We start from the raw sequence: 136287 nt of genomic DNA, 5'->3' as shown, positions 1-136287 counted from the left end.
CCCCTCCCCCCTTTCCCTCCCGCCCCCACTCATCAGTCCACGACACTCATCAAAGATTATACACACTCATCTAGTCGTCCATTCAAGGAGGAGTGCTTGCGGGATGGACGCCTTGGCCTCGTAGCCACGTCTGCGGCAGCTCCCCATTTAAGCCGATCTCATTCCGAGCCGGAGTTGCATAGTTTATTGCAACTAAAGCCTTACCACTCGGAAATTTATCTTATGATTGAATTAATTGACTATCCATGGTAAATTTTTTAATGTTGGCCGATTCGTCTTAATGAAACTCCTTTTTTTTCCGTGCCCACGTCACGTTATCGTTCGCTTGACATAAGCCTCGATACGACACGTCATCGTTTATGAGAGGTGCCCATGGTGCTCTGGGGGAGGGTACTCGTAAAAATACGTTTTACGAAAATTAAAGTAATGTAATAAACGTATGAACAACGTTTGAACACGTCAGTAAAAATTATGTAGAGTGGCTCTTTCTGCGAATAACGGCATAAAATATACGTATAAATAATATAGGGAGGCGAGGGTTTCAGTCGTCAGGTTTGATTAGTGTATGATCTTAGGTTTTCCCTGCTTATCAGGTGCAGAAAAGTTTCTCAGGTTTTCCACCGGTTGATGTTCTCCATGTCTCCCGAAGTTTCAAGCAGTGACTTGCTGTTCATCCTCAGGGGATCTTCTTCAGAACATCAACCGGTGGAAAACCCGAGAAACTTTTCTGCACAGGTTTGATTAGTCATTGAGGGAGTCATTGAGGGAGGGGGGTTGACTCTGAATTAATCGTCGTTTACTGCGTGGCTCTGGACGAGTAGCGCAGCCAGAAATCGACTCCGGGGCGTTTCTCTGAGACAATTGGCAAGAAACTTTCCATTACGACCACTGGATTCAAATAGGGTGGTTTCCTATTATTTTTTTACTGCCTAAATCGAAAGATTATTACTCCTGTAGTACGTTTTTTACGCTTTTAGATTTTTAATTGACGATGCCTATTTTTCGCGATTAAATGAAAAGTGAAAAATTTCAAGCGCGCGAAAACGCGACGGCTAAGTATGAATGCTGGGAAACGCCGTGTGACGTCATTCTGGTTCCAGCTGTCGGCGTGTGAGGTGACCTTGGGGCGAGGCTTTGAGCGCTGATACGACACAGGCTGCTAGCAGGCAGCTGAGTACCCTGCTAGCAGGTAGCGCTTGGCATAAATAAGGACTATTATTACCAAGTATCAAACGAAGGAAACTTCCCGACCATAGGCAGTTTTAATAGGTGATTATTAAGAGATGTTTCCCTGAGCACTGTGTCTCATGCATGCATTGGTAACATCAGACGATGTAAAACTCCTATCTACTCGTATAAAATTTAGTTCCTGTGACGTCACGTGGAGTGGTATCGCATGGGCGCCAATCTGGCGTTTTTCAAATGCGGTAAAAATTGACCATTGCCTTTCGTCTGAACCTGGATTTGTAAAACAAAATAATTTGTATATTATGAATACACTAATGGTGGGTAACGAATCGCAATCAATGACTTTCGTTTTCTCTGATGAAGAAAACTATCTTATTGGAGCGGTTTTACAAAAATTGACATTAAAAATTAATTTTAGTGATGATAATTTAATAAAAACTCTTCACTCAAACTCACTCACTCAGAAATTCAACCCGAAATTTGATTTGAATGGATTGGTGAGGGCAGAGCTCATCTCGACCTAAGCCACAGGCGTATGAATTCTACATACGTATTTCTGGGTAGGTGGAACAGTTGCTTTCCCAGGGTCACCTCGCACTTCGAGATTCTTTTCGGGGCGAATGAAAGGTTTCGCCGGTGATTTGAACCCGAGACACCTCGATTAGCCGTCTATCACTCTACCCATGATACCACCACGATCCTCGTCTTTTATCGCAGTTATTACGATAAATGTTATGATTCATTATTTTCATTTGGAAATTTTATTCACCGTCACCAAGTGTTGTTTAGCCCCCAAGCCCTCACCCTTCCTCCTCACTTATTCTTGATGCTTTGGGTCGCAGTGAGAAATGAGAGCAAGGATAGCATAATGCACTCTTTAAAAAAAATCACTTTTTCTATCTAATTTTTAACTCCCACGGTCAAAAATTATCGGTGTCAGGCATTACATTTCTTTGTCGTCGACCTTAATTTCCGGTGGCATGAATAGTAACTGTGGACCGCTTCTTATAAAACTTATCTCGAGCTTTTCAATGAATAAGCGTGGCCACTCATTGAGGAAAGTTCTTGGTCACATGTTCAATTTCGGGCAAAGCCTCGAGGAAGCCTCGGAATGGCTTTGGGAAAGGGAATAACTTGGCTCTTAACACAGAGTGCAAGAGGTGACAAAAAAAGTCACCGCGATCTTCATTCATTAAAAACATTTTATTTTATTATTCCAGAAATTTATGACCGAAGACTTGAAGATAATTATAAAATATTTATTTTTCGCACGGCAGCCTTAGCGTGACGGAATATCTAATTATAAAATAATGTTGAAAACTTTGGAATTTAAAGACGAAAAATAAGTATGTATGCTGGGAAACGCCGTGTGACGTCATTCTGGTTCCAGCTGTCGGCGTGTGAGGTGACCTTGGGGCGAGGCTTTGAGCGCTGATACGATGCACGACAAGAAATTCTATTCTTAGGCGTTCGTTTGTGCTTTTCTACCTGCAAACTTCATTTTTTAGCGTAAAATGTTCGGGGGAAAAGGTATCACACTCTGGTTCTTCCGCAAACGCTCTCGTTAAAAGAAATGTCACGTAGAAAGAGCTGTCTGTGTATATGCCGAGCCGTTACGTAATGACGAAGTTAACAGTTGCACCATTGCTCGGGGACCCCTTGTAACTGCATCTTTTCGTTTCTAATCAGTATTTTATCTTAACAGCTGAAGATTAGAAATGGCACATTAATTATTTTCCGACATCATCTAGCTTTTTAGTTGAAGATTTCCCTAAAAACACTAATTTGTGGCAATTATTTTTACTGTGCGTCAACTAAATTAATTCCTGAAAGCCCTATCGTAGATGTCATTATTTTCAATATTGGGAGCATTTCATGGAATCTGACTTCAGACACTAAAGTGGAGACTAGCTTCGTATTAGCCAGTAATATTATTGAGCGTACGCTTCTAGTGAAGTTTTTATTGAAAAATCCGCAATCCGCATAATGATTCTAAGTGAAAATCGCGACTGATTCAACCTCTGTCCCATACTCAAATTCTGCACCACAATCCGTCTATCCCCATGTAAAAACCCGCTATTAGCAGAAAATCCGTCGAGGGCGGATGAGGCGCCAAACATGCTACTTGAATGATAACTACGGGTGTCACAATACCGGTAGATTGCATAATGTGCTACCGTATAATGGATTGTATAATATGCTAGACAATGGTGTGGGTGAGAATTTAAATATATATATGGAAGCAGGGGCGCAGCTAGGAGTTAAGGCTGGGGGGGGTTAGGTGCAACTAATACCGGAGTGTGTGGGGCATGGAATACCCACCAGGATAGGCGGTAGGTGCGAGATTAATAAATTGCGGAATTATAGGATATATGGTTCAAAATGGTGAGCGTTACGGCTTTCTGAGGGATATTTTATTAATTTAAAGTTAAATGGATTAAACTTAAAAATTTCTCTGAGCTCTGGGGTGGGTATATCCCCCTCGCTGCGCCACTGCAAGGAAGCAAGAGGCTAATTTGCAGTACCAGGCGACGATTTTTACGTTGCACGAGATTCCTTGAAATCCGGGATAATTGGAGATTTTGCTACAATTTGTAAACAAATTGTCATAATTGGTGGCAGACACTTAGATCCCTCATAACTATACCATCAGATCTGAGACAGATGCCTAACCGAATTTCTGGATGGATGCAAATATTGATGCTTAAATAAAGTTTTTGGGTATTTGATGTGACTTTAGCACCTCATACGTGAGCCAATTTTTCTTCCAGGGAGTGGGAGGAACATGCGTGGTTTTCGCTCTCTCCGACGAATTTCATTCCACGAATCCGACAATGCAACTATCTATCGGCTTCAAATAGTGGAATAGAAACCTCAATTTGTCTGTTTATAGCAAATTCATATAAAAGATGTAAATTTTAGAGCTAATATTGATCTTTGGTTTCATATTATGAAGAAATGAATCCAGATGAAGTCGAATATAAAATTGTAGAAATTGTATAGTTGGGTGATATCCGGACAGTGTCGATGGTTTCGGTGTAGTCCTAGTGAAGACGATCAATCCATGTCCGTTTAAGAAAACTAAATTCGTTTCTGCCCAGTATATATTCTTCTATTCGAAAACAATTTGACGTGAGGAAAGTTACGTTGTTCCTTCGGAGAAAATAAAATTGTGATCCTGTGATTTACGCATGCCTATCCGACGAGAATAACCAGCCAAAACAAAAGCTTCTCCTCAGCCTCTCCGGCAAAATACATTTTATATTGGATCAAGGGCTTTTTATATAAATTAATTTCTCTACTAACGGTGTCTGCCACGTCTTTGCTTAAATAACAACTATTTTTCAAACTCTTTACTCCTAATACGTGAGACTTCCTCGGTAATAACTGGCTACCGTGCCTGTCATGAAAAATAAAAACCCTCAGGACAAAGGGAGTGATAGATCGCCACTGTCCCTCCCCTCACACACGACCCTTCCCGTGGCTGCGCGTCATTAATAGGCCTCCGGAGGGCCCGCATAGACCGCTCCTCCCGCCCCCCTCCCTCTCCCGAAGCCATCCAATTCCAGCGTTTACGAATAAAGAAAAACATTTATTTGTCGTTGCCTCCCACGCCGGCGGAGTGCCTCTCGGCACCCATCATCCTCTCAATGGCGGACCCTCGACGACGACCTAAGTTCCCTCGCACAAAAGAGAGGCTGCTTTCGGAAGGGCTTTCGTAGAGAGAGACAGGCGACCCAGCCGCTCTCCAAAGCACGGCACACACAAAAGGAGTCTCTCCTTCTCTTTTCTCTGCTCATCGCCGGATAAACGACAGAGAATGGGCACCCTCGATGCGCACCGCATAAGACGGATGTGTCACGTGATCCCGAGCACCCTCTGGTTGATCACGCCCGCAACATTCACGGGAGGAGGGGAGGGGGTGACTAAGTGCACGAGTGGGAGGTAAAAAAAAGGGAGAAAAGAAATGACAAACTGGCGGGAGGGGATGGTTGAAGGGAAATCTCAACGTATAGTGGTCGTCGCCCAATTGCGAGAGGGGAGGGAGTCCCACTCCTGCAGCAACCAGCCAACCCCTCCCCTCCGCCGGGGGCGGCTTCCCACCGCGGAGGCCCGCAGCCCCCGCCAACCGCCGCATCCTCGCCTCCGCTTAAAGAGGAAGTTACAAATCTGACCTGAATTGGGGGAAGTGGCGATCGCCCAAATGGTGGTGACGTCACACTCGTTCACCCCACTGTCTCCCTCCCCATTCATCCCTCCAGGCCAGGCAATTGCTTTGACCGCGGCAGAGGCCCACGGGGTCGTATCTGAAACCCTTCCCCGCGCGGACGTGCTCCATCGCAAGCCACCACCTATGTATGCTTGAACATACCTCCGCTTTACGCTGCCTTCGGGTCGTTCCTTTATATGTGCTCTCTCTCTGTATGCTAGTTATGCACCCTCTGTAAGTCAACTTTCTCTTGAGCGGACATCCACCGAGATGACGGCTTATGACAAAGAGGAATTTTTCAACATGTTATTTTCTAAATTTGGGTTCGCTAATTCGTCTCCAAATTTGGCTCAAAGGCTTGGTGCAGGGTTGGTTTACGAATTGAACTAGCTCAGGACACAGAACAACTTCTTTCTGCAAAAATTCCACAGAGAAAAAAATCACTCGTATTGACTGGAATTCGATCGTGGATCCCCCCATTTCCGGCCAAGAGCAATAGAAGCAACCAAGGTGGCATTCCTCTCTGTGGAAATTTGTGGGCTATACGGGACACAATACAAAAAATTTCGCACAATTTATGCATTGCGGGTGACACCGTCAAAATATCACCGTGGCTAGTCCCGGTATGCCAACTTAAATTCTTTCTGCGAAGCATCTACGATTTCCTATGAAATTTTATTTTAAAAATCCACATCGCAGGGGTGTTTATCGCTGAGCGTCCAAAGGAATCTCCTCCAAAAATTCAAGTGCTTCATCCTGATATGCGGACACACGATTTCCGGATCCGTTGCCCAGCACTCAACCGCCGATGCTACCGTTCCCTTACATGTTAATCGGAGAAGGGGGCCGACGAATTGAGAGCGGAGGTTGATGACACAGAATGAATCTCTGAAACTTTTTGGCTGGGTTCGTTTAAATATACTTTTGGGGCCAGTAAAAATGAAATTAATATCATAATCTACTAAATTTATCAGTAAAAATGGAGGTAGTTTGGTTTCCATTACAAACAGTCGCCGGAAAAATTCTAAAAGTTTTCTGATTTTGGGTGTAAATAAGTGTGAGTTTTAACCCTTGAATAAATTTAAATTTCTTTCACTTTGTAAATTGAATTTAAATTGATAAGAATTGTTACGCATGGGACTGGTAGGCTTGTTAATGCTATAATATTATGTTTGTGTAGAAGTAAAATTGCTGACAAATTATAATGGTGGCATCTAAGCGTCAATGTAAAGAGATGCATAGTGAGATAACCCACGATTAGAGATGGAGATAGTTTAGTTACGTTCAGCCAGCGCATCGGAGATCCGGGTTGGGTCCTGAGGCAAGACACTGCTAGCTTCACGAGCCCTGCGGATACCATAAACTGGAATCCCAGGAAGCCCATCTGCACCGTAACTTCCTCAACAATTCTCCTCCCTCGTTTTCCCCTTCCGGGAACACTGAGTATGGCGATTTCGCAACAGAATGAGGAAAATAGCGACGCTCCATTGTGAATCTTCTCTCTTCGTTAAGTAGTCAAACGATATTTTTATCAGGGGTACATTATGGCCATTTTTTCGGAGGGAAGGTTGGGATTCATTACTTACCGAAGTGTCCTGATGGTATACAATACGTCGAAGCATTAGTTCTAGTGCGTCTGAGGTCTGATACACGTAGAAAAGTGGCTTTTAGATACCCATCAATTATTTTTAAACATTGTTTTGTTTATGAAGCAGTTGAAATAAAAACTTACACTGGAGAGTCACCTTAAAAATTTCCATCTTCTTAATTTTTCACAGAAATTACAGTGGGGTGAGGTAACCCCAAGGTGAGTTAATATTTGAGTACTCTTGTTCCGGACGTTGTATCCGATGCAATGTTAGAGAAATAGTTCATTATCTTTTAAACATTGCGATCCATTTCTTATCCGGCGCCCTCGGACAAAGTCGACCCTCCAACTCTTGGTCCCTCTGGCCGCAGTGGTGTTTTGCACCCCCTCTAGCTTGACGACCACTCCCTCTCCCTAACATAATGGCTCAAATTTTATTGTAAGGATCAATTTTTTAATCTCAATTTATCTGCAAACGAAACCCCCACGAGGGAAAACGGGCAGAAGAAATTAAATGGTTAAGGCTTGGAGCATAGGAAATCAAATAGCTATAAAGTTTTAAAAAGTTTTCTACAAACCCAAGAAGAATCATGTTAGTATAAGTCATGCAACTAAAGTAATTTTTATTTTTAAGGAAAAAATTGTGATAGCTTATAATCCACTGCTATTCTAATATATGACTTAATTCTGGTTCTATTCACCTTTTCCGTGATGAAAAGTCTCTACTTGAGCGACCTACGACTTTCTGTTCGGAGCGGGGGTAATTACACAGATGTTAAACGAAGGTTGGGAGCCTCTAGAGACTCGGATGCTGTGCGCTAGGCTGAGATTGCGTGAAAAATTGAGAATGGATATCTTTAAGAGCGATACGTAGAACGTCACATTAGACCCAGTGGGGTACTAGGAATATGCTTTGGGGGGGGGGGGGGGGAGGGGTGGGGATGGGGACGGGCGACCTCCCACCCATTACTATCCCTTTTAGGAAAATTTTGGACAAATGGCATGCCTGCAAATACATTTTACATAATTTTAGCACTAAAAAATTTGGGTTTCATGAAAAGGTTACGTTAAAATTTACTATAAGTCAAAACTAAACTATATTTTTTGATATTATTCTTATTTCTCTGAGGCTTTGGGGGGGATCTATCCCCCTCATTCCCCCCCCCCATATTTACGTCACTGATTGGAACCCCACTATATCTCCAGGTCTGACAGAAACGATAAAAAGGGATATTTTGCTGAACGTATAGGTATGGGAATTCGTTTTTCCCCCGCACGATAAAAGACTAACAAATGCCCGGCGTAATTTCCTCAGAGTCTTTCCTTGTATGTGTAAACGGCTGGTGTCTTAACGCCCTCCGCCACACGCCTATTGAGGCGGCTTGCGGGGTAATATGTACATATGTGTAGACCTTAGCTGTCCCCCACCCTAGTTCTGATCGTGGGTACGCCGTTCCACACTCCCATTTTTTACGTAACAAGGTTTTTTGTGGGACTATTCAGCAATCATAAAGTAATGTTGTGATCCATTACAGTGATTTTTGTAGAGTAATTATTTCTAGTATTTCCTTTTGGTCCGTCCTAAAATACATTTTCATAAATATCCCAAGCACATACTACTCTTCGCCGTGAACCAGTGGCGTAACTAGGAATATGATTTGGGGGAGTAAGGGGTTGATGAAAGGGCCTGGAGTGGAAACCCCCCTCCCCAGGCAACGAGGGTTCTGGGAAAATTATTGAAAAATGACATGCCTTAAAATACATTTTACATCATTTTTTTCTTTAAATTTAACTTTAGGCAGATGCAGTTATTACACGTCAAAACTAGACAATAGTTATAAATATTTTTTTTTTATTTCTATGAGGCTTTGAGGGGGATCTATCCCCTCACCTCCAGTGGCGCAGCGAGGGTGGGGTTTTGGGGGATAAACCCCCCCATCAGAGCTCAGAGAAATATTTAAGTTTAATCCATTTTACTTAATTTGATTAAAATTACTTATAGAATAGTGTTAGGATTAATCAAATACCCCTCAGAAAGCCGTAAAACTCACTATTTTGGACCATTTATCCTAAAAATATTCTGGAGGAGGGCCCCTGCAACTCCTACTTACCCTGGCGGGTATGCAATACACCCCTAATAAGTATTAGTTGCGCCTAAAACCCCCCCTAGCCTTAATTCTTAGCTGCTCCCCTGCTCATCCCCCCCCATAGTTACCCCACTGCCGTGAACCCCTTCACCTTATCCTATTACTTGGGCTTCACTGTTCGAGTTTGGTGTAGCTGCGTAGGTGGAGTGCAGTTGGGACCGTGAGAAGATCCCAGGAAGGAGATTGAGAGGATCATACACTTCGGCTGCAGATAATCAGGCACCTTTGCATTTCGAGCACCTCCCACGGTCAGGCGCGGACCTTTGTTTTCAATGGCGGTTTAACAATCGCATCAAAAAGAAACATATCGGTGCTTAATTATTTAAAAAATGAAAAAGTACTTACGATATATTTTTAAATAGGTACACATTCATCGACTATTCACTAATGACATCATTGGTCAGCAGGCAGCAAAATACATTGTCGAAAAGTACAATCACTGGGGCTCCATTAGGGGAGAGCGGGAGGTGGGGAGTTGAAACACGCGATGATACGAACAAAAATTATTCCATACGAGTTCAAGTCTTTTGACTAGTATCCACCTTGGTAGTCCAGAGATGCCATTCCGTATAGGTAACAATTTGCTTGGGAAGTTGCTGGTGTTCCACAGAAAATATTCGGAAAGAATGTCACAGAATTTCACATGTGATGTAATTTCTTGTCACCCATTGACAAATAGTGACGAGATTTTTTTAATGGACGGGAGTATGCATTCCCGAAGGCCAGCAGAAAATGCATGCAACGGGGTGCGATGGACTGAAATGGGAGAGGAAATCGCAAGATTAGAGGGGGGTGGAAACCCCTGAGACCCCCTCAAGTATCAGGGCCCATCCCAAGCAGCATTTTGACGTTGGTCCAGAGTCGGACTATTGTCGGCTATTGTTGGTTATAGTTTGGGCCAATAAGGAAATGCAAACGCCTTATATAAGGAAATGCAAACGCCTTATGACCCTCGGGAATATGCACTTGCCGACACTTGGAACACCAGACGGTGATGATAAGACGGATAAAATCTCTACCATTAGGTAGATTAAATCTCTGCTACCCTTCCAGTTGGGTAGTATTCGGGAATAATTTTTCTAGGAAGAGATGCGAAAATATTTAAAAAGGATCTGTTATCGTAATTGAACAAAGGGTATCATGTGGGGGCTTAAGCCCTGCATAACGGCCTCTGTACTCGGCCACAATCGGTCGGCTGCTAATCAGTCATTCCCCATTCCACGTTTTCGACGGAGAAATGGGTGAAGAGTCCGTACTACGGGCCTACGGCAGAGTAATCGGAAATCCACGGCCGAAAAAGGCGACGAATTACAAGGAATCGTTGAGTACAGTCAACAGACATACCTGGCCAGGATCGCAGCTAGGAATTAAGGCTGGGGGGGTTTAGGTGCAACTAATACCGGGGTGTGCGAGGTACGGTATAACCACCAGGATAAGCGGTAGGTGCGCTGTTAATAAATTGCGGAATTTTAAAGATAAATGGTTCAAAAAGGTGAGTTTCACGGCTTTCTGAGGGATATTTTATTCATCCTTACTCTATTCTATTGGTAAAATCAATCAAATTAAGTAAAATAGGTTGAACTTACAAATTTCTCTGAGATCTGGGGGTTTTAACCCCCAAAAACCCCCCTCGCTGCGCCACTGTACCTGGCTGCCCGAGAAATCGTGCCTCACATTTCGCAGCTCCTCAGAACCCCCTACTAATTACTGATTTGAATAAAGTAAATCTGCCAAAGCTATCTGCTAATGCCAAAGCAGCTGGTAAGACGCCCGAATCCCTTCATACCTAATCGGCGGTTGACTGTGGAGTCCAGACGAGAAAGCGGTCGAACACGGCCTCACTCGGTTACCTCAAGCTCGAGTGTGTACATTCGATTCTTCCGCCAGCAGAGTGAGAGTTGGCGAGTTTAGGAGGCGTTTTGCAGGGCTCCAGGGAAGTCAGGGGCGCATTAAAAGTCGTTTTATTGGAGTCAAAGCTGATTACACCACGCGGCACCTTGGTGCAAGCAATACTGCTCAGCGATAATGCATCTGAGCTCTGATATGCCTAGACAAGTAACTTTTAGATATTTAGTAATTATTTTTGATATTGTTTGCTAAGCTGGTGAAATAAAAACTTTCATTAGACCTTTAGATAACCACTTTTTCAATTTTTCCAATAATTACGGGAAGGTGGGGTGGCGGCCGACCTTCTCAAATTCCCCCACTGTATCTAATTGATTCGCTGAATTAAAAGCCCCATGACCTTCTCTGACTCTTCCAGTATCCGAGTTTTGGACGTGCCGTTATGTTTAGGAGAAACTCGGATCTTCTTCTTTCCGGCCTTGTAGAGGGTCCTGAGTATACCGTATCCTCCGCCTGCTTTAAAGATGACCGGGCCGGTATCGGTAACTGCGTGATGATTGCGCGAACGTTGAATGGGGGGTAATTTTCTCCGAAAACGTCCCAGCCATCCTGATGACGCAAATCATTACCACGGCTGGAGCAGTTGACGAATATGTTCTGAAGATACTCTGGTCGCTGGCTGTCTAATTGGGAAGAGGAGGGGTTTAAATATGTTATTTAAATGGCGCCTGAAAGGTATGCCAAACCTGCAACAAAGCGGGATTTAGGTAATCATGATCTCTCGCGGAAAATTCATAAACGTGAGACCATAACTCATAGAGATGAAACGCTACCGATAAATGCATTGGAATGGAAAATTAGCAGATCAACCAATGCGAATCGACAATGATTACCACTATTTTTCTCAGGACTTTTTTACGCCTCCTCTTGATCCGCCATTTTCTGGCATATCGATGACGAGAGAATGAAGGAGTTCCCTAGCCCCGATGACACAGCTGTCTCTCCCTTTCCCTTTTAATCAGGGTTTATGATTTTTTATCATCACCTCGATTGCATATTTTTTCAGTTGACTCTGCATCCCAATTGTTTTTATACGCGCGAGGCTGGTCACAAATTTTATTTGGTCCGGCGCCAGCGAAATTTTCTCATCATGTGGAATGGTGATTCATAAAAGCCAGGTCTGCATATGTGGGTGCATAAGCGAAGAACTTGGCCGCATAGGATCCCGTGTGGCGAATTGATAGCAAACGTTCCCGAAAGACTGGTGTCCGTAGAAGCTGTTAGAGCCGCGCATGCATCCGGAGTGATTGCTGACAATTCTGGTGGCTCAATTAAACGTCCGAATGTCCTCAAATGCACAACGCTCTTGCAGCCACGTTGAGACGGGACGCTGACGTTTAATCATTGACATAAGTGACCATGGGGGCGGTGCGCGTTGCGTCTCCACATCAATTAAGGCCTCTGGCATCGTTTCTCTGCTATCTACGAGTGAGATTCCTTTCCAAGTGGCGATTTATGGGGGAATGAAAGGGGAGAGCCCATTTAATTTCAGGAAAAATTGAAAAGACGTCAATTTTTTAGATGGTTCTGAAATGTTAGTTTTTATTTCACTATATAAACAATGTTAAAAAATAATCGATAGATATCCACAAATATTTTTTTAATAAAAGCCACTAGTCCGCGCATATCAGACGTCAAACTGACTTATAATAGATGTGAGGCATTGCACCACATCTATTTTAAGTCCACCACCTAGGCCCCACAGAAAGTAATGCACCCTCCAAAACAAAATAATCCGCCCCTTCCTCTTCTCCAGGGGCGCAGCTAGGAATTAAGGCTGGGGGGGGGGGGGGGTGCAACTAATACCGTGGTGTGTGCTTACCCACCAGGATAAACGGTAGTTGAGAGATTAATAACTTGCGGAATTTTAAGATAAATGGTTCAAAATGGTGAGTTTTTACGGCTTTCTCAGGGATATTTCATTAATCTTTACACTACTCTATTAGTAATATCAATACAGTTAAATAAAATGGATTAAACTTAAAAATTTCTGTGAGCTCTGGGGGGGTTTTAACCCCCAAACCCCCCCCTCGCTACGCCACTGCTATTCTCAACTTCCACAACTGTCTGCAAGTCTATCAAACTTTATTTAACCAATGGATATTTTATAATGAATGCATTTGTGGCTCTGATTTCTGTGGTGACATTCAAGGGCGTACCTAGGATCAAAACTAGGCAGGGGGAGGGGAGGGGGCAAGCCATGGTTGTTTAAGTTACATGATATAATATTTAAGCATGGAAAAGGTGAATAAAACCTACATGTTAAGGAAACTCTAACAGCTCTTTATTAGTTTTCAAAATTATTTGCTTGAAGAAATACTATTTTCCTTAAAGACATTTGCAATTTTTGCTTACAGGGGGGGCAGCTGTCTCCTCCTGCCCCTCGCTGGGTATGCCTATGGTGACACTCTCAAGTAATTAGTTTTTCTTCATCCATTTGTCAATGGTAATAATTATTTTCGGAATGAATTTCATAATATATGGCTTGAGCCATGATCCAGCTATTTAGATGATCATATATGAACATATATAAATAAAAAGTAATTAATACATCGGCTCAGGTGAATGGCTGGTACAACACTATTTTACAAGCCATATATGTATCTGCCTTAGCAAATTTCTATCTGGGAAAGTCATGTTTACTCATTGACCTAAAAAATTCTTATGAGCAGATTATACCATAAAAGCTGGAGTGAAATCACAGCACGTGGCCCAAGGACTTCTTTACCTCACTTTCAAAAAGCAATGGACAAATATGTAGATGCTTTACTCCCTCTTATCAATATATTCATTATTCCTAGAGTAATAGTGATTTGGTAATCAAAGTGTGGGGAGCAAAATTGTTGAATCAACCATATATTTCAACATATGTATAAGATGACTTTTTAACATCGGAAAAGTCATCTTATATGCAGGTTCTAGCCTCAGGCTAATGCTCAAACTTTAGAGCTGGAACACATAATCTACCCTAGCCACATAGGATTCAAAGTTCATATTAAGGATGGCATGCATTGGTTCACCTTCCACTGAAATTGCTTTGCTTTTCTGGTGTGGATTGGAAAAGGGATTGTCTTTCTGGTGAATATAGCCCAAAAATCTATATTTTAACCGTTAAAATTAGGGATCTTCTTATTTACCCGAATAAACAGTATTGGAAGGGTAGACTTTTACTGAGTGATATGGAACTTGAAAAAGATCAAGGGAAATCACCATTTTTTTAATCTTTTAGTGAGTGGAATTGCTACGGCCATTACTTTCATTATTATACTGTCGCAATATTACTCCAACTTCCGTGGCAAGGCAACCTTCTGTTTCAAAACCCTCATCAGAATAGCAAGTAGACAGGCTACTACTCCCTAAAAATTAATGTTGGGGGTACATTAATTTCAAATCCTATAGACTGGTGATAATAAGAATGTTCCATGATGGAGGGCAAAGTATAATCCTAGCCATGATTAAATTTCATCCACTAAATTTCACAAGCGAAGACAGGTTCATTCATTTTGTCGTAGCAAATATTTTTTATTTGATCCACAGTATTGGACTCCAAATAAGGGCAGATAAAGGATGTTGTTTTTACCCCTAAATTGGCTTGAATAAAAAATTTCCAGATTATCTTCAAGAAAGTGAATTCTGAAAATCGAATGAAGAACTCCATGGTAAAATTTTTCTTCTCTTCTGAACCCATTGCTAATATATTAGTTTCTGGATTGTATCTTATACTAAACTTCAAGGTAAAGTAGTAACTGTAATAATTAGGTACTTAATTTTTAACCAACTAAACAAATGCAAAGGCATTCTTGCTATACTGATTCCCAATTAAAGTATTTTGCAATGATTTATACACTAGTTTATATTAAAACAGCTATATTTCAATATTAAATATATATTCAAACGAATGATATACGTTAATGAGATTTTTACTCCTTAATGACATCAAAGGTAATGATTTTATTACACAGTACCATAAAATATTTCAATTCAAAATATAACAACAAAAATGACAAGCACCTTTCTTGTGGACCACAGCAATATAAATGACAATATCAATATCACTGAAATCAGTGACCCATTCATTCAAAATAATTCATTTATTCAGAAAATACCCCATGGAATGCTTAAAAACTCAGCCTCTTTCGCATATACTGTCAACCACACTTGGCTCCATCAAAACATGATCCAGGCAACGATGTATAGCACTGCGCAGAATCTCATCAAGAAGGAAATGTACCAACCTACATCATAATGAGATAAAAAGAGATTATGAGAATAAAGTAGGCAATTTCAAATGGAAGACTTGATGGCATTCTAAGAAGATGAAAGTGAAATTTCTATCTCCTTAAACTTCCACTCTTATCTTAAAATAATGTCAGCTATCTATCAAGAAATCCAAAATTATTATAGGAATTACATAATAGAAAGGAAACCAACTGAACAAGTATAAAATTATTAGCTTGGCATGAGCTGGAGCAAGACAAAAATAAATTAAATCAGGACATTAATCAAATATTTTGACTTTTGCATCTTCATCATTCTTTAAATTCACTTTCTTCTATCAGAGAGGCCATTGTTTGGGTGAAGAGGCATGCATCAATTATAATAAATAAACTGAAATATCAATATGCAAGTTCCAAGTCCACTTTAAATCACTAGATGACTTGATATGGCTCCCTGCAAGGTCATCATAGTATGCAGCAAGCAACCCAAAAACATTGACCTTACTCTATTTCCACTTTGAACAATTAGATGAAAACACTTCCTCCACTTTGAATTTGTGTTCATGGAAATTTTTTCCTACTTTTAAGGACACATGGAGGGAAATGAAAGGCGGGATTAGAATGGAGTGTTTTCATAATTGATAGAGCATTGACTTAAACAAGGTGAAATATAAAAGCGCTCATCAGTAGTAAAGTCTTTTATTTGTAATCAGGAGATACATATTCTCTAAATTAGTCAGTGTAGTATATACATTGAGTATCGTTGATTCCAGCTATTGACTCTGCACTTGATAACAACTTCAGATTAAAAAAATTATTTCAAATAACTTCCCTTATAGATGTGAACTGAAACTTATTTATAATTATAAAATGGAAAAGAGTGGATTACACACTTACCGTTCATCTTCGACAAATCTGCAAATGTAAAGCTCAAGGTAGCGGGCATCAACTTGGATTTGCTGCAGACCATAACGCCCAAATGTACGCAGTCGAACACACTCTAGAAAAGTCTGAAAAATTACTATGATTAATGCTTTCACTGTGACAGAGAAGACATCATCATATACACTTAATTTTAACCTTTGCTGATTAAGAACATTATTAACCCATTCACGCCGGACGTCGGGTGGAGATAATGGGCATTTTCATGTGTAGAAGACCTGATGTCGGGTATGGCTGTCGCGAATTTTTCAATGTGAACGACCCGACGTCGGCTCTGGCCGACCCGAGGGGAGGGAAGTGACCGCTGAGGTAGCAATTGTCGGATGCATTCAGGCCTGGCATGTGACCCAGCTTACCGAGTCCTTAGGGCCACTCCTCGGCTATTAAGCCCAACCCTCCCACTCTTTCATGGTCATTCTCACCACAGGAATCCGTTGCCAGGTGTTTATATTGTCAATAGTTTTTTCAGTTGTGCTTACTACAATTTTTTTATACTCTGAAATGAATTCTTTGTTTTTTCCTGTGCATAAGCAATTTTTAAACAAAATTTTAGCGTTAAAAATAACGGACTTACATACTTATAGTTTTATTACCTTGTATTTATTAACTTAGCTGTTATTAATGCTAGAAACTTGTTTAAAATTCCACAATGCTTAAAAAAATGTTAGTTATTCTTTTAGAAGAGTAAATTATTGAAAATCAAATATAATGTTTGGTTGAAAAAAAAAATCAGTGGCACTGCAATAGTTAACCGTGGACTCGTGCTATGATAGGGCTAGAGGGTGTAGGCCATTGGCCAGGGTAAGCGACGCGCACCCCGTCGAGCAGGGTCCCAAATCTGAGGGATGAAAATACCCAGGCAACTCACCCCAAAAAACAGCTCTGCACAGAGAGGTTTAAAATATTCTCATGCTACTCGTAGCACAAAAACGTTTTCCAATTCTAGCCACCGGCAGGAAAGGGTTAAATTTATAACATTCACTGTACTCGGAAAACATACAGCAGTGTTTGTGACAAAAGTAAGGGAATGGAAGTAAAAAATATAAAGTCCATCTGTATCAGACAATTGGCAATGATATAGAGTAAAAATTAGAATTACTAATTTTTCAGAAAGACACATCACATGAAGGTACTTCTCAGTTATGAAGAGTGAAACAAAAAATATCTTATACTTTATAAAATTCCACAGTATTTCTTCACTTATCTGGCCTTCATAGTGTAAATTGCATATTTCAATACATGTAATATTACATATATAATTCTTGAACACATTCAGCTCAAAAGATGTTAATGAGCAACCTGCTTTTGTTTCCGGAGTATCAGGACATACATTTGTCATCATAAACACATAATGCAAAATAATACCATTTATACTTAATTCATGCACTTCAGTATTACGGTAGGTTAAAGGTGTTCATCCTAACTCATTACCACAGGATTGTCTATAATGGGTGCATGATCTCCAAGGGGCACAAACATAGCCTTGAAAACACAATCTAGTATTTCTATTAAATAATAATACTCAGGATGTTCACAAATTCATTTTCTTGATTTCTAGTGGCAAATTAAATTATAGAAAAATAACGGAAAGAATTTATTTTCAATTATTTTTCATTTAGTCCATTAAGGCACTTGCTTTATGACCATTCTTATAAAAGACTAAATTTATAGAGTTGACACTTGTTGTTAGAAGCACTTGTCAAATCCATATGAAAAATCCTTAAATTACCTATCCCTCATTACCGAGTAAAAATGAAAGAAAATGGAGGGCTTCACATCAGCCCATAATTTTAAACTCTGATTTACCTCCAAACTTATCTTTATCACTCCAGTCAGAACTGATACTTTTGAAAATTCAGCTGGGGAGAAGGCATCAACTCTCTTATAAAACAAGCGTTGTAAATTTGGCGCCAAGGAGGAATCCAGCTGTGATGGAGCTCCAGACCAAGCAGTTGCCCTTGCTCCCGGCCTCAGTCTCCCCACGCCAACACTAAAACAATGCACATACACGAGCAGGTGAGTTAACCATTATGAGAGCCCAGAGCTCACAGAAATTTTTAAGTTAAATCTATTTTACTTAATTGGATAAATATTGCTAATAGAATAGTGTGATGATTAATAAAATATCCCTCAGAAGGCCGTAAAAATCACCATTATGAACCATTTATCATAAATTTTTCCGGGGGAAGGCCTCCACACCTCCCACTCACTCTGGGGGGTATGCAATACCCCCAAGTCCCCCAGTGTTACTTGTGCCTGAAACCCCCCCTAGCCTTAATTCCTAGCTGCTCCCCTGAAATGTATGACCATATTTTTTGTTGTTAAAATGTTATTTATTCCACAGTAGACTCTTGTTATTAAGAATTTCACGGGACCGAAAAATCGGAGGTTTGTAATAACGAAGTTCGTATGAACGTTTCTTTTACGAATCGTCGGAAAAAATCGTACGTGATAAACGCGATTAAATTACGCGGAAATATATATAAACAGGAAAATTTGGTTCATTTTTGGCATGCGGCATGACGTAATCGAGGGTTGATGTCTTCTCGAGTACAGTAAGTCCGATTAACGAACTAGATGCGTTGCAAGACCTTGTTCCTAAGTTGATAAACTTACAGTCCGGCCGCCGAGAGTTGTCTGATGACAGGCAGAATGGTCTAAGTCGGGGCAGCGTTGCCAGGTAAGAAAGTGAAATGCCTATAAAGGTCTCCATGAAGAATGGAGACGGAAAGGACGACAAGCGTGAAGGACCCAGTGGAAGAATCACTTCTTTTGGGGATTCGAAGAAAGGGCATGTTTTAGTGGATCAGGCTTATTTTGCTGCTCATTATGCATTTGACAACGTTGTATGACTGGGCGATGTTGTGAGGTGCGTTTAGGGGACAGCGATTGGCTGCAAACCGTGCTGGCGCAGGGTTATCCGCACCTCCTATTGTGCCGTCATCGGACAACTCTCGCTGGCCGGACTGTATGCAAGGCATCGAGGAGTGCAGGTATCCTGCTGAATACAACACTTCATAACAATTGTGCGCTAACTCACGATTGTGGCGAACTGATCTAGCTGGGCGTGCAACGCAGCCGGAACCGAAAAAAATCGCTCTCCGCAGCAAGGAATAATGGGCGAAACGCTGAACAGTTCCTAACTTCATACCGCATTCAATGATACTTCATTCAGATTATGCCCGTACGATTTCCTCTACGCCGCACCGCATAGCAACGGCCAAATCAAATAGTGCCAAATTCGAAATTTGAAATTTTTGAATGCTGGCATCTCTGAAAGTTCGTAAATCGAAAGTGCGTAGGAAGAGAACTAACTGAACATCAAATTTACGAGCTGTAATGAGTATGTCACCATGATTCCCCAGAAATGAAGCTTATTATATGACGTTGCGTTTATGGTGAAGAAAGAACCATAAATGACGCTCTTGGTCATAGTACACGAGGAGAACTTAAACGTGGCGTGATAATTAAAACTTAGCGTAGTGAATATCCATCTAAATGCCACGGCTTATGCGTGGAACTTCGTAATAAAGTTCATTTTGTAGCCGCCGGGACAGGGACTGAGGTTCGTAATTTCGTAATAACATTTCTTTTCGTATAGCTTGGATAGGCCTTTTCATCGGGACCAATGATTTGCTTCTTAAAAACGAGAACTTCGTAATAATGTTGTTCGTATTAACGAGAGTCTACTGTATTAACCTAAGTCAACACTTGTAGGTTAAAAATGGTTATTACGCATAAAGCTCTTATGCTTGAAAGCCTCATACAGAAACCTTATCACCTTACTTTCGACACAAATATTTACCTAGTGTGTGCATGAGCTTCTAAAATTTTACGACTATAGATGGGATGTTTTGGTTGATTTTCATACACTTGTTTATATCCATGACCGGACAATAATTGAAAATGTTGTTTCAAAATTAAAGAGGAGCCTCTTTTCGCATGTCTGTTTTTTAATGCATTCATAATGTGTACAATGTAACTTACTTCATCAAAATTGAAATTATTCATCAACAAATTTCATCCTCCAATCATCTGCCGAATCTACCTATCCTCCAACCTTCCTATATAGGCAATGGTTATCTAAGTAGCGCTTAAATATATTAATATGGTCAGCTATGTACAAACAACAATTTTTATCCATCAATTTTAAACATATCCATTGGCAAAAAGTAGCACTAAGCGATTTGTTTTGGTTCATAGTTTGTTGGTGGCCACATTGCTATACAAGTGCTTTGGCCATATTTAGGTACATTTTGGTTTGCTAGTACGGCCCAAAGATGTTCTTGAGTTCATACATGGAACAAACTAATGTGGTACACATGGATTGGAAATCGGTCTGCGTAAGTTCGAAAAAGGCTTTGACACACAGAATATAAGCAAGTTTGGAGGCTGCAATTTGCTTCTGCCATGTGGAGAATGGAATACATTGTAACATTTTATTATTATTTTTCCACTTCTAACTTAACAAATAATTTATAATACTGTGTAACACGTTTTATAATTTAAAACTCAGGAGCAAAAACACGTCCGCACGCCGTGACTATTACAATCCCACTCCCTCTCTTTGCTGTTCACAACAATACCCGTCCACCATCAATTGCCTCATCGTTCCTCTCCCACCAATTGTCACATCAACATTCTCTGACTCAACTCAAATAAAACTCGAAATTAATTGTTACAACATTCAATGTAAATCTAGCAGGAGAGCAAAATTAGGGAAACGTGGATTGAGAAATGGGATATACCAGGAGTAGTCTAACATGATTATATTTTAATTCACCTATGTTGATTAAGAGCCAATGAATTTTACCTATAGGTGCGCCTGCTGGAGTCTGACCCTCGTTTGGTACGCTGGCCTTCTTCATATAATGCTCCAACCTGAGCCTCTACATTGGCCACATCTTCCACAACTCTCTTCATAACAGCTCTCACTGTTCTAGGCTCGAGGGAATGTAGCCAATCACGAGTCTCCACAGATTTTCTAAGCATCTAAGACATCAATAAAGGATGTATTTCCTTAACATTATAAAACCATAAATCCAACTCAATAAATGCCAACAAAAAAATACATGTACTTTTTGCAAAATTTGTATTATTTTTTTACCTGAGAGATAGCTAGGCCTTGTGATCGGACATAATTATTCAGAAGTTGCTGAGCAACGATCTTGAATTTGTTGCATATATCTGTTTCTGAAGTAAGGCTTTCAGTACTTACTTTGCTGTCAACAGAAAAAAACTCTTCAGCTTCATTCATCTATGAAATAAAAGAAACAACTTCATCATAAAATATCAAATGCAATTCCAAAAGATATGTTGTAATATCCACTACCATAAAAAAACATTCACTCAAGAAAAAAATTTGTCGATAATTGAAATGCAACTATTCATAGGAGGTCAGAGGAAATTACATTTTCCTTTAGACCTGTGATGTCGCCCCTTGAAAAATGGGTAGCTGGTCTAAGAAGTGACACAAAAAAAATTTTAACCATACATGTTACAAACATTCTTCTAATCTAGATTTTGAATGAGAGCTCATCAGGTACTCATTCCACAATTGGTGTTTAATAACACCCAAATTTAACTCTATACGTCATCCACATTTGTTCCAAGGTCATAATTAAGCCTTTTAAGAGTATTTATTAATGAAAAATACACTAGGCTCCCATAAGGCATTAGCAATTAACCAGAAGGATAAGGAATTGCTGGAATAGTCAGAAGTCATTTCATAATTTGAGTTTCACTGTTGTGGAAATGTATAGAAAGAGCCTCAGTTGATTACATAGCAATATCAGTGGCTTAATCTGTTCTAACAGCAACCATGCATAATCTCCATTATGTAATTAGATGAGCTCCTCAGAGTTACGACATCATTTTATGGATTGATAAAGACTTTATATTGACTGCAATGTTATCTGAAAACTGCTGCCAGGAAAAAAATATTGAAAAAAGCAAATTTGAATTGAATTAGATTCAAATTTCACCCTGTATGCTTCTGTAGGTCCTTCAATTGAAAGCATCATTTACCTAGTCTCCCCTCATCTTGGTCCCAAAGTTTATTGCACCTTATGGTGGAGACATGTTTTAGTGGCTTTGATTGCTGTCAACCCTCTCATAACTGTTAACATACTTTTTTGACAGGGAGGGTGTGATATGTAGATACTTTTTTACCACATGGTGAGAGTGACAGTCATTAAGCCTGGCCACAGAGAAAGGATTTAGGGCATCAACCAAGGAATTTTTTGAAAAAGGAAAATTTCGATATTAACAAAGAAATATTTTTTACCAGAAACATATATCTAAATGTATGTAGTACTCTTGGAGGTATCCGAAATACTTTTCTATGATAGCATTATGTAAAAATTAAATACATATGGAATACTAAAGCCAATTTTTAATGAAGTTATTACTTACCAACACATGAACACTAGAGCCTGCCAGTTCAAGACATAATTTTGACAAAATGAGAAGAAGTGGAGGGGGCGGGAGAGGATTTCCTCCCTTGGGTTGAGCGGCGCACAGTGATGAACAGACGGATGCAATGTGCTCCAAAAATGCCACCACCAGCCCCTCTCGCACTCCCTTTATGCAGAAAGATTCACGGAATCCAGGCTTGAGGCCAAACGACAGATCTGCTTGTAGAAAAGCCTGTAAAGCATGACAAAAATTCATTACCATGGCTGAATATAAAGTGATATGTACATGTACATATATAAAGAGTGATTTAAACTGAATTTCTGCTTTGCCTATTGTGAGTTGATATTCACCCAGCAGAAAGATGAGAAATTTTTATAATGGAAACTATGAAACAGGTCCATATATACTGCCTTTTTAATATATGTACTTCCTATTTCATGGCTCAGGAGATACATATTCAGAAGTGCAAACTGAAATTAAAAAAAGTGGTGCAACATGTCCTTTAAAGGCCATGTTGTACCACTTTTGGGATATCTATATCTTTTAGGATATACTATCCAAAGTGGTACCACATGTCCTATAAAGAGCATGTTGTACCACTTAGGATAGTGATAGCTAAAGGACAACATGTAGATTATCTAGTAAAAATAAGATTACTCAGATCAGAACTGAAGCAGAAAGTGAGCAATATGAGTCAATAAGTTCCTGTTCAGCAATTTCAGCTGATATTGTAATTGATTGAAGGGTATATGCCTCTCACCAATAGGTCCTGAAGAGCAGCACGAGTTTTCCCAACAATAGATGATATGAGAGATGTAAGCAGGTCTTGAAGGGATATTCCAAGCAAACCTGAGCCTTGTTGGGAATTTTCTTCCGATACTATGACAGGAGAAGGTGGTGCCACAAGACCCAATCTCACCTAAATGCACGATGGACAAAAATATTTTACACATTGCATAGCAAAATTAACAATAAACAATTTTCTAGATTATATTCGATGCTCACTTTAAATTAAGGTTATTTATTAAGTAAGCTCCAATTGGATATAGCTCAATAGTATTAGGTTCAACTATGAGGCAATGATAATGCCTGTGTACTTTGCATGCCAGGATTTTAAAGGTTACAAGAAATTTGAATAGCCTGACATTTGTAAAATAATTAATGCTGCATGACAATATGCAATCTCATTAAGCTGGTCAAACTAAGGAGATGAGATCCTTTACATTTCCAACCAAAATATCTCAACTACTGAGTAGAGGCCAGAGAACAACACCATACTGTTTAAGGAGTGAAAATATAAGTCCATATTTTACAATCAATTTTACATTCTATTAGAATATCCTTAATATGACATATTGAAAGACAATACAGGGATTGACATTTATAGGTATTAAACATAGTTCAACAGCTTCATCCAACCAGACCTTACTTAATGAATACCCTTGAACAAAAAATTTATATCATCATTAAATACACATAATTTTTAGGCAAATGACAGGAAGTAAGTGAAATATTCAAATGAATTCCCAAACTTAGGTTCAAATATTTCAAAATGTGTAAACAATGCACCTGAGTCAACCCTTCGCGGAAGTAAGTCTTTAAGGCTTCCAGGTGAGAAGAACACTGTCTATGCCCAGCTTCTAGTACCACTTCCATCCCAGACCTGTAATTGAAATAATGTACAATTACACCCTAGCAGAATGCTAAATTGGAAGATTTATTTAAAAAAATAATGGAAAGATTCCCAAATTCCGTATTCCAAGTAAAACATAATATGTAATAACTCTCCACTTTAGTACAGCGCAATTACCCAATTTAGCACAGTGACTCACCTTGCAAGATCTTTTTCCAAAGAAAACAAAGTATCAATGGCTTGGAGACGACGATGAAACCTATCCAACGCACGTACCAAAAGAGCACCTCCGCGTGGACCAATAGCGACTCCGTCACCATCTGTTTGCTCAAGCTTAACTCGCTTTTGTACCACAGAGAAGTAACTTTCCATGTGTTCTCGAACAAAAGCACCCAGCTGTGAAATGGCGGCAGCATTTTTGGATTCACTATGAAAATATTTACATGATATAACTAATAAGGAAAATCAGCACTCCTCAGAACCAAAAAAATAGCCATGTATAAAATAATTCTATACCTATTGTTTTCCACATCAGCCTTGCTCTTTGGGAGGAATATATCATTGTATGAAGCAACCACCAAGCATATATCACTAAGAAAACCACTGCTTCCCATATCCACAAACTCAATGATATCCTGTTTAAAGAAAAGTAAGAGATGTATGAATGAAACAAATCAAAGATTTTGAAGAGTAAAAATATGAAAAAGGAAAATAATTTTAATTTGTGATAAAAGCTTAGCAAGCAAACATGTGGTGTGATTTCATGGTACATACTGGAAGATACTTATATGAAATACATGAATAAAAAGTATCTGCATGTCTACTTTACTTAACTTTATTAGCAAAACCACTACAGTTAATAAAATAACCTATTTATCATTACATATTTGCTATTTACTTAATTCGTTTCTATTATCAATATCAGATGCAAATAAAGAGTCTGCCATGACTTAACACTTCAAAATATTCACATCATTTCAGCATATGTTGAAAAAAGAAAAGTGTCAATAAATGCAAAAAAATTGGGGAACAGAGGAAATGAGAAATTCAGGAAATGGAAAAATTTTAACTGGAACTTTTTTTATGCTGAATGACCAAATCATAGCACCACTTTTACTTATCATGAGTATTTTCACTTCAATTACCTAAAGTGCTAATGTTCTTAAAGCTTAACTTGACTCTAATGTTATGGTCACCTTATGTCGGTTTTTGTCAATGGGACATAAAATTTCAAATAGTAATCTTCATATCTTACACTTGTAAGCGACTCCGAGATGATTAGATAATTTTTGCCAATGGGTGACAGCACTTGTTACCTTTGACTTTCGGTTACATAAATTTTTTTATGCTGCCAGTAACTTGTTCAGTGAATCAGTCTCATGAACAGATTAAGGTAAGAAGGACTGGACACAAGCAGTGGCGGCTGGTGGTTATACATCCAGGGTGTGCATTAGAGAAGATATACGATGATGAAACAATAGAGAAGAATCATGATGATGCATGAAGTTCAAATGAATGCTGCTAAATGACACTGAATGCAATGATGGACTGGGATCCTGAGGGCAGGTAGTCTATGTGGCAGCTACACCACTACACTACCAGTGAGTTACTCACCAAATGTGCACGTGTGCACTCGCATTGTGTTGAGTCTGCTCCCAGCACCAATTTGAACATGGCATGCCCCCCCCCCCCCACTTACCTCGTCCCTCCCAAGCACCCTCAAGTGATCGCACAGACCGAATATGCGGCCAGCATGATACCATGGGATCACACACTTATAGAGCAGTGAATGCACCAAGGAGATAGCTGTAGCTTCGGGAGTTTCATATCCCATCTACATGGGAACAGGATTTTTAGCTTTCTCGTTGTTTAGGGATACGTTTTCTTTTATAATGCATTCATCTTTGGGTGTGCACTTGCTAACATGCATATATGCATGCGCCGCCACTGGACACAAGTGAAAAATTTATCGCTATGAACAATGCCAGCACATGCTGCCACGCATGTGCTGGCACTATCATTTGTCCGGAGGGGAATTCTTAATACTTAATATTTAAACAACAGATGAGTACAGAAAAATCAGTTCAGTTGTATTCAGAAAGGATTGTACGTGTCTTGTTTTCACATATGTATTATTTAACTGCAGCTATCCAGCACACAAGCACCAGCCACCACTAGAAGAATGTAATTTGATATTTTTATGAAGACTAAATGTAAGCCATTCCATAATTCAACTGAATTAACTTCGACCTTGCTTATGAAGCCATCACCAAATTCATCTAGGAAAATGTATGTCCACCACTGAGGCATGTGCCAGTTCATAAGAAGTTGAACAGAGGCTAAATATGATGGATAAGAACTCCGCACTTCTCCAAATGCATTTGATTTTGTTACAAATGGGATGTGAGCATGAAAATGGATAGTTATAAATAGCCAAATTTAAGAATACACTACCTGATCACCAATTTCCAATCGTTGGTGTAGTAGGGTAAGTTGATCATGTAGGCGCAGAGTGGCATGGGAGAGAAACTTAGATCTTAGAACCTCAGAAGGCTCACCCAAGCGCAAGAGTAGCTCCACTGATTCAGTGAGTTCTCTGGCAGATGCCTGAAAATACAAAATTATACAGTAAATCAATTAACAACTAATATGTAGAGTAAAGTGGAAAAAATGCATTACCTGAGTACGAAACACATATCTTGTCTTGAAACACGTGTCTTGTAAACTGAAAGCCTATTTGCCATAGAAATGTTTCCTTATGTAAAATTCTGATGGCAAACTCATATTTCGAAGCATATGGCATATGCCCTCATTTTATGTGGGAACTGAACTTCGAGTTACAAATCAGATGGTTTTCGTAAATGGTTTATTCTGGGTCTATTAGAAATGCAAGTTATTTCATTCCTCCTTTTCCAAGTCCATCCCAAGCTTTCACTGAAATTGAAACGCTTTGACAAAATAACAGACTTCCTCCATCAAAATGGAAAATATCGGTCAATGTGTCATCATATAGTATGGACCAATTACTACACATCGAATATTTGTGTGTAGATACATACGTAGACTGAGTCTGCGCGTGCCTGACCTTGAAACATGATTAACATATTGAATTTGATTAGTCAATTGTAGTATTATTATCAAGATTGAGATATTTTTAAGGTTTCATGGTGAAATTCATGGCTTTTTCCAGGTTTTTTCACGGTAGACGAAATTCATGGCTTATTCACGATTTTAAGGTTGTCACGGTTGAGTGGGAACCCTGGACGTGACTACACAGCCTGGTGCCTGACGTTTTAGTTTCAAACATTGCGCAGCGGTTTTGAAGCATTCGTGCAAACCAATTTTTAGAATCCGTGATCTCACAGACACGGGTGCACAGTTTTCGGGAACCAGGCATTACATGGAGCAATAAACGGGGGAATTACACCGATTACAATCACATTACCACTGCTAAAAAGATAGCAGTCAGTAATGATAGCAGTGAATGATTCAGGAGAGCAACCTAAAATAACAGACAATGTCCAAAAATAATATTTAACTGTCTGATTTACATGAATTATGAAAATAACATGAAATGTAAGTGAAAGTTTGGATTATTCGTGTTTTCCGATTATTCGTGCCACCTCTCCCCATCATTAGCCATTAGGATAATCGGGAGTACATATGCTGAATAAGCTCTCTCTCTGGTGCATTAATATTTGAGAAATGGATGAACTGTGATTCGGCCACATTTAAACATAAACCATTTTTTACACTGCACTCATATAGGTTTTTTATCACTTGGTCCCCTAAATTTAATTATTCATCACATTTTGGAGCATGCATATAGAAATGGGATCTTCAGCATAAATTACGGGTTTCACATTGGGCATTACAGTAAAAAAATTCCGGCAGATCTTTTATAAAAAGTAAAAATAGTATAGGCCCCAAAACTGAACCCAGCAGAACACCTATGATATAATATGTACAATAGAATCTCGTTATTACGAAGCTGACGGTAGCGAAGAACCGGAGGTTCGTAATAATGAAGTTCCCATGAACGTTTCTTTTTGGAACGTTCATTATTGCGGAGTGCAGTTATCCTGCAGAATGCAACACTGCATTACAATTGTGCGTGACCTCACTATTGTGACAAACTGATCTAGCTAGGCGTGCGACACAGCCGGAGTCAGAAAAAATCGCTGGCTGCGGGAAGGAAAAACAGGCGCAACGCTGGACAGTGCCTGACTTCACATCACATTAAGTGATATTTTGTTCAGATTATACCCAAAGTGGGAGTTCCTTTATGCCACATTGTCGCATCTACCAACTCGAAAGGCACCAAATTTAAAATTTTGGGCACGCTTGAATTTTAGCTGTATGTCCTATTTATGAGCGGCAATAACAGGGTTCCCACTCTAACTACATTATAAAATTCACGGTTTTTCCAGGTTTTCACGGTCTAAATGTCATAAAATTCACGGTTTGTAGATAACGCATTTTAGGCAGAAATATTGATCACACAACAATCATCAGCCGCACATTTACTACAAATTTAACAAGCACAACACATACCTTGAATGCAAACACAGCAATGACAGCGCTGTCTCTCATGACGTCACCTATCGTTAGCAAAATTCATGTCCGGCTAAAAGGGTGTGAGTGGGAAAATGGAGAGAGCAGGGTGGCAGGGAAGTGAAGAAGTGCCTGATTTTTTGCCAGGGTTAACATCTTCCAATCGCAGGCTTAAGGTCAATGTGCTGTCATGGCTCACAGACCAATTAATAATTGCGCTTCGAATACACGTGTGCAGGTAAATGCGTGGACATTGCCTGCACGTGAATGACCTTGAAACATGATTGAAATATCGTTTTTTTTCTTTTAATCCGTATATCGTAGTTCTACAATCAAGTTTGAGAGATTTCTAAGGTTTTTTGACGAAATTCACGGCTATTTCCAGGTTCTTTCACGGAAGACGAAATTCACGGCTTATTCACGGTTTTAAGGTTTTCACGGTTGAGTGGGAACCCTGAATAAGTGGGTCACCATGATTCCACAGATATGAAGCTTGTTACATGATATTGGGTGCATACTGAAGTATCTCCTACTGAAGAAAGAACCATAATTGACGCTCTTGGGCACAGTGCACGTGGAAAACTAAAACATAGCGCAATGGTTGTAATGTAGCGTAGTGTATATCCACCTAAATGCTGTTGCTTATTCGTGGAACTTCATAATTAAGTTCTTTTTTGTAGCTGGCGGGACCAGGATTGAGGTTCATAATTTCGTACTAATGAAAATTCGTAAAAACGTTTCTTGTACCATAGATAGGATAGGCCGTTTCGTCAGCACCAACGGTTTGCTTCGTAATAACGAGTCTACTGTATGTATTTTGTTGATTTTTGTGGCTGATGCGGTTTACCTAGATACATGTATTTCATTGATATAGAACAATTGCCTTCATTTTACAATGGATATGAATATAAAATTTTTTGGAATCAATTGACTTATTATCATTATTATTTAAATTACTATCATTATTATTTCCAACAGCACTGTATTGAGAATCTGCAGCAGGTAGAAATGCTTTGCCTAACTCATAAGGTTAATTGAACATCATTTGATGGTGTAGAGTTGATGATTATATAGAATAATCCTTATTTTTAACAATTGAAGAGAAATTTGTAATTAATGAGGACGGGACACTGCTAAAATGTGTCATAACATTACATCTCCAAAAGAATAGCATTCTCTACTGCAATCTTTGCAGTCACACAGCCCAACATCTTTCCATCCTTTTTCTGAAAATTCATAACCCAAATATTTACTACAAAAATTGATCCCACAGAGCAGATATTTAATTTTTTAAATACCAGCTAAAAAATATGTAAATGATTTAATCACCTCTCGACTATTAAACTGAGCACGTAGTTTTTCTCTAAGCTCCTCCAAAATATCATGGCAGTCCTTTTGTATGCCTTGAAAAGATGGAGTGTCCCCATATGCTTCAAGCACTCTCTGAGCTCGTGTGTAGTCTCTAACAGCCTATTATAAAAAGAGAGAAATCAAATAAATCACCATCAAGATATAATCATAACATAATCATCAAGATATGATCATAACATGGACACAGCTCTGATCCAGGAGCTCCCTTCCCCCAATTATGATATACCAATCCCTTCCAAAGCCATTTTACAAATTTTTCTCACAACCCTCCCCAAATAATAGCTGATTCCCTCAAAATTTTTCTCAACCATACAAATTCCACTATACATCCGTGGGTTACCTTGAAAAGCTACACTTGAATAGTTGCATGCACGATGAATGAGGAAACCTTTGCATTTGAAGAACTTCAAACTTTGATTATTGCCTAAAAGTTGGTAACATAATGATTACACAAACACATTTTTATTGATTGCCTCTCTCATTCAGAAGGAACACAAAGCAAGCTTCTTACACACTCAATGTTTGGCATGTTGTAATAAATAACTCAAAACTTCCACACAAAAGAACCCTGCACCAAAGCATCAAGAGGACTGATACGCTAAAAGGGAGTCACGCAAATTTCAAAATGTGACTCCAGTGCCACTCCGATAAATTATTTCTTTCTCTCATTTCAAGAAGTATTACAAAGCAGGCTTCCTACAGATTCAATTTTCGGTTCATTCAAGTTCTTATAAAAACCTCAAATACTCTATCTATGTATCTGAAACATTGGACAGAGATTTTACATCAGCTATTTTCACAATTACATACAACTTGATAAACATAATTACCTGTGAGTAATTTCCCTCTTCAATTTTGCTTTTTAGCTGAGATGGCAGACGAAACAGGAACTGGAGCTTTTTCAGAAGAGAATGAACTCCTGAGAGTTTGGTTATCTTTTGCCTAGTATCCTGAAAAATAAAGAAAGGTGGTAATCTTTAGAAAATGAAGTCATACATATAAACATACAAAAGGATAAGTGACATATAATTATGCATACCTATCTGCCATTCACATGGGAGAAAAATCACCTTGTATCAACCACAAATTTTTTCGGCCTTGAGCATAGACATGAGTGGTTCTTTCAGAAAAAGTTATAGAGCTGAAACTCTAATATCATCACCTACTCATAAGGCCTGTTTACACGATACATTAACACGTACGAGTTAATGTACGTTTGAGTGAAAGATTTTTGTGGACCGGAACGGAACATGTACGAATCCATGAACCAAATTAGAACAGGTTCTATTTTCTGCGCATGCATTCGCACAAGTTGGGTGGTTACACGGTGCATTTTGGAGTTCATTCTCACGTTCATACATTTAGACATTAACCCGTACGTGTTAATGTACCATGTAAACAGGCCTATAGAATGTGAGTGGGAACTTTTCATGCTCACATTTTTTCTTTAAAAATTACAAGAAAGGCTGAATGAAGAAGATTTTGTTTTTGTGTTATCTTTCCCTTCCATCTGCTGAATTATAGCACAGGTTCATAATGAAGCACTTCAAAAACAAAATCACTTTGATGATTGTTATCTAACAAATGTATAGCAAATTATGAAGTAGTCTTTCTATTTCTCAGGCAGGCTTGGTGTTCTTTCACCCGTTCTTGAAATTGTCACCCTGTTTGCCCAACATACACCGCATTGCATTCACCGTTTAGTCTATACACCTATACATAGAGTTCACCTGATGATGACGTCTAACGTTGAAACCATGGTCGTGAATAAATATTAATGTGAAAGCACAAAGTTCTTCTTTTTAATTTAGGTATTTTATTAAATAATTTATTTTGTAACTTATTGTTGGAGTGGTGTGGCTAATAAATCAACCTCCTTGTCTTCCCTCCTGTAAGTGTCTTCATTTTCAGAGTCACTTTCCGTGAGCTATATAATGATAAATGAATGAAAATAACGAAGAACATTAAACACAATGCTCTTCGCGCTACTGCGAAGCAGCTACGCTCGGATGTTACTCTTTTAAATCAGAGGTATCCAAAACTATATAGGTTGTAATACCCAAAAGTAAATACGGAGTTGGGGAAAAGGGTTAGGGTTTGATAAGAAAGGGATCGGAAAAGTACTGAGAGGGAATAGGTGGAGGGAGGGAGTCAGTGCTGATGGGAATGCAAAAGGTGAATAAAAATTTTCTGGAAAGGAGGTGGAAAAGGATTGAAGTGGAAGAATAAGGAACAGTAAATTATAAGTTGGATTTGAATGGAAGAATCAAAGAGCATCAAGAGAACGCACGAGATTTGGCAACACAGCCAGCACATTCACGAAAGTTGACACGACGGAGGTCTGAGAGCGACTGAAATTCCGAAGTGATAGGCCACGCCTACTGTCTGCTGATTGGTAGAGGGAAAGTCACGTGTAGATTAACTTTCCCTCCTCTCACCCCAACTCGGTTAAGCCACACCAGCTCACCCGCAAAGATAAAGTGAACAGACCTTATAACTAAGGCTGATTAAATTTCTGCATCTAATCACCATGTCGGGTGGTTGGAAACATTTGGCACATAACTTGATAGGGGAGGTAGGTGCAAGATTTCTCTTTTAAGAATAAAGTTGATAATTTTTTTTACAATGCGGTGTAAAACCTTATGCCAAGCAATGTGAAAAACACGAAGTTTTCTTCTAACCATGTTATCAATATGTGAAAAATAAAACATTTTTATCGTTTAATAAAAAGTAATACAAACTATCGATAGAAAAGAAATTTTCACTATAACGGCTTCTAAACATGTTCATTCTTGTTACGGCATCCTTAAAATTACTTATAAAAAAAAACACAACTACATATATACTTATACTTGAGAAAAATTTCTCAAAAGATAGGAAAACATTTTTAAGATCATTTTATGTTAATTTGACAGACGTCTCTGTTTGTTGCATGTCTTCATTTTCTAAGAGTTCTATCCTTTTCGATGGCATCATTTCCATTGGGGAGGGCTAAACTCTTCCATCACACCACCAAAAAAAATGCAGAAAGAAAGAACGATGATGCGACCTCAAAATCAAACAGCGAAGAAAACGTGTGACCGGGTGGCTGGCGGTGTTGCTGTTGAGGGGAGGGCCAGGAGGGGGGGCAAAGAAGTGACGGATGACTCGCGGAAGAAGGAAGGGTGTTTACGATGACTCGAAACGACTGCACGTTATCGAAAAACTGGCTGCAAGGTCTCACAATTTCCCAAATTGTAGCTTTGATATACGATGCGTGGCATATGTGAAGCCTTTGCTTGCAGGTGAAGGATTATATTTTGCTTTGGTCGGTAGTATTTTCTTTACATGATTTTGCGCCGTGGTGATGGTCATTGAAAAAAATTAAATTTGGAAAAATTATGCAACAAGTATCTCCTCTAGGAAACCTGATAAAAGACTCGTCTTCATCTCAAGGCACAGATTTAACCTTTATTACTATTCTGAGTCAAGAAACCATCATGTACCTATGACGAGGGAAGCACAAACTGGTTAATAAAAAGGGTCTGCATCGCCTTCCGTGACTGTCCTCGGGTACCCCCTTAAGCAATGCTCATGGGGACAAACTTGCTTTACTAACTACATGCTCCGGTAGGATACGAGCCTATAAGTAATGATTACTTCGGAAATCAATGAGTATATTTCAAGTGAGAGCAACATTTTTTAAATGCACAAATTAAATTAAAAAGTAAACAAAATGTAATCAATAACGGTAATTCAGTTTCTCCCTAGCTCTAACTTCACCTTGTCCACCAATGTAAACAAAAAAATTGCTATTAATGCCAATTGAGGTAGACAAGCCAGTTTTGATGTGAGGCATGCTGTGGAAGCAAAGGAATACAGAGGCAGGCAAGTGTGCTGCCGAGTGCCAAGCATCACGACCACACTGCTGGATTGTAGAACTAAATAAAGCACCTAGCCATGATGGGAATATAAAGCAATTATCTGTGATTTCAATGTACATATATTGCAGCTTGAGGTTGATTGAAATATTAATCAATTTAGACAACACTTTGAAATATCAACTGATACAGATGATAAACAAAGATTCTATTTTCTTTGTACTTGTACCAATTGACTCACACAGAAATTTAATGGATACATGGACAAATGTTAGAAAAAAGAATGAATAGCATATCGATGGCTAAGTTCCAACAACACACATCTCAAAAACAGCTGATTTTCAGGAGAGCAAAAAAACGATTAATATTTGTTTTTGCACACTAAAATTAAAAACCAAAAGTCATAAAATTGAAAAAGAAGCATTCATTTGCAAACAAAGAGTTGTTTTTTTGCTTGTATCTTATTTTTTTAATGTTATTACACTTTGTTTCAGATACCTCTCTCGCTCTGGCCGAATTTGAGATACGTGTTGTTAGAACTGAGCCATCGATATGTAGTACATAATCCAGAAATGGCAGATTTCCATTTCCAAAAATATGCATAAATATGTTGTTTTGTGACATCTCAGAATAGCCAGCTTTGTCAAACTATGCCTCGCAATTCATTCCTTTCACTCTAAAGGACGGCTAAACCTTCCTCTTTGTTGAAAAAAATCCTTGTTCCACCTTTTCAATATGATGGCAAAGGTGGAGACTCTATTGTCACTCACTGACTCAGCACTCAGTCACCAGGAGACTCAATCGACACTGATAGTCATCTCCTGACTATGGTCAATCATCTCTTGTCAGAAGTCAGTCACAATGTTGCCGTCAGTAGAAGCTGTAGAGTGGGCCATATGGCCCCGGGCGCTACCAATGCGCTTTGCTATCCACCCATCTAATCACCAGCAGCTCCTTTCCTTCCCGAGACTTTGGTAACATTCTAAATTTTGGCTATTCTAGGAGCTTAAATTCATTACCTACTGTTTTTTCGTTGAATTAATTTGCAATTGGGATTTTTCATGGAAATAAACTTGGGGTAAAAACTTTAAATATTTATGTGTGATTATTTCCTTCCCGACACATAAGGCAAGAACCCACACTTTAACATACGATCCACATCACAACTAGAGTTCAGTACAGGCCGTTCCATTCATCACACATAAATGGTGCAGAGAATGACAGAAAAAGGAGGACTCAAAATGCAGAAAATATGGTACAATGTAATAATAAAGGTAAAAAAAAGTTCAAATTCTTCAAAATGAAAATGCTACTAACACTGACTATGTTACCTCCTAAAAGAAAATTGCTCTCAGTATAGAAGGTTGTACGTAACACAAGCAAACAATAGACTTTGCAACATTTTCAAATATAAAGGAAAAATTTTTTCATCTGATATTCAGCTATTTGTATAGCTACAAAATATTTCAAATTTACATGGCCTTCTTGCCAGAAGCAAGCCAATCAACTCAAGAACAAAACATAAGAGGTAAAAAAGGCATTTATGCAGTGTGCAGTGAGCATACTCCACTTCTTCCAGCATTTACAGTAACTTTAATTATGTACCAATAATTACACATTTTACCTGCAGTGTAGATGATATCTGTTCGGAAAATACTGTAATAGACTCCATATTGGTAGCAAGAAGTTCCATTTCATCTTCCATTTGCTTGAAATCACTTTTCATCTAAAAAAGCAAGGAAATTACTGTTACAAATATAAATAGATAACTATGTACTGATTGCAAAGCATGCACGTCATAATGCAATGAAGTTTTCTCAATGAAAATACTCAAAACATGGGACTCTGTTCCTCTCTACAAGGGACAAAACAAAGATTCAAATCCAAAGATCGGTGATACAAATTCCCTGTGATTTTTTTCAAGCCATTTAATATGAATATTTTTGCCATTCATTAAGAAAATTTGAAGGTAATACATTTAGAGGAAGTAACTCCTATCAGGTCCATTGATTTCTATTCAAACAGTGGACAGTCTGACCAGGCTCAAAACCTGAGAAGCTGTAATCCAACAGATTTCGCAGGAAAGCACCAGCTCTTATACATTAGCAAAGAGTGGCTTCAGGGATGATTATAGGTTCAGCATTGGTTGTGGCTCTACATTGGCATAGGCACTCTTCAAGGTCTGTTCACTTATCTTCCTAATCTACTCTTATTGAATTGCAGCAACCGTTTGTGTTCTGATATCCTGGTTTCATTAGGCTTGCATAGGCTGCATTAGGCTTGGATACCCAGAGAAATCTGCCGTAGCCGACCACTGCATTAAAAACAATCATACCATCAAGTTCAATGAAACAAAAATCCTCTGCAAGGCAAAGGGATATTGGGACCGTCTTACAAAAGAGGCCATCGAAATACGAATCGCAAATAATAAAATGAATAGGGACGCGGGTTTCAACCTCAGCAAATCGTGGAACCCCATGATAAAAAGAATGAGTAAGCTGAGAGGAGGAAAGAAACCTACAAAACTGACCAATCACAGACGACTTGACCTCCCCAACGGTGTGTATAAGCCCGGCAATAACCAGGTCCATCATTCGCCCTGAAGACGATGGCAGAGAAGGCCATTGAAATGTTGGCAGCAATGTCCATCCTTACCTGGCTGATTTCCCGTGAAGATTTTATCAACAGCATTCGCCGGGAAAGCACCAAATCATTCTTCATATTGATATGTCAGGCAATGCTCAAAGGAAACTTAGTATATAGTAAAGCATCCATAAAATGCCCATGGAATTAAATATAAACCCTTACCTTCCATCCACACGTTTACATTGCTCAGAAAATGCCAAAAAAGCACTATAAAATCCATCTTAGGGAACAATCAACAACACTTCAGGAAACCTCACCAAGGCAAAAAGCATTCACTGAATGCTTGGGCAACACCTTTGAATCTTTAAGAAAACCTCACTAAATAGCTAAAGCATTCAAAATTGTGTGTACTTGAAACCCTAATTCATCTACGGACCAACATTAACAATGCCTTGCAGAAGCTAAAGAAAATATTTTGGAATTCCAAATGCCTTTCCAAAAAACCACCAGGATAATAAATCCCCCAAAACTTTTTCCGACTATGGCCTTCAAATAAAATGTGTGTCATAACTAAAAATATCTTTCCTCTAATCAGTACGTCCTTAATGTGTATCAGGGAGGTGGGTGGCAGGAACATTAGTGGATAGAGTATTAGGCTATTAACCAAAGGGTTCCACATAAAATTCCTCAGCAATGCCTAGTTATAAAATCAAAAAATAATCCCAAAATATTCTCCATATTACTGTAATTAGGATTCCCCAAACCCACTGTTTTCTAGGAAAGATTGAGCTACATGAGAATCTTAGGAATGCATCTGCCAGATTTATTCTACAGTGGACGTATTGCAGGCTAGAATCTCCATCATTATCAGCTTTTCTCAAACACAGGGGAGGCAAACCTCTTTACATTCCATTCTATGATGGAATAGATTCTACCTAATTTATTTGGATGCTATAAATGCTGTCAACTTGTAGCAGGGATGTCAATCAGGCTTGTGAATTCCATTTTATGTTAATAGATATTATTTTTTAATGAAGTATGGACGAGGAATCATTTTAAAGAGCATCAAAGCAATGTAATGCTGCTATATTAAAAAATGTGTTTTAATAAAAAATAAGGTGCAGAATCAAATAACTGAGAGTTTATGTTGTGAACGTGGAAAAATACAGACAAAATTTGAAATTATAAAAAGGGTGCACTATCAGCTGAGATTATGCCTGATCTATAGTAAGTCTAACCCATGATAAATCAGCTGCTAGTTGATAAATCAGCATGATAAAGCACCCCCTAGGGGTGTACTGTAAAGCTTTTAAAGTGAACCTTAAACCATCATTTCAACATGAGGGGTAGAGATTCTTGGTATTATAGCCCAAAAGAAAGAAATTTGCAAGAAAGAAATGGCACAGATTGCTATAGAAAGATGGGAAAAAGAAAGAAAGAAATAACACACATGGGTATATTGCGAACTGGGATTCCTCACAGGGATTAACCTTGATGACATCGCAGTAAACTAAGTAGAGAAAGAACAGACATTTCCTGATTGGTAGATTCCATTTATAGTGAACTAAAAAATGTTATACCCAAACCAAATATTACATGTATGCTAATTTAAAATCTCCACAGGAATCAAAATTTAAAAAAATGAGAATGAAATAAAGGGCAACAGAAGACCATTACATATATGGGTGCACGGTGGCTTAATAGAAAGGGTGCTTTTCCGCGGACCAGAGTTTCTGGGAGAAGAAAAATTTGGACACTCATTCCGAAAAAAAAGTTCAAGGTGGCCCAGGGAGAGGAACAGGCCCCCAAACCCTGAATGTGAGGTATACACACGTATGCCTGGTCGGGGTGAGCTCTACCGTCACCCATTTACATCAACCTTAAGGTTGAAGCACAGAATGAGCATGAATTAAAATGAGGCAGCCAAGCAGAAGGCAGCTTTCCTTACATCCCTGATTACATTTTCATATCCTGTAACCAAAAATTAACTCTCCAATGGGGTTACTGTACCTTTCTTATAGTGTCGGTGGCTAAAATGAATTTGTTGTAATTCTCATATACTAATGTTTGCATTTCTGAATGTAAAGCTTGCGTATCCTTGATGATTTCATTTTCTTTGTCCATTATTTGCTTCAAGGAACATTCCTATAAATAAAGTTACTCATTACAAACAAGGATTCTCCTTATACCACATACACCAATGCTATTAACACAAAGCAAAAATGTGTATACCTTAAGTAGTTTCTGAAAATATTCATCTGGCTTAAACCCCTGGCCATCTATATCAAAAGGATTCGAGCCCGAGTCCGACATGGCGATGACTAATCGACTTCCGCGTTAAATAGTGGGTGCACTTACGATGTAATACGGTTTATATGAATTATAAAACTTCCATAAATGCAAATTTGAAGAAAACTTCAGTAAACAAGATACAATGAGCATTTCGTTCCAATTAAAATACTAGAAAACCTCTTCCCATCGATACCACATTTTGTAATCACATGCTGACAAGTATGAAAAGCCAAAAATTCGCCTGAACCAAGAAAATATAAAATAGTTGAACTAGATAATTAGCATAAAGCCTATCTGCATCACTCCGCAGTCGTAGACCATCGCAGACGGATTTTGTTTGCAATTTATCGCATTTCGTCATTCATTTGTTCCCATCATGGTTCGGGTCGGGATTTACATTTGTATTGTGTTTAAATTTTGCCTGTGAAAGAGGGATGCCAGACGTTGTGTACTGTTTAATATTTTAAATACTGGTGTGACCAAGAACTCTCTACCCTTGGCTGATCATGGTGTAAAAAATATTAATGGGTTGATTTCTTAGAAATATTATCTAATTTTTCTGTCTTTGGTGAGCGTTTGTAACTCTAAAATTGGGGGACATGGATCTAATCATTCGATTAAAGCGTCCCCGAAATGTCGATCCGTACGAGGCCCTAGTTTTAGCGAGCAAGAGGAGGAAAAAAGAGGATGGAAGTGAGGAGAATAATGTGGACTCAGTTGGAGAGCCTACTATTTTGAAATTCGCTGGTACCCTAAGTCATCAGGTAATTCTCTAATTCTTCTGGTTATTTTATGAATTTGGCCCATTGCTGGACATTTTGAATATTTTCTTTCACGCAGCTAGATGCAACGACCTTATATTTTGCTTTATTGTGGCAATGTGTTGATTTGTTTCTGACATTCAGCATTAATTACAATAGGAATTTTTTAAAGGATGAAGACATTACCCCTCATATATCTAAAGCCAGAGATCATGTCAACTTAAAGTCGTTAAATCGATTAGAATCAAAAGATGTCATCAATAAAGTACGATCGGAAGCTAGAAAAGCTTCAAAGGAAAGCAGGTTAAAGGTTAGTCATAGCCCTATTTAAACTACAATATCAATCTCAGCATTTATTTGTGTTATAACCTTGAGTTACCAGGAAAATTTACAGCAATAATTTCCAAATTGTTTTGCCAGGTTGTCAACATGTCTAGAGCCATCCCTGACGTTCCCGTTCTTGTTGACCACAACTATGCTGGGGCAGGAGATGGCGAAAAAAGTGGAGACTCAATGCAGTATACCATAGTTGATGTTATTCATGATGCGGATGGTGGAATTGATTCCGAGGTATGAAACAAAGTTATCAGAGTCACCAGTATTGTGCAATTTAAGGTTCAAATGGCTTAAAAGGTTTATTTTTCTCTAGAGCTCACAAGTTGAAGAAGATGATCGCTATGTTTATAGCTTATATTTTGCCAATTCTGCTGGTGGAAATGTTGATGATGGTTTTTTGGACTCTTTAGTAAGGTCAGTAGACTGATATAATATTTATATTTAAGTACTAATTCGCCTCTGCTTATAATCTCCGAGTGTACTTGTCTGCTAAACTTTTTGCAAAGAGTTTGTACAATAATAACATTATTATATTTTTTTCAATCTTTTAGCGTTGAACCCCTGGAAACAAATAGTGTTCACCTGTATGATTACAGAGATAATGATGATGATATAAATCAAGATGATGATGATGACTCCAACGACGAGGGAAATTGGAGAAATGATTATCCCGATTCAGATCCTGACAATGATGGGTAAGAATAATGATAATGCATGACTCTTGCAGTCTCTTGACGTATTATTTTGTCATTTGATGTATATAGTGCAAGCTTGCTGTTGTTAAAAAAAACACCTTTAATACCTACGTAAAAAGCATTTTTTTAAATGCTCGTATTTTGAAGTGTGTGTTACAACAGTCTTTTTCTATAAGAAATCCTGCTTGTTTTAAATCTCTTCTAAGCTGCTTATTACAGGTTCGTCTCTTTTACATTCAAACCTTGAGATATCTCTTTACTGCTCATCATTTCAAACTTCCCATGATTCCCTCAAGATTCAGAATTCCTTTGTACGTGTTTCGCTTCCTTCCTCAAACATCTTAGTTGTCACTGACAGACAAGTTTTTACACAAGATATTCTGAATATTTTTAACTGTGCTGCAGCCACGACACCCTCTACTCTAAGTAGGAAATTATTACTGACATAGCTTCATTGAAGGTTTTAACATTCTTGTCAAAACAAGCACTAATTGTATACTACTATCTCATTATTTTGGCAGCAAACTATGATTATGAAGGCTATATGATGAAAAAGTTATAAATTATTAGCCACCAAAATTATGTATGTAATAACCATTTGTAGACATCTAAATGACTGAATGATGCATGTGCAAATGTCCATCTTCCGCCGCCCACTTTTATCCTTTCTATCAATGTATGAGGTCAATGGGTTTGCCTCACAATGCAAGAGAGAATGTTTCAGTCTAATCGAGGGGACTCCCTCTACCACCTTTGGTTCTATTCCTTATGGCCACTGTGACGGGCCCTTTTCCTTAAATATAACTTCTGTAATCAATGACAGCCTACCTCACTAAATGTATGCTAATTAGGTATCTGATTATCCTTAGCTCTAGAAAATTGTCCAAGCAACCAGGGTTGATTAGACAGTAAAACCTCTATGTAGTGAACCTCTTTACATCATAAACCTCCTTACTTCATACCACCCCTACGGTCCCATCAGATTTACTTTTAAATTTATAGGCAAACCTCTATCCAGTGAACCTCTTTATCTCATAAAACCTACACTTATCATACCAAGGAGATACCCCAGATACAGCCTATCTACCTCCACAAATTGTACCGAGATCACTAGAGACCATTAATGCAGCCACGATTACGTACATGGAATGACATTTTCAGCGATAAATGTTTTAACCTTATTTTTTTTCTTATACACCTTTAAAATGCTGTACTTTTCACGTTAATCATTAGTTGTGGCCATTTTGTTCCATATGAGAGCATACCTAACAGTAAATAAGAAAAAATGTATCCAACTATCTTAATTATGTTAAGTGACTTTTGAATTAAGAGAGACCACAATATTTTCTCTCGAATCATGGTAAAAATCATGCGATAGCGCTCGCTTTCTGTAATTATTAAATAATAAATACATATATGTTCACTAATGCATGCATGTTTTTTTAAACCCTTAAGTATAATGGTTTAAAATACAGCAGTGTCTTTCATTTCTGAAGGATATGAGAAAATGGTGCCTATCACTGAAACCTCTCAATAAAGAATGTCCATTCATCAAATTGCCTAAATTTTGGTCCCCTCCATTACGATGTAAAGAGGTTTTACTGTAATACTCAATACATTTATTCACCACCCAAAATGGGCTGAGAGATCAGAGAAAGTGAAACTGTAAGGCAATATCTGTGACTTATCAGTCCTTAAATTGGCTGACTCCATGGGCTTCACTTCACTAGCAGCTACCCGTTGGGATATCCATTCCAGTTTCAGGAATACATAATAGGATTCTTTGATTCTTCAACATGGTAGACTGGCCCGTGTTGAAAGTTATCCCAACAACTTGGAAGTTGTCGCTCATAGGTAAAAATTTGAACTAAACACATGTTATGTGAAATTCCTGCGTAGGTTTCTGCGGCGATTATCATGGTGCGTATGGGTTTCCGGGCGCTCCAGCCGCGTTCGTCGGTTTTGGGTGACGACGGTTTCGAGAGCCATCCTGCTCCCGTCTTCAGGTCGAAGTGGAGAAGCTTAACCGCTCCATAGTGAACCTGACGGATCTGCACATTGACGACGCCACCACCGCAGTACTGGCTAAGGGACTGAATTTTGCTATAACACCTCGAGACATACCACGGGAAAAGATCATCACCGAAGTGGAGACTGGCATTCGTAAACTCCCTAGACCTGTGGCTGACGAGATCAGAGAAGACATAGCTCGTGTCCTCCGCAATGCAAAACCACCGAAGCCCAACATGACTGCAGGAGAAAGGACTGCCCTCAAGGCTCTGCGTGAGAACCAAGACATCTTAATTCTGCCTGCGGACAAAGGAAACGCCACCGTTCTCATGAAAAAGGAGGAGTACCAAAAGAAGATATCAGAACTCCTATCTGACACCATCTACCGGAAACTAGGAAAGAACCCCATGGCCAAAGCAGAGAGAGAGACAAAAGCCATTATCAAGAAATCTTCCATTCCACCTGAAGAAAAGAGAGGCCTGATAACATCTGCGCCCAAACCACCAAGGCTGTATGGCTTACCAAAGGTACACAAGGAGGGTGTACCCCTAAGACCCATCGTAAGCCAAATCGACGCGCCTACCTATCGTCTTGCAAAATACCTGGCCAGAACGCTGCAGGACCACACAGGAACGACTACTACGCACGTAAAGAATTCCGCCCATTTCGTGGAAATGATAAGGGACATGACCATCGCAAATGAAGACATCATGGTCAGCTTCGATGTTGTCTCACTCTTCACCAACGTACCCATTGCAGAATCAGTGGAGATTGTGAGAACCCTCGTTGACTCAGGAATACCAAAAGACTTCCCTGACCTAGTCAACCACTGCCTTCGGAATTCCTTCTTCTTGTGGAACGGTGATTTCTATGACCAGTCAGACGGAGCAGCGATGGGATCGCCACTTTCACCTGTGGTGGCCAATCTATTCATGGAGAGGTTTGAAGCGGAGGCCATCAACACCTACGACAAGAAACCTAAAAAATGGCTGCGGTATGTTGATGATACATTCATTATCTGGCCCCACGGAACAGAAGAACTGGACCGATTCCTTAATCACCTCAACAGTCGGCACCAAAACATCCGGTTTACCATGGAAAAGGAGAGAGATGGTAAGCTACCATTCTTGGACGTCATGGTCAGGAGGAAAGGTGATGGGAGTCTTGGACATGCCGTCTACAGAAAGGCCACGCATACCAACCGCTACCTAAACGCAATGTCACACCACCATCCCGCACAAAAGGCCTCTGTGGTATCCTCTCTACTCCACCGCGCCTTCACTGTCTCCGACGCCGATTCCCTGGAATCCGAGAAAAGACTCCTGACCACAGCTCTACGCAAGAATGGATACAAGCAGAAAATGGTCCTTAAAAGGGCCGAAAATGTCGCCAAGCTTCACGCCCGGCCACCTATGGAACGCCACACCACTGAGGAGGATACAATGACACCAGCAGCGAAACTGACTATCCCGTATATCGCGGGGACTTCGGAGAGAATCGCCAGAATTCTCAAAAAACATGACGTGGTCACCAGATTCAACTGTGTGACCAAGATCCATGACGCTGTGCCCGGGCCGAAAGACCAAATCCCACAGGAGCTATACGAGGGTGTCTACCAAGTGCCCTGCTCATGTGGGAAATCATATGTAGGAGAGACGTGTCGAGGGATGGCCACAAGGATGAAGGAACACGCCCGAGCCATGAGACAGAAGCAGTTCAACTTGTCGGGCATCGCAGAACACGCATGGAGTGAGCCGGGACATACCATTGAGTTCGACAAGGCAAGAATACTGGTAAAGGAGAGCCGTTACTACCCACGGCAAATAAGAGAAGCCCTGGAGATATACAAAACGAAGAACTTCAATAGAGACCACGGCTACCCGATCGATAAGACATGGAAGAGGGTCCTGGCCAATCAGCGCCCAGGGGCCTGCCTATATAACTCGGCGGAAAATTAAGCTTCTCCACTTCGACCTGAAGACGGGAGCAGGATGGCTCTCGAAACCGTCGTCATAATAAAGGATAATAAAGCATTGTTATTGGTTGATTTTAATCACTGAATGTTTTCAAATACCCCTCTACCATTCTAGTGAGAGGTTATCCAATAATCACTGCAATATTAGTGCAATTGTTCCTCAAAACACAGACCTGTGTACAACTAAGTTGGTTTAAAATGTATGAGTACATGGTTGGCCTGTAAGGTTTATTGAAAACAGTTTCAATTATATTTGTGTAAGCACCTCTTCAGAGGTAATTTACTTACCTTGTTTCAAATGTGAATCTTTTTTCTTTGTATAAACTGGCAGTGTATGAAAGACATGTTGTGATGCCATCCGAGTAGTTGTGTAACCAGATAGATCTGTTGCTAAAGCGACTGAAGCGTTACATTATGTACCGAGATGGAAGTTCTGATAATATGATATTATTGGTGATGATGGTGCATACAGCCGTATGTTATTCCTTGTTGATCTCATGATGTCTATGTAATGGTGGAATTGTGACCTTTTTTCAGGCAAGACTCCGAGGGATCAATGGAGTTTATGATGGAGAATATCAAATTAGGTAAGTGTTTGGTAATGCTACTGGACTCAAAACGTCTTGTCTGTTATGTTGTGATGAAAAGGGGAGCTTGAATGAATGTTTTGATGAAATGGGGAGCTTGAATGTTGTATGATGGGGAAGATAATGATCAATTCATGCCTCTTAGATACTGACCTCTATAAAGGAAGCTATAAATAGGCCTTATTGTCTGTAAAAAGAAAACTTAAATGCATTGACAACAAAACTTGGTTAGTGTGGTCATTGATGTTTGGTCAAATCCAGTTAAGCATCATTTAACCAGCCTAGTTAAGATTAGCATGTTAACATTTTTTGCTGTCAAAGTTCTTAGCCTTAATACAAATGAAATATTTTAATATAATAAAATATTATATTAGTGCTACATCTTATTCATTAAGGCTTGAAAAAGTTCACAGGGAATGCTTTAAAATTGAGCATATTGTGATATTGCATAGATTCATGTCTTGTATTTGACGGGGCCATATAAATATTAATTCCCTGGAATAAGCGTCCAATGTTTCAAATTTGTTTATTTATACTTTTATACAAAATAGAATTGTGCATTTTAGTTGATAACCCCCATTTTCTATCCAGTGACTTTGTGTACAGTGGAACCTCTATCTATCGTTTTTCAGGGGGATGGACGAAAAAAACGATCAGTACGGGAATGTTTGGATATGTTGTCTATATCCCAGGAAACGCAGGATTTTGGCGCATAATTATGATATTCGTTATAGGATTCAAACAAGATTTTAGCCAATTACAGGAATACAAGTACTTTATCGAGACACTTATGTCGTATTGTTGATTCGAATAATATCTCTTTCAAATATCCTGAAGGAACACGCCACCTCGTTAAAAAATGTTTGTTCTCCACTCGGCACTTACCCTGCTATTATGCATTTCTCTCTGATGTAAAAATCCATGAAATGCCATTTCCAGTACACGTATTCACGAGAGCAATGTGCATGTTATGCCTAAAACAACCGCTTTCGCCGGCGCAGTGATTGGTTGTGAGATGGATCGTATATTCAATTATGTATTTGTAATGTTCCTGTCAAATAAATATATTTTTCATGTAATTTAAGCAATGTGTAAAGCGTGACCAATGTTGCGTTAATCATCAGCGGATGCGAACTGATGCTATCGCGTACGTCTTACGCAGAACATACTGCAAAGGGTGAAGCATAAACATATGACTGAGCCATGAAAGTTTCTTGTCCTAAATAGAAGGCAACTCGCACATTCTTTTCTAATTAGCGTTGCGCCAGATGAGTAGATAAATTCGGATTGTTAGTCGGGAGAAACAAAATATCCTGAGAAGATATTCCTTCCTCAGTAACTCTTACAAGTAAGACTTATAGTATAACTCGTAAGTTGATAACTGATTATAACCTGATATCCTGTTTTTGGAAAAATGCCACATTAACTGCGGAGAAGCTCAGCTACGAGGATATCGAGTTTTGCCAGAAATCACCATTGTATTTTTCCAGCTATTAGAAATACGTCGTGTTTGGTCTCATTCTGTTTTTAATTACGTGCACTGTACAAATATTTCTATCTAATTAAAGTATAATGCCAATTGCCGAAATTGATTGTTTGACACCTTTTGGGCTAATAGGTGATTCATGCACCAGTTGACCTCCTGAAACTGGTAGCTTTGAAGCAGGTAGGCTGAAAAAGGTCAGTGGGTGAGAAAAGGGGGGGAGGAACAAATCACGTTTCCATTTTTCTCGTGTATCTTGATATTTTTTTCGAAGCTAAGGTCTTCGTAATACGATCCCTGCGCGGGCTGGGACCTTTTTTTATTTCGGAGAAGAGGAAAACTTCAGAGGGGGCGAGGCGAGTTCTGAATGGAGGGGGATAGCGGATCTTGGGAAATGCGCTAATGTAACTATCCCACGGCACTCAAGTTCTCCCTATAGTAGTTCAATCTCCTGGGGGTGTCTGTCGTTATTAGCCACAAATAACACGTTGTAAACACTTCGTCTCATTTTTGTCAAACGATGGATGCAGGAAAATTATACAGCGGGACCGCGATCATCAAACGATCAATGCGGGAAAATGATACTTCGGGGAACGATTAATGCGGGAAAAAATTACATTGCCTTTTTGGAACTTTATTTGGGACCAGGAACGGCGAACGATGAATGCAGGAAAACAATCACTGCGGGAAGGATGGATCGGGGTTCCACTGTACTTCATTGATGTCATGTTTTGTCTCTTTTTCTCCTGCTACTCACCCAAGATGTTTATTTACTAAAGTAATAATATTTCCAAATGTATTTGACTCTATGCTTCATTCCCTTTTTACTGTTTTCCTTGGATAGAGGAGAATTTCTCCTGCTCTTCAGGTTATTTTAAAGAAGCTGAAATTTTCACTTTTACAGCAGACTCCCGATTATCCGGCTGCGGTAAATCCATGTTGCGGATTATCCATGCATGATTTACACTCTCGCTCAATATTTTCCTCGATACTTATAAAAAATAAAATGGGACGCGAATCACCGGAATTACTGCATTTGAATGCTAGGATACACCAGACTTATTATTTCCATTAGATTCCCCTTTGTTAAATGGAAGCGATTGCGTGCTAGCTGCATTCACGGGAGCTCTATGTTCCAGTTTTCGAAGCCTCACAGTGCACAATCGCGCTACGTGATCACGGATTCACGTCCTGCAGCAGTTGCAACCTGGTCGACATGTGCGAGAGGCGAGTACGTGGCGTGGTGCCTGTAAGTGTTGTTTCTGACGTCACACAGTGGTTTTGATGCATTCATGCAAACCACTTTTCTATATCTGTGATCCGGGAAGCACTCCAAAATAACAGAATAAATGTATAAATAATAATATATCGTTTGTTTTACATAAATTGTGAATATGAAAAGACATTAATGTGAAAGTTTGGGTTATCTGTGTTTTCCGATTATTCGTGCCGTCTCTCCCCATCATTAGCCCAGATAATCAGGAGTGTGCAGTATTTAAGTTCGATAAAATTTTGCATCTTTGAGAGACTATGATTGATAGCAAGTTATTTTCCTTTTGTCATGGCTTTTTTATTTCTACAATATGCCAAAGACTAGGACGTCTTGATGACAGTAATGTTCACGAAGGTAGAAACTGTATTAACCCTTGTGCATTCTCTCCTGTCCTTCCAGTATTAAAGTAATAATTAGCTCATGAAGGTAGCAAGATCTCGGAGTGGATATTATAGATGTTATGATAACTAAGCATGTATGTACCTTCTTTGTTTTCATGAGGTTTCTTATGATGAATCACCGTGAGGATTTGTTAACTATGTATACCCAAACCATTTTCTATTGAAGAACCTATTTGCAAGTTTACTTAAATTGATTTATTGAAAATTGATTTAAAGGTACGTGCTATGTTACAAGATCTTATTCAGTTCTTTTTCTTCATGTCTTGATTCAGTTTGGCGCCTATAATATATTGTAATGCCTATCCATACCTGTATTTGGACAAAACTTAGATTTGAAGCAACTGCAATCATTAGCATCATTCTCTTTACTTGTTGCATGTGACAAGAAAAAGTAAGAACTCCAAACAAAGCCCAGAAATGTATATTGTTCCTTAAACCATTTCTTTCAATGCTAATAGCTAAAGATTGTTCAGTTGAATCTCCTGTTTCTGGTTTAATTTTGCTTATGTAGTCTTCAGCTTCCAACTAGGTAAAGTTGGGAATTCAGTTATATTCCAGTTAACCACTCGATATGCTATCGGGTTCAGTATAAATTACGAGTTAACTACATTTTTATTCTTAGGAGAAATATTTTGATTAAACCATTCAATATTAATAGTTTTTAACATTACAAGCCTTACAAATGTACAGTTATTTTTTAATAAAATCATATCCTTTGGAGAGTATACCCTCTAACTTTTCTGGTTCTAAAATAATTAGATTCACTCTAACACCTTGTCTAAACAATGAATGCATTGCAGGATACTAGCAATAGATTTTCAATTGGGTAACATGTGAAGTTAACTATTACCCAATAACTCTTGCTCTTGGGTAACAAAATTCAGTTCACTCATAGCTATTTTTGATATAGGTAATTGTTTGAATAAAATTTAGCCTGATATTTATGGTGTAAATGATTGCAGGTTAATTTTTTTATTTATACTTCATTGATTTTTGGAACTACGTTGTATGTTTAAAAAATTGTCAGGAGAGATGTCTGCTTTAGGTGGGATATCTCACACAGACCATTCAATTTTATTAGAAGAGCATGTTGCTAGTTAGTAGGTTAGAGAATGAAGTAACTGATGTAATGATGCTGTGTGGTATTAGAGGTTTGATTCTCAATGCATTCTTAAATCAATTTTTAAAAATCACCTCTTTACAGGCTCAGAGAATGAACTATCGTCAGATGATGGTGAAGGCGATCTTCCATATGGTGTAGACCGTGATCAAGTGTTACATTTAGGAGAAGGATATGCCAAGTACAAGGCAAGAGTAATGAAAGAACTTGAAGATGGGAGTGACAATGAGGATTATGCAAGTGAGGTGGTGTCATCTGAAAGTGATAATGAATAGCATTCTACCATTGATCTGTAATTTATATTGTTATAAATGATTGAGTGAGAGTAGGTGAAACGTCTAACTTTTATTTCTGGAGTGGCTTATTGTGTCATAACACTAACTGCTCTGATGGACTGGTTGGTTAATATCAACTGAAACGCAAGGTAGGTGAAACTGAACATGTGTGAATTTTTGGTCATGTGGCATAAATTATGAGGATTTTATTTTGTGTGTATTTTTTCTTTAATATGGCTGGATATAGTATTTTCTAATGAACAAAATATATTAAAACAAATCCAAATATGAGGGTAACTTTGCATGCTAAAATATGTATTTAAAATGTTTGTTTTTTACTGGGCACTCATTAACACAAACAACATCATTACGGAATTTTAATTATTGTGAAACAAAATCGGAATCCTTAAAATTCAGAAAGGAAGGACAGAAGAGATCACATCAACTGGTGTAGTTTGTTCTCAATATGTTCACCTAACATTTTAAAAATACTGCCTAAAAATATTGAGAAGTTACATTATGGAAAATTATGATGAATCACATAGCACAAAGGCAAATGTACAAAAATGTAGCCACCAAGACATCCAAATATCATTACACCTTCAATGACACACCGCATTCCCAGCCATTTTTTAAAACAGTTTCAAACATTTGTATCTTGATAAAAATAAGAGCAATTGTACATGATTATGGATAATGATGACCAATATGCCATTAAAATAATACACAAAATAATCCAGAAACTACCCTTATTTGGCATCTAAGGATGCTGTAGAAATTCATTTTTATTTTCCCTGATTATAGGCATGTATTCTCACTTTTTGCAACGTTTATTTGCTGTAAATACCTTATTTGGGAGTCTGTCAATGCACAGTAAGGGGTCTGCCATACTTTTTCTCCTGGCTTGGGGATCATTCCATGACAAATCAGCCAGAAAATTTTCAAAATGACACCCACTGACTCGGATTTTAATGAAATTTTTGTCACTAGCGACTGCCGCCTATTTGATGAGCCATGTGAAATATTTCCTCTCTCACTTTCATAGTTTGCAAGATATGAGTCGTCGAAGTTTGAGATGCTTGATCAGAAGTGGCACTAGTGGGAGTCTCATTCCAGAGTGCAGGGCACAAAGTAAAAATTCAAAGCTGAGAAAACACATAATGTATTTGAATGAAATTTTGACCCCATGTCTATCCAAGTACAAGTCTATTCAGCATGTAAAGATACGAGTGTTATTAAAATATAACTTGAAAGCTTTAATCATTCCCATAAGCTTTCAAAAAATAAATTAAATTGCGTATGACAATCAAAATAGCATTCCTTTGATGGCATGGACCCAAAAGAAACTTGAATAATTACTTTGCCTTACAGCTAGCAATTAAAAATGCATTTGGGTCCGAAGATCTGACCCTGGAACTCGAGGATCTGATCTGGATGTGAAAAAATGCTGGATCCATCCATCCCTTTATAAAACATGATTTGATCGCATAACTCTATGCTTATTTTAACTGTGTACTGGATATAAATTGCTCATTCAAAAACAAATAGAATATCAAATCATGGTCTCTGACTTATGATTTCATACCTATACAAGGGCGTACCCAGGATCAAAAATAGAGGGGGGGCAAGCCGTGGTCATTCAAGTTGTAACACAGGTTAAGGAGACCAAAATTTCAAGAAAATTGTAATAGCGATTTATAAGTTTTTAAAATTATTTGCTCCAAAAACAATTATTTTATTTAGATGTTTTATACTAGTAACAATTTTCTTGGATTTAAAGAAATTTTGCTCAAAACTTTCGTTTTGAACTAAAATCACTTTTGCTTCTAGGGGGGGAGGGGCAGCTGCCCCTTTCTGGGTACGCCCATGTACCTATACTTGGAGGGTTGCCTCCATCTCAAGAACATGATTTTGATCACCCATAATTCAGCCAGTTTGGTTGTACATCCATTTGAGTTTACATATTCACAGTCCATTAAAATAATTTTCGGGCACTTCAAATATGTAAGGTACAAGGAATATTCAATTATAAAGTAAAGAAAGAGAATATTTTATTTTGTTGGGTCATAGAAAGCCACACCTTCTATACAGAAACATATTTCTATGGCATTGAAAAAAAAATCATAATGCAACAATGATCACAAAATTTCACAATTTTCTCTTTCTCCTTCCTAAAAACAAGGCCAAACAGAACAACTAGTACATTTGTACTCCACAATTATCTCACCTTCACATGAGTCTTATTCCAGCGGGAGCTTTCCCTTCCTCGTATGCTTTCTTCACTTTTTCATAGTAATCAGAAAAATCTACATATGCGTTAATGCGACGATTTTTATCAATGGGAGGCAGTCTTTGCCTCTCCAGCGTGGATGTTTCAGAAGAACTTCCCGTGCTTTCAATCTCAGTCCTCATAGAGCCCTCCTCTTGGATAGTGTCATCGCTCCCGTGGAGAGTGGACGAATGGGTGGAGGTGGGAGATGAAGTTGAATGAGGGTAGAAGGAGGCCGACTCGACAGATGTAACAATGGGATTGAAGCGTACAGAGGCACATTCTGCATGACTAGGAGGGGTAGTATTTGCTTGCCTCATTATAGATGAGGAAACCTGAGCAATTCCAGGAACAGAGGGAGTCCTTAGAGCATTTGGCAATGGGAAGTTGAAATTTACCACAAGCAATGTGATGTCATCTCTTTTAGTGTATCGTACAGCTTTACCGATACCTGCAGACTGAGAAGTCACCAATGGAGAATGAGGAGGAGTAGACGAAGCAACGGCACTCATATAACCATCATGATGCTTTCGAACAATCTTATCCACAACCGCTTGAGCAACACCAGTGAGAGTGGACTGAGCACGAAACTGGAAAAAAAGAATTAGGGCACATATTACACAAGCGACTCTTACGCTCACAGATTTTTTAAATTCACATAACGTTGTATCATACTATAGAGAACAGTGACTCCTAGAGTTATATGATATGATTACCTCTTCCACAGTCATTTGGGCGATTTCTTTATTGACTTGGTCAGTTCCAGTTGCTTCTTCCAATGATTTGTATAATCCATCAGACATTAAAAGTAAAAACCTAAAACAAAAGCATGTACATAGTTATGATGCCAATAGACTTGTCCAAAAAAGTGAACTTGTTTCGTTTTAATTCTCAAGTAATAAAATTGTAAAAATAATGAGTTTTTCAATTTCAAGTTTTAAATAACATACAGTGCAAGTGAGAAAGGCATGGAGCTTTGTAATGAAGCACTTGAAAGCCACATTTTTGATTGCTGACCAACAAGGATTCTTCAAATGCATAGAATTTTTAAAAATAATTTCACAACCAACCTCATGAAAGGCACCATTACCCACTGATGGAGTAAAAGATTAATGTAGATAATGTTTTTATTTAAAATTGGGTCAATAAAGTTAAAATCTTTCATAAAAAATATTTTCTAATGAAAAATTGGTTTAGAACATACAGCATTCTTTTTTCACAGCACCAAAGGATGATTTGTAAATACCTTGACATGAAAACTATCCTTCAAAGAGATCACCATTATTTATTGCTTCATAACCATATATGCTACCAGAACACCATGAACCATGAAAATAATTGTATTCATGGCAGAAAATAACAAAATTCGAGTACCTCAATTGCTCAAGTTTGGTTCACTCTAGCCTTAATACCAACTCACATTTAAAATTCAGTTCCTTAATAATTCATTTCATCTTTCCTTAGTTCTATTTATAATGCTTTATATTCCTGTCATTCTTACATAAAATACTCTTATCATATTCTTCCTACTATTACCATAACTACTATAGATATAAAGTTTATCAAAATGAAATTTTTACAGAGAACAGGATAAATATCTTTAAATGTTTCACCTAGCTTCAGTATTCTCTCAGGAAAGTCAATTCACAAAAGGAAGTGACCTTCGTGGCTCCAAAGTCCCAACAGGAAAAACTTATGATAGACAGATAAGACAACGAAGTCATGTAATGCACAGGGAAGGAAATGAGGATAACCTAAACCTTGCTGAAATCACTAGTTTGAGGTTTTAGTTGGGGATCAGTATTTCATATTTTATGAGTAGTCCCTACAGGGTTATCACATCCATGAATTCTGAATATCTGACTTTTACTGACTTTTCATCGACAAAAATGCTCAATGCCACTTGTTTATACAAACATGCTGTCGTTTCGACCATCACATAACATTTTGGAAGATAAAAGTAAATGGAACAAAGAATTCTTAAAAAATACAATCTTTTTTAAATAAAATATGTGTGTAATTACATAGGAAAATTAACCTCATTATTCTCAGCCACCAGAAAATGGTGTGGCTCTAGTGAATTATGTGTCATAAATAAAATTCCCTTGATGCAATACATAGGATTCTCCGACATTCCTCCATGATTTTAGAGACCCATTTCTAATATATTGACTTTTCCTCGTTCCTTGTGACATATTACAACCCTGCACAACTGTGCTTTTAACTATTATGTACTCGTTAAATTTGGCTGAATCTGTTTGCAATCATTGTGTATTCAGGGAGAAATACTTTACCTGCATGTCTCATCTAGGGCTATCCCTCCATGTATTTCTGGTTCCGCAATGACTGGTTCTGCAGAAGCATTCATTAATTCATCTATTTCCTTGAATCCTCCTTTGACAAGGTAATTTCCCAAGCATCTTGTATTTCCTTCATTACCCAACACTGACCCTAAAAAGAAATAATCCACAGTTCCATTTCAACCCTGTCATACCTATTGTTAGGCTAAAATTACTTTAATATTGAAGGTTATTTAATTAGAATGAACAGTAAACAAATTATATTAATTAAAACATTATTTGATATTAGCTTCACAGTTCCCACATTCATCTTGCCTTGCCTTATCTTGTTCACATCTAAACCAAGTTGAGCCAAACGAAGTAATTCATCTTCATTCCATAGATCATGATCAACACTCAATTGTTGAACCCTCAGAACTCCATTCAAATCCGTTTTGCAGAGAAGGGCACGCGAATCTCCAACATTGGCCACGTAGAGTTGTCCCGAGTAAACAAGAGCCACAACAGCAGTAGATCCTGCGGATACTTCAGCATCAAGTGCTTCTAATTTATTTACAAGATGAGGAAAGTTTCGGAAGGCTTCTCTAGGACTTTCTCCATGGGGTATTTCACATCGCAAATTTGTTCTTTCTGCCAAACGGTCACCGATGGATTCAACATAACCTCTTTCAACTGCAATAAATGCTTGCCTAAGGACTTCCCTTATCTGCCGAATAAAAAAACAGAAACACATCAACACCTTATTAAATAGCACAGTGAAATTTCTGCAGCACTCATTTCTCAAAATGTCAATTCCAATTTATTAGGCTTGAAAATGAGTGAAAAGCTTCTGCATTACACTGTATGATTAAATATTCTTTGGAAATTTGTTTTAAAAAGGTAGGGAGGAAAACACACTCTCTAAGATGGACCTATTCGAAGAAATAAATCCCAGACCAGATATAAACCAGATAATGACCAATATAAACATCAATGACTATAAATAATTTAATCAAAAGCAGAACATGGGTTGATGATTGAATTTATAAAATTCAGCTTCATATGTAATATTTTATTTTATTCCCTAAAGAGAACCTTTGTGGCTGAGTAGGATAGTGTTGATAGCAGAAATTCTGAAGGAGGCTTATAGTCAGGATGAGAATAATAATAACTGTACATACTCGCGAGAGGGATAACAAAAAGCATAGACCGCAGCAAAACTAATGAAGGAAATTTTAATATTTCTTTTACGAGGTAAGGAAGAATTCAAAAGGAAAAGCAAGTATTACAACATGGGTTTAAAAACAGGAAGGAAGGAGACAGAAGGTCTCCCTTTATGCTGATGTTTCGAAAACAAGTCAGTTTTTGAAACGTCGGCATCAATGGAGACCTACAGCCAGTGGACAGGCCAAGTTCAACCACAACACATTATTCGCTGGGAAACTGAGATCTTGGACTAGGATGAAGAAACTTGGATCATACGTACATACATTAAAATTTTGTCTCAATAATCCCAGAACTAGATCATTACGTTGGGGTCTGACTGCTAGGACATATATATGAGTTCAACTGTTTGTTAATTGGTTGCTCATTTACTAAACCTTATATTCCCATTTTTTTCGAGTAGCCACCAACATAAGAAGGGCTAATTTCAACAGTGTTGGATGGGATGGCCATCTTCATTGTTGAAACTGTGAGTGTTTTGAAATCTCTTGAGCATCCTAAATGGTTCTAAGGAAGTATAAATAACATTTGGTGCTCCCTGCTTTTGCATCGTCATAGTCAATGGCCAGCCCATATTCAGAATAAATATGCTCAATGAGAGCATAGTAGCTGGAATGGTTTCTACCTTTCAACTGTAATCGACTCCCTTTTCGTCAAGGCCATCAAAAGCCCATATTGTATCACATCCTTCGATATCATTAATTATTTAAAAAAATATATAATAAAAATTAGTGGCATGCGAATAATTGTGGTAAACGTGTTAAGTTTTTCGGAGGAATCTTACAGGAACGATTAACGAGTAATTTTCTTCAACTTTACCACTTCCTTCAATGCGATCGGTGCAACAAGGCACATCTGCAAAATCGTATTGTAAGACATAACTCCCTCGTCCGATGAAGTTTCACAGCTTAAATCATGGTAAATGATATAAACAGCTCATGCACACATAACTTACCTACACAGCACAAAATATCAGTTGGTTATCCAATGGATATCCATAATATCCACCACATATCCATGAGAGATGTCTAATGTATGTATATACAATGGATGTCCAAGACTGGATATCCATCAGAGTACAACAATGTATATCCATTGGATATCCATGGCCGGATATCCAGTGGAAAACCATGGCTGGATACCCATTAGGGTACACCCATGGATCCCCAATGGATATTCATTAGACTTTCTATGATATCATTAAAAATATTAAAATTACAGCATATGCGTCATTTTTATATCATCGGCAGTTTTGTATAGTTCACAATTCACTCTGCCAATAAGGATTCAGTTCATATTTTTCACACGGGCATGTTGCAGCAAGCGTGATTAAAGAAGAATGTGACAATTTTAATTGACGACGTGAGAGAACTATAAGTTACGTGAGAGATCATAGGCTTTCCGGAAGAATACAATTGATGGAATCTTCTCGGGTTTAGCACCGGGTTTGGCTGTTTAAGGCCTTAACCAAAGGATTTTTTCTAATTTTATAAATGTGTCACGTAATGGTGGACCACAATCCTTCCGGACGACACGAGTAAACAATGGAAGTTATATGCGATAGTGAATGGTGGTGTTTGGTCGTAAGTGTCGTTGCTCCTGATTTTTCTTCATAATGACTTATCCAGGACAACTGTGTTTGTGATTTATACGTTAATTTGATTTGTGAAGTAAAGATGTATGTTCCCAAGTAACATTTTTGGTTGGCCCTCTGTTGGCAGATGGTGGGACACAGCGGTTGGCCCATGGTATGATTTGGCCACCTCGCCAACCGTATCCCAACCAACGATTCCCCAACGATGGGCCAACAGAGCATTACAGTCGGGCCTTCGTATTCCCAACCCAAGGCCAACAAATCTCCAACAACGATATACCGTTGGCCCTTTTACATTCTGCCATCCGTTTCCCAACAAAAGCTATATTTTACTGGCATTTCTCATTTTTATAGAATGAAAGTTAAATTAATTTACCTTCTCACTTGATACGATACCGGTAGATAGAATCTTTACCTTTAACTCCCTATAAATCAAAATGAAATTAAATGCATAAACAATCAATGCTATTGGACAAAGAAAGGTTACAGTGGTTAAAAGTGGAAAACAAAAAATCAATATCAGTTCAGAAGATCCCCAACTTTTATTTTCACTAATTAGGACAATTTTTATTAGGACAAAATTAGGAAAATTTCAACAGCACCTTTCCATATTACAATATGGCACACACAAAAACTGTCCATCTTCTTTGTAGGGCAACAAAACACACTTAGATAAAATCTGAGTGGACTGCAATTTGCATCCAGGTACTAATTTTTTTACTACAAATATACCAATGGTACCACTTCTAAGAGGTAATTCAAAGAAATCCTCCTTGTCACACTGCAAGATGTACACCCCTGAGTTATTTGATTCAATTGCCTTCACAATTCCTATTCTCAGGTCTTCGGTAACGAAATTTTTAAGTTTAGTCCATTTTACTTAATTGGATCAGTTATAAATTAATTAATCCTAACACAATGCTATATTACTTATAGCATAGTGTTAGGATTAATCAAATATCCCCCAGAAAGCCGTAAAACTCGCCATTTTGAACCATTATTCTTAAAACTTTCCTGGAGGACGACCCCGCAACTCCTGCTTTCCCTGGCGGGTATGCAATACTCCCACACTCCTAAGCATTACTTGCGCCTAAAACCCCCCCTATTGGAAAATTCTTATAAGAAAATTTCTTATCAGAAATTGGACATATTTCTTATAAGAAATTTTATAAGAAATATGTCCAATAATGTTCTTATAAGAAAATTTCTTATAAAATTTTTCCATAAGAAAATTTCTTACAACTATCAGTTACAAAATGTTATTAATAAGAAATTTTCTTGTGGAAATATTTATTATAAATATCATATCAACATGCTTAAAACACTTGCGCAAACTTCTATAAAAAGCTACATAAGATACAGTAAACTCTTGATTTTACGAAGTCAGTGGGACCGGAAAATTGGCACTTCGTAAAATCGAGTTTCGTAAATTCAAACCTTTTTCATAAGTCACGAAAAAAATGTTCGCTTTTGTTTCTTCCGCCGTTTTTTGTCTTTAGTGGTCTTATTTAAATGTTTTCGGTGGTTATTCTCAGTATAATTCATAGAAAAGGCTTTTTGCTATCGATTTATGATGTGAAAAATCGTTAAATAATTATACCACCATAAAATTCCCATTTCTTGTTCATACTTCAACATCAACGATCGCTAAAGAAATTCCCGACCAGTTTAGAAAACGTAATCAAATAATGAATTGCAATGTTTATTATAAGAATTAACAGTAATAAATTTGTGGTTAGGAGCCAATAGCTACTATTAAGTATGCAAAAGATAGATATTTGTTTCTGACACCCACGGAATTTTAGCGGCAGCCGGCCTAACCGCCATTTATGTCGCCCTCTATCGCTCAGTGACGAGAAAAAAAGAAAAACAAGGGTCTTAGCCCGTTTCCAAAATAACCTTCGTAAGTTAATATTTCGAGTTACTTCGTATTTTCAGCAGAATGTGCTCTATTTTCACTGAGATTCAATTACGATCATAAATAACGTAGGATGTGATTATCTTCTGGCGAATATTTGAAGTAAATTCTGCTTGAGTTCTCCGTCCGACTACTGTGTTCCATCATCTTCGCAGACGTTGCCATAAAAGACTTAATTCTTCATCAGGACTGTATTCTTCATACCGGGTGTGAGGTGACCTGTTCATATAGTATGTTTCTCTCCTTTTATGCCGACAGGAGCAAGGTTCCAACCGGAAAACGACAGGAGAAACATCTTACAGTATCGGAGAAATATAGATAGAAACGTTATTATCCACATTGATTGTTTTCCTACAAGAGACGTTTTATCATTTCTCAACGTGGTTAAGTATTGGTTCGCTAGCGTGAATTCCCAAAAAATGACACGCAAAAACCTGTACCGTCACCTCATTTAGTTTTCGTGTTCCTTTCTCCGCCGTATTGAAAGTTAGGCAAAGGATCATTGACATAGAGAAAAGATTTTCTTAGTTTTAGCACTAAAAAATAGTCGCGCCATAATCGTAAATAAATATAGTGTGGAAAGAGCAAAGAAATTAATTTCAATTGAAAAGTCAGCTCAGAAGAAGAGAGACAATTATAAGCGCGGCACCATTTTCCCGATAGCGGAAGATACTTCTTCCGCCTCTCTCCGGTTAATAACTTCCCCCCGTTGCAGGTAAAGATGAACCATGCTCTTCTCCACAATCGGGGAACGTTCCCAGTGGGTGGGGTGAATAAGAGTGGGATGGGGATTGCCTGAGGGAAGAAGTGTGGTTAGCACAAGGACTGGTGAAGGGGGCAGGACAAAGAAGGGTGGGGAAATGGCCTTCAGCTCTGCCTCAGTCTACTTTTGGGGGCCGTATTTTTTTGCGACGCACACAAGCTCAGTCTCCTTAGGGAGGGAGTGAATGGGAAATGCTGGGGAAGGAGGGGTTTGGGATGCGTAAGGTGGGTGTCAGCAAGATCAGCCAAAGGCGGCAAGAGGGAAGGGACGGCTTTGGAAAGACAGAACCCCAGCATGGGAGAACGGGGAAGCGCGTGAGAAGAAAGTTCATGGTTAGACTTGGAAGTGCGTCTTCATTACGAGAAGCCTGAAATATAAATTGGCGGTAAATAGAGCCCAGTACTTAAGATATTTTAGTTGTTCATTCACAAAGGCCAATATATACACGAAAAGATATTATGGCGCGGATTGCATGTATCAACGTCCATTTCGGGATGTTATTAATTTCTGTTCCCATTTATAAAAGTAGCAAATAGATTTGAAAGAATGATAATCATGAATAAAAATATCTAAAGCGACAAAAAAATCCAAACGCACATGAGCAAAATAGATGAATGTATACATACCGATCCATCGCAAGTAATACCGCTCAAGCTTCTTCCGGTATAGAACTTTAAAATCCTGGATAATGCCTTGGTCCAAGGGCTGGGACTTGCTAGTCGAGTTCGGGGGTAAAAAGAGGACTCGAACATTAGCCAATTTTAGATCTTCCACGTATTTATGAACGGTGGCATTATCCATTATTAAAGCAATTTTGCTGTTCTCTCCAGCAATTTTTCTCTGTAGACGTATAACCGTTTGCTGGAAAATTTCTCGGGTCATCCAGCTGTTTTTATTTGCATGGTAAAAAACGGGGAGGGCTTCCAATTTTACATGTTTTAAGCACCGTGGCCTTTCAAATTTCCCAATGACAACGGGCTTATTTTGTCCGTGCCAGTTTGGTTGACGCACAGCCCCACAGTAACACGCACTTTACTCTTTTTCCCCCCATGGCACCTTTGCCCTTTGAAACCCAGGGTTGCGTCAGGTAATGCATTAAAAAATAGCCCAGTTTCAGGGGCCAGCGAGGGTGAGCTCGTCGAGGAAAGGGTCCCGGATTAGGGACCCTTCGAAGTGCTTCGGCGAAAAGTAGTCAAGTAGTCTTCGAAGTACGTTCACAGCAGTGCAAAGGGTTAATTAGGGGTGTACGAAATACTCCGCGCGACCTTCCTGACATGTTAAACTACGAATTATTGTCGATGCTATGTTTACGAACAGGCACGTAAATAGGGGCATAATGTCAGCCGCGATATTTTAACTGAACTCCTACTCCCCCTAAATTCCCACAGTGAGATTTTTGGCGACCCATTTCTCTCTAAAGTTGCATTATCATTTACGATTTCGCACTTTTGATGGACCACAGTTGGAAGCGCTGATTTTTTAGCTACTTACGCCGGCGTAACTAGTTTTGTTGACAAATTTTTCGCCGTAGTTCGTATAAACGAATGCCATTTGCTCCTAGGGACCGAGCCGAGGTTCGTAAATTCAAAAAATTTCGTATAATCGAAACTTCGTATAATCGAATAGCGCCATGTATTTAGCATAGGCTTTTCACCGGGACCGCAATATCACTTCGTATAATCGAAAACTTCGTAAAATCCTGCTTCGTAAAATCAAGAGTTTACTGTATACATCTCTACTGAGAGTACAAAGTTAGCATTATACCTAATTCAATCCAAATGTAGACGCCTATATCTGGTATACAGCTAACCTAATGATTTCCCATGAACCAAATGTAGATGTCTATCATTGGTGTACATCAAAAAGGACACTCAAGCTCTGCAAAGTTCACCTGACTGGCCAGACAAGGCGATATACCATAGAGGTCTTTCAGGGCATGGGTTCTGTATATAGGGTTAACGTCCTCACATGCTAAAAGAAACTAAAATCAATGAAACCAATGATAGCTTAGAATGATGGACTGATAATTGAATACGACTTTGGCAATCACTACACAATGAAAGATACAGGAATCGCAATATGGAATATGAATTAACCTGGAAAATTAAAGAAGCAAATGAAATAAAATTCAAGTTCGACTGGGGATAGGTACTTCAACAAATTATATGGGAAGGAAAAGTAAAATTTGATAAATCAAATGCATATGAGCAATTTCTATTTAAGATACCAGAGAGATGAGACCTCTACATGCAGATTTGGATAGACAATGAAAGAAATAAACGAAGCAAAATGGAATTTGATGCCATTTTGGAGAAAAGGATATGTAGAATATGGCTAACAATAAGTGCAAGATTTAGGGATATTAACCCTTAGGCTGCGGGAACGTTTTTAAACGTTCTGCATGGTGAGTGCGGGAAAAACGTTTTTCTACGTTTGACCAGATTTTCTTACCACTGGCAGACCTTCCTTAAGATTTTATTGCCGTCCTTCACGCGGTTGCTTGAACTCGGCCCAACATAGTGGCAGAGAGCACAAAGGCGTCTTTCGAGGACTGGATACCCTCACCACGGGGAGCGCTACCCAGATTATCCCTTCTTCGAGAGAGAGGTATCTCTGCTCTCCGCGGCACATTCACGAAGAAAACAATTCCAATGAATCCTTGTATTTCCTAGGAATTTTTTAATCTTGTCATTGTCCATTAGCCGGGGAAACTTATTTGAAAGCATTGGTTATTCTTTCTTATACCTTCGGTGGTGGGTCTGTCGCACCTGCGTAATTACCAAGGACATTTATTTTCTTTGAGTATTATATTCTCGTTCTGGATTTCCCACCGAATGGGTTTCCCTTCGAATATCCTGTCTTTTCCACATGCTCTATTATCTTTGCTCAGTTTTTCCAGAGTTTCGGTGGTGTGCGTTTGCTCCTAATCAAGTACCTACTCGAGTGACTACATTTTGTGAATCTCTTCATTTATTTTCACTATGGATAGTGAAAATTTGCCATCTCGGCCAAAAAGGAGAAAGGTTTCTCTCGAGGATGAAGTTCTCAATATTTTATTCGACTCTGATTGTGAGAGTGAGGACGGAAATTTTTCCGATGTGTCTGTGTCTACCAGTGATACTGAGACGGATGAGGATGATGCAAATGATTCCGGCGATGGTGGTCCATTCAATTTGGCTGAAGAAATTGCATCCGCATCATCTTCTTGGTCCAGGACTGATAATTTTACTCCTCAGATTTTCGAGTTCGACAGCTCCTCATCTGGTGTAATATCGGACCACCTTCATGAGAGAAGTAGTGAGGTAGATTTTTTCCTGTTGTTTTTTGGAACTGATATTATTTCATACATTGTGGATGAAACAAATAGATATGGAAATGCTTTGGCAAGTTCCACTAATCTATCACCCAAAAGCCGAATGAAATCATGGGAAAATGTTAGTTTAAATGAGTTTTACGTATTTCTTGCCCTTAGTTTTCTTATGCCAAACGTAAGAAAACATTCCATTCAAGAGTATTGGTCCCGAGATCCGCTAATTCGCACCATGATTTTTGGAAAGTGTATGCCGAGAGACAGATTTATTTTAATTTTGCGCTGTCTTCATTTTGTGGATAACAACAATCCATCAACTAGTGACCCGTTATGGAAAATTAGACATGTGTTTTCCCACCTCAAGCTGAAATTTTCGCAGATGTTTCACCCATTCCGTAAACTAGTGATCGACGAGTCATTAGTTTTATTCAAAGGACGCCTGGGCTTCAAGCAATATATTCCGTCAAAAAGACACAGGTTTGGAATTAAGATTTTTGTTTTGTGTGATTGTGAAACTGGATTTATAGTGGACATGATAGTGTATACCGGAGCCAAAACGGAAATTAACCGCTCTGGAGATTTGGGATTGTCTGGTGAAGTGGTAAAAAAGTTAATGGAGAGTTATCTTGGTAAAGGACATGTATTGTTCACAGATAACTACTACACCAGTCCTAAATTGTGTGAATTTCTGTTAAAAAATAAAACTGGATCGTGTGGTACGGTAAGAGTGAATAGAAAAAATATGCCAAAATTTGAAAAACAGAAAATGGTCAGAGGTGATTACGAAATGCAATGCAATGGCAATGTACTCGCCATGAAATGGCATGACAAACGTGATGTTTGCTTGTTATCCACTATTCATTCAGGCCAAATGATTGACAGCGGAAAAAAATGTTATCGGACAAACAACGTAATTTTCAAACCAGACGCTGTTGTTGATTATGTACAAAATATGAGATTGGTTGACAAATCCGATATGATGATTGGATCATTGGAATGTATGAGGAAGTCAGTGAAGTGGTATAAGAAACTGTTTTTCCACCTGCTTGATGTAACTTTGTTAAACGCATTTTATGTATTCAAGTTGAAAACTAAAAAGACAATTATTTATAGAAAATTTGTACGGGCTGTTGCAGACCAGCTACTAAAAAAATATAGTGTTTTAGGAACCGACGACACAATATTGCAAGAAAACTTTCAGGCTGGTGCTAACGTTCCTGAAAGATTAAAAGCTAGGCATTTTATTGAAAAAATACCTGATTGTGAGGGCAGAAAAAACCCCCAGAGAGCATGTTTCGTGTGTAATAATATCAAAAAAAGGGATCAAAAGAGAAAAGACACGCGCTTTTGGTGCAGAGACTGTCAGAAAGCTCTATGTATGGGTTGTTTTAGAGATTATCATTCAAATATTGATTTCTAAGTGCCAAAAATACAATAATTTCTAAAAAGAATGCCTGTTATAACCTTTATTATCCATTACCTTTACCTACCGCATCTAAATGCTCCCCAAAGTTCAAATCGGCTGAAGTATGGTTGTAATATTGAGGAATATGGTTAAAAATCAATGGATTTTATTACTGTTTGATATCAAATCGCTCATAAAAATGTCATGCTGGCCAAATTTGAGGAAAAAAATTCATTTACATTCAATTTAGAAAAAGTAACGTTCAAATATTTAAATTCCAATTATGATTCTTAGAAAGGGCTCAGTTGTATTCATGGTCTGTCGTCAGGGGGTAGGGTGGGTAGTCCCGGATTATGAGGGTCCACTACCTGCTAGACACACGCCCGGGGTCGACGGAAAAATATCTTCCCCGTTCGTGTCCCGCACACAGTGGAAGAAAAATTTTGACGCTCCCGCAGCTAAAGGGTTAATAGGAGTCACAGAAACCCTGATTGAGTATAATAGTTGATGTATTTTCCGTAAAATAATAACTGTGCAGATGTTATTTAGGTTTACTCATATAAATTCAATCTAAATCACTCACTTTGTCCATTGAAACACTGTTTTCATGAAAACTTCCACTGATACTAGATATGCCACAATCTGAAAAAAATATACATATCGATCTATCTAAATTAATGATGAAAAGTTTAAAATTCCACGAAACTATCTGTTTAAGGTAACATGATTTTAGGAATGCCAGTTTTGTAAGACTTACCAAATGAGGTCAATGACTTATTTTTGTTAGAAGCACTCGACTTATTTTATTTAACTGCTATCACAAAGACATAGTGAATGATTAACATATAAAAGCAGTCCCTAACAACCAAACAAGTTTTGGTTGTTAGGTTAACCAGCAATTGCTAGGGTACCATGTGAACCGTATCCTGCAACGTATGCAATCGTACTATAATGGTATGATGTCCCAACGGTGGCCCAATGATAATCCATTTCGTAGGGCCATCGTTGGGGATTTCCGTTGGGCCAACAGCATAAACTGTTTCGTTGGGCCGACGAACAATATCTGCGTTGGGCCAACAGCGGAATTTGGTAAGCATATCCACCCACAATGAGCCAACCGTGACTACGGTTCCCCAACCGAGGCCCAATGGTCAATGTTAGTTGGGTTTCCATCGATTTATTCCCCGAGGACGATCATCGACGGTCATAAAAACTAGGTCAGTAGTGAACAAGGTGAGTAATTTTTTATACTCTTTTTGAATTTCCATTCAGAGAGAAATATGGGAAATTTATGTTTATATCCTTGTGGCTAAATGGTGCAGTTAAACATAGTTTATTTTTGCACGATCTTGTGCATAAAGATCGTAAAATATGTAGATCATGTTTATTAACACAGTGTGGAGCACGTCAACTGACGTGGTCCCACCTAAGCCGAGATACGGAGCACGTCAATTGACGTTCTCGGCCAGTCGGACAGTGCACGTCACTGGACAGTCGGACAGGGGGGCCTTTCTCTTCCTCCCTACGTGTATCCACTTCCGAGTCTTCCGATTGTGTGCATGGCCTTCAGCAAGCTTCTCTCTTTCGACCCGTGTGTGCTGTTTGAAAATATCGGTATTTGAATGGAAGTTATGATGCGAAAGCCACTCTATTATTCCTTCTTATTATATCGGCCGATTCTGACGACATTCATGAAAATTGGGCCCGCATTGAATGTGTTAACATCCCAGACAGAAACATCATGAAAGTGTTTCAATCCATTTTTAAATGCAGTTAAAAAATGGAGAATAATGTCTTGAAACAGTGAATAAGTCCGCCTTAAAATGTTTCCTTCCTGACCCTAACTATGTCTTTCCATGGCATCTAAAACGTTTTCTTTCAGTCTAACTTAAACGTTATTTGCATGCTTTTATATTCTTTATTTCAGGAAGACCAGGAACCTGGTATAGAAATTTCCAAATATAATTATTTAATTTGAGGTATTTTTACTGTAAATGTGATTCATTAAATAAATATAACACTTAGGCATGCAAATTATCATGTCATTCGCCATTTATGTAGTGATTGCTGAATAGATAACATAATATTTTAGTGATAGTGGATATGTTAAATGTATATGAGATCCTTTAACCTAAATCAGTGTTTGATATGTTTGTTTATTTATTGCTAATGAATTTATTAAATTAATGAGGCTGAATATAGATTAGTTTGAAATATTAACTCGAATACACTTTTTATTGTGAGGTGCAGGCACATGCCGGTGTAGACATTATAGGTGGATCCACTCAATTTCCTGTCGGTGTCACGCAGATATCTAATGAATATCCAGTGAATAAGTATTGTGGAAATTCACTGTATCCAGTGAATGTCCACAGGATTCCTGATGGATATCGAATGGATGCCTAATGCATATCCATGACATGTCCAGATAGAGGACATTTGGATATCCACTAAATGTCCTGAGGATTCTAGATGGATATCCAATGGATGTCTAACGTATATGCATGTTATGTCCAGATAGAGGACATTTGGATATCAAATGGATATCTATGTGCTGTGTGGATTAATAACAAGTGAACTTAGGTATATGAAGTTCCTTACTTCTAAATTGCCTGACTTCCCGGAGAGTTGACCCAGGAGAATTTCAGCTGCCATTCTCTGAAAGGCAAAAGTTGCTGCTTGGACGCCGTTATGTCCATCGAAGACTCCATATAGGAAAGTGGAGTCATCCAACTTAAAATGAAAGCTTCTGTCCTCAAACTCGTGTTCTTCCTGACGATAGCCATCTTCTCGGTATATCTGATTCGTTGATGATCCAACTCCTACGAAATGCACAATACATTTGCATTAGACGTGCCTTAAGTAACGTAACCTTGAGCAATTTCTGCAAGCTTACCCGACTGTTTGCATACTGGCAGGTCATCCGTCCAGCTCTTAGGCTCTTGGTACGTCATATGGCTTGACCTAGGAATTTCAGCCCTAATCGGCATTCCTTCTTGAGAAATAAAGTAAAAATTCACGACTTCACGTGTTTATGCACATACTGTGCAAAGGCTTTTAGTAACATAATAATCACGAGCCACAGCACCTATTGCTGTTCGATCAAAGCGAAATTTCCCAGCGAGGATTGATTTCACGAATGTAGGAAATAAATCATAATATAAAAAAATTACAATCCTTCATTTACCTAAAATACGATTCATCCCTTTTGGATCACATTCATGGTTGAGTTTGGTTGCGCATCTCGCCATTATCCCATTTAAATAAAAAGAAGAATAACGGGAATCATATGAAACCGCTATGGCGGGAATCGCCAAACCCTCCCCGATTACGACCATTCATTTGCCCACCCCACTCCCTTATTAATCAACGGCAGCAGCCAATTTACAGATATTATACAATATAAGATGGTATGATGTTTGTAATTATTAAAGGGGAGCGTGACTACGAATAAGGATAGACAATGTAAAGTGAAGAAGAAAACGAATCAAGGAACTCTTAAAATTTAATTTTAAAGTTACTCCCTTTACTAACTGGGTCTTAATTAACCTTCTCTAAGCACCCTCGACCGTTCGTTTATCATCATCCGTTAACATGTCATGATATCTTAATATTTTTTACAGGGAGTAGAATTATTAATGCAGTATGAATTAAAGGACCCCTGATAAAAATAAACTCCTCCATTGAGGAGAGGTCTACCCTCCATTGAGGGTAAGGGAAGAATAGGTGTACCCTTCTTAAACCCTTCAGCAAGGGTACACGAAGGGTATTTTAGAACATTGGTTGGTAGGCCCTCTCCTTCCTGGAGTGTACGGGAAGGGTTTGGCCAGCCTCAATGAAGGGTACAGGAAGGATAGGTGTACCCTTCCTAAACCCTTCAGCAAGGGTACCTACACGAAAGGTATTTTAGAACATTGGTGGGTAGGCCTTCCCCTTCCTGGAGTGTACGGGAAGGGTTTGGCCAGCCTCAATGAAGGGTACAGGAAGAATAGGTGTACCCTTCCTAAACCCTTCAGCAAGGGTACACGAAGGGTATTTTAGAACATTGGTGGGTAGGCCCTCCCCTTCCTGGAGTGTACGGGAAGGGTTCTGCCAGCCTCAATGAAGGGTACAGGAAGGGTAGGACTAATATAAAAACTAAAAATCCATAAATTAACATAAAAATTTAAAAAATCGCTAATTGTAAGCAACTAAATTAAACTAATGGGGATGAGTTGTAACAGTGATTTCTAAAATTATAAGACAGAAAAAAATTGGCCTACACTCAGTCTGGAACCCAGAACCCACATAGTAGAGGATGATGACCTAGTGCCTTAACAACCTCAGCTATCGAGGTACATGAGGGGTGATGCTTCTTAACAAAACTAATACTACAAAATCTTAAGATGAGATTCGCACCTGAGTCTATGCGGAAGAAAGCTGTGACTTTTTTCTACCACACCTATTTCGTTTCAGAAAATAAGATCTGCATACAAATACCAAACATCACTCTCGCCATGTCTCATTGTCAGCCACACAAATAGGTTACATCCTAAAAATGTGAATGAAAGAACTTCTAAATGAGCTTTTTTCACACAATTATAGAATCTATTGTGTACAGTGGCGTATAGCCACGAATTTCGTTCGGGGTGGGGGTCCAACACTGGTTGGGAAATTTTTGAAAAACAGGATACTAAGTAATGGGCTTTCAACTAATTCAAACATTTTTCATAATCGAAAAAACTTCAATAGTTTAAGAAATATTTTTTAAATTCATTATTTTTCAATATTTTGTTTTCTTTTATGAAGGAAAATGACTGTGTTTTTATATTTCGGGGGGCGGAGGGTACGATTCAAAGACTGCTTACATTCTTGTACAGAACTCAATGCTCTTTAGCAGGTGAAAGTAGCTGAGGAGACACTTTCAGGATATGTTTTCCTCATTTATAAATGCTAAGTCCCAAGGAAGGGTACACGAAGGATTTTTCTACCCTTCCCTTACCCTTAGTGGTGGGTAGAGGAAGGGTTGACGGATGGTAAGGGAAGGAGTTCCAAGGAAGGGTACAGGAAGGATTTTTCTATCCTTTCCTTACCCTTAATGGTGGGTAGAGGAAGGGTTGACGGATGGTAAGGGAAGGAGTTCCAAGGAAGGGTACACGAAGGATTTTTCTACCCTTCCCTTATCCTTAACGGTGGGTAGAGGAAGGGTTGACGGATGGTAAGGGAAGGAGTTTTAAGGAAGGGTACACGAAGGATTTTTCTATCCTTCCTTTACCCTTAATGGTGGGTAGAGGAAGGGTTGACGGATGGTAAGGGAAGGAGTTCCAAGGAAGGGTACACGAAGGATTTTTCTATCCTTCCCTTACCCTTAACGGTGGGTAGAGGAAGGGTTGATGGTTGGTAAGGGAAGGAGTTCCAAGGAAGGTTACACGAAGGATTTTTCTATCCTTCCCTTACCCTTAATGGTGGGTAGAGGAAGGGTTGACGGATGGTAAGGGAAGGAGTTCCAAGGAAGGGTACACGAAGGATTTTTCTATCCTTCCCTTACCCTTAATGGTGGGTAGAGGAAGGGTTGACGGATGGTAAGGGAAGGAGTTCCAAGGAAGGGTACACGAAGGATTTTTCTATCCTTCCCTTACCCTTAATGGTGGGTAGGGAATGGGTTGTGCGAGGGTAACTACCCACCATGAAGGCTACTACCCTTCCTTAACCCACCATGGTGGAGTTTATTTTTATCAGGGACGTATTATTTATCTATGGCTTTATCCCCGCCACTTTTACATGTCAACAGGTAGGTACCTAATTTTGTCAGTGCCGATAAAATGGCAATAGGCTGAAGTGATAACATTCAACTTTCCGGTGAATAATAAAAATTGCTCCGCTGAGATCTCATGACAAGATTATAATAGATATTTATTGTATAATAATTACTAATTGTTTTATTGGGCAATTTGCAAATCCTTTCAATTTAAATAATGATTTGGGTTTCTACTACTGTGCTGGAGGATTGTTAGTTGCTAGATTCTTGATAACAACTCTGAGGCAGGGCATATATTAAGGTCATTTTTTAGGCAGGAACAGTTCATTACCTTCCGAGGCACCTCAGGGGATGCTTCTATTTGGAGGTCTAAGGGTGGCAACCCCCTATAATAAATTCAAGTCATGGATAAGTTATCTGAAGTGTTGATAAAGCAAAAAAAAAAGGACAGCAGGAGGGGGGGAAGCAATAAGGGGCTGTTTACCCTAGGGTACTCCCAAGGAAGGAATAATATAAATTGTTCTTTGAATCAAGAAATTTTCAATCGTTAATGTCTCGACATGAGATGGGACTATTTATATAAAATTACTCCAGCACATTGACATAACTACCTTATACAATTTTAAATGGCCATTTGATTGAATCTATCCTCCCATGGAGAGGTTTACCAGTTTCCTTCTTTATCTCTCTCACTATGTACTGCTTTCATTTGTTATTGCTGATTTATGGTTTAACAGTAAGAGAGTGAGTTTAGAGAATATGAATAGCACCACATAATATCATTGTACTGGGGTGAGTTAACTATACCCTTCGTAATCATAATTATTTGCTTGGTTTTTGAGGTGGTCTATGACTTGTATAAATTAATAGAAGCAGTGACTCTAACATATGTGTCACATGGGTGGACTGAACCTCAGGTTAACATGGATATATGTGAAGGATAAAATATAATTTAAAACATTTATTTATTGACCTTACACATAAGAATGGAACCCCTTTACTGATATGCCTCACAACGAAAACAAATATGTAATACCGAAGGCTTTTAACTTGTTTTCTTTATAGAATAATGCTTAACTTTGGAATTCAGTTCTGAAATTTGTCTGTCTTATTTGTGTGGGCCTGCCCTCACCTGGTGAAAAGCATTGGTTAAGTTTTAATTCCTGAACTAAATCTTCTATTGCCTCTGATTACATATGCAAACTGTGGCTTGGGACAAGGTATTGGACTAATATGAAATGCTATGCTTCCTCGATTGAAAAATAAGATGTAATTTATTCTGGTAGGCAAAAAGTTAGATTACTTATAATTGTGAACACGATATGATGCCATCATTATCTTTTACTCGCTCTCAGGGAAATATCAGTAAGTAGTTACCATGAGTATCATTATGCCAAATGAAGACTCGATTCTCTGTTGACTCAACCTCCAAATGATGGATCCCATGCATGGAAATTTTCTCGAGTCTCAGGCACTGAGTAACACTTCATTCTTTAATAATGTCAACAATTTAAATACACCTAAGTAAATTGCACTTGCTATCACTAAAGGGCTGCTAAAGATGCCATACTGTTACAAAATACACATTTTGAGGAATGTTCATTTATTATTGCTGATAAAAATGTGATTAATTGCAGCCGAATAAAATTATAAAATAAATACATACATGAAAAAGTATAATACCAATTTAATGGCAATGAAGCAAATGTGAATCAAATCCAGATATTGGGGTACTCAAATACTTTAGATATATTTAAGTATTTGTAAGATGATGAAAAATATCACCATTTGAATTTAGGATGGCTACCTTGTTTTAAGAGCATTCATTAAAACCTTCAAGTACCCATAGGAAGTGTTTGGCATAGGGAAAAATAAAAATAGCGAATAAAATGCACCCGAATCTTTAATTGAAACATAGCAAACATTAGAAAAATATTAGTCCATATAAATAAATACATTATTTAATACATTCCTGCATATTGGTATGCTCACAGGAAATTTATTATCACAAATTTAGTCTCAGGGGTCATCATAGAAGTCGGGACATAGGGAAAATGCCTGATACTGGTACGAACGACTGTGTTGCTGTCTTTCATTATTGGCACTACATGATAGTAATGAGCATGAATCACTCCATAAGATACAATTACAAATAAGTCTATTCCCCAGTGAAAAACAGAAAAAATAGCAGAGTGGTCGTCACAATAACAAAAAATAGATGATAAGTTACCAAGAAACTTCATTAAAAAACTGTGACCAACTGGAGACTGTATTGACAGCAAATTCTATAAAGCCTGCACATATCATACAAATATGAAATTTAACAATTTTTGCTATCAAAACATCCACTTTATCCAATCACAAGATCCAATGTTTCAAAAGAATAAGTGAGATTCTAAAATACATCAAAAGATATGCACCTCATGTTATTTATAGCACCAGTTTTCACATCATTGATTTTACTCACAAAAAATCTGTCCTATCAGCAAAGAATATGCTACAGAAATGATTGGTAAAAATATTGAAATGGAGGTGCAACTCCACAATTATTATCGTGGAAAAGTACAACTAGGTACCTTTCATTTCAAAATGTCAAACTTCCACAATATAATGCCTTAATCAGTTGCACTCACTGGTAAAAATCTTTACAATATCAGGATGCATAAACAACCATTTCACCAATGAAAGAAATATCAATACAGCTGTAACAATATACATTCCAGACTTAATTCCTGAAGCAGATCAGTATGTGTAGCCTTATTTTTGTATTAAAATGAGAAATTATGATTTTTACATGGATTAACAGGAAAATAAAAAAAATAACTTTCTCTGGCTTCATCTCAAATTATTTTCTTCAACTAACAGTCCTGCTTTCTAAAAAATATACCATAAAAAAGAAAGATCAATCATCAAAATAAACCTTAAACTAAGAACAATCACAATCTTGCCGCAATATTAAGTACATCCATAGAGGTAAAGTATTATGAATTTCAATAATAATTTTCATCATTAAAATTCAAATGCTACACACACTCACTTTATGTAATCAATCTTTCTCATAAGGCATATCACTGAAAAATCTAAAAACTTTTGATTACTAATAAGATCAGTGCTCAGAACTCAGGTTCACCAACATGAGGTAGACCGATTCACCAAGGGTTTAGGATATAGCAAAATTGGGCTTTTCAAAATTACTAGGTCTATTACAAACACAAAGAGTTCAGCCTGAGTTATTATCACTCAGGACATCAAGACCCGAAACTTAATGGGTACCTTTATAAGGTACATTAAGATCAAAAAATATACCAAATTATAAATGATATTCACAGAGAGCAGAAAGCAACTTTGAGTCGAATGCCTATTGACTCATGAAAAATTAAAGGGTCTAATACTAACTACAATAAAATTATTGAATGTAAAAATTAAATACAAGAATTCATGAAAACTTGTCACAGAGAAAGATACTTTCATGCTCACTAAGCATTGAAAAGAAGAGATTTGAATAACATACATACACTGCAATAAGGGTCAGATAATTGAAATTTTTTATAAAAACCAAATAGAGGCAAAGAAAGCTATCATTACTTTCACCTTTTCACAGAAAAAAACCAGTCACTATTATCTTATCACAGGATTGATGAAACATTCACCTATGTTATTGTTAATGTACAAAATTGGAAACCAAAATTCCCCTATATAAATATGTATGTATTTTGAGCAGTATCAGTGATTCACACACGAGTTCAAAGCCTCAAGTTAAGGTGTATGCTTACTTACAGTACTATTGATTTTAAGACACATTCAAATAGGTATAATACAGTTTATGTACATGAGTACAAAAATTACTCAAATGACCTAGATAAATAATATTATGTATGTACAAGCATATTCTCTTCAGATTTCCGTAATTATTCAATGCAGTCACATTAAAAAATAAACTTAAATGCAATTAAGTAATATAAAAAGCTATCCGGAACAAATGAGATTGCAATCAGAGAAAATAAGATAGTAAACCCTTGTTAAATGATTCAAACTTAAAATTAATGCCCTTAAATAGTGCATACATGTTCTTAGATTGTAAAATCTAATGGAAAACTAAACAAAAAAACTTATGAATGTCATGGATATGTTGTCTAGGCACTTCACTATTTATTTCAAAAGATTTTTGACTGATTACGAATGAATAATGAAAAATGAGTTAGTAACGCTAATGAAAATTTACACAGGAAATAAATAGATGGAAGACATAGGCAAACCAAATGATAAAAATTAAGCATGGGCAGTAGAATATATAATATACGACTGAGGGAAGATGTAATCTATTAATTTACAAGATTAATTATGGTACTAACTACATATTTAGCTGCTGAATTAATAAAAAATTAAAATTCTAAGTCAAACCAGTGCGAAACATTGGCTGATATAATATCAACATGCATTTGAAATAGAGTTAAATACTTCAAACTCACGTCATGTTTTCAGTATAATATTTCTGGAACTATACAAAAAATACTTAAAGACCCACGAAAACCACAGCATCAAAGAGATAGTACAACTTAAGCTCGTGAGCAGGCGAGAAATAAAACAGCAACTAATGTTACTTATTATTCCAGTTACGTCCAAGTAATGCCCTAGACTTATTGTGGGAAGCCCTTGTAGAATGAGATGCAGGAGGAGGTAATGTACATGGTAAATTAGACTTAAAGGCAGATGGCGAGCTTTTATCGGGAAACCTGATCAGAATTCTCTCTCCACCTAGCACGGATCTCTGCAAATGCTTCATTGCTGCACCTGCTGACACTGGATCTTGGAAGTTAACAAAGGCACAAAACTTTTTTGGAAGAATTCTCACACTTGTCACAACACCATACCTATAAAAATAATAGAAATTAGAAAAAAATCCAATTAGAAAAGTTTAACCATTTACTGCAGAGGAATTCAAGATATTGATACCTTTAGTTAGAAGCATAGTTTTATTCCCAACATTGATATGAGTTATGCTATATCTAGAAATAATGCAGAAGCCAGTTATGGTGTACAGCAGCATAGAGGTAACTGGAAAAAAGTAATAAGTAGATTTTATAACAGCTAAGAGACGCTATAAGCTTTCGCCGTTCATCTCATCATCCACCCATCCATCCAATTCACCATGGAGACAGAAATGAATTGAGTATTTGCTTTTTTTAGATACCGTATAAGCGCGTGTAAGAGGCGCACCTTTTTTCCCTGAAATTGCAGCCGAAAATGGGGGTGCGCCTCTTACACAAACTTCTTATCTTCCCCCACTCCCCTTCACCGGTTGCAAGTTCAAGGGGAACTGAGTGGCCTTGGTTTTCAGCGTGAGTCAGTCATCTGAAACCCTGGGTCAAAATCAAGCGGCAGGCAGGGGAGTTTCTCCCTTAGAGACGTATTTTTAAAATGCTCCTGTTTGAATTTCTTGCAAGCATCGCGCCGTCACGTCGGTACCCCAGAGGTGAACATTGAAAAGATCGCACGGGGTGATTCGCTCCGGAGCGCGCGCTAAATTAATTGCCACGAGTGGGCATCCCGCGGCATTTATACTGCATATAGTAATATTGGTGTCAAAACCTGCGGTTGAAAAAATTCGAACGAGTGTGCTCATTGTTGCACTTAATGGTGGATAGAAGAAATCGGAAATGCTTATAAGTGAAGAGCGCTGAAGGAGAGGTCGAGGGGAAGAGGGCTCCCTCCCCTCCGTATTTAAAGCTACGAGCGAAGGAGCAAGGGAAGAACACGTCCGATCTTGCATGTGACGTCGTTGCCTTTAAAGCGAAGGGGCGAAGGCGCAGCAATGTGATATACGCAGTTTGCGTTGCCTGAGTTTCCAGTCCGTCTCGTCTTGTTTGAATGCGCTTATGCTACGCTTGTTTCTTCCGAAATTGTGCTGTTTGGACTATGTTGAATATTAGTAGCCTTATTTTAGCTATAAATCTTTGTGTCAATCAATTAGAGCTCAAAAAACTTAAATGCTGTAAGATATACGTCGCGTTAGGTCTAATTCTTTTTAGAACCTCGTGCGTGTCATACAATTGCTGAAAGATATCGAGATATCTTCGAGCTCAGAAGGTGACTCACGTAGCATTTGACCTCCAGAAACTCGGGGAATTGAACCTGGTAGACCGAAAAAGGTCAGTTGGTGGAATGGGGTAGGGATGAAACATGTTTCCATTGTTCCCCTGTAACTTAATATTTTCCTGTGGAGTCTCGGAAAGGAAAAAAACGGCAGAGGCATTAGCTGATGGAGAGCCGAGTGTAGTTCCGTTAGGCCCCTTGCACACACACCGATTTTGGACGGCCGGTAAAATATTGGCCGATATTTTACCGGCGAAGCGATGCTTGCACACACGCCGGATTTTTACCGGTCAAACGATACGTTGCTAAGTTTTTGAGCCGGCGTCGGCGATCCACAGTGACAATAGCCGGCAGCTAACCGGCATTTTGCCGGTGCCGGCGTGTGGTCGGTACGTGTGCAAGCTCCAATGCTCTCCCATTGTTCACTATTGGAATGTGGACGGCCGATATTTTACCGGCCGTCCAAAATCGGTGCGTGTGCAAGGGGCCTTAAATCTACGACGTGGTTATTATCCTACGGCACTGAGATTGCCCCGATTGTTGGTCAATCTCTTGGGAAAGCTCATGCCATTTGCCTGTCGTGTTTTGCCTTAAAATTTTCTACGGCTGCAATTCTATTGCAATACTCCTGCGAGAGCTTTTAAACAAAATTGTTCGTGAGTAGGACAAGCAACGTAGAGCGATGGCGTATGCAAAGAGAGGATCAGAACTCTTTTTACTCCCTCTAATGCCGCCGCAGTTATCAAAATTTCCTCTTTCAAATAGTACTGAAAGAGGACATTTCAATAACTGTCGAAATTCCAGGCATATGTCTGCAACACCGCACGATAGGATAAAAAAAATGTCGCAAAATTTTTTTTCTTTATAGCTTCGATCCTCAAAATAGGGGTGCGCCTCTTACACGTGTGCGCCTCTTACACAAGCTTATACGGTATACTGGTGCAGAGAGACATAAACGGATCCCTAAGACACTGTCTACAGAAAAGCAACACACACGGACCATTACTTCCACACGCACTCCCACCATCATCCGCAACAGAAAGCAACGGCTATGAAAACACTCTTTCATAGGGCCAGGGTGGTTTCTGACGATTGCGCTCTGAAGAAAGAAGAGGATCGCGTGAAAGAAATCTTCACACAGAATGGATATTCGGAAGCCTTCATCCATCGCCATGCAAGAATTCCAGAAAAACGCCCACCACAAGACTGCGTGGAGAGAAGGGAGAACAACAAGCCAGTGGCCTATGCCACCATCCCATACTTCGCGGGAACGTCGGAGAGAATTTCTCGAGTGCTGAGGAAAGCAGTCATCGTGATGCGGTACAGAGCATTAAAGAAGATGAGCAACTTGTTTCCTTTTGCTAAGGACCGACTCCATCTCCTCAATGTGGAAGGTGTTTATAGAATCCCCTACTCATGCGGGAAATCTTACGTCTGGCAGATGTCCGTGACTTCCCGTATTAACCCTTTCGAGACGGCGGAGTTTTCGTCTTAGCATGACTGCTGTACTGAGCCCCAAGAGACTCTTCTTTCTCTTGGTATGGAGCATTTTTGGAGAGCATTCGTTAAGAAGGGTCTCACTGAACCTTTTTCGACCCCTCCACGCAGGGACTTCGCATTATCTCAGACTCCGAGAGTAGTTGTGCTCCTTCCTTTCCGTGTTTACGACATTGGTTCGCGGTCAACTTATGTATTGCTTATATGTACTAAGCGAATGGATAATTTTTGCTTGCACGTAAAATGCATACCTTGAATTGAATTCCTCATTTTTTTCTGAGCATTGCCAAATTTTAAACAAAGTTCTTAGGCCAATATTAACGCATTTAATGCAGCAACAATTTCCATGTTGATGTTTATACATAACTCGAGATATAAGTTAATATTTATCGTAGAATTTCGTTTAAAAATTGTAAGCGCTGCTCAAAAGACAAATAATTCAATTCTTAGTTTATTTTTCTTGAGAAATGAACAAATATTAATTTCGAAACCTGACTGTAAAAACATTGGTATGACCGCTGTCCCTTACCGCTAAGAGGGATTATAAAAGACGAGGGGTCCGGGTACCTGCTTCCAGATTCCGAGGGTAAATCCTAAACCCCGTAGGGTTGGGTCCTGAGACAAAGACAACGTAAACCCTCGACCGTCCTAAAAGGGGGAGAGCTAGAAAACGTATATATACAGCTTTCGTTCTCCTGGCTAGGAAAATCTCACATGTAAATATACGGCCGTCGTCTTCCGGGTCAGGAAACGTCCACACGTATATACATATACGTGTATAGTAGGGAAAAGGTTAAAGAACACAAACAGGCAATATTATATCGTGACACGGAGAAGTCGGCAGTAGCGGAGTATGCTTACTTGGAAGACGGGCATCAAATTTTAATCGACGAGATGCAGGTGTTAGCCCAAGAGAAATTTTATCATAGATGACTAATTCATGAGGCTATTGAAATTTGCCCCCAGAATTTCAACCAGACCTGGAAAAGAGTCTTCCGGAGGAGAAAATGGCGACTATGCTTCCGACAAGGTTATTCACCAGCTATGAGGAAGAGTCTGCTCGCCGCTCAAGGAAAGGGCTTAGAATTCTGCTCACGTCAGCGTCGCCCTCCTCCCCCACTACTCCGGTGGATGGGGGAGGGTGGACGAGTATATTAATTGACAACCTTTTCCGAATTTACATTCATCACCTAATGATACACCCTGTAATGGACGCGAAAGCTCACAAGACAACGCGCAACACGCAGCTGCTCCCGAAAACCATTAGCAACGATATCTCTTTAGCAATGATAACAATTTAGTTGAAATATTTTTCACAGCCTCTGGTGATGCTGAATGAATGTCTTTTACTAAGTCCTATTAAAGAAATGTCCTATCCTCATACGGATAGTATAACAACAAGAGCTTTCAAAATAGGGCAAGAATAGGAACACTTGTGAAAAATAAGAGTAAATCAAGGGAGGAAAAAAAAAAAATAGTATTCTGAAAACAAAAAAATTTAATTTCGTTGTGAGTTTAGTGTCTATGTCGCTGACTCATGGCCCAATAAAGTGGCATGCTGTCCCAATTAAGCGGAGAATACTCTGGGATATTCCTCTATTGGGTTCTGTTCTTCAAGATCTGCCCCAAGTAACTGGTGGACCCATTAAACGGAATCAACTGTATTTTTTTTAGTTGTGTTCATATAAGTTCTTTCATCTTGCAAATCGTTTTATTTTATTTTCTTCTCATTGATGTCACATAAGTTGCTTTCATTCTTCATTAGTTTATAAAAGGGTTACACCCATGTCTCGTATAGCGCAATTTCGATTAGCGCAATTTCGATATAGCGCAAATTCGTTCCTCGGGGAAACATTGCAACGCAGTGTAGCCTAATCAAAAATTTTAAACGCTCTCGTGATAAAACGTGAATTTGCGCTAAGTACACACGTAATTTCTATCAATTTACGCATATTAATATTATTTCTTGCCTCAAATCTTCTTTTTTGTTTATATAATAATCGAAATTCATTGCTGTGCAATTGCCAAAAGTATTACTCGTCATTGGGTCCAGATAGCCGGCATACCGAAGATTTATCTCGTCTCCTTAACAGAATGATAATAAATAATTTAGATCGTTAATTAAGCGTGGGGCTAGTGGAAATGAGTTTTTTTTTTCAGCAATACGGTTTGAGACGTATTTTTGCCGTCGTAGGTTACCGGGCAATTGACTTCCAGGTAGAGGGTCTACGCTAAAGCCTTCAAGGTCATCGGTATTCACGGGGGAGAAATGGAGCGGTGGCCGAGTTGCGCATGAATAGCATCAACAAATAAAAGGGTCAGCTATAGAGTCTCAAACACAATGGCTTCGTTCCATCCCCGCAGTCATAGGCCTTCTGCGTCTCAGGAATACAGTTCAGCAGAAGAAGGTGATTTAGATAGAGCCATACAGAGTAAAAACCAAGAGAATATGGCAAAAAATAGGAATGCGTGTAGAAAAATCAAGAATTTATCAAGAAAAACCATAAACCTAGAAGAGGACTTGAGAGAGGTCAATTGCTTTGAAAATGGAGAGCGTCAAAGCGATATTGCGTGGAAGTTTAAACTCACGATGCCTTTTTTGAATAAAGACGAAGCTAAAATATCAGTGACCTCAGCCGCACCAACTTCAACCAAGCGGTCTACACATACGGAAAGTTCATGGTGAATCAGTACAAAAAGACGAGAGTGGTAATCGCTCCGAGACATTTAGTGAAAGCGGTTGGTTCCAGAATTTAAACGGCAAGCAGGTATTTTCAGTGCGGCGATATCAGGTGAATCTGCAAGTGTTGATAGCGCAGCCACCACAACATTATCTGATGAACTCCAAGCTGTTATTGAAAGTGGCTCCTTTCCCCCTCAACTAGATCTAGTGTTGACGAGACGATATTCTTTTGGAAAAGAATGCATTCTCGTTCATTCATTTTCAGGGAAGGAAAACCTGGGTCAGGTTTCAAGGCATTTAAAGACTGTTTCACGTAGCTGCTAATGACTCGGAGGACTTCAAATTAAAATGATTTATCATTCATAAACTCCGCTAGCTATGAAATGGCATTTAAAGTAGCATTTTCCTGTCATTTCGATGAGCTACAAAAGGGCCTGGGTGACACAACAGTTGTTTTTAGACTAGTTTGAAAAATCGTCAACTGCCGGCAACGCATTATGATCCCCTGAGATAGCAGATGTTAGCCCACCCGCACGACAGGATGGAATTTCGAAAGCACGTAAGAATTTTTTTTAACGTGAATAAAAGTCTTTGAATGCGTGAATACTATCTTTAAAGATGTTTTAAACTATAAATATTTATAGAAATAATGTTTTCTATGGCTATTAATGGGAATATAGATGTTTTAGAGGAAATTCAATACCAAAGACCTATGCTACCAGGAACGCATCCCTATCTTCCCTATGTTAAAACGCTCTCGTATAACGCAAATTCGTATAGCGCAAAGACCCCAAGGAACGCATCCCTTGCGCTATACGAGACATGGGTGTATTTTGTTTTTTTTTGTACTATGCAATATTGTTCAAATAACAACTTGGTCAGATGAAAGTTTGTGCGAGTGTTTTCTCAATTCCTTTGCGGGTCGAAAGAAGAAGCACCTCAAATATCCTTTGCCATTCCTTTTCCCAATAATTTTTTCTCTCTCTTGAATGCATTGTTTTGGTGGTATCAGTGTCAGAACATTACCCTTAAGGTCAAGATCGGGGACCCCCCACCTGCATTTATCTCCTAGATTATTTTCTTTTATTTTGCATTGCACGACGCAGTGACATTGGTTTATCCAGTAGGTCTTGTGCAGGAGGGATCGATGTGGATTTTGATTTTTTTTGTGAGACATTTCCCCTGGTTCCATCATAATATCCGGGTGAGCTGGGGTGGGATGCCACACTACCAAGAGCTTACCAAAGGCTAATGTCACTGTGAACTATGGACAACATTCTTTTCTGCCAAAAAAACTATAGGTACTTACAATATTAATATACTCTCTCAGTTAAATTTCAGTAATCAAACACACCTTTCCGAGCTTTAATTAAACTCTTAATTCCTTCAATCATGATAACAAAAAATAATATTCAATACGACTGAGGTTAATAAAATAATCTTTCCTTTCCTTATTCATCAGTTACTTACTCGGAAAATGTTTCACACAAGTTCTGCTCCGTGATTGCTGATGATATGTTTCCAATCCACAAAGAGCATGACCCAAGAGGATTTGTAGGGCTGAAAAGGTTATAAAAATTTTGATTAGAGCCAATATTTTAGTTTGAAAACTGACTAAATTAAATATGATCACGGGAGTATCATTACGAGGACACATCACAGCCACTTGATCCCCATACCCCGGAGTAAAATTAACGTCAAATCTACGTTTTTCTTGCCATATGACGTTGATCAATAACCATGCAATATCTGCATTCATGGTATGTTGGTAAATTGATGTCGATTGCTTGCAGGGAATCCACTACAACGGAACATGAAAGTATTACCTCTGAGGAATCCGCATGGAGCAACCATAGTGATTCCACTTGCCTTTGAGGCAACTTACCCTTTATTTGCTGATGTCTAAAATGCCATTAATGAAATGGACAGTGAAATTAAAAGAATATGAAATGTGTTCTAGGAAAATTTCAAACCGTTCAATCGCAACAGGAAGCTCTAGGTCCTTGATCATGGGCCCTTTCGCTGCTGCTCTATCTACGAAAACCTACCCCTCACATGCGGCGAAAGTGCTGCATGGCAGGGAGGTAGAAAAGGTACATTCACAGCAGCCTGTTGTGCAAACGTACCATGTATGTTCATAGCAGTGAAAGGGTTAATATCCCTCATGGAGGTCAATGATCATTGGTCTGAGTGATGACTGATCGCGGCCTTGATTATATTCAGCCTTTTGTTTGAAGCTTAAAAGTTATGCTAAATATTCTAAATAAATGATCAAATCTAGTTTGAATCAAATGATAGCTGGTTCTAAAAATAAGAAAATTTACCAATAGACATTTATAGTTTCTTGACAAGTGATTCCAATATTACCCCCACGACTGCCTATAATTACAGCAAGCTACTTTCACCCTTGACTACCTAGCATATGTTTTTGTCACACAACCACCTATCATGGATCTATCAGATCTCAGAGTAAAATAATGCATTTTTTTTATTTGTTCCGAAAGGTTTGCTTATTGGATAATATTAAAAATATAGGAAATTGAAAATGAACTTTATTTTCTGTTATCTCTGATAAGTGTAAATAACTCATATTTTAATCTTACATATATGCACATCTTTGAAAAATGAGATCCACAAAATTACCACATAGTATAAAAATTTAGTTGTAACTTTTTCCAAATGTTCAACAAATAATAAACCTAGAAAAAATTATATTTAAAATAAAATAAAAAAATCAACAAAATTGAAAACTCTCAACTTAGAGTTTAACACGGCAGCGAAAACACAGCTTTTGCTCATTATATAGCCATATACATATATCCCTTCCTGTGCAGTCAGTGCTATACCATGATCTTCATAAATTTTCTTTAAGATTTCAGCATAAAATAGGAAACCTATAAATGCTTCCAGTTCTATGAGATCTAAATCATGAACACAGGTGGCAATTTGGTATTTTGGTTTGATTTTTCTAATTTTCATGTAAGTATTAAAAATATTCAAGCATTTTGTTGGTAAAAAATGCTGCAGTGCATCTAGTGAGGATGAGGAAAAATTTAGCTCACCACAATATACTGATTTTATACCTGGTGTTTCCTGCACTTTATTATGTTGTTAAGTTCATCATTGCAGAGACTATGAGACAGATGGCCAACGAAAGCGATTCCCACAACTGAAATACTTCTTCCTCCTCGGTCTCCATCGAATGTCAGATAAAGGTTCATTGTCTGCTGATGAAAACTTTAGGTCTTGACTTGAGGAAATTTACTACATCCCCCGACTACTTCATCCCAGCCCTGATTCTGAGCACTCCTCTTCCCACATCTGCTTTCAAAAGCATTGCCAATTATTTGAGGAAACAATATTGTGAGATGATGAGTTCTGTTTATTTATTGCTCACTGCAGTTCTCTCTTCACATTAAGAATCAGACACACAACTTTCCTCCAAAACATAATCTAGCCCACATAGATGAATCCGTTGTTCGGTAGGTTTTCGTCATCTGACATATCGTGCTCCAACCAAAAGGTGATAGAATCATCATTTAGAGGCATTTTAAACTATAATAATGAAAAATGAATAATTTGAGAAAAATCACATAACCACCTGACATAGGTCTCTAAGACCCAATATAGGGGTGTTTTACTAACCCCTGACAAATGTGGGTTCGTCCGACCCCGCCAAGTGGTTGTGCGACACTCATGGGCGAGATAAAAAGTGACAAGCACGAACATGTTAATACAAAACTGAGCTGCCGAAATATTTATGATAATAAATCATTGAGGTCTGTTACACCCATGCTAGGTGGTTAAGGGTTAATTATGTTTCTAATGAATTGCGCTTTTAGTTTTTAAATCTTGTAAGTTATGTGCTCTAATTAGAATTTTGACATTTTTACTGCCAACTCAATCATAGATACTTAGGTAGCTTATGGATAATTAAGTTTCCACGTACTTTTAGTCAAAGCTTACTGTTCATATCATTGGAGCACATTCTTCGGCTTCTACATAAAATTTATCACTGGAAAACGAGTTCATTCCATATTGCGATATTTATCATAGCGAAAGAAAATTGCCACTGCGTTGTTTGAATTTTGCTCCATTTTTAATCATAAACTGGCCTTAGGAAGTGACTGGAATGATATTTTAGAGGGTAAATGTGCCACCCATGTAACAAATTCATCAAACCCAACACACAAGAAGGCAACCTCCCTTTCATGACTCTCTGGCTTAAAAAGTTAGGAAATTTGTGTCTCTTTGACTTTGCACATCAGAGACTCTACAGAAGTAAGGGATGCATACACAATAATCAGAAGCCAGGTGCTTGGCAACTTGTACCCAACAGGCTGTGTGTGTCTCACAGCATTTTCGTGAGGCCAGTGAAACTAAGATGAGTATTTAATCACTTCAATACTTAACTAATGATTAGCAAAAAATTAATAATAACCAATTGACGCAGATGCAAGGCATGGAGCCATGTCTCTACATAATAACGACCAGCATGATAATAATTCCCTAAAGGTTATTAAAACATAAACAAACATACTTACTCCATTTTATAGTCGATCATGCCATTATGGCATTGATTTCCTTGCAGGGAAATGCCACCAGAGCATATTGAACCTCCAGAAGACTAAAAAATAAAATAAGACAGTAACTAAATCAGTGAAAAAGTATGAATCATTAAACAGTGAACAAAATGTTTTACACCCATTAGTAATTAGGTGTGCAACTAAGTTCCCGTGTTTTATCAATAAAACTACACTTTTATTGTGAAAAAATTGTAATAAATAAATTATTCAAAGTATTGACCATCGCAAGCCACAACTTTTCCTCATCATTGTGGCAGAGCTCGACTACCATGATGGTAAGTGTTCATATTTTGAAGCAATCCACGAATGAAGCCATTATTTGATGACATATATATTAGTGCCACTGTTGATCAGCCATACCATGTGCCATCGAATGCCACAAGTAATTAACGGAGGGCATAATATCTAGGGGAATATAGTCGGTGAGAATATAGCAGTATATATATGTCATATGAATCAAATGATGCACCACAAATACACTTCAACAGTTAAGATGACAATAATAATAATAATAATATCCACAGCAAAGAGTACCTGAGAATGCTCAAAATCAGAATGAACAGCTTGTGAAGTACAGTCTTTTGAGGCCATTTCGAGCAACTGCTCCTGCTTCACAGATTGTAATTCATTTATGGCATCTTCACAATCCTTGTCTAATATCAGCACATGCTCAAATGCAGTCTTGGCTTCATCAAATTTCTAAAAAAAATGGAAAACAATCTCAAGGGTAGAATGAGTGTATTCAATACAAATACAGTAGAATCCTGATTTAAGGTTTTTCAGGGGGGACAAAATTTAAAACACTAAATGCGGAAAAACACTAAATGAGGACCTGCCATTTTTTTCAGGTTTTAGGGTCTGTAATGATTGGAATGGCTTTTTATGAATAAAAAATATTATTTTAAGTAACTAAAAGGTGCTGAATGCAGCAAAAAATTCTTTAATGAAATGTTCTCTGCCATCTGAAGGTTGGATAATACTTTTCAGGAATCAGCTAAAAAAATGGGTGCCTAGTAAAAATAAGTAATGAGAGGATGACAATTGTTTCAATGAAATATTTTAAGAAAATTCTAATAAACATCAACTTAAAAATATTCCCACACAGATTATTATTATGGACATTTGTGATTCCCTTTTTATGCATATTTCAGTGGTCTCGATGAAATTTAGAATTTTTTCTGTAAGAGTGACATGTAGGTGACTATAGCATTTCTAATATAATAAGAAAAGGTATAAGTAGGTACTCGAAAAATCATGAGGAATGAGTGAAAAAAGGGACAGCAGAAGATTGCTAATCCCGAATTCTCAACTACCGAATATCTAGTAAAAGGGAGGTTTTCTGGAATTTTGCCAACTTAACGTTTTCTGTTGCCTCGGCGAAACAAGGGATTTATGAGCCTTTAAAAAGCCTCCTATGCGCACATTTTGGATTTCGAGGTCATCCTAAAAAGTAGAATCTTATTTTAGTATGCGTACAAGTCGATGGTGATTCAACTCGATGATAACACCAGATTCGTTGTCATTTATCCGCAGCCTTATGCAGGTCGAATGGAGCCGGGAGAAGTTGCTTACGCGGCGTGCTGATCACCTTGACTCCGACTCGCCTTGTTTCTCGGCAGCTTTTAATAAAATTTTGTTGGACCTTGAATAATGATTAGCTAAACTCTGTTAAGTGAAAAGGTTTAATCTTCAACAGAACTGAATTTCATCCGAAAAATTGTCAGAGCCTCTGGAGTTTGACAATTTCGTCAGGGTTATGATGTCGAAGTCAACCACCAAGGGATATCTGCCGGATTTTCGTATTTTTCCGCGCTCATCTATTCTACCGTGAGTATGCGGTGATTTTTTTCCAGTATGAGCGATTTATTTTAAGTCATGGACCGTGATAGTTCGTCAAAACTCCGATTGTCATTCTCTTTTGACATTAATTAGCACCAGATAAATATTTTTGAATCGACAGCGATATCAACCAGCCGCATGTCACATTGGCTCCGGGATATCTAAATTACAATGTAAAATAATGTTGTTCCGTAGGGAAAGAATGCACTCACTCAAGGTCATGACAGGGGAAACCCTTCCTCTGTTCTTTCGCTGTTCCTCCGTGGAAACTGACCTTGGAATGGATTATAGAAAGAATCTTCTAGTGAACTGCGCAATTGATATTGGGCCTCCTCTTTTGAACAGAGAAAGTAGCCAACTGAAAAAATATTGGGCTAATAATCGACTGCCCGTTGGGAGTAGAGTTGAAAGGGGCATAAGCCATCAATTGAAAACATAACGAGAAAACCATTATTGTAGCGGCCCTCGGAGGATAACTCGTGTCATCAGTCGTCACGTATCATCGAAGTCAAGTTCAAGAAGTGAAGGATAAGGTAGTTCAAGGTTATTAAGGGATGACTTTGCTCCATTAGATCGGATCTGATACAAAAAAAGCCTGGTGTTTGGATCAGAAGGGGAGCGAAACGTTACGAGAAGACAAATCACCCAACTTGCGAATTGAAGGTCGCAGCGCTGCGCTCGCGGAAGAAAGCAGCTGAAGAAGCGTTCCCCGGTTGATTCTATTGACTCTTGGTAAACTTTCATGAGACTGTTCTTGTTGATGAGCATATAAATTCGAAGATTTGAATGAACCGTCATGAAAAAACGTTGAATCGGGCAAAAAAATATTGAGCGGGACAAATTTTTACGACCATAAATGCGGAAAAACGCAAAATGCGGAAACACTAAATACGGATAATTTTTACATTGTCCTAATAGGGAATGAATCGGGACCCAAAAAAATAAACGCTAAATGCGGAAAAACGTTAAATGCGAAGACCTTAAATCCGGATCCGACTGTACAATGAAACCCTTAGTAAAGTTCAAAAACTTCTTGAGCCGCTCAAGTTACAACAGGACAGAGGACAATACTTGGCTTTCAAAACAATGAGAAAGAGATTGGAGAATAATAAAAACCTTTCAGTCCTACACAATTTAATACAAAACTGTAACCATATTAGACGTATTCTAGCTATTTATTACCTTTTCTCCCTAAGTTTTAGGTGAGACACTAAATAACTATGACTGCATTTTATTGAGGAAATGGCATTGAAAGTTGTTTGACACAAGCTTTTACACTATCTGAAGGACTTTCCTTCTCCAAAGGCACTTCCAATAAATGTATATAATTCTAAGATAACAACTGATATCGATTAAAATGGTTAACACATTAAATACAGATGAGTTTTCAACAACATTTCTGATACCATCTAACTCCAAGCCCACAGTAAAGTAGAGAAACATCTCTTAAAGTTTAAATTAGTACAGTGTGTCCTCGTTTAACGTCGTCCCGTTTAACGTTGTTTCACGATAACGTTGCCCAAAAATTGAAACCCTTGATCATTTAACGTCGTTATTGCTTCGCGATAACGTTGTTCAAATTATGCGCGGCGAAAAAAAAAATGAATGGCGAATAGGACGCAAGCGCATCTGATGTATAGTAAATATTACTATATTAATGCGATTGGTAATTTTCGCTCGACAGAAAAGGTTGGCGTGGGTAGCGTATGTTAAATATGCGTCTGAGCGAATAATTATCGCCTCATTTACCCATTATCCGTCTATTTTTCTGATGCCAACCGAAAAAAATGTCCACGAAGAAGAGTGGCTATCCTGGCGGTTCTTCAGACGTGAAGAAAAAACGGCGATATTAGAACAAAAACTTGGTATTATTAAAAGAATTGAAGAAGGTGCACTGCTGGAGAGATCGGTCGAGTTTTTACAATTAAAATTTCTTCTGTTACTGAAAATATCGATGTTTCGCCACTAAAATACTTTCTTTTTAGTTTTTATATTTCATTTAATAATGCCTTCTTCCCAACCTTTTCGTTACGAAAATTCGTTTCGTTTCGAATGAATCGTTATCATGCTGAAGTGAATAATCGGTAATGAATGTTTCTCGCGATTTCCGCCGGGTTAAAATATTCATATCATCACGAAAATTGACTCGCCCTTCATCCTCGTGCTTCCGAGTGTCAGATTCAGATTTTTTCGTTTTGGCCCGATTTAGGTGTCTCCCGATTGGTCACAAAGTCTGCTTAAAGTTACGGCTCCGATAATTGGCCTCCTTGGATTCTCGCCCGGGAAATTCTGGATTCTTCACGAAGAAATGGATTGTTAGGAACATGGCTAGGAACCAATTTAAATTTTTTACATTGTTTCTTATGGGAAACACTGCATCGTTTAACGTTGTTTCGCTTAACGTCGACTTTTTCAGGAACGAATCAACAACGTTAAACGAGGACTCACTGTATAGTAATGCAGTAAAAATCTCAGGAGAAGTTTCACTATCATAATGGGGAAGTTGCATGAAATTTTTTTTATCGAAATAATAATAATAATAATTTATTAATTTGCCAGACGACAAGTATTGTACATACATTGTATATGGCACGTCATGAATACAAAATCAAGTTATATACAAAATGGCAGTTTAAATTCAAAGGCAGTTACAAAGATAAATATTCATCAACTGAGTAGAAACAATTGGATAATAAAAAGTTTTTACACTTAGTTTTGAAGGTCGACAAACTCATGGGAGCTTTTAGGTTCTTCGGAAGCTTGTTATAAAGCCTTAGAGTCATTGTTTTAAAGCCACAGATAGCTTTCTTAGTACGTACAAATGGGATATGCAAGTCTCTCTGCTGCCTAGTACCCTGGTTATGAATATCCGAGTTTAGCGCAAAGTCCTTAAAGTTTGACATGGCATATAATAAAACGAAGTATGTAGACACAGGGAATGGGTAGCACGCGGAGACATTTAAACAAAGGGCGACATGGGGTTCTACATGGTTTGTTTGCAATCAAACGTATAGCTCTTTTTTGGATTTTAAAAATGGTCACTGCATGGGGTGAAGAGCCCCAGTGTAGAATGGTGTATAGTAAATGGGGGTAGAATTCCCCATAGTAAATAATTAGAAGAACATCAATGGATACAGTGGATCTAATTGATCTGATTAGGAAACACTTAGAGCTAAGATGACCAGCTAGATTAGAGACAAGTTTTTCCCAGGAAAGATGCGCATCGATATTCATTCCCAGAAACATGGTGTCGTCAACCTGTGGAATACATGTTCCATTTAGGTCAACATTAAGCAAACTAGGGGTTTTGTTGAAATTAGAGAAGTAAATAAGTTGGGATTTTGTGACATTGAGATTAAGACAATTCAATTTACACCAAGTAAGAACCTGATCGGAGACAAAGTTGGCTGCTGTATGTAACCCTTTGACAGTTGAGGACGTTATAATAAAATTGGCATCATCAGCATATAATACTGGATGAATACCAGTTGCAGAGGATACAAAGTTGGTGAGGTCATTTATGTATAATAAAAATAGAATTGGGCCAAGAATAGATCCTTGAGGAACACCTTGGGTCAGAAATTTCGGAAGAGAATTGAACTTATGACCATTCGACACCACTGAGACAATTTGAGATCTATTGGAGAGGTATGATTCTACCCAGTGAAAGGGAATACCTCTTATGCCAAAAGAGGGTAACTTATTCAGCAAGATACGGTGGTTGACACTGTCGAAAGCCTTGGAGAAGTCATAAAATATGCCAAGTACTTCCGTTTTGCGGTCTAGTGCTGTTAAAATTTTGTCGACTACCTGGGCAATAGCATGACTGGTAGATCTGTACTTACGGAAGCCATATTGAAAAGGTGATAGGAAGTTGTTTGACTCTAAATAAGAGGTCAGTCTTCTATAAAAAGTTAATTCAAAAACCTTGCCAAACTGATTTATAAGTGAAATGGGTCGATAGGAGCTGAAATCATGGATAGAGCCCTTCTTCTTATAGAGTGGTATTACTTTAGACTCCTTTAGAGAATCAGGAAATGCTCCTTGTTGTAATGAGGCATTAACAAGGAAAAGAAGAGGTGATTTAATATAATCATAAGACAGGCGTATTAAGTGATATGGTATTTCGTCAGTACCTGCACAAAATTTAGAGCAAGACTTGCGGATAATAGAGGTTAACTCAGTTTCAGAGCAGGGGTAAAGGAATAATGAAGCTGTTGAACAGTTGGGTTGGTGAGATGGACGTCCAGGGGTGGGAGTTGAACCATTGGGTTGCGAGAAATGATCGTTAAATGCTGCAGCTAATTTCGATGGATCATTAATTATATTACCAGATTCATCTTTTAACTGGAGGTGGGTGGGTTTCTGCTTCATTTTAGAACTATTTATAATTTTCCAGATGACTTTGGACTTATTATCAGCAGAAGAAATTCGTTGGTCGTTAAAGTTATGTTTAGCCTCTGAGATCATTTTTCTGTATTGTTTTTTTAGCTCAATGTACTGAGATTTGAGTACAGGGTTGTTGGAGTTTTTGCAGGTGTATGCAGTGTCTCTAAGGGGGCGAGAGAAATAACAAATTTCATTGGTGATCCAAGGATTACAAGGAGTGGGTTTAATTTTCCTTCTAGTTACAGGGAAGGAGAAATCAAAGAAAGCTAAGAATTTTTTGTAGAAGCAATCAAAGCTGGAGTTGAGATCATTAAAAGAGTATACATCAGTCCACGTCTCAGTTTCAAGTAATCTGATGAAATTAGCCGTATTTGAGGCTGACCAAGAGCGACCTATGCGATATTCAACCCGCGGAGTAGATGGCACTGAAAAATTAGCAACAAGAGGGTAGTGGTCTGAAAGGTCAGACCTGAGAATCTTGGACACAACTAAAGTGGAGTCCAAATTGGTAACTATATTATCTAATAAAGAAGAGGTATGGTCTGTTACACGGGTGGGTTGATCAATGAGAGGGAAAAGATTATAAGACTTAAGAAGGCAGAGCAAGTCTGTTCGATCCTTAGAGACAGTAGAAAGATCCACATTAAAATCACCAGTGATGATTATTAATTGATCGGGCCTGGAACAAAGTATTTGCTCCAGTAAGGAGTAAAGTTTTTCCAAAAAAAGTTGAAAACATCCTATAGGAGACCTATACACAGATAAAATACAAATGGACTGATAACCCAAGACGACATTAACCGAGGAGAATTCAAACACACGTTCCATCAACAGGTGACTAACAGAGAGATTAGAAGAGGATGTTTCAAGTCCCTCTTTTAGCATTATCATGACACCACCATTCTTGAGAACTTTCCTACAATATGCGTCAGCAAGCACATAACCTGGGATTCTGAGGTAGGGTAGTTCACCATCCTTAAGCCAGTGTTCACAAATGCACACAACGTTCGGGGCCACTTCATCTAAAAGAGTTTCTAGCTCACCCAGTTTATTACGAATGCATTGAACATTGGCGTGAAAAACAGAAAATTCACTTGGCTTACGCAGTTTTGAGTATGTAGCTACCATATGAGGATCACCATTGTTGAGAGGAGCACGCACGGGCGGGTCTATTAACCCGGTGTTGATATTGTCTCTTAGTCAGAGCGAGGGAGTAGTCTCAGTTTCAGGTGCATGAGCAGTGACCAAGACATCTGCTTTCACAGTACTGTCCTGTCCTGTTTTCAGTCCCATACAGTCAACAATTAGAGCACTTAATTGGTTTTTACCCTTACCATTGAGATGTAGGCCATGATTCGTATAAAGACCACGGTCAAAACCATTGACATCTACTACGGTAACATTTTCAAGGTTTTCGCACAATTTTCCGAGTTCCAAATTTACTCTCTTAGTCTCAATGTTGACACACGAGTCACTGGGAATGTCGTGACGGTGGGGTACCTGATACTTATAGCAACTTTCACCAGGAATCCATTTTCACCAATCAAACTTCTCGTAAACCATTGATTTTATCATGAAATTCATTTAAAACAGTGAAATCCATCTGCAAACGCAAAGTTAGCTCTGATTGTTGGTGACGTCATTTCTCCCTACGGCGTTTTCGTTTTGCGTGCACGGCCACAGAAGCTACAATGAAGCACTCGTTGAGTAAGTTAATATTTCGGTATTTTTTTAATCCGTGTTTTCTCTCAGACATTTTATGGCGGTATTTAGTAACGTCAAGCATATTTCATCCATTTTCTGTACTCGTATAACAAGAATATATCGAACGTATGCGAAATAGAAGACGGTTTCGTGAAAAGACTGTTGCGATAATCTCCCAAAGGTGGATGGAGTCCTTAATGATGGCATTATATTTTAAAAGTAACCCGGACTTTTTGGCTGCAGAAATTAAAGAAGTGAAGGCTTCGCGGTAAGTTTTTCTAGTTAATTATGCCATTACTGGACCAGCTTTTACGAGTACACAAGTAGCTACTCGGCCTCCGTTGAAAATTTCTGCATGAAATATTGATGCATCTAGTTAGTGCAAATATAGTTTATATGGTAAGAGTTATGATTTTTTGCTTTCAGTATGATATCGGATATTTGATTCAGTATGTTGTGAAATACTTTCTGTGCAGATATTTAAGGTAATTTTTCTGTACACATTATGCACATCATACTATGCACAGTTTTAAGGTGTGTTCTGTATGTATACTGCCTGAAGTGTGTACAGGTTTTGACAGGTTATGTGCTTTTGGAGCCACTTTTATAATGGCTGTTTAACGATTAGCATAAGATAATACAGCTTTTAATGTTAGCTATGAAACTTCTATTAGATGACCACAAAATAATTATAACCTATTTAGCAAACTTATGACAAAATTCAATCATTTATGTTAAATAGTATTAGGAGTGCAATCGTTGTTTTTTAAATGAAAAATACAACTTTATTTTTTTTAAATGGTTATAAGTTAGAGATGGGTCGAATAGCAGATTTCTCGAATTCGAATATCGAATTCGAATATTAAATCATTGCTCGAATATTCGAATACCTCGAATTTCGAATACCTCGAATACTAAATGATGAATGCTGGAATGTTTGACTCGGTTGCCTATGCAGCAGGTAACACAAGATTTTGGGGAGTAATTTTGATTTCCTTTAAATGATTCGAACAGGAATTTAGCTGATTAATGAATATTTTAATTTTATGGAAACAATTTGGCATATAATTAATTCAACTAACATCGCTTTACCCCCACTCCTGCTGCCAAGTGCTAGCTGACAATCTGAGGCATTTTGCAAAATACAAGCTCTTTTCCACCGGATTTTCTTCAATTATTTTCAGTCCATCTTTGGGAATTCTCACGAGATAAGAAGATGAATTGGAATTGCTATCAGGGAGAAACCAAATATTCTGAGAAAATATCCCTTTGTCTGGGACTGTAACAATAAAGATTTATAGCACCATTCATAAATTGAAACTTGATATATGTTTTCGGAAAAAAATACCGCATCAACTTCCGAGAAGCTCTGCTGCTCATATCGAGTTTCGCCAGAATGCTAAGTCTCCGTCATATTTTGACATTTATTTCTTTGCGTAAAATGCTGAAATAAACTCAGAAATACGTCGTGTTTGGTCTTATTCGTTTTGAAATTACGCGCACGTTACTAATATTTCAATTCAATAAAGGTGTGACATCAATTGACGAAAGTCATTCTTAGACACCTTTTGTGCTGATAGATGACTCATGCAGCGGTTGACTTCCACAGAAATGGGGAACTTCGAAGCTGGTAGGAAAAAAAAGGTCAGTGGGGGAGAAAAGGGAGGGCCCGAAACACGTTTCTATTGTTCTCGTGTAACTTGGTATTTTTTCGAAGCTAAGGTCTTCGTAATATGATCCCTGCGCGAGCTGTGACCTTTTTTTTATTTTGAAGAAGAGGAAAGCCTCAGAGGGGTGGCTAGTGCTGAATGGAGGGGGATACCGGATCTTGGGAAATGTGCTAATGTAAGTATCCCACGGTACTCACGCAGCAGTTGACCTCCAGAAATGGGGAACTTCGAAGCAGGTAGCCAGAAAAAGGTCAGTGGGTGAGAAAAGGGGGGAGGGCGTGAAACACGTTTTTATTGTTCTCGTAACTCGATATTTTTTTCGAAGCGAGGGTCTTCGTAATGCGATCCCTGCGCGAGCTGGGACCTTTTGTTTGATTTCGGAGAAGAGGAAAGCGTCAGAGTGGGTGAGGCGAGTGCTGAATGGAGGGGGATAGCGGATCGTGGGAAATGCCCTAAGGTTGCTATCCCACGGCACGGAGGTTCTCCTGGTGGGGGGAATCGGGGATTTTCGGATTTTTTCACCCGACCATTTTCGGTTCCCCTCAACGAACTCTTTTCACCGCTAAAATCCACCAATTTGATGTAATTCGACAGCGTGAGTATCACGGCGCTGCGAGCACTAAATGACTACAATTCTCTACATTTTTCCGAGTCAACTACCAACGACGTGTGTGCGACAGTGTATGATGCGAAATTCAAAGTATTCGAGGTATTCGAGGCGGTACTTTTCGCATAACTATTCGAAACCTCGAATATCGAATACTTTATAGTATTCGAGGTATTCGAGTATTCGCGGATACTATTCGCACATCTCTATTATAAGTGTATGCATTGGTTATAAATGCATTCAAAGTATTTTCCGTCGCTTCCTACATAGTTTCCCCATCATTGAGGCAGAGCCCGAATATCGTTGTGGTAGATGTAATTGTCTTTTAAAGCTATCCTCTAATCCTATTTTTGTGCACCAAATGGTTATCAATTCAGGAATGAAGGACAAGCAACTTGTATTCTCTGACCTTTCTTATTACTCTCTCCACATGGATCCTAAAGCTTTCTATTTGCTTAGTTAGCTTAACTTCATCTTTAGAGCTCTTTACATTCTTGGAAACTCTTGGTGGTCTAATTAACTCTCAAATTTTACCACTGAATGAGTGAGCAGTTAGTTTGAACGCGCGATCTACTACTACCCCACAGCCTTTTGGAATTTACTCAAGAAATGCAGTCTATGCGAATGACACTATCTATTGCCCGGTCACCATAACCCCTCGAAATGAAATTTTCTAAAGAATAATCAAATGATTTATTTATTTTTATTGAGTTTAGATAGAAATATTTGAGCCATAAACAATTCATTAATTTTATAGCAATGTTAAAAATGAATCCTTTTGAAATAATTGCGTTTGAAAAACATTATTTCTATTTTTCTTCACTATCAGCAGTATAATACTCTGATTACTGTTTAGAGTTTAGAGTTTTAAAAACGGATTTAGAGTTTCCTTCGCATTTCACTTTTTTTTTACTTTATACCTATCCTAGCGTAATAAAGTAAGCGTAATTTGATGTACTAATCGCAGTAAAAAGACTAATTCATACAAGAGAAAATGTCACTCACTGTAGTGGGTAATCGTCTATTTTTTATGATCCAATTCAGGTTAAACTTTGCCTAATTGGGTTACCTGGCTTTTCAATGTCTATTTCTAAATTGTTCAATCAATAGTTGACCCTACATGTGAAGGCGAGCAGGAAAGGGAATTGGCATATTAAGCAACATCTTATTTTTGTCAACCCAAAAAACCAGATTTTTCAAAAGACTAGCCATCGGAATAATGGAAGCAGAAAAATATTGTGCCGCTGTCAAGGGCGAGACATTTAGATCTTCTGACCTAAAATATTGAAGGATTTGTTGAGTCTAATTTTCATGAACATAACAATAACAGGAAACCCAGTCTTTCCTGATAGCGAATTGACAATAAAATAATTTTCACAGTCTACTCTTAAATACAATGCTGCCTTTTTTCCAAGAAAAACAGAGTATACTGAAGGTTTTTTTTTTCTGAACACCAACAGTTTTTGATTCTGGTTTCAATTGGCAGGACTTTTCCTGAACTCGGCTTTCCATCACTTCCTCAGGTTGTATTTCCTCCTATGACACTAAGTCAGTTGATTGGAGGAGGTCTTGATTATATACCAGTGAGCTCTTACAAATTGTACACTCCTTGGTAGCAAATATGGTGTCGAGGGAGTTCAGTTGGTATACTATGCATGTGAATCAATTGATTTCGGAGAGAGGGAAGGTAACCTACTGTATGTACCCTTTAAGTATTCTTATCATGATTAATCATTGATAAATTCAAAAAATTCAATAATTATAAGACATTGGGTACTACGAGGGCCGTCAACCTACACTAGCTCAGCAAAAACAGCATGCAAGCGACAGGCGGGTACTGCACGAACAGGGCAACTGCACGCCCTCCGCACCATACGTGCAAGTCATTTCTCAGCATACTTCTGTTGTAATTACTTAAGGTAAAGTGATCTTCACGAACAAATACCGTCATTTTCGTCGACAGATCGTTCTTCCTCTTCATTGCCTTAACACACTTCTTTCTTCTCGCTTTATTATTCGACATAAGGACGAATATTTTATTAGAATTTCGTGATGTGTTTGAACACATAGGCACCAAGCAATATTTATTATTCGAGATTATAAACAGCATTTCACGTAGGTAAATATACCGTCTTCCTGGCGTACGTATACCGCAACAATCTCCTAACTCCACGCCTCGGACGTTAGCAACTCTGTTTGGGGAGAAATGACGTCACTCCTCTTGGACACACTACTTTCGCTCGCTCCCCCCACTCCTCCACTTTGACCTTTAATATCTTGAAAACTACCGCTAGTGTTGAAATTTCCCCCGGTAGATATTCTTTCCTAGAGGTTTACTACACTTTGACTGAGTTTTCAAAAAATGTGAAAATTCCCCATTAATGCTTGTGAAAGGAACCAAGTGAAATCCAATGGAGAGAGAATGTAAGACGGTTAATGACTAAAACAACTTGGGTGCTCCTCGACTTAGTAACTCCTACCATAACAATCAAATGTTTTTCCTAATACATGTGGAAGAAGATATTTCTGAGGCTTCTAGAATATGGATAGATATGCCTGACTTCATAGCAAATAGGGTTTTTAGAAAGTCTACCTAATTTCTTATATGATTTATCTTAAAGAAAATTACAAAAGATTTGTAACCTCAGATAAGGCCATTGTATATCAACATGTTTCTCTAGATCCAAAATCAACCCACAGCTTTACCGGAAAATTAGTCACTTCTTTCAGCTAGACATAAGAATTACTGTATAAACACATGTAAGAGACGTGTTTTTTCCCAGAAACTGCAGCCAAAAATTGGGGTGCGTCTTTTACAAGAATTTCTTATCTACCCAGTATCAAGTGCAAGGGGAACAGAGTGACCTTGGTTTGCAGCGTGAGTCAATAATCTGAAACCCTAGGTCAAAAATGAGTGGCAGGCAGGGGAATTTCTCCCTTGGTGATGTATTTTCACAATGCTCCTGTTGGCTTTTCTTACTTATAAGCATTGTGCCGTTGCATTGGTACCTCAGAGGTGAACATGGAAAAGATCGTGCAGGGTTTTTCGCTCAGGAGGGCACGCTAAAGTTAATGCTACGAGTGGGCATCCCACAATATTTATGCTGCAAATAGTAATTGTATATCAAACTTAGAGAAACATGTAGTTTTGAAGGACAATACCTGGTTAATAGTCAACATCTGTCTTGCCGAGTAATTTCCATTACGCTATGGGCATGATTTTTCAAAAACCATCTACAGATGCTATTATGAGGATTATTGCAATTGAAAATTATATTTGTGCTAAAACCTGCGGTTAAAAAAAAATTCAAACGAGTGTGTACATTGTAGGACTAAATGGCGGATAGAAGAAATTGGAAATGCTGTTGGGTGAAGAGTGCAGAAGGAGAGGTCGAGGGGAAGGAGCTCGCTCCCTCCATCTTTCAAGCAACGAGGCTACGAGTGAAGGAGCAAGGGACGGACACATCTAAACTTGCATGCAATGTCGTTGCCTTAAAAGCGAAGGTGCAGCAATGCGATATACACAGTTTGTGCTGCCTGAAGTTTCCAATCCGTCTCGTCTTGTTTGAATGCACTCATGCTACATTTGTTTCTTCTGAAATTGTGCTGCTTGGACTATGTTGAATATTAGTAGCCCTGTTATAACTATAAAGCTTTTTGTCAATCAATAAGAGGTTAAAAACTTAAATGCTGACAGATATAAGTCACGTTAGGTCTCATTCTCTTTTGAACCTCGTGCACGTATTACAATTGCTAAAAGCTATCAAGATATCTTCAGGCTCCGTAGGTGACTCACCTAGGATTTGGCCTCCAGAAACTGGAAGAAACCTTATGGGCCAAGGGTAGTTTTGTGAAATATACGCTTTGGTTATTATCTTACGGTGTTGAGATTCCCCAAATTTTTGTTCAATCTCTTGGGAAGATTCCCCCTATGTGCCTGTCGTATTTTGCCTTAAAATTTTCCACAATGGAAATTCTATTGCAATACTCCTACGAGAGCTTTTGCACAAAATTGTTTGTAAGTAGGACAAGCATCGCAGTGCAATGGCTTATGCAAAGAGAGGATCAGAACTCTTTCTACTCCCTCTTATGGGACGCTGCATTCACAAAAGCATTGATTTAAAAATTTTGGATCCATATTCAATTTCTTCAACGAATTTGGATCCGAAGTATAAGTTGAAGGGCAATATCCGTGGATATTTGGATCCCAGTTATCCGCTACGACCATCCAAGTTATCACCATGAGGTTAAGATTACAAGTGAATACCTGCTTATCTCTGAGCACCTTACATATCATGTAAATTTAGCTGAAAAATGCTGATTAAATTTTTAGAGTAGAAGTGGAAAATTTGATAACTGTCGAAATTCCAGGCACACGTCCGAAACTCTGCACGATAGGATTAAAAAAAAAATACTGAAAAAACTTTTATCTTTAGCTCCGATTCTCAAAATAGAGGTGCATCTCTTACACGGTAACCTCCTGAATGGTACCATAGGTATTAGATCAAAAATAGCATTAAACCTATCATGAACAGCCGACTCTAAATAGCTCAGCTTGAATGGCCTACAGAAAATTAAATCCTCTTACACCAAATGGTGAATAGCTACCTTCTTTGCTAATGTGAAGTTTCAGCAGCTGTTTACCTTGACATAATTTTATTTCATGACTGGGAGTGGAGCATTATAAGATGAACTTCTCTTGAGAGCAGTAAAAGACTAATAATTTCTACACTACACCTCTGATACAAGTATCCATGAAAGGGAGTGTCAAGCCTCAGAATCACATTTGTCATAATTTTCAGCAATGAAAAGGTAAGCCTCTTGAATTTATACATGAGATGAATTTATGCACCTCCATTATTTTTATTAGATGAGATTAAGTTTGCAATAGCCAAATAATTTTTTTGAGCCTACGTTTCCCTAGAAAAATATTGTTTTGACAGCAAGCTATGACTTACCTACATTATTATAATTTGCTTTGGAATAAATTTTAAAATGATATTTTGAATGCAAGGATAGAAGATTATGAAAAAAAATTTTGAATGGGGGAAATATATGGAAATGAAAATCCTAATACAAGTAAGAATGTAATAAAACTGAGTGAGAAGCAATTGTAATGGGTACGTAGAACAATGAATATTTTAAATGCAACTGCTAAGGTAATGTTTGAAAATTACTTTCTCATGGCCATTGATAAGCCAGCAATATTAAAGTACAGTCATTTTGTGGATATAGGTAGAAGGTAAACTCTCCCATACAAAATGATAAAAATTTGCTTTTTATAATAAGAAAGTCAATAGAGAAGAAAAATTTCCTACATGACATGACTGTCTAATCACTTCTCTTTCTGGAATAATTCAATAAATCATAAATGCATTATCCTCCAGAAAATACTGACTGCATTGAATTATTATACAAAGCAAATCACACTCACTAGAAAAAGTAGGTATATCAGATACTAAAAGGGAAAAACCTCACATATACCATAAAAGTGCACATATAAATTTCACAATACATATTGATCATGATCTTACTGGTAATATAAGTTTTAGAAGTGAATGAAGATATGATGATATGGTAATATAAGAATGCTGGAGCCTTCTCTTCTAATTTACTTCATTCCTTATATTTAGTAGCATTCTTCTACAGACTATGAAAACAATCGTATAATTTTTCCGAGTGCTATATTTCAGCTGTTATCCCTTTGTGCATCGAACGGGAAATTTTTAAAAATGTGAATATAGAAAATAACTTATGCATACCTTCAAGGCCCTCAGTGCTTCCCCCTTCCGAAAATAACCCTTAGCATTATCTGGAGCCAAAGAAATTGCTTTTTCTGCATCTTTTAAAGCTCTGAAACCAGAAAATTATAGTCATGAACTTTAATTTTAGGATAATACCAATTTTATTCTAATTTGTTATTTTAATGCCCCTAATAGGCATTATCATGATTTTAGGAAAGTATGTAACTGTTAAGGGGATTCTTATAACAATTTGTTTTCACATTAACTCAATCCAATGCATCAGAAGGGGCTGGAATGGAGGCTATAACTTTTTTATAAGGAGGTTTCAAAATATTATGTTGTATTGAGGTTCATTATAAAGAGGCATTACAGTAGTAGGCATATTTGAGACAACACTTTAACACAAGATTTGCAAGGAATGACATACCTTTTCAGCTGGCCCAGCTGGCAAAAACAAAAGCTTCTGTTACCATAATACCGATATTCATCTGGAGTTAACTCTATTGCTTTGGTAAATACATCAATTGCACGTTCATGATTTTCCTTGGCAGCTAATTTACAACCTTGAATAGCCAATCTTTTGCTTGCTGCGATGCATTTGCTATCAATATTACCATCCTAGAACAAATAGAAAATAGTAATCCTTCAACTATACAGAAGGAATTGAAGTACATTATATCACAAGCCACAACACTCTGTAACAATAAATTTTGAGTTATTTCGAGTTGAATGCTAATGTGACAATCGATGGGAGAAAGACACTGAAGCAGGCGATACTGGACAGAAAAACTGTAATCGATCAATTGTTGTCGATTGCATAGAATAGAGAATGGGAGTTGTAAAAGGTTAGGGAGAGGGGGTTGTAAAAGTGGTAGCGTGCGGGTCTGTGTGTGTCTTCGCTCCTGAGGGATGTGCTACAAGGACTGATTAAGAATTTGTCAAGAATATAAACCACATTTGGGAAGTGAGGAGTAAAGAGGCATGTTACATTTAACTGGTAAAAAGTGTTTTAGCCATATTTGTGGAGTTAAAGAGGAAAGAAAAATGTTACAACTCAATTCCAACTGAAATAGGTGAAATTATTACCATCTCACAGGAAAAAAGGCTTGCTACCACAAAAACAATACAATTACAAAATTTACCACAAAATTCTTATAATATGTTATAAACAATAAAATTGTATTTAGTCCAGAGGTTAGATTTTTTTACAACAAAATATTGTGATTGACCGATTTGATTAAGAAAAAACGAGAAACTTTTTGAAACTATGATGCTTGCACAAAGCATCACCTAGTACCAAGCCTGAGAAGCATTTTTACACTCAATTAACAGGAAAAATCTACATTTATTTTCCACATATATATAATGCATTCATAAAATTTTCAGACTCCTGTTTTTAGCAGAATTGTTTCTTCTTCAAAAATAGGCAATTTGGCAGTATGCTTTCCTAATGAAGATAACTAAAATTATTGTGATTACAATGAAAAATAATCAGTAATGGGTGAAAAATTAAGTTGATAGGATTTGAGAGGATGGAATATAATAATTCAAGTAACTAATCCGATCATTATAAACTGATAACATGCAGACTTTATATCACAAATCATCATAAACCTATTCATTTAATGATTACATATTTTACTTTATTAATAACTACCATATAGCAAAAAGGTGGCAGAACAAAAACTACACAAGCTATGCTACTAAGAGCCCTTCCCGACATGAATTTAAAGCCTACTGGTGAAATTGAGCGAGTCTTTATTAGAGCTGAACAACAGATAAAAGATTTTCCTGTAAATAGAAAAAAAGTAACAAATACAAGCAACTTGCTGTTGAAGATGCAAAGCATAATATAAATACTTTTTCCTCGTGGCCAAAAGAAAAAAAAATACCGGGAAACTTGAACGAATGACCCACAGATCAGCAGCTATACATGCTAATCATTACACTGAAGTTCCTGTTAAGGATATGATGCATAGGTACCAGTTTAAAACCTAATTACAGTACACTCCCCATCATCTGGGCTAATGATGGGGTGGGGCGGCACGAATAATTGAAAAACACGAATAATCTGAACTTTCAGTTTAATTTTTTGTTACTTTCATTATTTATGTAAACCAATCAGTCTATTATTATCTATTTTGTTATTCCGGAATCATTAAGAGCTTTCTTTTCGCGACTTCGATCCTTTTAGCGGCGATGACGTGATTGCACCCATATTCATACCGCTCTGTGTAATACCGGGTTTCCGAAAACCACGCATCCATGGCCGCAAGATCACGGATTCAGAAACGTGGTTTACACGAATGCTTCAAAATCAGTGCGCGACGTCGGAAACGACACCACGTCAGGCACCACGCCGGTCTCGCACAAGTTGCCCGCAATGCAGCTGCTGTGGGACGCGATCCGTGATCACCGAGCGCAATCGCGTACTGCAATGCTTGAAAAAACAGGAACACGGAACTCCGTGATGGCTACAAGTGCGCGATCACCTCATGGACCAGCGGTGATTACGGAAAACCTGGGCTTATGGCAAACTGTCAACGCAAGCAAGTGCATGACTATGACTCATGATATCTGTATTTCCACTTCCCCCATTGCCTTCACTTCCACTCATCTGCTTCCACTATTCCCTTCCTCTCCAGTTTGACCTCGACTAGTCACCGTGTAAACATGCCCGAGTGCGACGAAATCTCCAGCTCCCTTGGACTGCATTCAATCTTATGCGTATCCAAGGTGTCAACTGCACTTTCGCACACAAAATATACATATAATGATCGTAGATAAAATTTTTAGAAATTTACGAATATTAACAATTGAAAAATATTCTAAAATTACTGAAAAGTTTTTTTTTTCCCACCATAGGTTGTTGTCTGCAATACTAGAAATGTCCAAGTAAACTTGAAACGTTCCTAGTCAGCAAGTATAGAAAATAATTACATTTTACGAAGGGAATTCTAATGGAAACAATAAACCTTGTGCATCCTACATTGTCATTCTATCCTATTACATTATAATATGATAATCTTGGTGTTTTTGCATCCTATTTTATTTTTTAAAATTTTGCGAAAACATCAAAGGCGGGTGAAATTTAAGTACATACATATAATCCACTACGTGGATAATGGGGATATTGTGTAGTGATCCGGAAATGGAAGATTTCCATTTCCAAAATATGTATAAATATGTTGTTGTGTGACCTCTCAGAATAGCCAGCTATGACAAACTATGCCTCGGGATTTGCACATTTTCACTTTCTAGAACGCCTAACCTTCCTCTTCCCCTTCCTCTTGGACGAAAACATCCTGGTTCCACTTCCCTATATAATGGCACGGTGGAGATGCTATTGGCACTCCGAACTCACTCAGGACGCACTCAGGAACTCACTCAGGACGCACTCAGGAACTCACTCAGTAACTCATACTGTCACAGGTCACTCGTCAGCGGTCATGCAGCAATGTAGCCGCCAGTTGGAGTCGAAGCGCGGGCCGTAGGGCTCGTGCGACCTACGCGCCTCGCTATCCACCCGTGCCATCACCAGCAGCTCCTCTCCTTCCCGAGACTTTGGTAATGTTCTAAATTTTGGCTATTCTGGACGAACAAATTCATTATTACTTCATGCCTTTTGCTTGAATTGATTTGGAATTTGGGTTTTTGAATGGAAATAAACTAGGGGGTAAAAACTTTAAATACTTGTGTGTGATTATTCGTTTCCCGACACCAAGGGCAAGAACCCACACGCAATTTGAGGCGTGTGACCCGCGACACTTTTCGAGGTGGCGGGCTGCGTACCCTTACAATGGCTGTAATACATAATGGCTGCTGCTAGAATAGACCATGCAGCAGGCATTTGAGATCGTAAGAAAAGAAAAATGAAACATTTTAGAATGTAATGCCAAATCCAAAAGTAATGGATCCCTTATTTGATAAAAATATAAATTAATATACCCATAAAGCAAAAAAAATGTATCATTCTCACATGAAATCCATCTAATGGTAGTGATCCAGGATTTATTCTCAAACATGAATTAGTTCACAGCATGAATAACCTTGGGGTTTCTGGAGCATTTGGTAACCGAATCTTTTATGAAAGACAAACCCTAATTAGCTAAGCTGATCCGTATTTTTCCATGCATAACCATCTCTGTGTGTGCAACTTTCCCAGTACCACCTTGGGCCACTAAAGGCCGTATTAATAGTCGACTCCTAGCAGTCTCCTAGCTCTAGATAGCCCCTTAGTGTCCCCCACGCACAAATCTGGTATTAATAGCTGCCTCCTAGGTTGTGGGAGCCGCCTTGAAATCCCCCACACTGGGAGCGGAGTGAGCATTACCTCGCGACATGTGCATTAACTGGAGAAAATTCGAACAATTGGGATTTCAAACAAATGCTTTCGTTGCTATCGTATTCTGTTGACTTCATGTTCTGGCTTATTCCAATGCACTTGTTGCTGTTGTGCTCTTGCTAACAAGTTCCTCATTTAATCACTTATTTATTATTTATTTCCCCATTTATTCACCCAGTCATAATATTCATTCGTCCATTTCCAAAACGTTTTGTTTCCACCCATTTTCATTAATTTCACATCAAAATTTGAGATAGCAGAAGCGTTACGTCCACGATGCACCCTTCGATTTCTTTAGGGATAGTGGGTTACTGCAGCGATACCGCTTTCCTAAGGTAATCATGAGTGGGCATAAGAAATTATTGATAGCGTTGAGATTTTATGCCACGATCAGCTATCAAGTACAGTGAAACCTCGATATAACGACACCCCACGGTGCACCAATAAAAACTCGTTATAGCGAATTGTCGCTTTACCGGAGGTGGAGCAAATAATAGCCAATATACCTGTTGCGAACAGATATATAGGAACAGGAATGGTGCGGCGACAGATAAGCATCTATCCAATAAACGTAAGCATTAATCCAGACGAAAGGCGATGTTTTTTTGCATCACTAAATTTCCTTACTCAAATAACGACTAACTATTCTAACTAACTAACAATTTATTAGCGCCGCACTGAATAAAAATCATGCAAAGCATTGTTTCGTCATCATTATATTTATCGAACGACAGTTTACCACATAAATTTGAGACTGAGCACTCCATTAACTACGTTTCTAACAGATCGCTAGCAATTACAGAGGTTAAGGAGTCTTCATGAAAGTCTTCCGGCGGTGAAACCCTCGCTATGGCGAGAGCCAACACCGAAAGGGTCTCGTAAAAACGAATTTTTTAACACGCTTATTATAGGGTCAATTGACGGTGCATCGGCTATCTCTCGTAATAGCGGGGGTGTCGCTATAGCCCGTACTCGCTTTAACGAGGTTCCACTGTAAGTACTTACCTTGAGTACATTCTGTTCACAAGGTGTACTCGTTGAAAATATATATTGTGTGATAAATGTTCTTGCTCTGACTATTATACTATTTTTTGCATTATTTATCGAGATTGTTTGCAGCAACCAGCACGGTGTCCATCAGTCTAGTGTGTCACTGACTGTGAGAGATACCATTATTGGTAATAATATTCGTACCACCATGTAACTGGTTGATATGAAAATTTTGCAAGAACTACAAAATCCCCATGTCCTTGAAATTATAAAAATGAAAAAAGGGTAAATCTGAGTGTGAGTAAGAGAGTATGTGCATTCAGGAAATGCAAGAACTGCACATGGTGAGTTTATCATGGAAAATGTATCACTGACATTAATGACAGATTTTTATGTAAACCTTTGCATCAAAATGTCATTTAGATAGACAAAGTTTTTCTCACTGCCTCTCAAAGCCCCAATTAAAATAATTTCCACCGATTTCGTATTGATTCCAAAAGCTAATATCATTCAAGTTAATTATGCAATATTATAGGCTATTAAAAGCACAAGCACCATTTACCCTAGCTAGTCGTCAAGCCACATTAAGGACTATTATTCATTGTCATTATTAATAGCCAATTCAAATCTACACACGCCAAAACAAATAATACTATACTAAGCAAATAATGTAAGAGCAACAAAGCACAGCATTGCAAAAATACCATTTCCCAGGCTTAACAGGCAAATAAATATGCACAAATTGGCATGTATACTCATATCGTACAGCGAGTCCTCGTTCTACGTCACCCCGTTTAACGTCATTTCGCAATAACGTCACGAAAATTTTGAGACGGTCATTCGTTTATCGCACCTTTGCTTCGCGATAACGTCAGGTCTGGTCAGATCTTTTAAATTTCGCGCGAGAAAAAATGCGAAGCGGCGGGCGTTGCAGGTTGTTCGTTTTGTGGGCAGTAATACAGTGAGTCAAAACGAAGTGTAAAACGGTGTGTTTGTCAATTTCGATTACGTTTATAGCAAATTTTCTGCTAAATGAATTCTTAGGTAGGTGCGCAAATGTTTAGTGCGTAAATGTCAAGTAAAGTCAATGGTTTTCTGGAACCTGAAAAGTGATTTCTAGGAATTTTTCCGTGTAGAACTCGGAGTATTTGTCGTCACTTTTTCGCAGTGTTCTCAATAATCTTGGTTCCTGTAACTGCGACAATGCTTCAGCGATGATGATGCCCAGGCGACGCTCGACCGGGTGACCACCATAGCGAAGCCGAAAAGCAAATGCGGGAAGATACAAAAATGGAGAAGGATGTACGTCGCTGCTGGTATTGCCGTCGATGAAGACAGGGACTCGTATTTATGCCATAGTTTGGCATTCCCATCGTAAAAAATGGCCCAAATATGATACGCTAAAATTTTTTCGCGTAGGAATTGTGAGGTCTAGGAGCGGATATTCACTTTTTACATTGTTTCTTATGGGATATTGTGCTTCGATTAACGTCATTTCGTTTATCGTCACATTTTTCAGGAACGGTAAGTGACGTTAAACGAGGACTCACTGTATATTGATTACACATGATACTCCAATCCACATCACTGGAGCCCATCAGAGTGGATGCATTCCCCACAGTTACTTTCTTCACCTAACATATTCTGTTGCCACATACTCATGCTGACATACCAATATAAAACTGACAGAAAATGCGGAATATGGTGAGGCGAGAATGTAGTAATCCTTAGCAACTTTAATATTGAATAATTAACTATGTAGAATCAGTTAACCTGCTTTTTTTTAAAAGCTGCTTTTCATCTCTTATAACAGAATTGCGGTGGCTGTTGTGCTCAATACTTATAGCTAGCCACACCTTCTTCTTTACCTCACATTGTATGCTGTCCGTTTTCTTGGGTATATTTATACTTTTCTACCAAGTCACACAAGATTTTCTTCTCCGCTGTTGAAAATGAACCATTTTGCACCGCCATCTCAAGTTATTAGCATATAAACAGGTGACTAACGATTAAAAAAATCATATGCTGTTGCGTTTCACAGTTGCCACGTCTATCGGCTAGGAGTCCCCTAACCAGGAGACTCCTAGAGGAAGTTAATTGATACTGATGTTTCCCCTAGGGAGGTATCCCCTAGGGAACTCTCAGGGGAATGACTATTGACATGGCCCTATGACTTTTACTATGGGTGTACAATGGCTTCACCCAGGATTCCAACCACAGACACCCTGTCCTCAACCACCCACCAATTAAACAAATATACTACCCCAGATGACGAATGATTTACGAAAGTTCACATCAGTTCTTCCAAATCTTGATGACTTACAGAGATTTGGGAGAAACGAGCAATCTTGAGTTCTGGCTACATTTTCTGATTTGCACAGTAATATTATAGCTTCATACTTTGGCACATACATCGAAATATGCTTTCATGCAACATTGGCTTGCACATATTAGCTTGCTAAGATAAGTTTGTAACAGGAAAGATATGTACATTGGAGGCCTCAGATCAGAGGCACTCAGATACAAGGGAGAGGGATAGGAAGAGAGGGAAACCTGAATGTGCTTAAAAGAAATTGAGAATGCATCCTAAATTGTTAAGATTGCTTATCGCCGCTGAGCTCTGTGGTCAAACTATTAAAAATAAATTCTCAGCCTTCTTCCTCAGGAGAGTATACTGCAGCTTTTAGTGCTTCATATGAATATAGTCACCTGGCTGTATGTTTCAGGCATGTGGCTGGACCCTTGCAGAGTCTCTGCAGAACTAGGGTTCAGGTTGAGGAATAATCAGATTATCCCCTGATCGAAGGCTTATAATGTTCAATCCACAGGAAGTTTTTTGGAATGAAAATAGAATGTCTGACTCAAGCTTAATACAAATATGCCACCAAATAACAATAACTTTACAGAATAAACTTAAAACTATGCATATCTGCCCGAAGTTAAGCAATACCTTCTGGATTTCGCATATAATGTAAGGATTAAGTCTATACATTGCAATTACACAAGAAATCTAAATTTTTGGACTATGTACTAGGAAAAAATGTTTATTTACATTTGACCTCGTTGATTTGGTCCTTGGATGGGCATTCTCACAACCTGATGTAGAGTTACTAAGCTTTTTCCTTCCAACAGCAAGAGTTACAAATGCAGAATTCATATCCAAAAACTCTTCCTCATTTTCCATCAGCGTACTTTCAGATTCCCTGAAATTAAAAAAGAGAACTATATTTCAGGAAGTTATGTCTGAATTTAAGGTAAATGGCAATAGAAAAATTATCACAAAAAGGTATAATTTGGATGAAGTTCATAGGATCAGCAGATGGATCCAACAAAGGCAAGACTTTCTTTCAAAGAAACAGCCTTTAACTTTGCTCAGTTCTCCAAGTTTCCAGACTGGTAATAGAGTAGATTGTATCTCATGCTTTGACATCCATCACATTACTTGTCCTTAGGGAATGACAGGGCTGTTACAATTTCTGAATTCAAATTCCCAAACAAAAATCTATGTTTGCCCTTCATTTTACGCTCTCCTCTTCATCCTCATAGAACATTTTTGTTCGGCATATCATCAACATCACCCATGATTCAAGTTCACACACAAAATACACCAGATAGTTCTTACAGGTTATCAGGTAGTTTCCCAGCAAGCACAGATTAGACTTTATCCTTGAATAATTCAGATATTTTGGGGATAAACTTATCCTCAGCATTCAATATCCCTTTTTTCCACACTTTCAAACATTAGGGGAAGGACCGTCACAGTACCATATTGCCAAAATAGGCTGCACGTAGACGCTAACTTCCTCTGTTAATAATAATGATATAAATGACATCGTGTTCACCTAAGTAAATCATTGTTTTCAGAGGTGTTTCTGAGAAAAAAAAAAACATAGATTTAACGTAATAATGTGACCTAAGCATCACTGCTGAGTCCTTGGGTTTGATGGGGACTATGCCTGTGTATAACAGGCATTTAAGATGTTTGGCATATAAAGCAAAACACTCCAGATTTCATGAATATTATGAAAGGAATGCATTAAGGAAGGAAACATCACTAATGCTGTCATTGTGGAACGAATGCAAAGTAATAGTGATTGCCATTTTCAATTTCTTGGGTAACGATAATGGATTTTGAATTTGTGCATTAAAAAACCTTAAGTAAGTTTCTTCAACCATCTTAGCTATGATATTATAAGGCTTGGATGGACTTGAACAGTAAGATTTGTGGTTTACTGCTGAAGGCATAATGATTCCTTTGTGTTCTAGTGCAATGTATGTCATTTCATGATGAATAATTCATTACATTTATTGGTCTAAAGCAATCATTTTGTTTTTTTTTCCACCTTCTTCTATCGGATTTTTCGATACGTACCTAAGGTTATGTGAATGTGTAACAAGGTGTAAATAAACATATTTGTAAGACTAGTGCAGTATTGGCTTTCAATGGTGAAAGATTCACTGCATTACATTTCTATCATTGCATGTTGTTATTTTGCTGTTTCCCACATAGTGTCAAATATTTCAGGGGCATCTCAAGAGACATCATGATCGCATATTCATGAAGATACCTCTGAGACAAGTCTGAGTGGTCATATGTATGCCCGGAGAAACATTCTTCATTTGCCTCACTTTGTCTATTATGTCTTCTCTTCATTTTTAAACGTACAATATAAGTGACCACTCACATAAGTCTCTGACACGCCTACCTGCTTTGGAGATCACAATATCATGCGAGATGTTGATGACATATTTGATGCTATGTGCAATGTAAGTTATTGCATTCTCATTCTCATGTAGTTCTCATGAATCTCGCCTGACATCACAGTGATCATTGTCCGCCTGTCGTACGCAAGGCAGCTGCCACCTACCAGTCACTTAATGACAATAAGTATTGATGTGACAATTTGCACAGAAAACAAATTTGTTACAATTTCACAAATGATTTTTCAATGATTACCAAGAACACATTATGAGCCCAAAAATTCAACACTATCAATTTTAAGTGTCTCAACCTACTCATTTTCTACATTGTTGGGAACATTTGAGACTTGAACATTTCAATCATATTAAAGACTCTTCGCAACAGTTTGACAAGCTCAATGCAGTTTCAACGTAAATATTTTAAGGAGTACACTTCATTTAAGTGGTCAAATGATGTACATACAACACCCTTCATGTCATATCTATCTGTTAGCTATCGATTGCCACAACTAGGGTCATACAATAAGTATCTCCCTCAAAAGCACACAAAACATTAGGAATAAACTATATAAAAAAAACGGTGACCTAAGTAAATTGACGTGCATATCGCTGCAAATTTCTTACATGGGTTAAGATAATAAAATACGAGCACTAAAAATCGATCAAACAACAAATGCAGGGCAAACCCACGAATGCCAATATCGTGAATTTTAGCCGAATGATATAACCACATGCCAATTTTTAATTTCATTACACACAATATGTTCCCCTGAGCGCTATATTGCGGTAACCTACGTCCATACATGATGGTAATGAAAATCATAAGTGCCGATGACAGTCATATTTGCTTCAAGTTACCTGTCTTTTATATTATGATTATCTTCAGCCATTTCGTCCAATCTTCTTTTCTCTCTTCGCCTTCTCTTCTTAACTTTCTTCCTCTCTATCTTTTTCAGTAATTCCTGATCTATTTCGTCCATATCAGCGTTCTCAACATCTTCCTCAGGTGTAGGATATTCGGCTTCTGAAATTTTAGGAAACATCTAATGAAGTAAAAACATCATGGAATTTAAATGTCAATGATGAAAAAGATTATCTCGTTCTGACAAGACAAAAAATGCGGAAACTAATAGCCAACATTATAGTTTACATTAAAAGGATAGAAAAGGCCCACTCACTTGAGTCATTCTCCTGCTTGAAGAGTAACTTTTGTAGAATGCCTGGGATCACGGACTGAGAAAATGTTTCGAACACCATGATTATATAGTATATTGTTCCGAACATGAATTGAAATAAGAATAAGGGTGAAATATTTGGAATGAATCTGTTTTGACGTAAGCTAGGAGTTTCCCAAATCCATAAAAATGAATGAACTATAACCGCGAAATCTGTTTCGCACAAAAATCCCAACTCCATCTGTTAAAGATAACCTGTTTGACAGGAGCATGTGTTGATTCTGACAATAAGATGGCAGAAACAACGCAACAAGTGGCAACTGACGAAAGAATTAACTTAATTGCACAACAAGAAGCTTCTCGGAGAATTTGGCAGAAGTTAAAACCTCTGTATCAAGATCATACATCTTTCTATATCCCGAGCCACATTCCAAAACAGTACTTCTTCAATCAGTTTACACACCGCATGCTGTTTCGACTGCTGCCACTGCTGCACATGCGTTGCCAACATTTGAAAGTAAAACAGTTGCCAGTTGCCCATCTTCTCATCCTTCCATTCATACCACCATTTGCGTAAATGTCAAATGACAAGCATGTAACCAGACAGCTCTGCATTATTCGCCGGTAAAATCAATTTTCCATTCTACTCAAGTATTTACGCCAGCGTACTTGGCACTCTTCACGAGTCTTACCTCTCTTGAGAAAATGGAATGAGACCAAAAAGAAAACTAAATTACGAACATGATAAAACGCACGCTGCCACATGTGAATCTCTCGCTGAGAAAGATGAGGCTGGAGACCCCTTCCATCAACGATGATACCAAACGCACCACTGCTGCGTGACAACACTAGTATGAGGCATGCTACAATTTTCAAAGTCTTAACGCTATCGCTTGGTTTGCCTTTTAACTTCATTGTCATAGAGGAAACTTATCGAAATATTAATCAATGTAGCGAAGCTGGCAAATCAGTAACACGTTTAAAATATGTACGAATATTGGAATAGATAGTTTTTTCTAATTTCCGCAAACATACCGATGCCTCATACAGTTTCTAGAACGAACGTAGTTTCAAAGATTTCTTTTCTAATGGTATACTTTCTGGCTTCCCTTCCTTCATTATCCCCTCAAAAATCTCATGCTACTTTACATTATCTACTGACGTCCCACCTACATGGTCTTTCCTCAAAATTCCTATAAGCAGTGGCGTAACTACGGGGGGATGAGGAGATAGATCCCCCATAGTCTCAGAGAAAAAAAAATATTTAAGGCTATTGTCTAGTTTCGACATGTAATAACGGCTTCAACTTAAAGTTAAGTATTTAGGGCCAAAATGATGTAAAATGTATATTCAGGAAAGTCATTTATAATAAATTTGCCATTGACCTATCCCCCCACCCAAGGCCATCCCTTAACCCCCCAAAGCATATTCCTAGTTGCACCACTGGTCCTAAGTTATGATATGGCTCACCAAGGACCTGTCCTCCCCAGTGCTATGTACCAATAGAGGAATTCCTTAAAATTCTTTTAATTCATATTTTCAGGGAAAAGGTAATTGGTAGCACACCCATTTCATCAGTGTTTTTTGTGTGATACAATAATGCAAGACTGTCTTTCCTGACTCCCACTTTTAGATTTATCTACCAAGAGTAGCTCAGCAGGGAGAAATTGATTATACATATATATATATGTATATCAATCAACTCTATCCCACTCTCCACATGAATGCCACAGAAGCACCTATAATTATTTTCCTTCGAAACTTTCAAATCCTTTCTCTCTATAAAGCCCTTCTTCCCTATCTCAATATATGTATTCATGCTCAGAATTAAATGTGAGAGAATATCAACCCGCGAAACTGTGAGAAATGGGATAAATATTTTTACCTAATTTAGTGACTATCATCGATGCCCAGCAGTGGCTCTAGCATGTCTCACATGGATGGGCCTTTGTCATTATCGTCACTTTGATTGCATTTTACAGAGTTAATATGGATAATACAAAATTGTGTAGCAAATTAATGGAGTAGTTTTCCATATGCCTATACCAGTTTACAATTTATTTTCATTTCATAAAACGAAGCTTAATTTTGGCTCTCATTATGAAATTTCTTCATCACATTTGGGTGGGCTCACCCCTTGCATCGCCACTATGTCCCCTTCAAATTATTGATACGTATTTATCTTCACCTGATGCCACTTCAGCTAAAAGACATTGTTTTAAAAATACACTTGCCTCCATACCAATATGGTTTCGTTATGTTAGAATGTAACCCTAACGCTCCTTGAACGTTACACGGTTTTGCCTGTGCGAGAAAAAAATACACGGGACTTTACTATTAGTCCACTGAAGAAGTTTACAAGACCTTTTACATTGTACGGTTAAAACATGGGCACGATTTTTAGCCCTATAGCAGCCGTCCAGTGCCACACGGCTGTCGTATCTGCTTTGATTCACACTAGTCGGTTTCAGCCACGAAAGATTTAAAACCGTGCGGTTTTTTCCAGAACGGGCAAGAACAAGTAATGTGCAAGGGACGTAAAAGTCATTACCTATGATCATACTTTAACAGGTACATAGTTGATTTTTGGCCTTATGCGATTTTTTTTCTCCTTACAAAATACTGTATTGTGGGTTGCTTCTGTACGGCGGGTTACAGATTTATTGTTGTGGTTTTATTCCCTACAAAATTCTAAACACAAAACCACCTCCTTACCTATCCTGCGAGTTCAGAGTCTTGACACTGTCCACATAACAAACACGAGAAGGAATCATGATCTTGTTATACCTCATCACCCAACAGTCAATTACAACAAATCATTTACCGTTACTGCAGGTAGGGAATGGAATAATCTTAACCTTTCAACTAGGAACTCATCATCATTAGCATCTTTTAAGAGGAGACTACACAAAACACTTTTCACTTCATAACTAGCTGGTTAATATACATGGCACTGAGCAGTGCCCATGACAAAGTGTTATGTATCACTGAATATACATATACAGTAAAACCTCTTTACATCGTAATGGAGGGGACCAAAATTTGATGCATGGAGGTTCACTATAGAGAGGCTTCAGTGATAGGCATCATTTTTTCATATCCTTCGGAAATAAAAGGCACTACTGTCTTTAAAACCATTATATTTGTGTGTTCAAACAAACATGCATGCATTAGTGAACATATATTTATTAATAACAGAGAGTGAGCGCTATCGTATGGTTTTTTTTACCGTAATTTGAGAGAAAATGATGTGATCTCTTTTAATTCAACAGTCATTTAAAATGATTGGGATAGATGGATACCTTTTTTCTTATTTACTGTTAGTATGCTCTCATATGGAAAAAATGGCCACAACTAATGATTAACGTGAAAATTACAGCATATTAAAGGTGCATAAGTGAAACATTTATTGCTGAAAATGTCATTCCATTATTATTATTATCATCATGTATGAAATCGAGGCTGAATTAATGGTCTCGTTAATTAATGGTAATGGAATTAATTGTCTCGGTACAATTTGTGGAGGTAGTTAGGCTGTCTGGGGGGTATCTCCTTGGTATAAGTGGAGGTTTTACGATATAAAGAGGTTTGCCTATAATTTTACATGTGAATCTGACGGGACTGTAGGGGTGGTATGAAGTAAGGAGGTTTATGATGTAAAGAGGTTCACTACACAGAGGTTTTACTGTATTAGGGTCAAGGATCAATTCCGCCTAGTGGTGCTGTAAGAGGATGGATTCTAGAGAGGTTTTATTGTATATATGTTATATTTTATGTCGTAAGTGCATGTGTATATTTGTGTATACTTTGTACCTCATTAACTATGTTGTATTTCACATGTAACATGACATTAGCTTTCACTCACAATCAGTAGGTCTTTGCAAGTTTTTCATGCCCCCCTTCTTGTGTGGGCGTTTTCCTGTAGTCTGTTTTTTTGCTGAAGGATAACCCTAAGGACCCTTATCCTCATGTTTTTTTCCAACACATAGAATCCCTTTTTACACAAAATTTTCACATACACTTATTCATTTTATTTGACATTTCACAAATAGTGTATATTGTATATCTTTTGCATAGTAAACCTTTATCTACCATTTTTAAATTTGTTTGCATTGACGCTATCAAGGGGTCAGGTGGAATAGGCTCAACCTTGCCCAAATAAAGACATATTATTACTATTGTAGAGATGATTCATTTACTGATTATGAAATCAACTGCCAAATTTCACAATTTATGCAGAATTTAAGTCATATAGTGTCTGGATAAAAGATTCAACATCATTGACCTCAGTTTTCAAAATAAAATCTAATGAAAAATGATGGAACTACCTTTACGTGTAATATCTCTAACCCTGCTGAGTGAACGGCAGTGAAATATACAACAATTGCCATGGGAATTATAGAACCTGGATAGCGTAGTGGTCTGCACATTGGCCCGGAAAGCCAAAGGTCCGTGGTTCGATTCCCGGTCCAGGGGAATTTTTTCTCATGGCAATTCTTGTAAACCTTCATGATCTATATTCCCACTTCTATTTTCTACAGATGCATGTTTCATAAAACCTTCATATGGAATACCTTGTTAAGAGAATAACTTTCCTAGAGCTACTAACTCATTTATTGGGCCAATCAAGTCCTTCATTTGAATTCAATTTCCCAGGGACACCAGACGACTTCTGACCTGCCTAAATGTCCAGGTCCTCCTGCACAGAAAAAAAGTGACATTTCTGGGTCATGGGTACACAGAGAAAAAGAAATTGTTACATTTGTAGTTGTATATTTCATTAAAACTCTAATCAAAATAAAACTTTCTGAATATACCAATGATTCAAAAGAAAAAGATGAGCATAAACATAAGATGAAAATGGATTCACTGCGTTAATCTTCTGTTACAGATTTACTCTTCTTTTTCTTCTTTTTTGGGGGAGTCTCAACAGCATCACCTAAGGAAAAAAAAACAAGAAATAATAACAAATGTCCAACGACCACAGGATTTATTTGTGTAGTGCTTACACCAATTGCAGCAATGCAAACATTGAACGGGTTGATTACCTTCCCACCTATGGAAATAACCTAGATCTTCAACAACCCTTGATTTTATGCAGAGCCAATGTTTCAGTCTCTCCCAACTACTTTATATCTCCTAATATATCCATCACTCTAATATTTTGAAGCTCCGTAGCTGACCCATTAGGTTCTATCATATTTTAGCCAGTAAAAATAGTTTTCTCCACGTAAATAATCACTGTAATGATCATCCTCACAATTAGTTTATGAATAATAATGAGATGCAAAAAAATGCTAAAACTACTTATTATTTCCTGCTGTTGTGGCACCAATAGGTGACAGAAAATTATGGCTCCGGGTATCCTAATTAAGACTATTAAAAAAAGGTGATCAATATTTAAACAAATTTGAACATCTGAATTATTATAACAGTTGGGTAGTTTTGGGGGTAGCCAAAGCTTAAAAAAAGTTCATATTTTGCTGAAATTTTATGCTTTAATTTAGTTTGCAAAGATAACGAAAACAAGAGCATTACATTAAGCATGCACTTAGAATTCTTGGCATCATCCCTTTGAAATCTGAAGATTAAGGGGTGAACTCGGGGGGGAGGGGAGCGCAAAATTAACAACCAAACACAATTCAACATCAATTAATACTGTCCCCAAGGCAAATATTGGCCCCAAATTGGCAAATATAATTAAATGAAGTTACTTATACTGTGGAACTTGGTTAGTATGCTCCTCCTTAGCACATTTTCCTCCTTAGTACAGTGATTTCCCTCGGTCCTGGTACCATCCGAGCAAAATACAGGTAAAACTATTTGGTTAGTACGCTTAAAACAGTGGCGCCTTCCTGGGTAGTACGCTCAATTATTTGCCACAAAGCAACCAGCAAGTCGTTTCCTAGTATATTGTGAGTGTGTTTACCTCCGAATTCATTATTTATTTTATCATTATCAGCCATTGATCTTCTTACATTAATCCCACATCTCTTTTTTCACGTTGCGGGAGCAGACAATGCTATGGATCTCCACGCAAAACTTAATGCAAAAATACTTGATCCCGGTACAAGAAATAGAAAGCAGAGAACATTGGACAAATATTTTAAGAGAATTTAAACTGAAGAATATAAAAATCTGCTAATAATAATCCTTAAATGTCTTATTAATCATCACATCAATATCGATATATTCATCGACATGGGATCAATCCGAGAGTGTGTATCACTGTTGCGAGGATTTATGGTAAAGAAAATGTTGACCAATTTTTATGATTTTTTAGAACAACCAATTGACTTAGGCCAAGGTTTTCGCCCTTTTCTACGAGTAATCTGAGAGAAAGAAGAAATGACTTAGCTTAACTTGTCCTCTTAATACATATACGACAGATCACAGGAGAATGACGATGTTTTTATGTAATATCCTCTGGGAAATCTATGAAAACAGTGATTTTAATTTTCATGGTAGTTTTTTTGGCAGTTTAGTGCTAATTTACCACAGAGTATATATACCGGCAAATTCTTATGTGTATCACTAGTCTTGAAAATGGTACAGTGTAACCGAAACTAGTCGGCAATAAAGTGTGTGTTTTTTGTAGAAAAGCTAAGTAATTTCCTTCCAACCACTAATTTTCTTGATTTTAAATGTGAAAAGAGTTCGGGAAGGCGATCCTACAAGAACTTCGGACAGACTTCGTACGTAATTATGATAACTTTTCCACAGATTGCAATTACCCCAATTGCTATTACTGACTTCCCTGGTTAGCACGTACATTTTTTCTTGGTCCCTTCAAAAACATACTGAAGAAGTTCTACTGTACAAGCATCTCATTAAACACACCATAGCAAAAGATTTTACAAAAAAATAATGGCCAATGAGCAGGCACGCTTACCATTTCCAACAAGTGATACATCTGCATCTCCATTCACTTCACCGTCCTCTCTTTTCCTCTTTTTATCCTTCTTCTTCTTTTTCTTAGCAGACTTGGCCTGAAGTGAAAAGTCCCTCAATCAACAATACTTTACTCCAAATCTTTTGCAAAACAACTAAAATAGATCAAATCTCAGAACATAAAATAATAAATTTAAACTCCTAAGCAATTTTTCAAAAATACTAGAATCGTATTTTAAATCTTTTACTCAATTAATATGTTAGAATTTCACAAGTCTGAAATAATTCCATAAATTAACAACCTCTAATTACTATTGTATTAAAATAAAACAGTTAAAATATAAAACACTGCATGATACAGTAAAGGTGGAAGACATCGCTCTAAGTACAATGGTACAACATCATACAAAAATCAAGCTGTCAGTTGTCGTCCTATGTTAGAAGTAAGGGGCGGAGAACCCAAGCAACCATACACGTTAGTGAGCACTAGGTACTACGACCTTTACACCAGAAGCCAGTTATAAATAACACTAAAATTTTATTTAACAGTTTCGCACCGGACATCTGGTGGAGCCGACGGGCATTTTCAAATGTAGAACATCTGACATTGGGTATAGCTGTTGCAAAATTTTTCAATGCAAACCACCAGGCATCGGCTTTGGCCAACACGTAGGAAGGGAAGTAATCACTGCAGTAGCAATTGTCTGATGCATTCAGGCCCAGCCTGAGACCCAGCTTAGCGGATCCTTAGGGCCACTCCCCATGCAATAAAGCACGACCCTCCCACTAATTTATGATCATCCTCACGGAAGGAATCTATTGGGAAGTGGTTACATTGTCAACAGTTTTTTCGATGATATGTTTTGTTGCATACCACAATTTTTTTATACTTTGAAATGAATTTTTCCTTTTTCTTGGTGCGCAAGCAATTTTTAAATGAAATTTTAGTGTTAAAAATAATGGACTTCTGGACTTACAGCCTTTTATCTACTACATAACTTTGTTATTATTAACACTAGAAATCTGTTTTAAAGTCCACAATGATTAAAAAAATGTTAGTAATTCTTTTAGACGAGTACGTTATCAAAAATAAAATACTATGTTTGGTTAAAAAACACTGGTAATGCAGACTGAGGATTCACGTTAAGACAGGGTTAGTGTGTCTAGACCAGTGGCCAGGGTAAGGGATGGGCGCCCCTTTTAGTTGGGTCCCAAATCTGAGGGACGAAAATACCAGGGTAACTCCACCCCAAAAAAGAGCTCCGCACAGAGAGGTTTAAAATATTCTGAAGCTACTGGTAGCACAGAAAACGTTTGTAGTCACTGGCAGGAAAGGGTTAAAAACTGCTTGCATACAGAAAAAAATTATTCATTCCCAATAGGGTGGTTTCCTATTATTTTTTTATTGCCTAAATCGAAAGATTATTACTCCTGGAGTACGTATTTCACGCTTTTAGATTTTTAAATGACGATATCTATTTTTCGCGATCAAATGAAAAGTGAAAAATTTCAAGCGCGCGAAAACGCGACGCGTAAGTAGGAATGAAGGGAAAAAGTCCGTACGACGCATTTCTGGTTCCCCCTCCCGCCTGGTAGGTGACCTTGATCGAGGCTCTGAGCGCTGATAGGACGCAGGATGCTAACGGGTAGCTGAGTACCTTCCTGTCTGGTAGCGCATGGCTTAAAAAAGGTTTATTAATACCTTATCAATCGAAGAAAACTTTCCGACCTTAGCCAGTTTTAATAGGTGATTATTAAGACATGTTTCCCTGAGCTCTGTGCCTCATGCATGCATTGGTAGCCTCTGACGATGCATAACTCCTATCCTCTCGTGTAGAAACTAGGTCCCTGTGACGTCACGTGGAGTGGAATCGCATGGGCGCCAATCTGGCCTTTTTCAAATGAGGATAAAATTTGACCCTTGCCATTCGTCTAAACCGGTATTTCAAAAACTAAATAATTTGTGTACTATTAATACACTAATGGTGGGTAACGAATCATCATCAATGCCTTTTGTTTTCTTTGATGAAGGAAACTACCCTATTTTGGAAAATTTGTGACCTTTTTTTCCCAAAAAATCATTGACAATTTAACCAGTTCACCACGGACTCCTGCTTAGAGGATCATAAATGAGCAGGAGAATTGGGTCCAATTGCCAAGAAGAGGCACAATGCTAAGCTGGGTCTCAGGCAGGACCTGAATCAATACTTTCTCAGTGGTCACTTCCCTTCCCCTGCATCAACTATGGCTTACATTTTGACAAATGCTCATCCTCTATAGCCAACACATACGGCATGGAAGGGTTAAATATGCTTAGTAAATACAAGAGATGAGTTGGTTCCAATTTTTTAATTCCAATTCCGATCCTTTCAAATTGATTCTCAATCCTGATTCCATCGATTCTTATTCATATCTATGAGTGGATGGGATATTGATTTGTCAGTAGCATTGCGATCATTAAAATTAGATGATTAAATGGAATAAAATAACAAAGACAGTTAAGTGGGCCAAAAATTTATTTATTAAAAATAGCGAATAAGTATGATACAGTAAACTCTCAATTGTACGAAGCAGGATATTACAAAGTTTTCGATAATACGAAGTGAAATTGTGGTCCCAGCAAAATGCCTATGGTAAATACATGGTGCTTTTTGATAATACGAAATTTTTCGAAATTATGAACTTCAGGCTCCGTCCCCAGGAGCAAATGGCATTCGTTTATATGAACTACGGCAAAAAAATTGCCAAAAAAACTAGTTATTCTGGCAAAAGTAGCAAAAAAAGGCTTCTGAATGTGGTGCATCAAAGTGTGAAATCTTAAATGATAGAGCAAATTTGGAAGGAAAGGGCTGTGGCTGCCAAAATTTCCCCATTTACGTGCATACTCGTAAACGTTGCGGCGACAATAATTTGTAGTTGAACATGCGAGGAAGGTCGCGTGGGGTATTTCTTACACTCCCACTTTACCCTACATAATTGAATCATTAATATCCAAGAAAATGCTGCAGGTCCATAGAATCGCTTGAATTTCAACATTCTTGCTGGGAAATATGCGGCCTTGTGACAATAAATTTTAAATCAAGAGTTGGATATATGAGGAAGGAAGAGAATTAAGACACTCAGTGATGGAGGAAATATTTTTCATTTTAAAGTTTCATTTTAGAGATAACTTTACATTTCGAATGGGGGAAAGGTCGGGAAAAATACTGTGGTTGTCAACGACTAAGTGGGGAGATGAAGTAAGGACATCACAGATGATATCATACATTACACACGAGCCCATATGGCTCCTCTATTGCCAATTTGAACGGAGTTTTGACGATACTGTGCATTAAGTGTTCACGTAATTACCTTGCTATCCATGCACAAGGGAGGCAGTGACTGGCTATCTTTCGTCCTGGAAGCACTGAATCGTAAGGTATGGGCTTCAACTAAATTCATAAGAGAGTGTGCGAAGGGCTTCAGTCGATGCCTAGCGAGTGTCTAAGCAGCAAATAGTGGAGTATAAACAGCGGCCGGGACTAGACATGCATTCAGCAGTGAAGTCAAAGATGAAAGTGAGGAAGAGTATTTTAAATATTTGGCTCTATTTACCACGAATTTATTATGCAGGCTACTCGTAATGAAGAGGCACTTCCAACTCTAATCATGAACTTTCTTGTAACACTCCTACCCCTTCCCCATTCCGAGAGATTCTTTCCAAAACCTATGTTTACTCTCTCCTACAGCCTTTTGCTAATCTTCATGACACCCAACTTACAAATCCCAAACCCCCCTCCACTAGCAATTCTCCCCTTCCCTAGCATTTCCCGGTGATGACCTTGAGTGTGTTGTAAAAAACATGGCCCCCAAATGTAGTCTCAGGCAAGGCTGAAGGCCCTTAACCCCCCCCCCCCCCCTCTTCCTCCCAACCACTGCACCTCTCTTAATCCTGCCCCCACTTTCTCAACCATGCAGCACCCATCCCACTCTTATTTACACCACCCTTGGAATGCTCTCTGACCATAGAAGTGCATGGTTCATCTCTACTGGCAACAGGGATAATTTTCCAACTAGAGAGAGGCCGGAGAAGTATTTTTCATTATCGGGGAAAGGAAGAGGAAAACTTTGTTATCCACATTAATTTTATTGGCTACGACACATGTTTAGTCATTTCTTGACATGTTTGTAGTCTGTTCTTGCTCCCGTAAGACTTGGCGGATTAGCATGCTCTCCCACTCCGTTCACCCAGAGATACAGCTGGGCTACCTGCCTTGCCAATTCCGTATCTGACCCTAATCATTTTAGCCAAGATAGGAAGCACAAATAATGTATGTACTGGGAAAACTAAACGAAACACCAACTTTTTCAAATCCATTATTTTATGTTCATGGAATTAAAAAATGAGCATATTTGCTAAATATTTGAAAAGATTGAGTCAAATTCATTGTGAATCTGTACAGAAAGACGAGGGTGGTAATCGCTCCGATACATTCAGTGAAAGCTTCAGTTGGTTCCAGAATTTTAAACAGCAAGTAGGTATTTTCATTGCGGCCATATCAGGTGAGTCTGCAAGTGTAGATACCGCAGTCATTGCAACATTTTCTGATGAACTCCAAGCTATGATTGAAAGTGGCTCCTTTCCCTCCTCAACTAGTTTTTAGTGTTGACGAGACGATATTGTTTTGGAAAAGAATGCATTCTCGTTCATTTTCAGGGAAGGAAAACCTGGGTCAGGTTTCAAGGCATTTAAAGACTGTTTCACGTAGCTGCTAATGCCTCGGAGGACTTCAAATTCAAATGATTTATCATTCATAAAATCCGCTAGCTATGAAATGGCATTCAAAGTAGCATTTGCCTGTCATTTCGATGAGTGACAAAAGGGCCACATTAAGTGTTTTTAGACTGGTTTGAAAAATCGTCAACTGCCGGCAATGCATTACGAACCCTTGAGATAGCAGATGTTAGCCCACCTGCACAATAGGAGGTAATTTCAAAAGCATGTACGAATTTTTTTAAACGTGAATAAAAGTCTTTAAATGCATGCCTACTATATTTAAAGATATTTGAAACAATAAACATTTATATAAATAAGGTTTCCTATGGCTATTCATGGGAATATTTATGGCTTCGAGGAAATTCGATACCCAACACCTTTGCTACCAGGAACGCATCCCTATCTTCCCAACGTTAAAACGCTCTTGTATAACGCAAATTCGTTTAGCGCAAGACTCCAAGGAACGCATCCCTTGCACTATACAAGGCATGCGTGTATTTGCTACTGACCACAAAATTCTCAGATTAAATTCATACACAGAAATTTTCAATGTTACTTGATTATGTTTTCTAAGAGGGACGGAAATTTCTGTGATCATTGATATTCAACTTGAAAGAATGGGAAGTTTAAGGTTGCATGATTTTTACCTATCATTCACAGCATAAATTCAATAAGAGCATTAAAAAAAATTAAATCTTAAATAGCCACCGAAAACTTTAAACAAGGCCAATAAAGACAGAAAAATGGTGGTGGGAACAAAAGCAAACATTTTTTTGTGACTTATTATTTAAGGTTTGGAATTACGAAATTCTATATTACTAAGTGCCTACTTTCCGGTCTCGCTGACTTCATATAATTGAGAGTTTACTGTAGTGATATATCCTCAGTTTTAATAAAATACTCAACTGCTTCCGACATAAATAGTTAAAATTGATTGTAACTTGGTGAAAGCAATTCATTATTAAAATTAAAAAGAAGAACTTTCTGCTTTCACATTAATATTTATCCACAAATTTACGACCATGGTTTCAACATTAGACGTCATCATCAGGTGAACTCTACAGAGGTCCATCACATCCTTTCATACCAGGCTATGAGGGGGAGGGAGGGAGGGAGGTAACTAGGTTGAACGGATTGGTTAAAAGAGAAGAGGGAGGGGGAAAGAACTTGGTCATACGGTAGAAAAAAGTTAGGGGGAGGAGGCTCCCTTAGGCAGGTACGTCATGTCATTAGCCCAGGAATTTAGGGGTGGGAGGCTTAAAAGAGGGAAGTGAGAGTCATATAATAATTCGTTTACAATATTGTCACTGGAATGTACATGCTGCAAAATTTCCATCTGTTCCAAAGCATCTAATCTAGGTCCTTTAGGTTCAAAATGAAGCACTTCAAAAACAAAATCACTTTGAAGACTGTTATCTAGCAAATGTTTAGCAAATTGAGAAGTAGTCTTTTTATTTCTCATGCAGGCTTGGTGTTCTTTCACCCGTTCTTGAAATTGTCGTCCTGCTTGCCCAACATACATTACTATACAACATTCACATTTTAACCTATACACCCCACTCCTTTCTTCTTCTTTCACAAAAGATCCCATCCCAAGAGAAGTAAGGAGTGGGGTGTATAGGTGCCGTTCCATTATCCGTTCAACCTAGTTACCTTCCTCCCCCCCCCTCATAGCCTGGTATAAAAGAATGTGATGGACCTCTGTAGAGTTCACCTGATGATGACGTCTAACGTTAAAACCATGGGCATAAATTTGTGAATAAATATTTATGTGAAAGCACAAAGTTCTTCTTTTTAATTTTAATAATAAATAGTTAACTTAATATGTATGTAACATACACAGCAAAATGACTCAAGTGTGTGGTGGCCTTTATATCCCAAGCTTATAGTAACTTGTAGCCAGTGGCGGCTGGTGGTAATTTATCTAGGGTGTGCATTAGAGCAGATATAGGATGATTTAATTATATTATGTTAATCCTAATCCCCGAGCGTCATATTTCGTCGTAATAGAATACATAGCAAGCAAAACATATCACTGGTACACTCTACCCTTAAAATTGCATGAACAGAAATAATACAGTGGAATCCTGATTTAAGGTTTTTCAGGGGGGACACAATTTAAAACACTAAATGCGGACAAACACTAAATGCGGACAAACACTAAATGAGGACATGCCATTTTTTTCAGGTTTTAGGGTCTGTAATGAATGGAATGGCTTTTTATGAATAAAATATATTATTTTAAGCAACTAATAGGTGCTGCATGCAGCAAAAAATTCATTGATTAAATTTTCTCTGCCCAGTGAGGGTTGGATAATACTTTTCAGGAATCAGCTAAAAAAATGGGTAGTAGAAATAAGTAGGTAATGAGAGGATGACAATTGCTTTAATGAAATATTTTAAGAAAATTATAATGTACATCAACTTAAAAGTATTCCCACGGAATATTATTATGGACGTTAGTGATTCCATTTTTACTCATATTTCAGTCGTCTCAATGAAATTTTAAAATTTGTTCTATAAAAGTGACATGTAGGTGACTATAGCATTTCTAATGTAATAAGAAAATGTGTAAGCATGTCCTAAAAAAATCGTCATTGCAACAATAAAGATGAGTGAAATAAAATGACAACGGAAGATTGCTAATCCTGAATTCCAAACTACCGAATGACTAGTAAAAGGGAGGTTTATTGGAATTTTGTCAACTTAACGTTTTCTGTAGCGTGCGAAAGATCCACAGAGAAAAAATCATTCGCCTTGACCGGGATTCGCACCCGGATCCTTTAAAACTTAAATCCCGGTATACTTTAAAACTAGTTTTCTGTAGCCTCCGCGAAACGAGGGATTTATGAGCCTTTAAAAAGCCTCCTGTGCGCACATTTTGGATTTCGAGGTCATCCAAAAAAGCAGAATCTTATTTCTAGTATGCCTACAAGTCGATGTTGATTCAACTAAATGATAACACCAGATTGTAGCGTGATCCGCGGCCTCATGCAGGTCGAATGGAGCCGGGAGAAGTTGCTTACGCGGCGCGCTAATCACCTTGACGCCGACTCACCTTGTTTCACCGCAGCCTTTAATAAAATTTGGTTGGACCTTGAATAGCGATTTGCTAAACTCTGTTAAGTGAAAAGGCTTAATCTTCAACAGAACTGGATTTCTTCTGACAAATTGTCAGTGCCTCTAGAGTTTGGCAACTTCGTCCGAGTTATGATGTCGAAGTCAACCACCATGGGCAATCCTGCTGGATTTTCGTATTTTTCCGCGCTCTATCCGCGATCTTTTTTTACCGTGATTATGCGGTGATTTTTTTCCGGCATGAGCGATTTATTTAGAGTCATGGACCGTGATAGTTCGTCAAAACTCAGATTGTCGTTCCCTTTTGACATAAAATAGCCCCAGATAAATATCTTTGAATCGACAGCGATATCAACCAACCGCATGTCGGTAAATGGGCTCGGGGATATCTAAATTATGATGTGAAACATTGTTGTTCCGTAGGGAAAGAATGCTCTCTTTCACGATCATGACAGGGGAAACGCTTCCTCGGTTCTTTTTCTGTTCCTCCGTGGAAACTGAAATCTATAGAAAGAATCATCTGGTGAACTGCGCAAATGATATTGTGTCTCCTCTTTTGAAAAGAGAAAGTAGCAAACTGAAAAAATATTGGGCTAATAATCGACTGCCCGTTGGGAGTAGAGTTGAAAGGGGCATAAGCCATCAATTGAAAACATAACGAGAAAACCATTATTGTAGCGGCCCTCGGAGGATAACTCGTGTCATCAGTCGTCACGTATCATCGAAGTCAAGTTCAAGAAGTGAAGGATAAGGTAGTTTGAGGTTATTAAGGGATGACTTTGCTCCATTAGATCGGATCTGATCCAAAAAGTGCCTGGTGTTTGGACTAGAAAGGGAGCGAAACATTACGAGAAGACATCACCCAGCTAGCGAGTTGAAGGTCCCAGCGCTGCATTCGCGGAAGAAAGCAGTTGAAGAAGCGTTCCCCGGTATTCTATCGACTCTTGGTAAACTTCTATGGGACTCATCTTGTTGACGAGCAGAAATTCGAAGATTTGGATAATCATTTGCCCGAACCGTCATGAAAAAACGTTAAATCGGGCAAAAAAATCTTGTGCGGGAAAAATTTTTACGACCATAAATGCAGAAAAACGCAAAATGCGGAAACACTAAATACGGATTATTTTTATATTGTTCTAATAGGGAATGAATCGGGACCCCAAAAAATAAACGCTAAATGCGGAAAAACGTTAAATGCGAAGACGTTAAATCCGGATCCGACTGTATTAGCATGTATGAAAATAATTATTCTCAACACACCTTTACAAGTGACGGTAGTTGAAATTCATTCTCTTTTCCTTACACCCTATGAGGAAGTAGTGTAGAAAACTGCGATACAGATGGCTCTGTAGACGGACTAGGATCCTGGGCGCAGGTAGTGTAGGTGGCGGCTACACCACTACACTACCTGCTAGTCAGTCACCAAAAACATGCGCGTGCGCATTCGCATGGTTTTGAGTCTGCTCCCATCGCCCCTTTGAACAGCACATACACCCGCTTACCTCATCCCGCCAGAGCTCCCTTAAGCGATCGCACAGACCGAAAATGCACCCGGGATGATGCCACGGGATCGCACACTTGTAGAGCGGTGAATTCGAAAAGGAGATAGCTGTAGCGTTCGGAGGCTCATGTTTCTTGCATATGCAGACAGTACTTTTATCCTTCGCGTTGCAAAGGAATAGTTTTCTTTTATAATTTATTCATCTTTGGGTGTGCACTTGCTAACATGCTTATACGCACGCGCCGCCACTGCTTGTAGCCATATTTATCTCAATCAGAATCGACTTCAGGCTATCAATTCTCAACTCTGTGCCTGAGAATCGATGGAATCGAATATTGTGATTTGGAAATGACTCATCAATGGTATATCTTAATCTTAAGTATTAGTGGATGAAATATTATCATGGCATAAACTTATCAGAATCAATTACATAATTTACCAGTCTTAACGGTTAGCTATACCTATGAAGATTTTGCAGACTTGAAGCAGAGTTTCAAATAACATAACACAAAAGAGTCATGCAATCGGTAGAAGTATATCCCAAGATAAATCCCATTACTACACCACAAGACTTTGGAAATGTTTGGTACATGAAATTTTTACTTACCAGTTGAATGGCTTCTTCCACAGCTTCCATCATCACATCAATATTCTTCTTAGGAATCTCCCCAGATTCATAAAATTTCAGCCGATCTTCAACCTGCTGCTTTAATTTCTCTCCATATACCGAACTTGGAGTTTCTGAAATAAGTTTTATAACATGCTATAGAGAAATGCGATGGAAGATTTCCAGTGCGAGAAAACAAGCATCACCCACCAGCAAAGCAGTCTATTCTCGAAGCAATTGAACACTTGTTTGCCAAATAACGAGATATTCTGCCTTTATTTTTGGAACCAGCCCTTCCAATAAATGTGGAATGGTAAAGTAAACCATACTTTGGAGTATTCCCTCGGGTTTTGAGAGCTCTGCAAAAAGAAAAAACGAAATTTAAAGAACAATGAAAACATATAACCGCGATCTGGCCATGAGCCACAGACAAGATGGACTAAATGCATTACTCCAATACAGCGTTAACCCTCTTATAACAAAGCTGAGGATGCTGAGAATTTACAATGTTGAAATTGGACTTTTTCAATGTAGGGTCCCTAACATCTGAGCCCTACTTTGATGCACACTCCATAAATGCCACTGCAAATTAATGATGATAGACACTTTATACCTAATATGTAATAGGCCTGAATATTAATTGAATAATAAAATTAATCGCAGGTTCAGCCGCCTGCACCTGCTAATTAGGGCCATCATAAATGGAACGGTGAGAGTCACACTCCTATTCATAGTATATATCATGTAAGATTGCATCACAGGCATTCTCTACAATTCATAGATTAATCACAACAGTGGTTAACATAATAGTAGACCACACAAAGGCTGAATATAACAAAGGTGGTCAGCTGGACCATCCCAATGCGTGTGTGCACATTAGTCAACATGAGTGACATTCGCTGATATGAATGAGCAGGTAGGAGCTCTGTGAAGATGTCACTATGTTGAGATGTCTTTTGAATAAAGAGCAGTCTTGATAAATTAAGGAGGCAAACAGATATTTCCTCAAGAGATGAATTTCGATTTCGAGGGGTGTATATTTAGAGGTATCAGGCCACCCGCCAAATTTAAAGTACCTGCAAACCCCAAACTGGGAAGAGGGCAAGAGAAATTTAGATGTTATTCATTAAAACAGCCCATGTCATTATGATTTCATACACCTAGGAGAAATTTCTTTCACTTTTAATCCCATTAATCCATTCAAACAGCATTGATAAAAAACATTATGACACACAACGAGAGGGTAGCCATTGACAGCATAAAATATTGAGCGTTATCCTACCTAAAGAGAGCCTTTTCTGCACCAAGAATTTGCACAGTGGAAGCAGGGTACTTTGCCAGGTTTGTCAGCGACCCTGCATGAGCAATTAATCGGGCACCAACTTGCTCTCCCACCAATGTTGCCAAGGAAGGTGCAACATTGACCATTTTCTCCCTCAAGTACTCGGCTAATTGCCGCCTATAATCAGCAAGGGCGACAACCCTACCAGCAAATACCTGGAAAACAAAATAATACCATAGAAGAATGTGATGAAATTATGGAAAAATTCGAAACCTGAAGACATTCCGGACTCTATATTTACGATTTCACTGCATATTAAGTATACCTTCACATTTATAAGATCCATAGGTGATATGTCCATCCCCATTGAAGATTTTGCGGCAGAAAGTATAGCCCTAGCTTTGCTTTCATCTTGTACAACCTCCTCTAAAGCTTCCAAATGCTCTTCTGTGAGCTCCTTTCGATTACCAATCAATTTGGCAGCATTTGCGAATTGGTAATTTTCTGGAACTATTTTTACAAGTTCTGGAAAATGGTAAGAATACCACTCCCTGAAATAACCAACATAGAACATTAATTTAATGCATGCACATTATAATTTATAAAATACAAACACATTTACAGGAAATATTTCATTCTATCGGCATGATATTCCTCATTTAGAAATTAATATTGGCCAAAATAGGCCGATGACACAGTTATTCACAAACATGGGGTATTTGATGGTGGCTGAAATTAATAGTACACAAACTATTTCCGATTGATGTATAAACCAGTTTACTTGCAAAAAATTAAATTTGGATAACACATATCGCCCACAGTTCGGACTCATTCTCGCATAAACTTTAAGAAGGAAAGAAGTAAAAGTACCAACTACCTTATTCGCATTGCAAACGTATTGATGTCCTTGTCCAACTGATCTAAAAGGGCAATGCTTTGTATAATCATGTTGTCTGCCCTGTTAACATTGAATTTCACCTTAGCACGAGAATAGCTGTGCCCCAAACCGAGCTGTGCGGTGTCAGAAGTTTTAGCTGTAAAGCCTTTCACTAGATGATGAAAATGCATGCGAATTCCTGAAATAAACAAGTAACTGGCATGAGTGTATATAAAACGACTCATAAACAGAAAAGATAGGTTTGCATTTCCTAGAAGTCACAACAGATCAAAGTGAAGTAACACAGTCTACAGAGTACGAAAACGTACGCGGCATACTGAAGAAGACTCACAAACGTACCTCTAACGATTTCCGGCACTGCGCCACCATGCTGACATGTTATGGGAAGCACTTCTTGGATGGCACTTCCAAGTTTCGGTTCGATTACCCCTAGAATGATCTTAACCTTCTTCGTTGTCTGAGGTAGATATGTCTCCAGAAACAGAGACAACTCACCAGGTAAAACACCTAATAATAAAACTCAATAAGAGATTGCCGCAACAAATATATGTGATCGTGTCAATACGATTGAAAATAAAATTACCTTCAGAAATGCAATTGGCATTTTCCAACGCTACAGCGGCAGTTTTAAAAGGGGAAAATCCAATCAACTTCACAACCGAATTAAACCGGCTCACGTCCGTCACCGACTCTTCGACTTGTGGAAGCAATACCCCAGCTTCTTCGAACTCTTTAACTTTAAACAGCGCATAACCGGCCGCATGCTCAAAAAGCACATAAAGATGAGACTGTAACAATTAAATTTATGATTAATAACAAATTAGAATGATAAACTAATTTCCTCGACGTAACCGGATTAAGCCCACTTCTTACCATAGTTCTAGTCGAAATTAAGTGAATAGCACCACGTGAACACCATAAACAAACTTTACGCCATGGCGGAGAATCACGAACATCACTAACTTGAACTTGACTAAGATCCGGTTGTCAATGCGATTAATAAGAAAATTAATGATATAAATTGGTGCGTACTATCTGTATACAATTTTAAAATTAAAATGTAATTTTTATTTTTACGTTTTTAAAAACATAAATTGAATTAGTAATGCCTTATAATTTTGCATTGAGTATGTTTGTCAATAAAAATAAAACATTACATTGCGTGTTTGTTTCCATGATTTCTCAGGAGTGTTTTGGTGATTTATTGTGAGGGTCACGTATTTTGGCCGAATACATCTTAATATGTTTTGTAAAGGTGCAATTACAGTATACCTGAATGGAAACACCAGTATCTTATATACTTGAGTCAAAGTTTTATAGTAAATATAAAATTCTTGAAGCTGTCATTATTTTGGATACGAAGACTGAAGAATCATGTCAATTCTCGTGTAAACTAAGATAAAAAGTTGTTAAGTTTTTGGTAGAATTGTCCCTTAATCCTTAAACCGTCAGAAGCCATAGGATTATGAAGCGTGTAATTTTATTTAAGAATGGCACTGAAGTAGACGGGAAGGTAAGTCTCCTAATTTGTTGAGCTTATCGATTGTGTCTCTGGTTATTTCATGAACTCTTTCCTTATCAGGTTGTGCTCGTCACTCATTCATTGGAAGAATTATTGAATGCAGCTAGTTTCAAATTTGGAATCGAAGCTAAACGTTTGTTTACTTCTCAAGGCGGAGAAATTGATGACATCAAACTAATAAGGTGACAGGGAGTTGTAGAAATTACAGTTTAATGGAACGTCGTATCTACTCCTGTGTGAGGTGAATGTAATTATTACTTTTTCAGGGATGACGATATTCTATATGCTTCGGAGGGAGAAGAATTTCTGAATTCAAGATACAACTCTTCAACGAATTCCCATGCTCAGAATTCATGTAGTGGCAAATCTATTTATTCTTATGCGACTCATTCACTGCCAAGATCCCGCCATAATGAGGATTGGGTTACTCTGAATGTAGGAGGAAAATTATTTACCACCTCAAGGGCAACGTTAACCAACAAAGAACCAATGAGTATGCTGGCTAGGTATGTATGAATTACCTAATAAGAAATTGAGATTTGCCTTCATGCTGGATCTCGTTGTTTTTTTAGTTATCAATAATACATTATGTCTCTGAAGGATGTTCGCTGAAGGAGAAAACGGTTATAATATGATACCGAGCAATATGGATGCAAATGGTGCCTATTTAATTGACAGGAGTCCAGCATACTTTGAGCCAATACTTAATTACCTTCGCAATGGGCAGTTAATATTTGATAAAAATATCAACCCGGAAGGTAAGTGTTAGTCAGTTAAAGCCGTTCTGACATCATATTGCCATATCAGATTTGGTTTCAACAGTGTCATCATGATTTTTATCAGTGCTGTTCGAATGGAGTTATAAGTGAAAGAAATTCCTTCTAGGTGTATGAAATTATATTGACATGGGCTGTTATAGAAATGACATCTAAATTTATCGGTGACAGTATAGTTTTATCGAATCGCCAATTTTCGTCGGATCTTCTCCAAACCTAGTATGCATAACTTATTTTGCATTCTAAACAATCCCAGGGGAGGGTAAAAGTGCTTCCAGTGCAAAAAGAAATTACTAATTCGATAAAGCTGTACTGTTGCCAATTTCTCTTGTCCCTTCCCAGTTTGGGGTTTGCAGGTACTTTAAATTTGGAGGGTGGCCTGATACCCTTAAATACACCTCTCAAAATCGCAATTCATCTCTTGAGAAAATATCTGTTTGCCTCCTTAATGTATCAAGACTGCTCTTAATTCAAATGACATTTCGACATAATAGCATCTTCAGCTTGAGCTCCTACCTGCTTTTTTAGATCAGCGAATTAATGTCACTCATTTTGTCTAATGTGCAGACACCTTGGTGGGAATTGTTTGAAGGGAATTAATGTTTCGATTCAGTGATGTTATTTACTATATGGAGCATTTGATGTCCAGTTATTAGCATTAATATCCAGTTCGGTCTTCCCCTTGATCAAAATATTAGTAGTCAGTTTTGGGCAGTCAATGATTCTCTTAATTTAAAGCATATAATTTTTTATTCTCAGGCATCTTAGAAGAAGCAAGGTTCTTTGGAATAGAGTCCCTTATTCCACAGCTAGAAGCAGCCATTGTCAGTAGTCAATGTCCTTTAGATAAAGTACCCTTGACCAGGAGAGATGTTGTCAATGCCTTAATTACCACGCCCTTCACGACAGAATTGCGTTTCCAAGGGGTAAACTTAGCTGGTGCTGATCTCTCTCGTCTTGATTTGAGGAATATTAATTTCAAGGTTAGTTTCAAAACAAAATTTCTTTCAATAAGTCAAAATTGTATTGTTGATCCATTTTGTGACCCAAAATTGTCTCAACTCTCATTTTCAGTACGCCTGCCTCCATGGTTGTCGAATGGTTGGTGCCAACTTAAGCTGGTGCTGTCTGGAGCGTGCTGACTTATCTCATGCTAAGCTGGAGGGGGCTCAGCTCTTGGGAGTTAAAATGCTGTGTGCAAACTTGGAAGGAGCCAGCTTGAGGAGCTGTAATTTTGAGGATCCTGCTGGTAGCCGTGCTAACATGGAAAGTAAGGAACTAAAGTTGTTATTTGGTGAAAGAGATTTAGAAATAGACTTTTCAAATGGTTGATACCAAAGTATGCATGGGCGGCGACAAGTAACTTTAGGAATAAATTCAACCTCTTACAAAGAATGGTGTACATGGCCATAATAGGAGAAATGAGAACTGCTCCAACTCCATCAATGGAAACCCTCCTGAACCTAGCTCCACTATTCGTGGAAGCTGAAGTTCAGGCAAAGTTTGCACAGTAGGTTATCAATGTAAGAAATGCATTTGTTTACATTGATTTGAGTGAATAGAATTACTAAGAATTCACCTTTTCATCTGTTGTGTTTGATCATACTATGAAAAAGGAATAGTGCATAAATTTTATTTTGGTCTGCTTTTCTTTGAATCATGATAAAAATATGTCGATTATCGTAAGAACATTCTAGCAGATACAGTGGAAGCCCGGTTTAGCGAGTACGGCATTTTACGAGAATCGTGTTTTTGCTAGTGATAGTCTTTATATTGCCAAACGGCCAATGTTTTACATGCAAAATAAGTTGGATTTAGCGAGATCAATAAGTTCCTTCCACAGTGTATGCTCGGTATTATGAAAGGTATTTCTTGAGGGGAATGCTCCGCTCAGCAAGCATTAACTATTGTGTTTTGCATTATCTGTACATTGAACTATAAATACAAAATTTCTGTCAGATCTACAACACCTAAAGCCAGTTACGTCCAAGCATTTATGTGATTTATGACCTTGAGTATGCTCCGTGCACTCCAATTTTATGTTTTCTTTTCTTAGGCCCAGTTATTAGTGGGAGGGGAATGGGAGGAAGATGACAGAGGGAGAGAGAGTTAGTTCCCTCATCCTCTTTGGCTGGCTTCGTCGCTTTAATAATATAATAGGCTATGTCTTAAGTGTGGGAACTTACATAGTAGTGAAACCCCCTCCATCTTTTCCCATGTTAGTTATGTAAGTTGAAAGCGCAACATTGTCATAGTTCGGTGCCCTTACATTGACTTTCGACTTACGGAAAACTAGAGCAACGTTACCTGCCGTTGCATGATATCTGGTGATGTATATTTCGATATTTAATTAATGTATAGGAATGTAGTTCGATCAAAACATCGTCATCTATTGCCATGTACGAAAATCACAATTATTACCAAATGGTAAAATGATAATCAACCTTAGGTTAGCAAACGAGGACTCAGCACCGCCGAGTAGTTAAGTGTAAAAAAATTTGTAAAAGCAGAATTACCGTGCTGATTGTAGAAATCCTCTTCTTAGCGACCAATCGTAGAGAATCTTCATTATCTCTTCATCAGACTCTCCAAAATTCTGTATGATTCAAAATTTCATATCATATCAGC

At 38.2% G+C, this 136287-nt stretch overlaps 6 protein-coding genes across 10 annotated transcripts in view; 2 read left to right on the top strand and 4 right to left on the bottom strand.

The window, feature by feature from the left end:
- Positions 1 to 14969: 14969 nt before the first annotated feature.
- LOC124154564 (vacuolar protein sorting-associated protein 51 homolog) lies at positions 14970 to 39230 on the bottom strand. Of its 2 annotated transcripts, XM_046528376.1 has the most exons (16): positions 38851 to 39230; positions 38629 to 38763; positions 35657 to 35758; positions 31003 to 31122; positions 30131 to 30271; positions 26702 to 26854; positions 24764 to 24882; positions 24447 to 24674; positions 24184 to 24277; positions 23375 to 23533; positions 22612 to 22845; positions 21305 to 21454; positions 21011 to 21189; positions 18004 to 18187; positions 16153 to 16265; positions 14970 to 15273 (listed from the first exon to the last, which is right to left on the bottom strand). In XM_046528376.1, exons 1-16 carry the CDS (start codon positions 38929 to 38931, stop codon positions 15165 to 15167), a joined length of 2301 nt encoding a protein of 766 aa, XP_046384332.1. In that variant the 5' UTR covers positions 38932 to 39230; the 3' UTR covers positions 14970 to 15164. The 2 variants fall into 2 exon arrangements, with proteins under 2 accessions (XP_046384332.1, XP_046384333.1); XM_046528377.1 differs by lacking the exons at positions 38629 to 38763; positions 38851 to 39230 and adding an exon at positions 36134 to 36345.
- A 69-nt stretch (positions 39231 to 39299) lies between these two features.
- Positions 39300 to 50319, top strand: LOC124154565 (probable RNA polymerase II nuclear localization protein SLC7A6OS). Of its 4 annotated transcripts, none has more exons than XM_046528379.1 (8): positions 39300 to 39674; positions 39844 to 39981; positions 40092 to 40241; positions 40321 to 40421; positions 40559 to 40702; positions 45225 to 45274; positions 48557 to 48647; positions 49636 to 49717. In XM_046528379.1, the coding sequence occupies exons 1-7, from the start codon at positions 39510 to 39512 to the stop codon at positions 48631 to 48633; spliced, it is 825 nt and encodes a 274-aa protein (XP_046384335.1). In that variant the 5' UTR covers positions 39300 to 39509; the 3' UTR covers positions 48634 to 48647; positions 49636 to 49717. The 4 variants fall into 4 exon arrangements, with proteins under 4 accessions (XP_046384335.1, XP_046384336.1, XP_046384337.1 ...); XM_046528380.1 differs by having other exon boundaries at positions 39301 to 39674; positions 48598 to 48647; XM_046528381.1 differs by lacking the exon at positions 49636 to 49717 and having other exon boundaries at positions 39301 to 39674; positions 48532 to 48574.
- Positions 50320 to 51855: 1536 nt separating this feature from the next.
- LOC124154563 (TGF-beta-activated kinase 1 and MAP3K7-binding protein 1-like) lies at positions 51856 to 67852 on the bottom strand. Its single transcript, XM_046528375.1, has 7 exons — positions 67776 to 67852; positions 67485 to 67583; positions 67190 to 67410; positions 54711 to 55101; positions 54390 to 54546; positions 52812 to 52911; positions 51856 to 52685 (listed from the first exon to the last, which is right to left on the bottom strand). Exons 1-7 carry the CDS (start codon positions 67837 to 67839, stop codon positions 52056 to 52058), a joined length of 1662 nt encoding a protein of 553 aa, XP_046384331.1. The 5' UTR covers positions 67840 to 67852; the 3' UTR covers positions 51856 to 52055.
- A 4358-nt stretch (positions 67853 to 72210) lies between these two features.
- Positions 72211 to 113139, bottom strand: LOC124154562. Its single transcript, XM_046528374.1, has 9 exons — positions 112352 to 113139; positions 112032 to 112197; positions 109525 to 109675; positions 101565 to 101755; positions 101156 to 101246; positions 85719 to 85883; positions 85143 to 85225; positions 82069 to 82158; positions 72211 to 75196 (listed from the first exon to the last, which is right to left on the bottom strand). The coding sequence occupies exons 1-9, from the start codon at positions 112587 to 112589 to the stop codon at positions 74923 to 74925; spliced, it is 1449 nt and encodes a 482-aa protein (XP_046384330.1). The 5' UTR covers positions 112590 to 113139; the 3' UTR covers positions 72211 to 74922.
- A 3965-nt stretch (positions 113140 to 117104) lies between these two features.
- Positions 117105 to 132341, bottom strand: LOC124154561 (nucleolar protein 56). The gene is made up of 10 exons (XM_046528373.1): positions 132235 to 132341; positions 131945 to 132149; positions 131701 to 131868; positions 131341 to 131539; positions 130789 to 131014; positions 130464 to 130678; positions 129392 to 129540; positions 129182 to 129315; positions 119241 to 119337; positions 117105 to 117287 (listed from the first exon to the last, which is right to left on the bottom strand). Exons 1-10 carry the CDS (start codon positions 132235 to 132237, stop codon positions 117223 to 117225), a joined length of 1461 nt encoding a protein of 486 aa, XP_046384329.1. The 5' UTR covers positions 132238 to 132341; the 3' UTR covers positions 117105 to 117222.
- Positions 132342 to 132529: 188 nt separating this feature from the next.
- The window catches only part of LOC124154560 (BTB/POZ domain-containing protein KCTD9), an 8907-nt gene continuing 5149 nt past the window's right edge, over positions 132530 to 136287 (top strand). Inside the window, exons 1-6 of the mRNA XM_046528372.1 lie at positions 132530 to 132874; positions 132944 to 133065; positions 133150 to 133389; positions 133484 to 133641; positions 134419 to 134642; positions 134734 to 134929. Of these exons, the coding sequence (XP_046384328.1) occupies positions 132827 to 132874; positions 132944 to 133065; positions 133150 to 133389; positions 133484 to 133641; positions 134419 to 134642; positions 134734 to 134929 (988 nt within the window). The 5' untranslated portion in view covers positions 132530 to 132826. The remainder of the gene's footprint in view (positions 132875 to 132943; positions 133066 to 133149; positions 133390 to 133483; positions 133642 to 134418; positions 134643 to 134733; positions 134930 to 136287) is intronic.

The sequence above is a fragment of the Ischnura elegans genome, chromosome 2 (assembly GCF_921293095.1).
Source record: "Ischnura elegans chromosome 2, ioIscEleg1.1, whole genome shotgun sequence".
Taxonomy (NCBI): domain Eukaryota; kingdom Metazoa; phylum Arthropoda; class Insecta; order Odonata; family Coenagrionidae; genus Ischnura; species Ischnura elegans.
Note: the sequence above shows the minus strand (reverse complement) of the source record. Positions and strands in the feature narration are given on the sequence as shown.

Excerpts from the sequence above, each read along its gene's own strand:
- LOC124154565 (XM_046528378.1), top strand. The coding sequence starts at position 39,510 with ATGGATCTAATCATTCGATTAAAGCGTCCCCGAAATGTCGATCCGTAC. Across the intron at positions 40,422-40,558 it reads TTTTTGGACTCTTTAGTAAG|CGTTGAACCCCTGGAAACAA; the intron begins GTCAGTAGACTG and ends TCAATCTTTTAG. Across the intron at positions 45,275-49,635 it reads GATGGAGAATATCAAATTAG|GCTCAGAGAATGAACTATCG; the intron begins GTAAGTGTTTGG and ends ACCTCTTTACAG.
- LOC124154564 (XM_046528376.1), bottom strand. The coding sequence starts at position 38,931 with ATGTCGGACTCGGGCTCGAATCCTTTTGATATAGATGGCCAGGGGTTT. Across the intron at positions 24,883-26,701 it reads GATTGGAAATTGGTGATCAG|GATATCATTGAGTTTGTGGA; the intron begins GTAGTGTATTCT and ends TTCTTTAAACAG. Across the intron at positions 21,190-21,304 it reads AAGGCCTAGCTATCTCTCAG|ATGCTTAGAAAATCTGTGGA; the intron begins GTAAAAAAATAA and ends TTGATGTCTTAG.
- LOC124154561 (XM_046528373.1), bottom strand. Across the intron at positions 119,338-129,181 it reads TGGAAGAAGCCATTCAACTG|GCCAAGTCTGCTAAGAAAAA; the intron begins GTAAGTAAAAAT and ends TTTTCACTTCAG. Across the intron at positions 117,288-119,240 it reads TGTATCACTTGTTGGAAATG|GTGATGCTGTTGAGACTCCC; the intron begins GTAAGCGTGCCT and ends TTTTTTCCTTAG.
- LOC124154563 (XM_046528375.1), bottom strand. The coding sequence starts at position 67,839 with ATGGCGAGATGCGCAACCAAACTCAACCATGAATGTGATCCAAAAGGG. Across the intron at positions 54,547-54,710 it reads TGTGAACAAGATAAGGCAAG|GGTCAGTGTTGGGTAATGAA; the intron begins GCAAGATGAATG and ends ATTTCTTTTTAG. Across the intron at positions 52,686-52,811 it reads CCCAAATGACTGTGGAAGAG|TTTCGTGCTCAGTCCACTCT; the intron begins GTAATCATATCA and ends CTTTTTTTCCAG.
- LOC124154562 (XM_046528374.1), bottom strand. The coding sequence starts at position 112,589 with ATGGAGTTGGGATTTTTGTGCGAAACAGATTTCGCGGTTATAGTTCAT. Across the intron at positions 112,198-112,351 it reads CAAGCAGGAGAATGACTCAA|AAGCCGAATATCCTACACCT; the intron begins GTGAGTGGGCCT and ends CTAAAATTTCAG. Across the intron at positions 82,159-85,142 it reads ATGATCGACTATAAAATGGA|CCCTACAAATCCTCTTGGGT; the intron begins GTAAGTATGTTT and ends TAACCTTTTCAG.